Source organism: Rhinolophus hipposideros (genome assembly GCF_964194185.1).
Source record: "Rhinolophus hipposideros genome assembly, chromosome: 12".
Taxonomy (NCBI): Eukaryota; Metazoa; Chordata; class Mammalia; order Chiroptera; family Rhinolophidae; genus Rhinolophus; species Rhinolophus hipposideros.
The window spans coordinates 52,689,700-52,833,878 of NC_138058.1; the positions used below are offsets into that span (position 1 = coordinate 52,689,700).

Sequence of the window (144,179 nt, forward strand, 5' to 3'; positions counted from 1 at the left end):
TTACACAGTGACTTTATAAAATGGCCAGATAGAGCTTTTTCCCACCTCACATTTCTGCCCACTGTTCTGTTTTTGTTTTTTAACCACCTTTCTTGGCTACCCTCAGGCATTTGAAGTTTGTGATCATTTTATCTAGTAGGAGTTGAAATTGCATTAAATTTACAGATTAATTTTGGGAAATTGAAATATGATACTGTATTCTAAGAGTTAAGAAAATTGTATCATTTTCTGTTTGCTGAGATCTTGTCTATGTCTTCAGTAAGATTAGAGAATTTTCTTCATTTAAGTCCTGTGTCCTTTTTTATTATATGTCTTCTTGTTTCTTAGCGTTTTGGTCACTGTTGTGAATGGATTCTTTTTTATTCATTTTTATTTCTAAAAGCTTATTATAAATTTTAAAAAGCGTATTTTTTTCTGTGTGTTTATCTCATATACAGCAAAATTATTATATATACTAAATAACTTTCTCATTGATGCCAGAACTTTTCCCTAGAGTCTCAGGATTTTTAGAAATGCAATGACACTCACAAAAATAATATAACTTGCTTTTCCAATGTTTGACAGATTCTTTTCTAGAATCTTTATTGTCTAAAACTCTAGTGTTGAGTGATAATGGTGATAGCAGAGATTTTAGTTGAAATAGTTTGAGTGATTTTAGTTGAAGTAGTTTGAGTAGTTAGTTATTTAGAATATTTGTGTTGTTACTTGGTATAGAATCTTATCTCCTTTGAATAACCTTTTTCCTGTTTTTACCAAGAGATTTTATTAGGAATAGCTGCTGAATTTTATCAAATGATTGTCATGATCTTCTGGTATGGTCGTGTGTTGCTCTCCTTTAATCTGTTGAGTGGCTGGATTATGTGTGGAGTTGCTAACGTTAAGCCACTTTTGTGTCCATGGAATAAAGCCTGCTCGGTCATAATGTGTTATTCTTTTCTGATAAATCAGTATTTCCGTTGCTAATCTTTTATTTAGAACTTTTGCATGCATATTCATAAGTGAGATTACTTTATAGATTTATTTAGTGGACTATTTTATTAGGTCTAAAAAATTGTGCAGGCCAGCAAAATATGGAAGTAATCAGAAGTCTCACCCATTGTTGGTGAGAATGTAAATTTATTCAAACATACTGGAAAATCATTTGGAAAGATCTACCAAAGTGAAATATTCATACTATGGAATCTAGTAATTCTGGTTCTCAGCATACACCCAATAAAATGCATACATATGTTCATCAAAAAATGTGTTCTAGAATGTTTATAGCAACACTATTAGTAATGGCCTCACACCAGAAACTACCTAAAAATATCAATTATTGAATGGATAAATACATTTTTGGGTATTCATACAACAATAAGAATGAACAGTTTATAACTACATGCAACATATGGATGAATCTCAGAAACATGTTGAGCCTAAAAAGCCAGATGTAAAAGAATATGCTTTCCTTTATATAAAGTAAAACAGGCAAAACTAATCTGTGCTAATTCTAATGTATGCTGTATGGTAAAAAATGGTAAACATTTCAAGAAAAAGAAGTGCTCAGTTTGCACACTCAATTCCTCATGGTAGTTTAAAGGATGAGGAGGAGGAAATCAAGGTAGATCAAGACTGCGCAGAATCCTATCTGAAGATTCCTCCATCAGCAAATGAGGAGGTATGTTATTCAGCTTCTGCATTTCCATTACCTTTGGAAAGTAAGGACACCAATTCTTTTTTTCCTCAAGTCTCATTGCTTTACCCAAACTTCTCTTTTTTTTTGGTGTCATTTGGAAAATTTGCAAAGTAGCTTGGTTCCTGATATTATAGTCAATGGACAATTTCCAATCAATTTAAATTCTTTTCCTTCCATTTCAAAAAGCAAGAAAATACAACCCAAAATAAAAAAATTGAATAAACTGAAAATGACCCAGAATTAATACAGATGATAGAATTAGTAAGCAATGACATTTAAATGTTATTATAACTATATTGATACCCCAGAAGAAAATGGAACATTTTAAAGTACTAAAAAGAAAAAAAATATCCCTGTGCACTTGCAATTCTATACCCAGTAGAAATATCTTTCAGAAACAAAGGCAAAGAAATACAAGAACCAAAAGTATTCATGACTACCAGATATATTAAAGAAAGTCCTCCAGGCATAAGGAAATTGATACCAGATGGAATTGTTGTCAGCTGATAAAAGGAAAAAAATAACTTCTTTTTAAGTCACCATAAGTGATAACTGTTTAAAGCAAAAAACAATGTACAGAGGTTACAAAGCTATATAAGTAAATGTATAAGTAAAATATATGAGAACAACACAAAGACTGGAAGAGGGAAGATAGAAGTGTACTGTTGTAAAGTTTATCCTATATGTGAAGTAGTATATTGAAGATAAACTGTAATTATAGATGTATAGTTGTAGATATATATTATTGAACCTAAAGCAACCACTTAAAAAGTATAGCTAATAAACCAACAAAAGATACAAAACACAATAATAATAATAAAATATCCAGTTAATCCAAAAGAAAACAAAAAGGGAAAGGGGAATAAATAACATATGGCAAATAGTAAACAAATACCAAGATGGTATATTTAAACCCAACCATATAAATAACCACATTAAATGTTAATGGTCTAAATACCATAACTGGAAGGCAGGATTGACAGATTAGGTATAAATAATGAACCTTACCTAATGAAATGCTCCGTACAAGAAACCCACTTTAAATATAAAAGCTCAAATACATTAAAAGTTAAAGGATAGAAAAAGATATGCCATACCAAAAGTAAGCTTCAGTGGTTATGTTAATATTGGGCAAAACAGATTTCAGAGAAAAGATTTTCTCTGAATAATATTTCTCAGGAATAAAAAGGTTCATTTCATAATGGAGGTCAATTCATCAAGAGAACGTAACAATCCTCAAAGTTTATGTACCTAATAACAGAGCTTCAAATAAATGGAGCAAAAACTGAGAGAATGAAGGGAGAAATAGGCATATCTACAATTATAGCTGGAACTTTCAACATTCCTCTCTCAATAATTGATAAGACAAATAGAAAAATCAGACTATAGCAGACTTAGGTAAGACTATCAACCTACTTGACCTAATTTATATTTATAGATCATTCCACCCAAGAACAGCAGAATATACTCTTTTTTTTCAAATGCCAAGAACATTTACCAAGATAGACTACATTCTGGGCCATAAAACAAGTCTTAATAAATTTAAAAGGATTCGAATCATATAAAGTATGTTCACTGACCAGTGAAATTAAATTAGAAACCAATAAAAGATGTCTGGAAAATTCCCAGGTATTTGGAAACTAACACACTTCTAAATAACCAAAGGGTCAAAAGGAAATTAAAAAGGAAAACTAAAAAGTATTTTGCCTGGCAAAGAAGTAGAGCAACAGTAACATTCATTCATTGCTGGTGGGAATGCAAATGGTGCAGCCACTTTGGAAGGCAGTCTGGCCATTTCTTACAAAACTAAACATACTCTTAGCATACAATCCAGCAATCATGCTCCTTGGTATTTACACAACTGAGTTGAATGTTTTAATCACACAAAAACCTGCACAAGGATGTTTATAGAAGCTTTATTCATAATTGCCAAAACTTGGAAGCAACCAAGATGTACTTCAGTAAGTGAACAGATAAATAAACTGTGGTATATCTGGACAATGGAATATTAGTCAGCGCTAAAAAGAAATGAGCCATGAAAAGACACAGTGGAAACTTAAATGTATATTACTAAGTGAAAGAAGCCAATCCGAAAAGACTACGTACTGTATGATTTTATATGACATTCTGGAAACTATGAAGACAGTGAAAAGATTAGTGGTTTCCAGGGACTAGCAGGGAGGGAGGGATGAATAGGCAGAGCACAGAGGAATTTTAGGGCAGTGAAATTACTTGTATGATACTGTAATGGTGGATATGTGTCATCATACATTTGTCCAAACCCATAGAAAGTACAACACCAAGGGTGAACCTTAGTGTAAACTATAGTCTTTGTGTAATAATGATATGTTAATGTAAGTTCATCAATTATAATAAATAGTGGGGCTAGTGGGGAGAGGGAAATGGAGTATATGGGAAATCTCTTATTTCTTCTGCTCAGTTTTATTGTGAACCTAAAACTGCTCTAAAAAAAATAAGGTCTATTTTAAAATATTGGGGGGAAATGTATTTTGAACTAAATGAAAATGAAAACACAACGTACCAAATTTGTGCAATGCAGCTAAAGAGTGCTTTCAGGGAAATTTATAGCACTAAACTCCTATATGAGAAAATAAGAAAGCTCTCAATTCAATGACCTCAGCTTCCACGTTAAGAAACTAGACAAAGAAGAATAAAGGAAAACCCAAGTAAGCAGAACAAAGGGAATGATGAAGATAAGAGCAGAAATCAATAAACTGTAAAATAGAAAAAAGAAAATCAATGAAAACATAAGCTTTTTATTGTTGATTTTTTAAGAAAATGAAGAAGAAAAATAAAATGAAATCTACTCTGGCAGGTTCTCCAGACAAGATTCTGCCCTGAATAGGTCAAGGAGGGGACTTGCAAAGCTGCCTCATACCCAGGAAAAATTACAAAAGAGGTCTCTGGGTAATGAGAAATACTACTTTCTTACATGCTGGTGGCTGATCTAATTCCAAAATCAACTAAGACCCTATGTGTTCTTCCATGAGGAAAAAAAAGCACAGGATTTCTTTGTTCTCCCAGGAAAGTTGTACTTAGTGTCATGCAGGGCGACCTGCGGGGTCTCAGCTCCTGCTCTCCACATAAGAACGCAGGATGTGGCTAGGCCAAAAAGGAACACCCACGGAGCCATAGGCAGGGGAGTCATACCACTATAGTCTCACTGGAGGCTGGAGCCACATGACCTGCAACCTGCTGTCCGCTTTTCTGCCTGCCAACCAACTGACTCCCCAACCAACACAGCCGCGGCAGTTATATCAGTGGCTAATTGGCTAACTGGTTACAGCTGATGGTCAATTAGCCACAGCTGACGGCCATCTACTACCTGAGCCAGCACCTTTCCACGTGAAGCTGAGAGCCTGGAAACTGCTCTCTGGGACTCTGTCCCCACACCTAGTCATATGAGAAGTTCTGTATATACTTGAAAGTTCTAAAACAGTATTTCTTCAAATAATTATTTCTGACTTCACATTTCAGACATCCTTCTTTCATTTTTACTCCTTGTTATTCAGAATTTATAAATTTGAACCTTCTTCACTGTGTGACTTAATTTTGTTCCATGGCTTTTTAGCTTATTGCCTTTCTGTTTTCTTCTATGAGGAACAAAAATAACAGTTGTTTTTCCCAAAATACTGGTGCAAAATTCTTTTGCTTTTACTTAAATTGTATTTATTTAAATAATGTTATTCCTGACATGACTTGGGTTTAAACTTGCTATTTATCAGATATGTGACCCTGGGACAAGTTACTTAGCCTCTCTGGGTCTCTACTTTCCCCTCTAAAAATGGTGCCTTCTTTTATCTCAATTAAGTTCCTTAAAGATAGTTCCAAACACATGAAAGCCCCTCAGAAAGGCTAGTTTCTCCACTCCCTTGCCCCTCATTTCCACCCTGCAAACCCATGGCAGCTGCTAACAGTGCCTAGCCCACAGTGAGAAACCTCACTGTGGAGAATTCTGGACCTGGTAACCAAAAGCAACACATTACAAAGACCTCTTGGTTTAGAAACATTTATAACTTGAATCTTTCCAGGTGATTTATTTAGAAACCTCCTTTAAAAAAAAAAGTCAAATGAAAGTAAAACTAATTTTCTCCAGTCCTAATTTTTTCCAGAAAATAAAGAGATTTATTTAAGAGAATTTATAGGCAATGCCATATTCATGAGGAAAAGCTAAGAAAGCTCCCTATAAATCCCCCACGTCTGCTTTTCAAGATGCAGCCTTGCTCCTTAAACCATAGAGGTGGGTAAATAAATACCAACTGTGAGAACAGACACTGCCCTCTCTCTCTGCCTTGACAGACATCACTAATTGACTTTCGCATCTCTTTCTTTAAGGGCCTTGGCCTCAGCATCTCTCTTCATGTGGTGCTTCAGGCTGTCACTACTAGCTGATCTGCCCAGGCAAAACCTGTGCACCATCCCAGCCCAGTCTTTCGGGGCACCACCCACACTGTGGTGAAGGCAATGTAATTGCAAACATTCATAGGTATGAAGATAGAATTCTTTGTTCTGCATTTTGCTCCTTAGTAAGAAAAAGTTCCCCAATTGCAGCTGGGACAGTAACTAGGGTAGGACTTGATGTTGTGGATATGCAGAATCCGGGGCATTCAGAAACCTTTTAGGGGACACTATTATGGTAGGGAGGGCTTCCTAGGGCATCTGGAAAAGGTAGCTGCTGCCAAGTGACCAGATAGTCTCTATGCAACAGGGATTACCAGCACTGCTGCATGGGCTTGTCATTCTGTAACTGGATTTGCAGGTAAGGACATAACACACCCAAATGGATTAAGACGGTTTACTACATAGTCTGCGCCCTTGTCCCACAGGGCACTACCAAGCATAAGGGGCCAGACGACAGCAACATGAGTGATAGGGCAACAATTCTAAAGGGCAGTAAATTTATTTTATAGGCTACAACTGAAGTCTAAGGAGGGGCCAGGTGGCAAGTTCTAGGCATCACTGAAACCATGGAGACTGAAAGAATGTTTTTTTAGACACCACCTACGAGATGGAGAGGTGAGTGAAAGTGGTCTCGTGACAGCTCCTCATAAACTGCCTACCTTGCCTTGTTCTTTGGATGCTCTCAGGGCATTCCAACAAGACTTTGGTCATACTGTAGCTTAGCCTTGCTCACATGGCCTATGTGACGATGGCAAGATTGCCAGAGTGCCACTGCAGAGCATGTGAACCTCAAGAAGGACTATATCTGCCAAGATAGACGCCTCATCGTTAACTGAGCACAAATCCATAACCAGAATCTAACAGCCATTGCTGACAGAGGCCTCTCACAAACTCTGCATTCCAGGGAAAATCCACAGACTGAGCTATCAGCCGCCTGCACTGTGCTCCTGCCTTTAAAGTCAACCTTTATAAGGGAGTTCCTGGTATTGGCTTTCAACCAAGAGGCTGAAACCTGCCCCATCCAATCAGAATTGTACAGCTATAGTCTCATATGCATCTGACCAATCAGAGCGGCTCCATAACCACCAATCAGAATGTATGATTATAACGAATCAGAATTGTGTGATTTGGAGTCCTCATTTACATAAAAACGGGCCAATCAGGAACCAGGGTGGGAACTTGATAAAAAGTGGTTTCCCCTTTGTCTCAGCGGTGGGCACTTCTGATTTCCACTAGGGTGTTGTGTTTCTTGGTTTTGCAAACTGTTCACCTGAATAAAGTCTCTCCTCTTTCTGTGCCTCAGAGTGGGAACTTTTGTTGAGGAGCCCTTTCACTAAAGTGGCCACCCCATTTTGCTCTGTGGAAGGAAGCGGATATGGGAAAGGTTTTTACCCTGGAGTCAGGAGTTGAAGAGTGCACCTGACAGACCGGAACTGGCTTTCACTCAAGGTAATTATCCCAAGATATAATTCCAGTTTGGTCAAAGAAACTTGTTTCTAAAACGCTTAATTGTTCAGAGTCCCTTGAAAGCTGAAACAAATCATTAACCAAATACCTTCTCTTTAAAACAGAAAGGTTGGGAGAAGTTCCGCATTGGGACTCCTTCCTTTTCGTCCGTCGGCTGCCCAAATTGGTGCAAAAGGCAACTGAACGCTTTTAAGTCACTTCCAAGATCTTGGATTCCATGCTGCAGAGTAGAAAGTAGAGAGAGAAAAATATATAGGCGCTAAACGTGTGGAGCTGAAAATATGGGGACTGGAGGAAGAGGGAAATAGGGCTTGGGGTAAAGTAGTTGGTGACTCACAGGTGAAAAGAGAGAGGAGAAAACAGGGTGGACAAGGAGGCTGTTTTGTAATCAAGAGAGCACTGAAGCTGGAGTCAGGAGACCCAGGTTCGTGGCCCAGTTCTCCTTCCCACCTGCTGCGCGACATTAACCAACTCCTTAACCTTTCCGAGTCTCACTGTCCTCATTTGGACAACGGAATACTAGTTGAGGACAGAATGAACTATTAAAACCTGTTCATCCCATAGCCACGTCCTAATTAGGATTGTTGTTCAAGACCGATCTCTCTCAAATGAAGTATGGGAGAAGAATGGTTTTGAAATACGCTTTTACTTGACAACATGAATTCTGGGTGCAGTCAATACCATAGTGAACGTAAAGCTGCAGCACAGTTCATGGCACGTTGGGACTTCATAACGGATGTCTATGATTGGTTTTACTCTTGTCACCAGAATTTCCCTAGGCCTCCCCAGCCTGGAGATGCAAACGAAGTCATTGGCTTGTCCTCACTGGCATAGTGCAAGTATTTGGCAGGGTGGTGGGGTGGAGGGGCTGGGTCTCTAAGGGATGTCCCAGGTCTGCTCATAAGCAAGCCTGTGGTCCTGCAGGACAGTCTTGGCTGCCCATGTGGACAGTCCCTATCCCCCAACCCCCCAGGCTGCCACGGCTCCACTGGTATTTTGTTTCCAGGGATCTTTGCTCACGGCCCAGGATCAGAACAACTCTAGGATGAAAGAGTTGATTTTCCACTTCAGGAGAATGCCTCCTCTCTGTAGAAAGAAACAGGCATGTGGGTGTTTCGGGACTTGCATTTAGGTCACAGGAGCTGGAAAGATCCCCTGAGTTTCCACACTGCAGTTGTGCCCAGTTCAATGAGGGTAGTCTCTTAGGAGAAAACCAAATCACACTGCTACTTTGCCCTTCAGAAAACTGCATCGGCTCATTTATTTTGCTTGGTGTGTATCTTAGTCATTACCACAGGGGTTTGTAACCTTCGACTTGTCCCTGTTCCCTCTTTGGCTTTAAAATGCCACACAACCTCCCTATTGAGGGATGGAAAGAAACTCCCTTTCACTCTCATGGAAAGGAGAACTTGGAGAGTATTTTGAAAAAAAAATCAATACCGTAATATCAAGATGCAGGTTTACCGATGCCTTGGGGTTGTCGGACCAACAATAATTAAAAGGAGTTGGGGGCTTGTTTTGGTGTTTACACAGTTTCCATGGCTTCCAGACCTTCCCCGTCTGTGCCCTGGGCAGTCATGTAAAGGCTCTTTGTTGAGAGCCTCGATTCCAATTTGCCATTAACCTGAATACACCCTGCTCACCTCAACGAAGTGTGAAACTAGAGGAGTTGTAGAAAGGAGCTATTCAGCTGGAATTGTGTTTTTTTTATAAGAGAGTCCCAGCTGCCAAACCAAGTATAGCATTTGCTTACTTGGGCAGCTTGTTTGCTACAGGCCCAGTTTGTGTAAGAAAGATGGCAGGAATAAAGTTAAGCTCAGTATTTTTCAATTACAAGACATTTTTAAAAAAAGAAAGAAAAGAAAAACAGCAAAGTCTGCATTGAAATTGTGATCTTTCAACCTTATGTGTTTTCCATGTGGATGGTTATTGAAATAGTACATTTCTCCTCAGTCAGGCCTTCATACTGAAAACTGAAGTGGATCCCAGAATCCGCACCTCTGCCTCCCTGACAGTCTGAACAGTTTTTTAGCAGCTAATGGCCTATAAACAAGTGACATCTTGTAGCCATTGAGGCCAAGAGAAGTGAAAGGGAGTCTTAGAGAGGCAGTCATTGGTTTCCTTGGGTAAAGCTTCTAAGCAAAACAGAGGAAGACTATTATTCAGCCGGCCTTTGGTTTTCCAAACTTGGGTACTTGTGGATATGCATGCATCAGCATTCAAGACAACTTGATGCTTCAAGGGATTTCAAAAGGTGATTAATTGCAAGGTGATTAATTGCTAGAAAGATTAATTGCTAGAAAGATGTGGTTTGTTGGTGGCCTTACTGAAAAAGACTGCATCTTGGGGGCAATCCTTCCTGGGTGGGAAGTTTCACTCTGTTCCCTCTGCAGGGTTCTTCGACAACTTCCAGATGAAGAGCATTCTGGGCAAGAGTAGTGTGAGAGGCCTGCCTGGTTCTTCTGTCCTTCCTCCCCTTTCTGAGGTTCTGCTGTCGCCCTGAATTTGGAGTTCATGAGTTACTCCAGTGTCTGCCCCCCAGAGTTCTCCCTTTGCTTGAGCTACTGTGAATTGAGTTTCTGTTATTTGCAACCAAGAGAACTTTAACCAGCACAACCTTCTGTGGCCTGGACCCTGCCTCTCCCTCCAGTTTAATATCCTGATACCCCTGCTTCAAGTTTCACGCTGTCATTCTCTGCGTGTCACACCTTCACACCTCCTTGCCTTTGCTCCCATCATTCCCTCTGCTGGAACACCTTGTCCATCTTTCTTCATCTGACTAAAACAGACAAAAGCCAGCCCACGAAGCCTTCCCAAGCTTGCCTGTCACATCAGTCAAAGGTTATCTGTTTACGTGTGTCTTTCTCACACTAGCCTCTAAGTTTCTCGGGCAGGAACCGGGGATACCCCACTTCTTATCACAATGCCTGGCACATAATAGTGCTTAAAACATGGTTGTTGAATGAAACTGATGAAGGTAAATAGAAAATGGGATTTTCATTTCTTTAGGAAAAGTGAGAGCAGAATGTGAGGATCAGAGTTATCCTACTCTGGGTAGATACTCGAAGAGGATTCTGGTCCTAGAAAACCTTGATTGTAACACTCGTTTAGTAATGAACCTTAGAAGGGTATTCGAGAGAGTGGTGTAGTCTGGATGGAATTAGATCCTCTCTTCCTCTTTCTGCCTGAAATATCTCTGACTCCCATTCTATCAGTGCCACTGTATTAGGGGTTGGCACGGTAAGATGACTTAGGCATAGTCAGAACTAGGCTTAATTCTCATTCTATATATTCTGTTTTCCTGATGATATGTGTCAGTTGTGTCCCCTAATGAGAACGGACTAAAAAGATTGCTGGAAAATAGGTGGGGAAGGATTCTGTATCCAGACAGTATAAATCTCTCTGAGCAAGTTAGGGAGGGCTCCAAAGAAGAGGTTACATTTGTACTGAAACTTGAAGGATGAATAGGAGTTTAACAAAAGGATAAGGAGCCCAGTGTGTCCAGGGAGCTACAGGGACTATAAACTATAGATTCAAATTGCTCATCCTAAGCGAGGGCAGGATGTCTGTCCAGGGGATCAGTTGGGAGCAGTGATGAGGGAAAGTGCAGTTTGTATTGGACGTTTTATAGACTTTTCACTTTGTGCATTTACTAGATCCTGAGAATACACTTCTCAGAATTATACGTATATTTTAAGTTGTCAAGATCACAGAGAACCCCCTCTGCAGCCACTTTGGTTATTTCATGTACCACCATTTTAAGAAGCAAAGTGGTTAAGTACATGGACCATAGAGTCAGATTGCCCAGCATTTAATTCCCATATCTGCTTCCACCAGCTCTGTGGCCTTGGGCAAGTTACTTGACTTCTCCATGCCTCAGATGCATGATTTGGAAAATGCGAATAAGTAATAATGATATCTCCCTCAGCAAATTATAGGGACAAAATCAGTGACTTCATACCTGTGAAGCCCGTAGAACAGTGCCCAGCGTGCAGCAAACACTCACTGACTGTTAGGCACTGTTACGATTTGATTTCTCTTGAGGTTCATGCATAATCCCATGATATTAATTATACGATTTTAATTGTTCATTTGTGTGTGCTTTCCCACTGAACTGTGAATTCCTCAAAGGCATTAGTTGAATAAATGTCCCTTTCCAAAGTAATTGAATTCATGCTTTCAAGCTTCTTTCCTACTTACTACATTTATGTGCTGGTAATCTAAGGGGAGAACTTTCCTTAGGATTCTGACTGGGAAACAACATTGTTATTTGGAAACTCCTCTTTGAAGCTGAAAAATCCCTGGACACAGAAGTGGTTTTCTTTATACACCTAGGCTGATCCCCCAAAACTGCTGCTAGAAAACCTGCTTCATGGAGCTTTCGTCCTGTTCAAAAGGGTTTAAGGAGCCCAGAGAAACAAGAAATATCTGAACCCTGTCAGTGTGGTTGAAAATTTTTAGCAGAGCCTTGTTGCAAAACTTTTTACTGAAGAAACCTCTTTCAAAGGGCCCTAACTCCCAAGAGGTGAAACAACTGAGTGGAGTTGAGACGTCATACGCACGCAGAGAAGCTGGCCCAATATGCTTCTTGTCTGATTGGTTTGGTTGACTTGGAGGAGAAAGGGCACGGAAGAGCTTTTCTGCTGAGATCACCTCAGGAGATTGGCTCTGAGTCTGCAGGACCTAGAGAGCTCTGCAAAGACTGGACCAGAGCCCAGAGGTGTGCAGAACCAGGTGTGTGTGCGTGCGTGTGTGTGTGTGTGTGTGTGTGTGTGTAAGATAGGGCTGGGGCTAGGGGTGCGGGTTCTGACATCCCAAGATGACAGTCAAGTGAATCCATACATTGGAAGACAGGAGATCTGGATTCTAGTTCTGTCCCTTCAGATCTGCACAACCTTCTTCTGGCCTGGGTTTCCTTTCTGCCACTGGAGGGTTTGACCAGAATTGTCTCTAAGGTTCTGTTTCTAGTGTAAGATTTTAGTGCTGCCCCAGCAGTATGGGGCACAGTTTAGGTTGCACAAGGTGGTGTTTGTATCCGAGCCTCTCATATCACCCGTCACAAGCAGGAGCTTTATTGCCAAACTGCTCTGGGCAAACCCTGACCTGACCCAGCCCCACTCTCACCCCAGCCTTCCTACTGTGTCCTAGGGAGCTGCTCTCTGTTGTCAGCGAGCTCCCCAAAGCCTCCATCCCTGCCTGCCTCCACTTCCCTGAGACCTGGTCGTCTTCTGCAACTTCCCAAGTGGAAGCTGCTTGTGCTGTCTCACTCCATGGATTTCAGGCCTGGAGTGGGGATAGTCTGCTCTCCATCCCATTGCTCTTCCAATCTCCCTGTCTTCCTCCCGCAAAGCACCCCACTCCCTGGAAGATGTAGCCACAGCCCACCATCCCTGTCACTGCTCTCTTCTCCCAGCCCCCCAGTCCCCTGCTCTCATTCGCTGAACATCCCAGAGCTGGGATCACGACTTCTCTCTCCGTCCTGACTCCTGTCTCTATCGTGGGTGACTTGAACATCCACGCAGATGATTCTGATGATTCTGTAGCCTCTGAGCACTTTAACCACCTCACTCCCGATGGTGCTTTCCTCCACACTGAAAGATTTATTGACAACATATAGACAATGGGCCCATTTGAAGAGGTTTCATTTATCTTCAAAATCATAATATCTATTAACCAGGGTGACCATGTAATTTATTTTCACATCTGGGACAATTTTGTGAATGAAAGAGGATATCAAAATCATTAAAATTATATTATTTGGGGGAAGATTTACTTATTGATGACACATTAGTTTTCTGTTAAGGCCCCTATATAATTTGTAATTATATTCCAAAACTACTTTCCAAAAGGAAATGTTTCTTAAAAAAATTAAAATAACCTGTGTGTATATGAAGTGACACTGAAAACACCTCCTTTATATCAATTATCTACACAAGCAAAAATATAGGCAAAATAATTGTTCCTAGTACTTATTTAAGTTCTTAGCTGAATCTGTCACTAATAGTGTGTCACTGGTATCTCTGAGATCAGAAAGAATTTCCTTTTTGGAAATAGTTTTTGTATTTTGAAGTTTTTGAACATACCTGTTTGCAGTTGCCTTCAAAGTAAAATTTATGGTTAATAAGTTTGATATTGCTGACACCTTTCAATGATACTTTTCTATAGATCACAACATTTTTAATTGATGATATATTCTCTCCCAAGTCCCGAGAGCTCTATGAACATTCTGCTAAATGGATATCTTCAATTCAAATTTTTTCATGTAAATATTTTGTCCCAAGTATTGATACAGGTGCCATCGTTTTGCCTTCATTCAGAGGAGTATGGCTCAACACACATTTTTACAAAAACTAACTTGTCAAATAAGTCATCTCTTTTCATGATTCTTTTAAACGTTGCTCAATTGCACAAGTCTTTCGCATCCTAACCCATGAGTCGTTGCCCGAAGCTGAAAGTGAAAAGCGGAGTTCAACCAAACCCATCCTGGCTTGTTTTAATGCAACCATTAATAATAATATCTAGGTAATGAATGAAAAACCCAGGACAAATGCTAAATTGGATGGGACCCACAATAGGCATAAACAGGGACTTTCCCAGGAAACATCGGTAAAAATGACTCCTTAGAGGGAGCTCAGTAATTCTCAATCCTGGCAGCATTTTGACATCACCAGAGAGCTCTACCAACATGCTAACGGCAGGCTCCATTCCCAGAGACTCAGGTTTCACTGGTATTGGGACGGGGGCCTGGGAACCAGCATTTGAGTTTCCATGTGATTCTAATGTGTAGGTTGGGCTGAGAGCGTGTGTACCAGCCTAATGCACCACTTTTAAGGCAGCTCTACTTGGTTCTCCAAAGCCATTCCCCAGCTACTTCTAAAGCTAGAGATTGCAGTAAAGAGTGGTTCAGATAAGAGAGAAGGAAGGAAACCACGAGTCGCTATGCTGCTGCCCCTGTGGGTGTGTTGTCACCTTGGGCTAGTAGTGAGTGCATAGCAAGTGCTCTGGGAAATGAGAAGAGCAGAGGGTACCTCTGTCACAAATCCTGTGACCACTACCCACGACAAGTCAGAATGATCACATGTAATCCTTTTAAATATTTAATTAAGCAACTCCTATATTGTCACGACAAAAATGAAACTTGTTGAGGGTTACAGAGTTCTAATGAGAAATAAAAATTAAAAAAAAAACAAACCTCACAAAAGCTTTGGTTAAGCCTGTTATAAGTGCTGTACTCTATTCTGAAGAGTTATTTTGAAAACAATTGTCAAAAGGTAAAATCCCCAGCACCCTCAAAAGGATGTATCACTTTGGCTCATTCTACAGAATTATGAGCATCTTTCTAACTCCAAGTTTTGAAGGATGAGCCACACTGACAAAGAATAACGACACTGCGTTTCCCAAGTCCTCCGTGCCCTGCTGCCCCGGATGCTTTGGGTGTTGTCCCAGAGCCAGTCGGGAAAGCAGCATTTGCTGGTGCTTTTTTGCCTGCTCTTCATTCAGTTCCGAGGCTGTGAGTTGAACTCTGTACAAATGTTCTGGATGACCTTGGGGACAGATCTGTAGAGGTTGTCAAACTCATCCACAAAGAAGGCGTGGTCCTTGGCCGGGTGAGTGGCGATGACTTCCAGCTCGTCCTGTGCAGCCCAGGCAACACCTATCGCATAGGTGATCACTCCTGCGGGGACAAAGTTTACATGAAGCAAATGCGCCCAAGTAACAGTGCTGCTAATGAATCATGGACTTCCTGTTGCTCTGTGGGCTATTGTGTTTGAATGCCACAAAATCCAAAATCAGACACGTGCCCCAAAGCATGCACATCCACTATGTGACAGAATTGACATAGTTGGGGTCTCCGAAGAGTGTATAGACTTTTGAGAGGAAAAAACAGACACAATGGAACAAATGCATGGTAAGAATTTCATTTTGGAGCAGCAGAGGGGATGATATTTTGGAACCCGTGAAACTTTTGGTGCCAAGCAGACCACCACATGGCACAAGCCTGCTCTACCTGTGTGCTGAGCCAAACAAAATCTCAGTCTTAAATGCATCAGAAGTCAGTTCAAGGTCTTTTTAACTAAAATAGTGGAATCGAATCATTTTAGGCTTGAGGCTTTAGGCTATGACTTTACAAGCCGTAGACTCCAAGCTCATTCCCAATGCAGGAACCCTTGCACAAGGGTCTGGAGAGAGAGCCACCCAGCATTTGCTCCATCACCGCCATGAAGAAAAAGTTTCAAGATGAGGACGCGGCCAACAGTGTTGAATGATGCAGGGAGGTCATAAAATGTGAAGACAAAAAAGTGCTCATTGGATTTAGAACAAGCAAAAGCACCACCTTGGCAGCTTGGAGAGAGCAGTTTCACGGGAGTAGATGCCCAAGAAACCCAATGAATTGCTGTGAGTTGAGAGTGAAAAAGGAATGACGATGTAGGGACAGCATGTAAAGCTAATCCTTCCAGAAGTGTGCCTATAAAGGGGAGAAGGCAGGTAGTAACTGGAGCAGAACATGGCTCCAAAGGAAATTTTAATTTTTTATTTTTTAGGAAGAGAGAGACTTGAGGATGTCAAGAGTACAGTGGGCTTAGAGGGGTTGGACCACAACAGGGAGCAAGGTGTCCCAGAGAGCAGAGGACAGAATGAGAGACGAGACATCTATTCTCAGTGGAAAAACTGGGAGATGGCCTGGTGTATGGTTCCTGATTTGGGCTGGGGGCAGCTGGTCAGCAGGTACATGACCTTACTGTGTCCATGCCACCTGCAGGTTGGCCAGAGTGGGGTGAGCAAGATGGCCGTGGAGCAGAGGGCAGAGCCTGGGGATGGACTTCCTGCCCAGGCATCTCTCCCCCAACTACCCACAGTGGCTCATGTCACCATCTCCACCATCTTTCCTGCTACTTGGAGAGCCATCCACACCTCACATGGTCTACGCTGCTTTTTAACTGTGGCTCATTAACTGCGTTTAAGCTGCCAGTCTCTTCTCTTACCTCTCCGGTGTCTTCTTTGAATATTGCCTATATTCGGAAGCTCCAGCTTTGGTCTTTAAAATGCTGGCAGTGGCAGAGTAACAGCTTTGCCACAGACTGAGACGAGCTTAGACTGACTCAGCCCACATTTCTGCTCAAAGATGGAAAGGGTGCCCTCCTCCCACCTCCACAAAGACAACGCAAACAGTGTTAGAAATTTGGTTTCTCAGATCCTTGCGTCCACCCTTGTGGGAGAGGACCTTGTATTGGCAGGTCTGACAGAGACACAGTGCTCATCGCCTCCATGTAATTTGCATCTGTTGGTCCTCGCTCGTTAGAGTTGCTCCTGATAACCCTGCGAGCTCCCAGGACATCTCCTTCAGTCTGCACTTCTCCTGATGAGGAGAAGGCCAAGGACACGCTCTGGGTGACACCCAAGGGAAGTCCATGTACAAAACGAAGTGAGAGTGGAGCTGATCATGAGCTGGAGTCAGATGTTTGGAGAAAGCAGGAGAGCGCTGGGCTTGAAGTCAAGAGCTGGCCCTCTTGGCTTTGCCCACTCACTTTGGAACTTTGGGCAGGTTTTTTCTGAGCCTTAAACTAACTTCATTCTACTGACATGAGCCAAAGGGACATTGTGACTGCTGGCACACAGGCCATTTACCATCCCACCATTACGAGTATGCCCTATGGGGGCAAACCACTGTGAAAGCTTTTCCTGAACCTGGTATCTGGTTACTTTGGTTTCCAGAAGCCAAAACTGCTGGTTTGTTTTAAAGCTTGTTTGTTTATTTTTGCCCCTCCTTGTTTCAAGAAGGATTAAAAGCTCCTTTAAAGACTACTGAAAATCCTGCAAACTAACCCAAATTAAGAAGAAGAAAGAAAATGAAAGAAAACAACCCTTGCCCTGAGTGAGTCTTGTTCACTAGTACTTATCTATGGGTCTTTGGTGTTCATTGATCACTCGGTTCACTTTTATTATCCTCATTACTATTATTAGTGTCGTTTGGGGTTTTCTTCAGGTTGTTTGTACTTTCATGATATTTTCTGACACTTTTCAAAACAACGATTATACATAGATTCCATGAAAGAGGCATTGAATGTGGCTGATGTTCTAAACATTTACAAAAATATATTGTTCTTTTCTCATGGTTTTACACTTTCTGTTGCCCTCTTACAGATTTTTATACATGGAAATATCTCTTTAAGTGTTTTCAATGAAAATTTCTTTGAGGTCTCCTCCAAGCCCCCAACATCTGGTTAGCAGTTGCTTACAAAAATAGTACTTTTCTTTTAAACCATTAGTTTTCTTCAAATTTCTACATAAGTTGGTGGTCTTCAACGGAGATTAAAATAATGAGTCCAATTCCTTTTCAATGTGTCTCACCTTCCTGAGCAATGAATGACTCAGGCTGTAGGAGGTAAAGGAGGTTTGATGACCCCTGCGTCCACAGGCCTTGGGTTTGTCACGACACTGGAAACTACCTGCCTTGCGCTCCCTGCCTGGTTCCTTCTTTGTTGCTCAGAGGGGCCTGCAGTGCTTAATTACACCCCCCATACTCTCCTTGTGGTTTTGAACATCCTTTTAAGGGGTAGACAAAACCAATACCTAGAAAAGACTCCCACTGGCCCACCTCCCATTGGCCCCCCAAGCCACAGAAGAATGCTCAGCACCAGACGGGGTCAGTAAGACCAGCTTACCCTTGTGATGGGCAGCCATGGCCGGTATTCGGACGTCATCGTAGGACCTCCCGTCGGTGATAAGGATCATTAACTTCCTCTTGTTGGGCTTGGACTTCTTGAAGAGCTGTTCCAGGGCGTAGTTGATGGCGGCCCCCGTGCTGGTCCCCCCACTCCAGTAGCCCACTCTCTTGATGGCATTGAGGATATCTGGCTTGGTGCTGTACTCCTCGAACCCAAACTCCAGCCGCTGCTCGTAGGTGTACTGCACAGCCCCGATGCGCGTGTCCGTGTCTGAAATCTCAAACTCTCTGCTGAGGTTGGCCACAAACTGGAGGACTGTGCGGAAGTTGCCGGTTCCCACGCTGCTGGAGCCGTCAATCACAAAGCCGATGTCAGCGGAGTTGAAGCAGGTTTTGCTGCAGGCCAGTCGCTCCGTGTCACAGACCCGCTTTAGCAGGGGCTGCACGCTCTTGTGGAGGCTGAACCAGCTCTGCACGCTGAGCGAGTAGAAGCCATTGGTCCGGCACACGGCCTGGAAAACAGAGGGAGAGACACTCGCCAGGGTCAGGGGTTAAATTCTCCAGTCGGTCACCATTACCCTTGACCAGGTTGAAGAAGCAAACGGCTCTTGTTCTCTGCACTACTTAGTTCTCCTAAAGCACTTTCTCCATCTCAGCTCACCCAGTTAGGCACTCGCTGGGGCAGAAACCCCTCACGTTATCTCTGGACTCACTCCCACTCCCTCAGCTGAGTCTCTGTTTAGTGGAGAACCATCCGTGAAGCAAATCCAAAGGGAGAGGTGAAGCCCCAGTTACAGCTTCATATTTATGCCTCAGTTCCTTTGGGCTGGCAGCCAGCCATTATTAGATTGGCACTGGTGGGCACCAGCGTGTGAGAGGATTAAAGGAAGCTTTTTGTTCTGATTGGGAAAACAAGACGCACACAAGAAATAGCTACAGAAATGTTTCCAGAGCATCCTTGTACCCAGCAATCTTTTAGAGAGATTCTCTCATTTAAAACCCCACCCTCATCCTACAAATTAGAATTATAACCCCCTGTCATGAAGGAATGAACTGAGGGCCAGCTGGGAAGGGACATCCGTGAGTCCCTGAGACTGGACCACAGCTCTCTCTGCCTTTAAAACCCAAGCACTGTCCTCCAGACAACCCTACCTCTGGGCAAATAGGAATATTTATTTACTTGTGCCCAAGCTTGTTCCAGAAAAAAATGTAAGGCAGCTGCAAATAAACACCGAGCTACCTGGTTGGTGTTCTGGAAGGGACCAAGTAGTGTTCTGAAAGTGGAACATTTCCTCATTTCCTCCTTGCTGCTGTCTCTCCTGGGGTCTCAGAGAGAATCACAGACCTGATGACTCCAGATGAACTTGTATAATTAAAAAATTATTTTAAAACAAGACGTGACTTTAAGATGTCCTTGGAAATATTCTGGAATTGGTTTATAAAGGGCTTTCCATGGACAGGTGACATTTGAGATGTGCGTTGAGGCTGAGCTGAATTCTAGCTGACGGGTGGAGTGGAGGGATTCCCACGAGGCAGCCTTAGTAAAGTCATGACGGAGAGAGCAGTGGCGCTGGGCGTGGCCAGGACACCAGTGGCTGGGGCATAGGGCCTGCGTGGGGGGTCACAGTAGTTGGCTAGGAGCCGTGTTTGAGAACATGAGCTCCTTGACCTGGTTCAATACTACCCTCTCCTTGTTTGTCAGATTGGTTAATGTGCACCGTGTGTGCATACACTCACACGTGTGAGCGAGTGTATGTGTGCCCATGTGCAGGCTCAAGTGAAGGCTCACTGAGCGACCTAGTTGAGGTCTCTTGTGCTGTGAGACGAGCCCGGCAGAGCCTCTGTGTGAGACCCTGGGGACACTGCTCCTCTCAGGTGCTGGTGCTGGCCTTAGTTCACCAGGTGCCTATGGGGTTTTGCTTTGAGACGGTAATTCCAGGTTCCAGATGTACTAGTCCCTCACTGGAGGTCCTCTTGCCTAGACGTGAGCTTCACATCCATTTGAAGGAATGAGAAACTTGCCTGGATGGCTGTTACAACTTTGCAAAGTGCAGGGGATGCGTACGTTGGGTGGGTCTCTGTGCAGTTCCATACCTTGTTTGCAAAGTTGGGCTCTATCACGTACTGCTTCTCAGTTTCAATGGCACCTTCAATGGTGATGAAGAAAATGTTGATTCCTGACTCTCTTGCGAGCCTGGAAGCCTCCTCCACTTTGTCCGTGGGCCAGCCATCCACTATCACCACGGCCACGTTGGGAGCCCCGCCTCTGTTTCCATTAGCTTTGGAAAAGAAGTTCTTGGTCACAGAAGAGATGGCCCGGCCTGGGAGAAAAAGAAAACTCATGTTCGAAGTGATTATGCCAATTATAATTATAGGAATAGATCACAGAAGCAAGAAGAGGTCCAGAAACACAATTTCATTCCCTCCCTTGTTTCTTTGTTTGTTTACCACAGTAACTATTTTTAAATGTACAATTCAATGGTATTAAATACATTCACAATGTTGTGCAACCATCACCACTATCCATTTCCCTCGTCAGTTTCACTTGAAGCCCTTAACTTCTCATTCATTCATCTTTAAAAACAAGTTTTAGGGGCCAGCAAGCAGGTGAGAATGACTTCCATGGAAACAAAAGGGTCCCTTCCCTTCTTGCTGCCAGAACCCCACCAAATCTGTAAGCTGACCCCATACTGTCTCTGAGAGCATTGGGTGGGAACAGTCAGCCTTGAGTAAATGACAGGAGCCTCAGCTTGGCCTCCTGCAGCTTGGGGGGAGCTCGGTGCTCCAAGAGCTGCTGGGTATGGAGGGCTGTATTCTGGGTTCAGTGGTATCTTTTGTTCAGTTCCATACCAGGGGCACAGGTTTGGTTGTCCAGGGAAGCACTACACCCACTAAGAGCTGAGAGACTGTTTCAGCCCTGGCTGTGCCGCCTACTGGCTGTGTTGCTCCTGGATGTGGAGGTAGATCACTCCACATCTCTGTGCCTAGATCTCCATGGCAACAATATGCCACAACTGAGAGCCATGGTTCTGAGGTTTAATGAAGCCTCCAGCATGCCTTTCCCAAGCACATATTTCACACTGTCCCTAAGAGTCTCAGGAAATGTTTCGAGTCACCTGGGGTGACCAACTGTGTCAGTTTGCCAGGACTTCCCCAGTTTTAGCATCGGAAGGCCCATATGGGATGACTGGTCACCCTATAGTCAGCATAACTTCACATAGTAAGGCAGGGCTCTTAACCTGGGTACTGCGGACCCGTAAGGTGTGTGGGGGGGGTGTGTGTCCATAAATTCCCTAAAATTACACCATGTTTTGTGTGTATAAGTATTTAATTGGGTAGAAGGATCATAACTTTCAGGAGGTTCTCAATCTAAATAAAAGTTAAGAACAATATTCTTAAGACTTTAGGATAAATGTCCTTACACTCAATGCTTTGCTGGTTTGGGCCAGCATCCTGGCTCCCTGGCTAATATAATCTTACCTGTCAAAGGATCAAATGGTTACATATGCAGTTGCTGGATAAATGTCTTGGAGACACCACATGAACTGGCTGTGTAGAACAGAGTTGCTAAGGGAAAACCTTGGCTGCAGAGAATTGCTTTCAAAGCCAAGGCATAATTACCCCCAAGGTTCAAGGTATCCAGCAGTCCCCTCTTGCTTAGTGTTAGATGCCTGCAGACTGCGAACAAGGAGCCATAGACGATCACCTTGACCTCTCTCCATCTTATTTGGAGGTCATGGCCAATTAGTGCTCAACACACATTCCATCTACCTTCCGGCATGGGTCAAAAGCAAAGGCTGGAATTCTGAAAACTACATTGTTGAGACACCCTCATCGCTGCCATTCTGGATTTGTTTTAGCTTCATGAATCGATGCACACACATGAGATTTAGAAGATGAATGTGAGACAGAGACTGTACTTTTGATTCTGCTGTTTCTGCTGACAAGTAGGTAGAGTTTGACTTCTCTGGGGCAGGCTTAGCGGAGGTACCCATGTTTGGTCACTAGTTTTGTTGGTGTTGAGGTAAGGTGCAGAACATTTGATTTGTGGGTGTGAATGGTACAGGCTTGGCATGGTTTTAGAGCTGGCAGCTGTGTCAGAAGCTTCCTGGTCCTGGCTGAAGCAGGTTCCTGAAGAGATTGTGGTGGTAGAATTGAGAACATGATATCCTGATCTTGGAAGAGGCAGGTACTTGGAGGTCCAGGGTCTGCAGGAAGCCTTTAGAAGCCATCTTTGAAAACTCAGGCTAGAGTTTGTTTTCCTGCGTCTGCTCCATGCTAAGTAACTGTGGCTCACTTCTCCATTTCCTTGGACTCTGGTGGTAGGAACAAGTTCCCTGGGAAGTAGACAGTCAACCCTTCCTATGTGCCCAAAGCCATACACCATTTATAAATTAATACAGTGGCATGGCTCATGGAGAGCCTTTGAGCTTGGTTAGCCTGAAACTCTTTCCTAATGCCTAGTCACCTCTGAGTGAACTAATAAAATGGAATTTCTGGGCTTGCCTCGCTGAGGACTATACCTTGGACTTCTGGTACCCCACCTTTCTCCAAAGCTCAGACATCATTAGAGACTCAGCTCTATGCAAAGAACATGTGTCTCCTTGTAGAGTCTTTACTATAACAGGAGCTGGTTAGACCAAGATTCCCAAGGGACACTGTGAAGCTTCCTGAATGGAACTGGTTATGAAATTTGATGTTAAATAGTTGATGATTATAAACCAATCAGGAAACAGTAACAATAGCAGTCCTGCTTGTCCTGAAGAAAGCTGCTTCCCTGAAGAACCATGCATGCTGGAACTCTCCTGCCTATGTGTGGTAATGATTCTTGCCCCCTGAATCCATGACAATACTTTAGAAAAGATACAGATATTGTATGAGTCATTTCTTGATGGATTATTATTATTTTTTCCTCTTCCTGTATACAACATTAGAAGACAATCACTTAGAGAACCACAGTAGCAAGATAGAATGATCTGAATCCAACTGATCACATACCTACATTAGACAGCCCTCCTCTCTGGGTAATTTTCTCTATGGCTGCCTTCAGATCTCGGGAATTCATATGAGTCTTGAGGTTAAACTGGGTCGCAGGGTTGTCTCTGAAGTTAGAAGAGGAAATAAAAATTAGGTGGGAAGTCATTACCTTTGGAGGAAAGCAGAAGTCATAGCCAATTCTTTTATATACACGTAAGATAGAAGCTGCTTCGAAGCCTTAAGCTTTGGTTTATAAAATGCCCCACTGTAGATAGAAGTAGTGGTGAGATGGGAGAACTGGGATACTCCTCAAGGTGTGTAGAGGAAAACGGGCTAGTTCAGGCCTCAGAAGGAGTGGGTTCTAGTTTTGACTGTGCCATTTCCTAGATGTGTGACCTTGAGAAGTCATTTAACTTCTCTGGACTTCAGTTTCCTCATCTAGGTAAAAACAAAGATCATAACATTCATGTACTAAAGAGCAAGAGTGTTCTCAAGTGGGATTTTACAAATATAAGGATGTCCCCAGGCTGCCCCAGACTCTCCTCTGCAGGAAGAAAATCTCAACTGTTAGCCACTCCCTGGGTTACCCTTCATACTGGAATTGCAACCGTGGTGTCAAGCAAAAGACATCCCTTCATCTTTTTCATTTTGTGGCTCCAGTGACAGGGTGAGGATATTTAAATCTCACCAGAAGGCCAACATCTTTTTTATTGAACCCTGAAAAAGATTTGCGTGAGAAGAGCTGGAGTGAATTGAGTGGAGAAGCAGAATGAGAATCCTTCTCTAGAGAGGAGTTTCCTTGGAGAAACCGTGCGAACAGGCTCAGAAGCAGCTGAGCAGAGGGTGTGGAAAACCTGTCATGAGCAGGTGGAAGGTGAGCATGGTGGGATGAGGGTGCTGTCAGGTGGCTGTGTGAGCCCACAGCCAGGATGTGCGGATGTGCAGTAAAATCCCATCTCATGAAGTGCTGACACTCAGCCATTGGCAGGGCTTCGTGGGAGTGTGACCTCTCTGGTCACACAGGGGCCCCATACTCCAGAAGAGCCTGACCTTGGTTCAATGCTTTGATGCTGCCATCTTGAAATTCTTAATAATTTTTGAATAAGGGTTCCTGCAAATTATGTGGCTGGTCCTGGCTGCAGGTTACTATTCATACATCCCCAAGAAGAGAGAGAAGGAGACTGCTAAAAGCAGCCTTCCCACAAATACCAGGAGTGATTCCAGGAAGAAGCAGCTTTAGGCAATTTCAGCTGGGAATTCCAAGGACAGCTACAGTGGAGTCCTAGTAAATTCCTTGGAGGACCTGGCAGTGATGTCATCCAGGAGAAGTCCCCAAGACCTTAGAAGAAACATTGTCTGGCCCACTCCCTCCCTCCCTTGCTCTGTCCCTATTTTCTGACCTTCTTAGCTATCTCAAGTTGATCTACATCAGAGGAGAACTCATAAAGAGGCTGGAAAGATGCCCCTCTGTCTTCCATCGTATTAATGAATATAGAGGCATGGGCTGTTCTTAGACAAAACCGGAGCAGCTACCTTCAGGGGAGACAAAGAAAAGTTTAAAACAAGCTCAACTAAGGTGGATGTTGGGGCAAAACCCAACCAGGTGAAATGCCAACAGATGAAAACCAAGTTCTAGTTTAGGATTAAACAAAAACAAGCAAACAAAAACAGAGCAAACTATAATAGAGAAATGTGGGCATTCAGCTGACTCGACCTTCCTATCAATCTACAGTGTGAAGCCTCATGAACTGAGGCTGCGGGAACACAACCCACCTGCAGGTGACAGGGAGGAGCAATCACAGTGACATGGCTCTGTCACTTTCACGGTCATATGCTTCTTTCCCTCTGTGCACAAGGGTTTGCAGGTTTATATACTTACAGACCAATTTGAGTAAATGCTTTACTTGCCTCCTAGCAATCAAGGCTCAAAACCTGGACTCCATCTTTACTTACTCACTCATAGAACCCATTATCAGTTCCTGTCAGTCAAGTCCCGTAAGTTCCTCTAGAAACCATCACTCACTTTTATTCCCTCCTCTGTATTTCTATGGCAATTCTCTGAGTCCACGCCCCCTTACTTCTTATGGCTAGTTCTATAAGAGTCTCGATGTTGGTCTCTGCGATGCCAGTAGTATGTAAATCTGCTAGAGAACCCATCCTCATATTCAGCCCTGACTGTAACATTCCTCTGCTCAAAAGTCATCAGAGGCTGCCACTGTTAAACTTCATATTTTGGCTTTCAACGCCCATCCATAATTTAATTCCAGCCTGTCATATTCATACTGTTTCTCTCTCGCGCTCTCTCTCTTTCTCTCAGTAACTAGACTCAGAATGAGCTGCTCATTTACTGGTTTTCTAGCTTTGTGCTTTTGCTCATCAATTCCTTCATCTGGAAACCCCACGTTATGCCCACCCTCCACGCTCCAGCTACCTGTCTCCCTGACCCCAGCTGACAACCTTTGTGCCTGACTCAGCTTTCTCTAACCCACAACACCTCGCAGTGTGTGGCACCTGCAGGTACTCTTTCTTCTTTCTTTTTCTGTCCATCTCTACCTCTAAAAGCTGATGTTCCCCAGCGTGCATCTCCATCATGCACCCCTCCTTAATTGATGCACTTCCCTAGGAGAGAGCGTCGACTTCAGCGACCAGTCACATGCCAACAGCTGTCCTGTGCATACTGGGATACTGGTCGGTCCTCTCTCTTGAACCCCAGATATATACAAACAATGACTTCCATACATCTCCATCTGGAATGCTCCCTGTGGTACCTGGGGGTGGTTCACAGACACCTCAGGTTTGAAATTTCTAAAATGAAAGTCATTTATCTTCCAAACCTGCTCCACCCAACCACTCATATTCCCTTCTGTAGTTCCTTGTCTGACTCATTAAATCATCACTCATTGTCAGTATGCATTCTTGACACCTTCTTACACCTTCTTCATCAAATGTTATCTCCTGTCAGACCAATCTCTTAAATATGTCTTGCATCTCTCCCATCCTTTCTATCCTGGAGTTTGGACTTCCATCTTCTATTTCTTGAACTAATGCTTTAGTTTCCTCCCTGGTCTTCCTGTACCCACAGTGGGCTCTGCGGAGGTTGTTTTATCCAACAGGCTCTAAGTGCCTAACAGAGGCAGATTCGCCAGGAGAACAATGATGCATCTTTTAAAGGGCCTGATTTTGTATTTGTAACTTTATGTTATTTTTCTTTAAAAAGCCTCTAAATTGCGTAAGTTTCAGGGTCCCTAAAGTCTGGATCTTTCCTTGGTGACCAAGGAATATGAACTTTTTCAGGGCCTAAAAAAAGTTGAAACAAACAAACAAAATAACATTGGCTACAAAAACAAACAAACAAAAAAACTGACCCTGACAATCATAAATATGTCACTGTCTACCAAACATAACATCACATATACTTCGTTAGTTGTGAAATTTTTTTTTTTTTTTTTTTTTTGAGAGCCCACTGGCCCATGTGGCAATCGAACCGGCAGCCTTCGGAGTTAGGAGCATGGAGCTCTAACCGCCTGAGCCACCAGGCCGGCCCTAGTTGTGAAATTTTTAATTCATAAAACTTTCATTACACTTGAAAATGATTTGTGGGATAGATTTTTCTCACTTTTCAAGATTTCCTGACGATTGTGAAGAAATCATAGCTAATCATAAATTAAATGTTGCTCATGGACAAATAATTTAAAAGGCAAAAAACAAAATTTTGTTTCGAAAATATTGACAGAAGAAAGGTATTTAAATGTGGAAATGAGTCACCTTGTCACCTCCATGGTGTTCCCCCAGAACCCTATGCAGGAGGCTGTCTTCAGGTTGATCGCGTTGTAGAACGATCGTTGATTACCTGTCTCTTTCCCATACTACATAAACGGTGGAGTCTCTGCTATTTTTGGTAGCTCTTTAAAGTCACTGCAAACATCAGATTAGCAAATACTGAGCCATTGCTCCTAGGGGAACCACGGGGTTAGGTTCCTGTGGGCCTCTGGTCACAACACATCAATAGATCAACACGTAAACTTGATTTATGTGTATTTCTGTTTGAAGATACCTAGTTTAATGTTTCTTATAAATAATTAATTAGACACAATATTTCTGTATAATAAAACACTAGCTGAGAAGGGCTTAACATTTTCCCAACCCTGGGTAATGTTACCATAAATTGCTTTGGCTTTCAGCCTCACAATGCTATCCACTATGCTTTTTTTTTTTTAAGAAATCAGCTGTCCTTTCATGAATTCATGAGTTCAGTAACTTTTCCATACTGTTAATATGTACTATAGATATTACTTTAGCATTTTCCAGAGCAGACTTATATACAGATCAGCATATAGCCTGTCTTTTTTTTAATGTGTCCAATTATTGATTCATTAACATTGAACTCACAACCAACAGCACGGTAACTCATGCTTAAAGGAAACTTACCTAACATTTGTATTTTCTCCATCAGCATATCACAACCTTCTTGCCCTTAGAACACTAGACTGCATTTCAACTGTACACTGGGGTGTGGGGGATGTGGTGGGGGTGGTGGGGCATTTTATTTGTTTATGTTTAAAAATTGAGACATATTTAACATGTAACATTGTATTAGGTGTAGGTGTACAACATAGTGATTTGATACCTGTATATATTGTGAAATGATTACCAGAATAAGTTAATTAACATCCATCACCATCCATAGTTCCCATTAAGATCCACTCTCTTAGCAACTTTCAATTATGTAATACAGTATTATTAACTAGAGTCACCATGCCATACATTACAAACCCAGGACTTATTTATTTTATAACTGGAAGTTTCTACCTTTTGACCCCTGTCAAAATGGTTTCGTTTGGGACCATTTTAAATAGTGAAATTACTGACAAAAAGCACAAACATACGAAACATGTGGCACTAAACAGACTGTGAGAAGGACATTTGTTTACAGTATGCGAGCTGCAACAGGAAAGCAGGGCACTGCTTTGTTTGACCTCAGCTGGGAATGCATGTGTGTATGTGTGTGTGTGTTAAGTGACTCAAAAATTCCCCCCTCTGCATGTCGACAAATGACTGCAAATGTGCCGTGAGTAACTGATTTTGGAGTTGCAAATAAATTTTAGCAAGTAGGTGGATTTGCAAATATGGAATCTGCAAATTATGAAGATCAACTATAACCTGTTAGAGAACAGGGCCTCTGCCCTAGTGTTTCCTCTCTCTAGTGCTCAGCATACAAGGGATAAGAGATAAGTGCAGAATAAAGAAATGAAGCAAGCAAGCTCAGATGTCCTCTCCGTCTTGGATCACCCTGGATGGAATGGAACACGCTGCCTCTGTGCTCCATCTGTGCTGATCACAGTCTCCCTCTGTTACATCATAGAGGTGGACCAATCCATCTTCAGAGGCAGACAGATGAGCTATTCACATACCCGATGAAGAGATGCTTTTCATTTTATTTAATGTTATTTCTTCTAAAAGCATTGCCTCCCAAACTAGATGGTGAAGTCCCGAAGAATAGAATCTCTAGCACATTTATTGATTTATTTTTTAATGGGTCGAAAGGTTGGATCAGAGGACTTTTGAAGCTCTAATTGCTAAATTTATGTTTAGGGGCAAAATCGCAGAGCTCATCCACCAAGGGACTTATAGGCAAATGTAACCAGACCACTTAGATGAATTTTACATCATGATCCCTTGCAAATGGCATAGTGCTTAATACTTGAGAAACACTCAATAAATCTTAGTTAAGTTGTACTGTAGTTAAATCATAAGAATGAATGCTAAGTCTTTCAGTTGCAGACTGCGGCAGCTCTCGGTACCAGAGTACGTGGTATACTCGTATGTGTCCTTTTTCAGGATATGTGGGTTAGTGGCCGGACACTCTAGCCTGGCTACTTTTCAGAGATAGAGACTATTTAAAAAGTTCAAGGAGGTATACCACTACACTTTTATGTCAACAACCTTTTAATTTGTAATTTTATTACAAGATCTCATTAAAGGCAAACAATTTTTTCCCCTCTGCAATATCAAAGCTTTCCTTTGAAACTAATAGAAGAAAATAAACAAAGAGGTTTGTAACTCAAGGAGAAAATATAAAATTGTTTTATGTTTGAAAGAAGAGTTAGGACTACTGAAGAGACTTTATGGAAAACCAGAATTTGGCTGTGTAAGTGTTCAAGAAGAAAGAACACCTGTGGGACATGGGCACAGGTGATTCCTAGGAAGGCTGGGGGCTTGAGGGTAGGGAATCGCTGATGGTGAGACTCACCGGAGACATTTGTTAAGCTCTGTAAGTTAGCGGGCCTCCTTCTGGAAGAAACTCAGTTCAGCAGTAGGTCTGGGTTGGGGTCTGGGAATGTTTTTCTTAGACAAAAGATCCAGATGAACCTTGTCCTCAGAACATTTGGTAAGCCCTGGATTCTAGAGGACCTCTAGAATCCTCTAGAATCCAGACAGCCCTTTTAATCTTAAAGCTTCCATTCGGTTCAAGTCCGAGTCTATTGGTTTACCTCATAACACTTTCAGTCACATGAAACGAGCCTCTCAAATGAATTTTTGTGCCCGTAGAGACATAACAACGAATCATATTCCCTGTGGCAAAAACCTTTCAAAACTGTTTCCTTCAAGAAGGCATCATTTTAAGATTATAATAAAATGACCTAATTATATTTAATTTAGCCTTTTAATTTTCTTAATGGCTAAAATGGGATGATTTATGGACTTAGTTAATGAAATGAACCATGCCTGTGAAATCAGGAGGGTGTTTGCCCAAGGATGTGCTGGAGGCTACAGGTTGGGTGCAGACTTGTCCCTTGAGGGCCGTACCTGGCTCAAAAAGAAAATGATTCTGCCTCCAATCCCTTCAGAGGGCTGAGCAGCTACGTCCAATCCAGCCACCCCTTTTGAAAAGACACTGGCCTTTCTCACATTTTCTAGGATTAGAGATGGAGTGAGGGACTTACAACCAAATTTCATTTTTATTTTTATTTTATTTTTTCTGAGTATAAAGTATGTATTTTTATTTATTTATTTATTTATTTATTTATTTATTTATTTATATTTATTTATTAGTTTCAGGTGTACAAGACAAAGTAATACTTAGACGTTCATCATTTATATCCCTCACACTGTGGACCCCCTTCCCCCCACAAATTTCATTTTTAAATGAGAGTTTTTTTGTATAATTAAGAACAATAATTCCACCCATCCACCAGAAAGTTGAAAATTAACCTGCATACTACCTCTTCCTGCTGGAGGACATGAAGACATGCAATGTGCTGACCTAGGAGGAACCAATAGGCTCAGGCTCACGGGTCTATAACCCCATCACGGGCTTGCTACGTGCTGGGATGTGGAATGTCTTCGCAACAGAGCTTCCCAAACTCAGACATGCATCCAATCCCCTGGGGATCTTGTTAAAATGTAGATTCTGATTCTGTAGGTCTGGAGTGAGCACTGAGAGCCTGCCTTTCTAACAACCTCCCAGATGATACTCTGGATTATACTTCAAGTTTAAGCAATGCCTTAGAGGATGCTGTAAGAATCAAGAAAATCAGCAGTGGAGCTACCTGGGACAAGAGGAAGGGAGGAGAATAAATAGGTCTAGAGCAGGGAAGACAAAGGCTGAGAAAAGTGGCCCTCTAGGCTGGTGACCTGGGAGAGAGGGAAGGGGCTGGGGACACTGGATTCATTCGAGAACAGCACAGGCCAGAGGGAACAGTTATATCTTCACTCTCTGCTTGCACAATAGAATCACCTGGGGAGCTCTAAACATTCATGATGCCTGGTCCCACACTCAGGAAAATGTTCATTTAATCAATCTAAGTTTTGATCTGGGCACTGGGATTTTCAAAAGCTCCCCAAGTGGTTCTAATGTGCATTGGGGTAGTCACCTGCTTCTCTGCGGATCTAGAGATCTAGGGAGAACGATTTGGAGGCGGGGGGTTGGGATAAGCCCTGTGAATATGTGACGGGGGTTCAAAGGGAACAATTGAGTAAGTGGTGGAAGTCAAGTGCAGTCCTTGTTTTATTATACCTCTAGGAGAACTGCATGGTGGGGAACAGAAGAAGCATAAAATTTTTGTGCAAATTGTATTCGCAGCTCTCTCAGCCTTGAAACTGTGTGCCTGAGGGGTGTGGCTCAGGGTTCACCTGTCTGTCTCAGGAAGGAGAGAAGTGACACAGTAGGGTCTTTGCAAGGGCTCTTAGGCCCTGGACAGCCCTTCCAGGCAGAAGACGGGATTCTCTTAGTTCCCGTAAAGGCAAAGTAGACTGAGGGGGTGAAAAGAGCAGTGGGCAGGAGCTGGAGAGAACTGTGTTGCCCAGGGGCACTGCCACTCTGTACCTGGGAAGATGAGCTGTCCCTTCCCATCTCGAGGAGTTGGGGATTCTCAACCTTGGCTACAGATTGGAATTACAGATCAAAATATCGACTTCTGGCTGTTGGTCAGATTCTGGCTTACTAGGTCTGGGGTAAGGCCCAGGCTTCAGCATTTTTAAAAGCTCCCCAGGAAATACCAATGTGAAGTCCGGGCGCAGGCAGTACCTTCCTGCTCTGAAGTCCCCCGGTGGTGACCAGATTTACATCTCCTGGGCCCCCTCCCTCTGTTTCGAGTCCCAGCCCCACCTAAGACCTAAGAGAGTGCGACCGAACGGTCCTCTTGCCAGGTGTATTCATTTCCTATTTCTGCTGTAGCAAATGACCATACACTTGGTGGCTTAAGCAATGCACACTTATTAGCTTCCAGCTTTGGAGGTCAGAAGCCCAACGTGGGTCTCCCTGGGCTAAAACTAAGGTGTCGTCAGGGCTGTGTTCCTTTGTGAAGGCTCTAGGGGAGAACCAATTTCCTTGTTTCTCCAGTTTCTAGCAGCCGCCTGCATCTCTTGCTCATGGCCCCCTTCCTCCGTCTTCAAAGCCAGCCCTCACATCCCTCTGGTCATAGTGACATTACCTAACTGACAATAGCCGGGAAAGGTTCTCTGATTTTAAGGAGTCATGTGATTAGATTGGGACACCAGGATAATCTCCCCATCGCCAAGTCCCTAACTTGAATCGCACCTACAAAATCCCTTCTGCCAAGCGAGGAAGCAGATTCACAGGTTCCAGGGATTTAGACTGGATGGGGCTATTACTCCGCCTACCATACAGACCTGACACCTCACTTCTTCCCTCTACCCTGACTGTCCTGCACTTGGTGGCTCAGCTGATCCATGGCAGCCTCCGGGCATCCTTTCTGCTCTTTGGGGCCCTGAAGGGAGGCTCAGCTGAGTGCGTGACTGAGGGTCTTCAATCCGGGGCTGAGAATTAAGAAGAGGAGGGAGACGCATCCCAACTCAGAGCCACTCCCTAAAACACAGGGCAACTGTCATGGACCCCGAGCAAATAAAAGTCTGTTTCATTTTTACACAGAAAAACGCCACCGTTATGCTTTCTGCTGTAACTGTTTTCCAATGTTGACGTCCTAGGGTTGATTATACTCATAAAGTTCAGAAGAACATGTGCAATTCTGTTCCATTTATACTGAAATTAAGGACTAAAACAAAATCCTATTGAAAGTCTAGAGGGTGTTTAGCACCTGTGGATCAGGTTGCAGCTAAAACGCAAGCTTTGTTTCATTCATTCTGTTGTCATTCATTCTGTGTGCTAGAGTCCACCTAAGAGCTGCTTGCTCTGGCTCTTCTTCCTTTTAGGCTTTTAAGTGTTCCTGTTGCTAGTAAATGCAATCATGAGCCTGTTGGCTGTGCAATTCTAAAGTAGAATGTGTGTGCCAGACAAGGGCTTGATCTTTGGCCTTTTGTTCAAGTAGTGTCTCAGGCTTCAGTTTGGTGGAAAGCTTCAATTATCAGAAGCTTTCTGGGCACATGAGATAAATCTCTGCTTTGAAGTGAATTTTATTTGACATTATAGGGAATATACCAAGATTTAATACTTGGCCTCTCCCCAGTGATCAGGCATTCAGCTGTGTATTCTTGGAGAAGTCACCCAACTTGAGTCCGAGTCTGTTTCGTACTCTGCCTCTCCTTCTTACTGGAGATACGTGAGGATTGTGGAAGGAATGCTGTGGTTGCTGAAAGGTTAGCACAATTGTGCGTTCCAAGAGTCTGCATGTGCAGAGGTGGGGGAACGTGGGAGAGGGAGCGTGCCAGTGTCATAGTGGTTGAGGCTCTCCCCGGGGCCTGGACCCGAAGTAGAACTCAGCATGGCAAGGTGAAGTTACAGAGGGGCAGAAACCAAGAGTGTGGCAGAGGAGGATGCTGGTCTGCTGAGAGGAAAATCGAATGGACAAGTAGAGAGACACACAGATGTTAGGAAAGAAGGAGGGAGGGAGTGACTGACGTCCGTCCTGTGACATAAGTTTCCCTTCATGTGGGCTAACAGGACTGGTTTTCTGTTTCCTGTACCCAAAAGATCTTTGTGGAGGATACTTAGGAATCAGGATGAAGAATGAACATTGCATTTTGTAAATCAGACCATTTTTATACTTCTAGTATTTTTATTTCTTATTTGCCTTTTGTTCCCTGTTAACAGTTACTATGAGTCTTTTGAATTCTAATTTTAAAAGTCTACATTTAGACCTTAAAGTCTAAATCTTGACTCAGCTGTCCTAAGGAAAACCAAGGGAAGGAGTCTTCCGGGGGAGTCTTGTGGACCCACGACAGCAATAATGAGGTGACAAGCCTGCGAGGAGGGGACATTCAGAGGTACAGAGTCCTCCCTCCTTGACCAGCTCCTGCCCAACCTCAGCCTCGCCTTCCACTGCTTGTTTTTGATGGGGTGGCCACTTCTTTTAGAGCCTCATTTCCTCGCTACAACACGAGGAGGTGCAACCAGGAGCTGCCTAAGGCCCCAGTGTTCTGTGATGCCCAGGGGTTGTAGAGGGGACACTGGAATCCAGTGAGAACCCCAAATGCCATGAGAGGAATCAGTTTCCCAGCCAGCCAAGAATTGGCACCTCCTGCTTTTCCTTTTCCTGAAACACAGGTCTCATCTCCATCTACCTCTGTCTCTACCCTTTCCTGCCCCACTGCCTCTCTCTCTATGCACCAAGACCATTTGGTAAAGAAACGATCGGAGGGAACCACCCAGACGAGGAAGCCAGGCAGCAGAAATCAAAAGCAATTTCAGCTGGATACATGGATTTCCCTTTTGGCCCCTTTTTACGCCTGGCTCAGATTTATTTTGTTCCTCTCATTCTGCTGGTGGATGCATAATCTCAGTACATGTTGTCATTTCATTACTGGTCATCCCACCTAATTGGAACCCGAGGCTGGAAGGGAGCGGGGGCTCATCCAGTCTGATGGCCCAATATTCATTTATTGGATTGTCTTCTGAGTACAGAGCGGATCACTGAATTACAGGACTCCGGGGCTGGCAGAGCCCTGATAAATCATCCACTGTGCCCCCCCCCACCCCCATAATTTACAGATGGCAGCACTTACATGGAGAGGTTAAGCAACTTGCCTAAGGTCACATGGAGAGCTAAGGCCAGTTTGCAAGACAGCCTGTCACCAGTTCTGTGCTTTCCACTCCACCCTGTGGCTGAAGGAGGGTGAAGATGATTGATTAGTTTGTATGAGCATTAAACGAAGGAAAACACATTTCCCTTACATGCTCCAAATTAATAAGGACCCCAGGTGGAAAAAAAGACTAATAGCAAAGACATTTTTAGAAAGTGGAATTAGAAAGCCTGGAGGTAAACTATTTCCTGCAAATGGTGATCACATAAGGAAACCGTGGGGAAAAAGGTTCTTTTTGAGGGAAAAGAGTCTTTCTTGAATTGTTTTTCCTTTCCTGCTACATTTGTTTTTTAATCCATGTTCTCATCAGCACACACACTATTCTGCTGCCATTTTCCTTTCCCTTGACGTATGTATCACCCTATTTTCATATTCTGCTATAAACCTTGGTATACACAGCTTTCAAAACAGCTATTTTTAATGCACGATGACACACCAAGCTTTGGATCCCCCAATAAAATTGACCGGGGACATCTGGCACTAAAACGCTTACATTTCCTCCTTGGAGAGGCCTGCTATTCATTTGCTACCTTTAAAAAGTGACACAGGAATGAAAGTAGGTTGACATTTTGGAAAAAGAAAACAATGACGAAGAAAACTTATTTTCCTATTTCAAGTTAACATCTTCAAGATAGATCATTTGACATTGAGAGTTGGCATTTGTCGCAACTGGTTATTTTCATCTATTTGACTCTACCTATAGACAAGTCAACTTTGCAGTCTGAGGAATAGGAAAAGGCGGTGTGCCAGTAGATTCATCTATTAATTTTTCTTCACAGGAATAGAAAATAGTATGAAATGTGTTATTGAAATTTCATTCTAAAAATACAAATATTAGAGGTTCTTATGAAAAGTAAAGCATTTCTGTTGACTTCTTTTAATTGATCAAAAATAAATACGCGAGTTGTCTCTGATATAACAACATCAGTTACAATACTGCTCCGGGAAATCCTCAGGAGATGTTGGGAGGGTCTGGAGACCCCCGGATGTTGTCAGGCATGAATGTTTATACTTTTCAGGAGGAGCAAAGAAGCTGTGACAGTTGCTTTTGCGCAGAGGCACCAAGGTCTCTGCCAGTTTCCACTCGCAAGGTTCAACTGCAGGTCGATGTTGTGCCCGACTGTCGTGTGTGAAAAGTGAGACAACTCTCCTGCCCTGAATGGTTCTTGGTCAAAAGTCGACCTATTATTTGAGATTTGTGTTTGCTTGATCTCTTCATTGTTTGTCAATCTTTGTGTATCGGTTTTAGGGAGAAACCTATTCGTATCTGAAATAAGATTGACTTATTATGCCAAATAAGAGAAAAGGTGGAGAGTGGATGTCGATATGAACCCTTAATTTCTCCCCTCACTGAAATACGAAAATGGATTGGGGACAGTGAGCTGGGTGCTCAACTGGGCAACGGGAACTGCTCGCCTCCCCACCCTGTCTCCCCATTGCCTGGCGAGCTTTTGCAGTCTCAGTGCAAAGGCCTTACGTTATCTGGAGAAAGCAAGAGTTCAACCTAAAGCACCATGTTGTCTAGGCCTCTTACCTCTAGGTGGATAGATGAGAGTGCAGGGTGTAGCCCCTCAAACAAAGGCTGTAATAGTCAGGGTGGAAAGGGGGCCACCTTGATCTAAAGAGAAAACTGATGATGAGAGAGGTGAAGGCCTAGCTCAAGGTCACACAGCTGAGCTGACTTCAACCCAGAGTTCCTAATTCCCAAATAAATGTGTTCTCTACCGACCTCAAGTGTACAAATGCCATTCGCTTACAAGTGTTTATTAACCTGTCCTACCCGTCTGGAAGTCTCAGATTTCTTAAATGGCGCCTGGATTGCTTCAGTTTCTTTCATTTACATTCGTATTAGGGAAGAGAATAAATTTCGGCCCTCGGATGTGTTGGCATTCTTTGTGACACAAAGTTAAGCATGCGACAACATCACTTGGTTTCTGAATTCTGAATAGCCTTACCCATACTGCACCACACCCATCAGTGGGCCGGCAGGGCCAATGTCAAGAGCTTGGGCGATGTCAGCCAGGAACTGCTTCTGGATTCGGAATCGGCGTTTGCCAACGCTCGTGCTCCCGTCGATTAAAAACGACAAGTCAACTTTGCAGTCTGAGGAATGGAAAAGGGCTCTGTTATTCTGGTCATCTCTCATTGCATTCCCCTGTGCATTCTCTTGCTCCCCTCTTGCTCCACCAGAGTCCCCCTGAGATTCCAATGGAAAGAAAGTACAAAGAAGTAGCAAGATGCAGGGTATATTCGTTTATGTATATCCATAATGGATTCCCAGCAGGCATGAAGGTCCCGGACACATGGACTAGTACTCCTTTACCATGACTGTTTTAAAATTTGCCGTGGATCTAAGTGCCACATGAACACCGTGAGGCTGCTCTGGGGCTTCTGTTCCCTGCACTGCACGATGCATTTCTTCCATGTGCCTGGAGGCTTCCCATTCCCCAGCAAGGGAAGCTGGGTAGGCAGCAAGCATTTTTGTGATGAGAAATATTTACTAAAGAGTGATACTACAGAATTGGCAGATTAAGGAAAAAAGCTATGTCTGTGAATGTGCCACTTTATCTTGCTGTGGTTCATGGCGATCCGAACCAGAGGAGTAGGCTGTGACAGGGACCTCTGTGGGCCCAGCTGGCCCCACTCCATTTGGAGTTCATCAGCTCATTAGCGGAGCTTGCAAACTTTTACTTCCTGTCTGCCTGGACAGTACCTGCTGACTCTTCCTGTTCAGCTGGCTTCTCCTTGCTGCCCCCAAACTACCCGTGCCCAAACCTGATCCTTGATATGAGGATTGAAAGAAGCAAATAAATCAACAAGCGGACTTGAAAGATGCCACTAAACCTGGGATAAAGCAAAAGAGAAGCAAAACGGCTTCATGGCTTCTCAGCTGGTTGTACCCCAAACCGCCTACTCCTTCTTTCCTTGGTCCGGGCTTACAATGTGAATTTTTACCAGCAGGTGGCAGTGGTGGTCTTCAGGGCTTGCTGCCCACTGGCACCTAGGGTTTGCTGGAAATGCGACTCCCAGGCTCCACCCAGACCTACAGAACCAGCCTGGCATCTTAACGAGATCTCCAGGTGATTCATGGGCACATTAAAGTTTGAGAACTTCTGAAGAGGGGTTTTCCTTCCAGATGTTAGCAGAGTAGTTCAACGTGCCTTTTCAAATGAACCCTTTTGGGGGAATAACTATTAATTAGATTAAGAGCCAAAGGGGATTTTCTTTTTAAGTGGGTAAAGTACAATGCATGGGATTTTTGTAGCTTCTGTTTTGGTTCTTCATAGGCCATTTTTTCTCCTTATTTCTTACATCTTGAACTGTGTTCAGGATGGGCACGTTCATTTCATAGCGAGGTTTTAAGAAAGTGGGGTGTTTTTCTATTTGCTTAGTTCTCCTCACTCGCTAGCCTGATGACTGATATTGAGGTCACCTTTGCTCCCCCTTTCCCAGTGTTTTCATGACAATGGTTCCATCTGAGGGCATGGGCTCAATGCGACCTAGTGGCTTTCTCCTCTTGAGGTGACACCATGCTGATCTGAAGATGGCAACATCAATACCACAGAGTAGGATTAGGTTATGAAATGTTTAGCGTGGGAGACTTATTATAGTCACAGAGGACTGAGGTTGGAGTGCAAGGAAGAAAAGGTGAGATAGATCGTCTACAGGAATCAATTTACCAATTTTCTTAATTGCTTTAGTTTTCTCCGACAAGGTACAATTTTACAGGTTAATGCTTTGTGTTGGCCGATGCATTCATTAGGCCAGTGTTTCTTCACCCCGGATAAGTATCAGAGTCACTTATGCAGCTTCAACAAATAAAGGTGCATGGGAATCACTCTGGACTGTGCTTCTCAAGGGTAAATATGCAAAGGGATCACTTCATTCACTCGGTCTGGGATGCAGCCTGAGAGTCTGCATTTCTAACAAGCTCCCAGGTGATGTCCATATTTCTGGTTCTTTAATTTTTAAAAATGTTTCCAGGCGATTCTCACACACAGCCGGGCTGAGACTCACAGCCCATTTGGTGGCTGGCTGGCAGTGAATTTCTGGGGCAATTTGCATGCTCTCTCCTTGGCTTGCACACCCACCTCCCCCGTGGTTTTCCTCTTTTTCTCAGGTCCCTCCTCTCTGCTATCCTCAGGTGGCTTCTCCTCAACTGGTTTAATGTTCAAACTTTTCAGGTTTCAGTCTTCTGTTTCTTCTTACACTATCCTGTCTATTTAGTCACAGTTTCTGCCCCCAGTGGTTTCGAACCATAGCTCATCGTCTTCTAACTCTAAATTTCCGGCTGAGCTGTTCTTTCTGAATGTTAGATCTGGCTAGTCAACTCTCTATTAAACCGAATGTCTTGCAGATGAGGAGAGACATAAACGATCTCCCTCTCCGACCCTGGTCTGTTCACCGTGGTCCCGTTGACAGTGACATCGACCCCAGTTTCTCAAATCATTTTTAACTGCTCCCTCTCTTGTACTTCCACCTCCAACCCTCTAGATTCTTCCCTCTTTATATCTCTTGGATCTGCCTATTTCTCTCTTTGTCCACCTCCAACCCTGAGCTCTGTCTACCATTGTCTCCACTGGACCACTGTCCCTGCTGGCCAGCCAGGCTTCTTTCTTCATTGGCTCTTGTGTCCCCATTCCATTCCACCCTGTTGCCATAGTGATGGCTTAAAAATCCGATCCTCTCCCCTTCATGCACACAGAGCATTTAAATTCTTCAAAACCTTCCTTTTCTCCTTAGAACAAAGTGACAGAAGAGAGGAGATAAATAGATCCAGGGTAGGAGAGAGGCAGGTTTGGGTGGGAGTGAGTGGGTAGAGAGGAGAGTGAGCAGATCAGATGTCAGAGCCATTCTGATCCAAGTAAGTTGTCAATTAACTTACTTGGATCTCCCTGGGATACTGGCTCCAAAGACTGTGTGCTTAATTCTTCTTTTGGAACAAATCCTGGAAAGAGCAGTAAAACTTTTGGTGACTTACAAGAACAGGAAGCATCTGGCCTTACCCCGGGGATGGGGACATAAAGGGTATTCACGCCCAGCTCAGGGGGCCTGGCTTACCGATAACTATGCTCATCTCCACACCACCCCCATCTTAAGACATTAGAATAAATATTTACTGACAACCTACTAAAGATACATTACTTTGCTGGTTCTCAGGGGGATCTGAAGTCATAAGACTTGAGTTCTGTCCACTACTGCTGTTAGCTTATTCTAGTTGAGCCTTAGTTTCCTTGTTTGAAAACCTTAAGCACTTGGCCAGTGTCATTTATCCCTCTGTAAAATTCTGAAAATCTCAAGGTCAGGGCATGTGCGTCGCTCATCATATAAACCTTCCTGTGTCCAGTACATACAAGCCCTCAGTTGATATTTGGCGATTGAGTCAGTGAACAAAGATGAGTGGGACAAAAGGAGGGGTTGGATGTAGCAGAGGGGAAGAGAGAGGATATAAGTAACTCAAACAAACAAGAGGGTCTAAAAATGCAACCCCTCTGAGATTAGAGGTGAAGATGCAAAAGAGTGTTGTGCTTTCAGAGGCTGTGTGTGAGAGTTGAATTTCAGCCTGGGGTTTTCTTTAGAGGCCATTTACATGAGAGCTAAGATCACAAATACATCGTTTAAGGAATTAAAGGTGTAAATAAGAATCCGTTTAGGCTGGGTAAGGACCATGAGCTTTGCACGCAGAGGGAAACTTGCAGAGTGTCCCCGTTTTGGGGATGCCCAGAAGCACCCTCCAAGAGTCTCGGGAAGTGAAGGAAGGTGCTGGGGGCTCAGCGTGGCTTGACTGCACTGAGCTTTCTCTTGGCTTGTTAGCTTTTTCAATTTGCAAAGCACATAATTTCATCTTCCCATTAAAGGTCAGTTTGCTAATCCCACTTACTCACATTACTGAAAAAATTTACTTTGGGGGTGTAAAGGCATGTGTCAGCCTGGAGCCTCTGAGGGAACTTGCCCTAGGCTCCATGTTGCGGGGAGGGGAAGAAATGCGAATGCAGAGGCCCAGTCCTCTCCTCTATCTCTGTCTCTCACCTGCCAGCGAAATCTGCCCTTGCACCAAGAGCCAGAAGACTGTGTTTGTTGTTGGGGTTTCAAACCCTTAACGCAGTAATCAGCAAACAACACTCATTTGGGTGAAGGGAAAATCTGAATACCATTTGCAAAGAAGGAGGGGGATATAGAAGGAAATCAAAGCCTCTCTAGATGAAGTGAGGGTCTAAACCCATGTTGGGGGCAGGGAACTCTCCCCGTACTGGCTCTGTATTTGCTTTTCCCTTTTGTTATCCACTGTGTTCCCTTCATCACTGTGTGGCCACACATCACTGTGTGGCCTCCCTGTGGGGGTTCCAACGTGTGCCCTTTGCGTGATCATTAGATCCTAACATGGAAAATGAAAACTCTTAGGAAGGCTGCTTGGCTTCTGCGCCCCCAGCTGGATGCTTAGGCTCCCCTGGTTTTGTAATCCTGTGAATCTTGATCCAGTCATGGAACGGGCTGTTTAATTACCTGCATCTAAGAGGACGGATCCAGGCTTCCACAAGTCCGTTTCCCCTGATTTTCAAAATTGAAAAGAAACAAACTTGTTATTTAGATAAAACCAGGAGAGGCTATCAAGTGAACCCCCAGGATGGTAAGAACGTTTTCCAGTTGTTGCAGGGAGTTCAGTAAAGGGACACGCAACCAGATTTATGAATGAAGCAACCTGAAGTGCATGGGGTTTTCTCATTTAAAGGTCTCAAAGCCAAAGACAAAAAAAACACTTTCGCCTTTTTCTTTCTTTCACTGTATGGCAAGCATCACGGAATAGTAGTAATCATGGGATTTGAAGGGACCTAAAAGGTCATTCAATCCAAACCAACCCCACCTCCCAGCATGCTTCTACAAATTCCCTACCAAAGTGAGTGGGTGGCTAGTGCTTGAATACCTCCAGAGACAGAGAACTCATTACATACACAACCAAAGTAGTACATTCCATTCCTTCTTGAACGACTGAGACTTTGAGAAAAATTTTCATTTTATTGATCTGAAATCTTCATCCATACACTCATCAAGCACCCATATATGCACACCATCACTCTAGGTATATCTGTCTCCTCCACCCATCTGTTTATGTTTTCTTCCTTGGAACTACATAAAAGAAATTTGGCCCCTTCAGGGGGCAAGCCGTCCACTCATGTCTTGAGGCTCATTTTCTCACGGTGCGCCTCAAGCAGAAGAAAGCAAAGTGGCACCTGACATTCTATGTGCAATAAAATGGTTAATGCCCCTTCCCCCCAATGGGTATTGATAAAGTAGAAAGGATAGTTGGATTATTATCCAATAGTCCCTCACCTCTTTGGGGTGGGGGAATCATGGCTGGGAGGGACTCAGAGGCCATACAGACATGCTAGGAAGCCTCCTAAGGACCCCAAACTGGCTGTTTCTCTCCCTCCCTCCCTGCCTCCCCGCCCCACAACCTGCCCCCCGCCCACACCCCCAGCTCAGAAAGCTGAAAGCCAAGGGCATGATCCACGCTACCATTTCTTAAAGGACCATCTGCTTTGCTCCATGCTGGAATTATTAACACACTCAAAAGACGTGATATTTTTCTTCCCACGATTAAGATGCCAAGCTTTTCTGAAAGGCACCCTGTGCTCTTGCACATTCTGATTTAATGCTCAGAGCTGAGTTTAATTTAGCTCAGCCATTCACCAGGTGTATGACCTTGAACAAGTCGCATGCCCTCGTGAACCTTAATTCCTTTGTGAATAACATTAGCAGATTGGGTGAGATGATCGCCAAGTTCAAAATATGTATGATTTATATGTTGAAACATTCTGCTTCTTTAGCCTTATAACTCTGTTGCCACCTACTGGTAAAAAAAATATGCACTTTGCCCTTTCCCTATAAAAAGGGTGTTGGTGACGTCTCAGTTTTTGCCTAAGACTTTCAGCATCCTTGAATGTCAGGAAGAATTAGGATGCTCGGTGTTCTCTTACTCAGGCAGCAGACTGACAGTTCCCTTTTATCCTGTTCTGGAAGCCTGGCCTTCTATTAGTGCCATTTTCATTTGTTTGGCACAAGTTTGGACCAAATCTCTTTTACCCAAAAGCTGAAGGCTGAAAAATATTTCCACAGCTGAGCCTTGATGTTTTTGGACTTGGTAGTGATGAGAAAGAAGTAAATTTGTGAGAACATTTGTATTCTGGTGTTGAGGAGCAATGGGTGGTGTAGGAAAAAGAAGAAGTTAGAAGACCTGTCTGGTGTCTACCAAACACTAGCTGGGGGTTCAGGAGACTTGCCTGCCTTCTCTGAGCTTAAGTTTTGTCCTCTGTGAAGCTGATGTCATAAAGATTTGTGCTGCTCTGCCTCACATGGAGGTAAATGAGTATAAAATCACTCTGAAGCATATAAGGCATTCCTGATAAACAGGGAATTATTTTGGGGACAATCCCTGCTTGGTCATCCACAGATACAGTCAGAAGCTAAGAGAGGAATTGGTTCGGAACGATTTCCATGGTAAAAGTGTGGAAACAATTAAGTGTCACACACTGACCAAGCTCTTTACATAGTTAAGTCACAACAACCCCGAGAGTTAGGTACCACTATGGTCCCTTTTTACAAGCAAGGAAACTGATGCCCGGGGAGTGGCAGAGCTGCACTGAAGCCCAGCAGGCCGACTGTAGAGCTTGCATGTCACCTCTGTCTGCCTATCACACACAGGAAGCCATTGGTGCTTTAGCGTCTCAGGGTAGTTGGTTAGGCTGTTGCAAAGCACACTACCTGTACCTGTAATGTGAGGGCCTGGAACCATCCTTGCTCTAAGACCCCCGTGACGATCTTTGCACTGGTTATAGCTCCTTCTATTCCCTGCACACCTGGGAATCCGAAGTGGGAGCTGCAACATATGGCCCTTAGGACGCTAAAGTTTTATGGGACAGAAGTCCAGGGGGCCCTTCAGCTTTCTGGTTTCTCCCCAATGAATCCACTGGGGTGCAGTTTTTAGGAGGAGGTGGCCGTCTGAGAGGCCACTAGGGAAATCTCTCCATGTCCCTTCCTTTGGCCTGGCTTCCTGCCTCGAGGGCTGCACATTTCCCTTGGAGAACTTCCTCTTGCTGTGATGAAACAGGAAGCACTCAGACAGCAGCGACAGCTTTGCTGCAGCCCGATCACCATGCCTGCAGCCCATCACACAGGGGTGTCAGAGGAGGCTGAGGGCGGTCTGACATCCTGGGCAGGAGCCATCACCCCGGCAAAGCACTGACAGGCCCAGATTTACAAATGGGTCACCCTCCACATCCTGGGGTGGGATATTTGGTTGGGATCTGGCAGCCTTTTCTCATGGAAACAACATTAACTCCATGGTTAGATTTCCAGGCCAGTGAAGCTTATTTGTTCAAAAAGAGCTCATGGTACCGTGAAGCCAGACAGCAAAAGGAAGGTTCAAAGTAAAAGTCACAGAGTGCTAATTTAAATCATCAGGAGTACACCACTCTTCCCTCCTCCCAGGATTACAGCAGAAGAAGCCATATTAGCACAGGTAGCCCTGCCCCACTTACAGGGCCCTGGTAGGAGGCGGGGCAAGGTCAGGCAGTGGGGGGCCTGCTTTATGTACATGTGTGATTGGCTTCCCTTCATCTGCAGGAGTGAAGGGCTTTTGTGAAGGGTCGGAGGTCTGAGCAACCTGGGGCTGGGAGAGGCCCTAACTCAAGGGCTCTCTGGGACTTTTGGGGGAGGGTCTGAGTTTCTCAGAGCAAAGTTGCAATGATGATGGCAGAGGGAGAGGACCAGCAGAAATGGGTAGGATTGGAGGGTAAAAAATGAGCTGGGAGGATCTGCGTGGGTCAATGAGATAGTGTAACTATTGGGAACATGAAGGTCATGAAGAAATGGACTCCGTTGGAGCTAGAGAACCAGAAGTGATAAGGTTAGAAAAAGGAAATTTGGTCGCATGCTGGAAACAATGTTAGGTTGTTGGGCTCCTAAAAAAATAGGAGCTGGAGATCAGGTACCGTGCCTTGTTGCCAATCAGCCCTCGAGCCGTGTCTGATTCGAGTAGTGTGTTCACACTTTATCCTGGGATGGGCAAGCTGGGAGCATAGGCTGCCCAGGTCAGAGGCCTCTCAAGCAGACCCAAACCCATCAGAGCCCCCTTGGGTGTCTGGACTGGCAGAAACTTTCTCTTTGACACAGTGGGAACACACAAAGCCAAGAGACATTTTCTAAAGGTTAAAACAACTGTGCCTGCCCCCAAACTCAGGTGACCTGGAGTTGAGCTGCAGAGGCCGGCAGTGTGTGTGGGGGAATGTGAGCAGCAGGCAGCCTGCCCAGGCTGACATGCACTCCGGCAGGTTCCCGGAAAGCAGTTCCTGGAGCGTCCTGCCTTTGGATACCTGAGGGGTTTCCACAGGGTCAGCTGATCTTCATGCGGCCAGCAGTCTGCTTTCTTCCCTTACTTTGCCCCCTGATGAAAGTACCCCTAGTTCAGATTTTCCTTGGAAGTCAGCCGAGCTCTCTGTGGTTGGCTCTGCTTTTGGGGGTTGCAGAGGAGGCAAAGATCCTGGCCAAGGGGACGAGAGGAAGGACTGCCCCATGTTTGGCTGCCTGAACAGTCCCTTGGGCCTGCTAAGGCCTAAAATGGCCTGGAGTCCTTGCCCTGCCCAGTGATCTGTTTCTGAAGCCCTTTGTCCAGACAACAGCATGCACGTTGGCAAAAGTGCAATCGTGAAGCTCTTAGAAGCTGCTAGCCCTGTCCAGGGCACCCTATGGGGCCCCTATTCTGATCTGGTATCAAAGCAAAACAGGACCTACAATCTCTAGGAATCTTTTAACGTGGAGGACAGATAGGTATCCCCCAGCCAGAGAAACACCTGAACTCTTCTCCATGGAGGTCTGGGACCCCATCTTAGTGCCCTGCAGCTGCAAAGGGAATTGTGTATTTCTATCGAGTCTACCAGCTCAGGGCCCAGATTTCTGGAATGCAACTAAGCTCGCGTGTTTTCCCTTGCTAATCACGGCAGGTCTCAACAGCACCACAGAGAAGAGAACTTGCTGCATCCCTTTGCATTTCCAGTGCGTGGGACAAACCTTTAAGGAGCACACACAGAAGTGAAGAAAGGGGAGCCAGAAAGTGTCAGAATTCACAGGAGAATTCCCGGGGGAGGGAGAATGTATTTCTATCCCCCATATCGTGGAAGTACCCAAGCAAAATCAGCTTTGCCCTTTCCTGGGAAATGATAAACATTTCTCTCTTTTACCCTAGTTCCTCAAGCATGAACCCCAGAGAGTATCCCTTTTCAGGTTTATAAGAGCCTAGTTACTGAATACTTGGGAATTTCTATCACAACCTCCACAAAATTGCCTCTAGGGAATGGCAATGAGTGAAAGCTTTGCTTATTTAAAGGCTTCCTTGCTTTTCCTTACAAGTTGGGCCCTTGAGCGGTATCTCTTGTTGGCATAACTGGTTTAATGCTCTCTGTCCAAATCTAAATCAAATGGCAAGGCTTAGGAAAGACAAACCCCATGTAAACAAGCTTAACTCTCATCAGAAACTAGAATGGTGAGTTTAGGTTCTTACCTGGGCTGGCGTGGGGGCTCTTTTGGCTGCTTGCGTAGGCGATGGTGGCCCAGAGATCTGTAATAACATTTGACTGGTCAGAGCATGAATTTTAATCTAACTGTTCTGTTCCTTTCCATGATCTAACCTAATAAGACATCACCAAGGTCAGAACCAAGGTAACGTTTTGGGTGGTCTGAACCTGCGCCAGAGGATGCATTGAAATGGGATTTTTTTTTTTTTAAAGGGGGGATTTAACTCAAAACACTGAGTGAAAATTCCTGGTAATAATAACCCCTATAGTTCCCTTCTTTTACTAAAATGCTGTATTTCTTTATACTTCATTATTCTTATAATAATTCTCCTCAACTGTGCCGCTCCTGAGGAGGTTAAAGTAATCCTTCAATAGAAATGTCATTTAACATTTCGCAATTTGCTTAAACTGTGTTAAGATGGTATTGATGCAAACAGCATTAGCTTTCAGTCATTTTTAAAGGTACGCAATGGGTTATCCGTAATTACTCTGGGCAACTTCCCTGAAGCAAGGTTTTAAAGGGAGGAGGGAGATCCTATAAAGAGAGATGCAAAGTGCCTTTGAGGGGAATGGGGGCCACGTGAAAACCAGCTGAGGGAAGGAACCAAGTTTCATAGAGGGAAAGAGATAAGAGGTCCTGGAAAACCCTGTTTCTCTTGCAACTAAATCTATCTACTGTCAACTTTTTATTCCCTTTGTCTTTGTTCCCATCATTTGGACACAAACTCAAAATAGCTTTATTTTCTCTCTAATTGTAGACAACGCATACTCACTGTAGAAATATACACTGAGTGGATAGGAAGAAATTACCTGCAGTGCAATCCCCCTATCCTGGTATGTAATCTATACTGGTATACAATTTTGGCCTACAGTGTTTTATCCCTTTTTCTATACTATGTTCTCACGTACAGCACACAATTACAAACGTGAGATTGGTAGCTCTGCTGTGTTGTAGCCTGCTTTTTGACCTCACAATCTGTCACAGGCCAATCTTTTCCTGTCAGTGAGAGCACATAGTCAGCAAAATTTTAATAGCTGTGTAGTAACCTCTTTAACTGTTCTGATGATGGACAATTGAATTGTCTCCATTTAGTTTTCTATTATGAAGAACATCTGTGTCCAGACTTCTTTTCACCCTTGCTTAGTAATTACCTTAGGATATATTCTTGGAAATGCAAATTCTGGGCCATTTCTCCACACTCTTGCCAAAGCTAATTAATAAATTGATAATTGTATGATCAATTTCCAATGTGAATTGGTGAAAATTGACATCTTGTTGCTTAATTTGGCATTTATTTTATTCCTGGTGAGGTTGAACATCTTTTGTTATATCTATTGGCGATTTATAGTTCTTCTACCGTGGCTTGCCTGGTCATGACCTTCTCCCATTTTTCCTTTGGAATGTTTGTCTTACTATTTGTAAGACTAGATTTTAAGAACAAAACCTTCTCTGAACACTGTTAGGAAATTAAACTTTCTGAGATGAGGTAAATGTTGGTGAAAAGGGAAATTGCATGAGGAAGGGACGGACAGTTATGGATGCTGGTCCCAGGTTTCACCACTTCCTCCTCGGCAGCTGCCCTTGGTCAGAGGGTGGGGTGGTGTAGAAAGGTGAGTGATCACCATGCCTTGCCACTAGGCGGTGCTCTGCTCCCCATCCTGGTCTATCCTGCCTTGTGGACATCGTTCATCTGTTAGATCAGCTGAGGCAACCATAACACTTCCTCAAATGAACCTGACCCAGAGAACAATGCCCTGCAAAGCCACTCCACCTTGTAGGCTCGTGGTGGATTCAGCTGACCCTGCAGCTGTGCCTGGTGGGATTGTCCATTTTTTCCAGAACACTTTCCTCAGCATATCTATGATTATGGTTCTCCAGGCTGCCCCTTCTGGCCCTGGGATGTAGCTCTGTGGCCTCCTAGTTCCCGCTGGTACCAATGTAGTCCTTGGTCTCTCCTATGAAGGACAGTGTCACTCCAGCCCCGTGAGAGGCCTTTGCCATTCTGGATATTGGCTCCTTCACCCCCAGCCTTGACTTGTTCCTTAATATCTTATTAGCTTTGCACATTCCTGGGTCAGTTAAGGGGCCATGATGAGGCCTTGGTGTCCAGCCCCATCCTTCATGTATCCTTCCACCTGCATCAGCTCCTTTTCTTGGGCTGGGAGAGCCCTTGTCTTTTCCTTCTACGGTGATTCTACTCTCTACCGGACTCCCGTCCAAGTTCCTATGCCCTATCTGAGAGGCAGTTCTTTACCTCAGTATAGAGTGCAGATGACTCATAGACCTCAAACGCAGGTTGCTCCTGTTCCAGCTACACACTTTTCAGGCGTTCTAAGCTGACAGGACCTGCTGCAGGGATCTTGGTGGGATGTGTTCACCAATGTAGCCCAAGATCCTAAAATGGTGACTGACACAGAGTAGGCACTCAATAAATATTAGTCGAATGAATAAATAAATTAGGTTTCACTTGGACACCCCCATCCGTAGCCACTGGTAAAATCTTTTGACTATAGTCACATATGTAAGAGAAAAAAGCTCTCCTGATAAATGCAGTAACAATAACTCACTTGTCTCTCAGCTCTAGGAGAGCTACTCTAATAATTGGCAGAATATTTTCAGCTCATTTGAAGAATAAAAGGACTTATCTGCATACTAAATATTATTTACTAAATATTATTTAATATAGTTGGGCTAAAATGTCACAGCAAATATCTATAGCCATCTAATGCCTATTAAGGTAGACATTCATGAAAGGAGGTTGGTTGTTACCCAGAGTGGGGGGAGGGAGGGACTAGGGGGACGTAGTGAGTGACTTCATGGGTATAGGGTTTCTTTTTGGGGTGATGAATTAAATGTGGGGATGGTTGCACAACTCTGTGAACATACTAAAAGCCATTGAATTTACATTTTCAATGGATGAATTGTATGGTACGCAAAAAGCATCTCAATAAAGCAGTTATTTTAAAAAAAGACATAGGCATTCACACATCAATTTTCATTTCTCTTCATTTCTACAGAAAATCCTTTGAGTAGGCAATGCAAGTTTGTAAAACTCCCCTTTCCCTTCCTCCCTCCCCAATTTGGCTCCTTTCTTAGCAATTACAGTGTACAATGCATGGAGCGCTTGCTCTGACAGTATTTGTCTAGCAGTCTGTGGGGCAGCATGGGCGCGGGTGCTGGACCAGGATGAAGAAGGAACACTGATGGTCCGGGAGGCTGTCGTCCAAGGCCCCTGTCCCCAAGCCAGGAATAATGAAGCTGTGCCAGGTTGGGAGCCACTATTGCAAGTTGCTTGAGGTTTTCCATAAGCACAGGCCCAACTTGTAACAGGATTTCCAAGCTCCCAGTCTAGCCAAGTAAATATGCCACATGTTCAATTATATGTGTTATGTAAAAATTGATGTCCTCTAAGGAGACACCAGGAGCGAACAACTTACTCAACTGCTCAAAAATCTTTGAAAGAATCAAGGGCTCGAAAAGCCAAGAGCCTAAAATTAAGAAAAAAGAAAACTTCTGCCTAGGGGATTCCTGTCACTCAGCATCCTTCCTATTTCCTCTTTTGCTGTCAGACATAGTGTGTCTGTGTTCCTATTAGCCTGAGTTAAACAAGAATAGAATGGTGGGGAGTGTCTAATGTATTCCAGAAATCATTTTTATGGTATTTTTATTTGGAGATTGTATATCATAGCTTCTCCCTGGAGTTGTTCATTGAATAGAATAATAATAATCTCTATTTCATAGGATTGTTGGGAAGATTAAATAAAATAATGCATGCAGGGTGCCTGACACAGGGAATGTATGGACTGTGTGCATTCCATTATTATTTATTATTAGTCACAGTGGGAGCTGTGTCTAACTCCGTCTAATCTTGCCACCTTCCCATGTCAAGACGGGGCAGACCCTGCTTTTGCGATGCTTCATTAGTGCCTGGGGTGTTGGTTTATGGCACGAATGCCTCCTGCAGGGGGAGTCACAGGAGGGCCAGGCTGCTGGGGTTCAAATCCCAGCTCTGCTACTGCCCAGTTATGTGACTTGGAGCCAGTTTCCTCACTGCTCTGCTCTTTGGTTTCCTCATCTATACAATGGATTAGTCAAATTAAAAGTTATATATCTACTTGATAGGGTTGTTATGAGGATTTAATAGGTTAATATTTGTAGTATGCTTAGGAGAGTGTGTAGCAAATTGAAAGTACTTATTTGTATTTGTTAAATAAAAAGATAGCTAGAGAGCTAGCTGGACCCTGACATGGGATGGGGGGGTGGGGGTGGGTGGGAGACATGCTACGTGGCAGTGATGTTTGCAAGATGGAGGTAAAGCTAAAATCAACAAGTCCTGGGCATTTTCTCCTTGAAAGAAAAAGTGGTACCAGGTGGGAAATATTTAGGAAAAAATTGCTGAGACAGTAGTGACACTCCAATGGTGGAATTTTCCACCGCCTTGCCAAAGACCTTTAGAAATGAGGTAGATGCGTATTATCTCAGGAAGGCTTACATATAAGCTGTTTAGAAACTGGAGGTTGGATTATCAATGAGCTCTTAAGGTTGTGTTTGAGGTAGTACAGAAATTAATTCCATAAACTGGACTTTGGTAAAACCTAAACCATGACTTAAGAAGTGGATACAAGTAGTAAGACAAAAAGCAATCAGAAAAGGAATACAAATTTTAGCTATCCGGTTTTTCCTAAAGGAATTGTTTTGGTTTTGTTTGTTTCTAATTTTTGAAGACTTCCAGTTGTATATAACTTGTCACTTAAAACAAAACAAAATTCAACAGTGTTTACATAGAAATCTACTATCCCTTCAACTGAGCTTTTGTAGAAATGGGGATTTTGTAATGGGAAAGTTTCACATAATATCCTCTCTTCAAAAGTATGATAACTACAGTCCTATTACTGAATCTATTTTAAGCCCCTTCTACATGGTTTGCTTCACTCTTAGCTCAATCCTGAATTATTATTATTGGGTTCAAGTTTACTACTTAAATCTTAGAGGATACAACCACACATCCCTGGCCCAGGTCTCAGGTATCTCCCCTAACCCAGTTGAAAAGGTGGGAGATAGGAACTGATACAGGCATCCAGACGGAGCTATTACTCTAAAACCCAATCTCCACTTCATGAGCATGTGGACAAATGCAGTCTACCTACTGACCCAGCTCCCGGCTCCTGTGGCCCACAGGCTGTGGTCTGGGGCTGCTGGTGATAGAGGCTGCAGATAGGGATGGCCTTGGCAACGTAACGTGCGCGGCTCCCTCTGGGGTGGTCCCTGGTACCTGCATCAGGGTGACTGGCTGTGCAGTTGTCCCTGGAACTGATGGCTTCTGATAGGCTTTTGTGGTCTCACCTTTAAGAAAAGGAAATTACACTGATGAAACAAATAAAATAGCCGGTAAGTTCTTCAGAAGAAATGTTTGTTGAACACGAGTTATGAGCACAGAACTGTGCTGGCCACCCTGGAGAGTGAAATCCACCTGTCCTAAAAGAATGTGCAGTCTGGATGGAGCAATGAGCCAATACACAAACCAAAGATCAAATAACAATAAAGAACTTATATGACAGTTCAAACCATAGCGACAGACAAGGCAGAACATGATTAATCACCAAATTAATTTTCCAGACACTAGGAACCATGGGTCATGCACATACTTTTTTGCTGTTTCAATTAGCATTGGCCTAGGGATAGAAGGTATTCTCGGACACTCACTTTGACTTACTTTTATAGAATGTGTTCTATATTTCTAGTTTGGGGTGGTCCATGACTAGTCAACTAACTCCTCTGGGCTCCAGTTTCCTCATCTGTACAAAACGAAGTAATGGAACTAATTAGATTATAAAGATAACGTTGATTCTACTTCTAAACTGTGCTCTTCATCCATGGGCGATGATTTGGATTGCTTCCACAATTTTAAATGATTCTCAATTTGTTACAACTCTGGGTGCCCTGAGAGTATCTCTGAAGGTTTAGGGCAAGGGGGCAAGTGGTACCTACTGGGCATTGGGGATCGTGCAGAGCTGTGGGTCTGTGCCACAAGGAGATACCAAACAATCCCACAAGTGAACAACAGCCCCCCTCGCAAATGCCTGCTGGAACCTACGGGAGATAGGCCAGCTTCTAAATCTGAGCATCTGTATGTCTCTTAGGTTGCTGTCACAAATGACCACAAATCTGGTGGCTTAAAAGAACAGTAATGTATTCTCTTACAGTTCTGGAGGCTAAAAGTTGGAAATCAGTATCACTGGGCTGAACTCAAACTATTGGCAGGACTGAGCTCCCTCGGGAGGCTCTAGGGTAGAATCTGTTTCCTGCCTGTTCCATTTTCTGCTGGCTGCTGACATTCCTTGGCTTGTGGCCACACCCCTCCAATTTTTAATGCCGGCATCCTCAATTCTCTGTCTGCCCCATCTTCAGTTGACCTTCTCTTCTGCATGTGTGTGTCAGTCTCCCTCTTATAAGGATACATGAGATTGCAGTTATGGCCTACCCAGATAATTCAGGATAATCTTCCCATCTCAAAATCCTTAAGTTAATCACATCTGCAAAGCTCCTTTTGCCATGTAAGGTAACATTCACAGGTTCCAGGGATTAGGACGTGGATGTCTTTGTGGGAGGGGGAAGATTTTTCAGCCTACCACAACATCTCAGCTCTAGCCTTAACTCAGCTTAGGGTTGCTGTATCTTTGGTACACAGAACAGTAGGCCTAGGGGATCGATCTGTAATAATAAGGTGCTGCACTCTTCGTGGGAACCATCCAACTTCCTGTTTGTAGAGCATGATGGGAAAATAGTATCTACCATCGCCCCAGACCAGCCATGTTCAGATCCACTGCTCAGCACTGGCACCTGCTTGTTTCCCACCCTGACACTGTCACCTTCTGCAGCAATCACAGCATTGACTTAGGAGAGCAAGTTAGCAAACAGCAGCCAGGTATTGGGTGGGAGTTTGGCCATCTGGTCTGCTTCTGTAGGCATTAGCCTGTCAAGGCAGGAAACAGATCCCTCATTTACCCTGTTTCTTGCTAACTGTTGGTTGCCTTTAAATCTGCTTGTAGACTGTGCCAGACAAATTGCTAAAGAGCTGGCAGTGCCCTCAGGGGTTCGGCCAGTCTTCACGCCATCCTTGGTCAAAGCTGAGCCTGCGTGATTTATGACGTTTCCAAAACTTTAAAGGAATTAAGCTTTCATAACAAGTCCTAGGGAAGTTTCTAATTTCTTTAAAGTACTCTTCTGTCTTACCCCCTGGTAAATGCTACCAGGCGTTAATGCCTCTTTAGGGAGATGCAGGCCCAAGTTCAACCTACTTCGTATAGGGAAAAGCCATTTAATAGAATCACTTGCATATTTTATGAAATGGGATATAACTATTAATTTTGAGAGAAGTATATAAATAAACTGATAATACATTTTACTTGCAAATTATTAAACGACAAATACATTAAAAATAAAATTTCTACTTATAAATAGTAAATATTTTTGCCACTTTAAACTTAATTAGATACCCCAAAAATATAAAAGCATTTCTCTATAGAGACACGTGTACGCCAATGTTCATTGCAGCTTTGTTTACGGTGGCCAAGACATGGAAACAACCAAAATGTCCTTCGATAGATGAATGGATAAAGAAGTTGTGGTACATATACACAATGGAATACTATTCGGCGTTAAGGAAAGATGATATAGGAGCATTTGTGACAACATGGATGGATCTCGAGAGAATAATGCTAAGTGAAATAAGTCAGACAGAAAAAGCAGAGAACCCTATGATTTCACTGATATGTGGTATATAAACCAAAAAGAACAAGACAAACAAAGGAGAAACAAAAACTCATAGACACAGACAATAATTTAGTGGTTACCAGAGGGTAAGGGGGTGGGGGGTGGGTGATGAGGGTAAAGGGGATCAAATATATGGTGATGGAAGGAGAACTGACTCTGGGTGGTGAACACACAATGGGATTTATAGACGATATAATACAGAATTGTACACCTGAAATCTATGTAAATTTACTAACAATTGTCACCCCAATAAAATTAATAAAAAAAAACAAAAACAAAAAAAAAAACTTAATTAGATATTGAAAATCTGAATTATCTTTTTTTCAAACCATTGTCTAATTTTCAAGGTGTCTGAACAGCTCAGTCTGCCTTTGCTAATATTGATTTTCTAGAGAGCAGATGAAATATCCTGGGGACAGCCATTTTTGTTCTTGCTTAGAATACAGACGCTTTCAAACATGTCCTAAATCTGACCAACAGAACCATCTCTCTGGTCTTCCATGGTCTCCCAAAGTCTTCCAGGGGCTGGTGTTTTTTGCCTGTTCTCCTTCACGGAATAGAATTGTCTTTAGCAGAGACAGAAAACACTCTAACCTAACTGTTTCCAATTTCTTACTGAGCATAATGCCTGATGTGACCCAAAGTGAATTCTTCATGGGACCAGATTCCTTTTGAGCAATTTGAAATGAAACCAGTAAAATAGTTTCTTTGTACAACCTCAGTTACATGGAACTTTGGTCTCTTTTAAAAGATTTTCCTGGGAAAACATTTCAAAACTTCCCTTAGGCTCTTAACAGATTACTCTTTGGAGAAGGTAAAGAACAGCTCCAGATAACCAGCTTCTCAACGGCAGCAGGAGATACTCAGAACGGCCTACCCCTGGTTCATCCTTAGGATCACAGTGGAGGTGTTAAAATGCAGATTCCAGGGCCCGATTCACAGAGATTCTGACTCATTGGATCTGGGCCTGCGGAAATCTGAATTGACAACCACAGCTAGCGCCAGGCTGGACTCCTGGCTCCAGCCCTCCCCAGCCTGCCACTAACGCTTTCCGAACCTACTTCTTTTGCCGTAACATGGGGAGGGTCAGACCCACTTGCAGGGCTGTTGTCATCATTAGACACCATGTCTGTAAGGGGCCCACATGGTAGGGCTTTGCACATGGTAGGCATTTGATAAATGACAGTAGTTGACATTTATCATCATGAGATGCCTTCCCCTCCCCCAGGAAAACAATGCTTTCAGTAGGTGTCAAAGGTGAGATGACTGAAGGAAATTAAGCCAGTTTAGCAGCAATGTCTGGAGGTCAGAGTGATCAGGTTGGCTTTGGCTCTTGCCGTGCTAACTGAGGGTGACATATGAGGACAGAAAATCTAATATTCACTGAGCATCCACCATGCGCCAGACACTGTGAAGGCCTCTTTGCCTAAGCACTCATGTTTGATATTAATCACAATCCTGGAGGTCCATCCAAGTATTCTCATTTTTCGGATAAGGAACAGATTTTTCCAAGAGGTCAAGAAACGTGGCTGAGGTCACACATACAAGAGGTAGCAGAGCCAGGATTTTGGCCCACACTTGTTCGATTCCAAATTCCATATTTTTTCCTCAAAAAGGGAACGAAGGGGAAGGCAAGTCATGAGTAGCCTCAAGACTCCTACGTGTTGTTCCTATCAGAGGATGGTCTCTCTAGAGTTGTGGTGCAAGCAGTCTTAGTCTCAAGATGGCGAAGGGTGGCCTTAGTGGGTACAGGCACTGAGGGCAGGGAAGTCAAACTTATTACCATAAACTTGGGCTTGAGTTTCTTCTGGGGCAAGGACTGTGCAGCTGGCCAGGGGGAGTCCTGGGGGTGGGGTGGGGGTTGTTCCTGACACTCTTGCTCAGCAGCCTTGAATAAAAGCTTGCCCTTCTCTTGTAGCAGTGCCAGCTGCGAGTCTCCCCAGCTTCCAGCGAACTTCTATAAACCAACACTTACCTGTTTTTATAGCTCTGAGTAGCTTGAGGCTCTAGCCAAATAACAGTTGCCTGCCTACGGTTGCTTACTGCCTGGGAGGGAACAGCATTTAAATCTCAGGAATGTTCATCCTCAGCAGGAGCTGCACAGTGCAAATCAAGATGCTTTCTATTTTTTGAGTGAGAGAATTTCTCATGGAAGAAGGTTCTTATGCTTTGCAGGGGGTTTTGGGGTGGGGATTCGGGGTGGGGGGGAGGGCTTGGTCCTCTTAACCTGATTTGCCTGTTAACTCCCATTCATGGAGAGATTAGGAAGCGGTTTATAGGGGCATGATGAGACCTGAACAGCTGCTGGCCCACACGTCTCCCTCTCTTCTGCTTCCCCCAATTTCTATAGGAACTTTATCATGTAAAGAAGAGTAGCAACCAAGGGGGCCACCCTTTTCCGGTTCTCACTGGACTTTTTAAATTTGCGTTGGTGAAATTTACTCCATGGTGGGACTATAACTTTAAAGAGGTGTTCCTCTATCTTGAAGCTGAACAAGACCTCAAGTATCCCTTTTATGTTAGAATCCTTCAAGTTTAGCTCAGAGTCTGGTAATAAAAGACGCTTGATGCATGGTTCTCGAATGAATATATGAACTTAATTTTTCCCACCTGATAACTAGGAATGATCTTGTAATAGGATAGTAATACCCGGTGATAGTGTCATTAAAGGTTGAGGTGGTTTGATAGAGGGGACAAGTGACCTCAGCAACACTTGATGTCCTAAGGATGGCTGTTGCTCATTATACATTTATATGTAAGAAAGGCTGCTGGGGTCCCCTGCACTCCTGCATGTCAGTGACTCGGCATGTGGGGGGATTGCAGGAAGCTGGGCCACAGTGCTTGGGGGCCACAGAGAAGTTTTGGAGATGTTCTCTGCTGTGGAGAACGTACAAACCCAATGGGTTTTATAATCTAGGCTGTCATTTGGCCGTAGCGGCTCTCCTCTGCCACCAGGGGTACCTTCTTGGAGGGGATATTAGCAGTGTTTGAGAGCTATAGGGGCCAGTTAGAAAGGTGCCCTTGGATGCGGTGTTAAACCTCTCCAAGGGTCAGCTTCTTTATGTGAAAATGCAGGGGACACAGGCACTCTGCCTCAGGCTCACGGTGTAGCACAGGTGCCTGGCGCAGAGGAAATGCGCGGCCATTGACAATTACAGAAGGTTGTCGGGACTCTTCCTCTTGTCTGGATTCCAGTTAAGGCCCAAAGCTGAAGCCAGAAGGCCCCACGACCCCCATAGTAAATGAGGAGAGGTGCCACTAAACTTCACACAGGTGGGGCCATTCAGGTAGAACCTGCACCGTCACCAACGCCCCCTTACCCAGGTCAGTCAGCAGAAGGGAAGGACCTGAAGAAGGGGAGGGGTCAGCTGCCACTTGGGCAAAAAGCAGTGTTCAGGGTAAGGGCCCTTACCCCCCCTTCCTCCATGCATTGCCTTCCCCAAGCCAAAGGAAGGGGCTTCAAAAGACTCACCCACAGAGACTACAGGGACCGATGGGGAGGGGAGATAGGCCTCTCGTTCCCTACAGACCTCTCTGAGCAGAACTCAGGGGCCCATGGGGTGCACTTTAGGAGCAGAGCTTGCAGAGAAAGTTTGGGGGAGTATTCTTGGAGTCTAGCTGCACTCTCCCTGTCAGGGTAAAAATAGGGGGTGCTTGACATGTGGTCCCTGAAGTTGGGATGCTTATTTCAAGGTAGGGATGTTTCTGAAGCAGTAGGGGTGCTGCTGGAGGAGCTTAGGCATGCAGGGCTCAGAAGGCCAAAGGTGAATTGAGATGGGAGGAGAAAGGGGGCCTCACCCCATCCTAGCTCTCCTCAGACCCCTGAGGGGAAGCGAACCCCAGCCATTCCCATGGCTCTGTGTGAAGGAGCTGCCCAGGGGACTACTGCGCCAAGGGATGGGACACCCGACTCAGAGAGAGAGAGACGGGGCATAGATCTCTGGCCCAACAAGAGAGGGCCAGGACACAGCTGAATACTGCCGCCCTTAGCCCCAGGTATCCACACATATCATCTACTTAGAAATCACTGAGGGGGGCAGGTAGAAAAGGGTAAAGGGGGTCAAATACATAGTGACGGAAGGAGATTTGACTTTGGGTGGTGAACACACAATGCAATATACAGATGATGTATTATAGAATTGTGCACTTGAAACCTATGTAATTTTATTAACCCGTGTCACCCCAATAAATCTAATAATGAAAAATAATAAAGTCATGTGATACATGAAAGGAAGAAAGAAACATAGAAAGGAAAGGGAAAGAAAAGAGAAGAAAAGAAAATAAGAAAAGAAAAGAAAGAGAAAGAAATCACTAAGAATTTCTGGCCTAGATGAGACAACAGAGAGGCCACGGACACTCTCCCTCCATCAGCTGGCCAGTCACTTAAGGAGATGTCTGCCACCTATTCCTCATCTCCGTGCCCACACCAAAAGAGGAAAGGTGATATCTCAGAAACAGTCCATGAGCCACCACGGTCTGCTGCCAGCCTGGGGGTGTGGGGGGAACGGCTATACCTTGCATTTTAAACCCAAGAATGTCTAGATTACTGGAATAATTAAGATGTCATTAAAGATATAGTTGGAGCAGTAACTGGAGGAAAAAATGAAAAACATTTCCTATTTGTATGCCAAGGCTACTTAAATCAGGACTCTTTGTGTACACTGTTATTAGCATGAAAAACGACAGGATAATGGTATAGAATGAGCTTTCTGGAGCCATAGTGTCTGGGTTTCATTCTCAGCTCTGCTCCTTACTAGCTGTGTGGCAAAGGGCAAGCTCCTAAACTGCTCTGTGCTACATTTTCTTCAAAGTGCACATTAGGGCTAAGAATGGTACGTACGCCTGGTGTTGTGAGGGTCACTAAACGCGATAATCAGCTCTTGGAACAGGGCCTGGCACACAGCAAATGCTCGATCAATGCTAGGTCCTATTGTTATCCTTAAACAATGTTCACCTTAAATACATGAACAAAATCAACTAGCCCATCAACTTTCTGAAAGCAATGCAAAATCCCGTTACGAAGCAACTCACAGCTTCTCTTTGTGTGGGAAATCAAAGTAGCCCCAAAGACACAATACTGCATAGCAGAGTTCCCACTTTAACACAGAAACCCAGAAAAAGGCATTTTCTTGACCTGAGGTCCTCCTTTGTAGTTCACATGAAGTCGGGTAGGCACAACCTCAGAGACACTGTATCTGTGGCCTGGGTTGTCACTCAGATTAGCTGTTTACCATTACGCCATACGCCACATCCTTCTCTGCGCTTCCCTTCTTTTCATACGTGACCTTTTCCCTTTCAGCTGCCAGGGAATATTTCTGGGCAAAACATCACATCATCTTCTAAAGGTAGCAATACAATAAAATTCAAGGTAACAGTCATTCTGAATGAAAATGACACAAACACAGAGATAATCTTGGAATTGTAAAAACAAACAAACAACAAAACCCAAAAATACGAAGCCTCACTCTTCAGCCTTAGCAATCTGATCCCATTGATTTCTGTGCCCACGTTCCTGGCAGCTGTTAAAATGTTACTGGAGTCAGTGGAGCTGGACCAGTTAAGATGTTAACTTCTACACTATCGCTTAAAACACAATATTGCATGTTTATGAACTCCCAAGATTAGATGAAATCACTCTTGAACACTTGCCTGCTTTGGCAGCGGGGCTTTTAGGTGATGAATATGTGAGAGCTGATGGGTAGGTTACGCCCTTCTGGGGTTTACCTTCTGCAAAAGAGAGAGAGAGAGAGAAAAGATTTATTTGTAGAGCTAGAGGTTTTAGATGGTTCTGTTCTGATAAGCTGATTCCATCCTTCCAATTTATTTCTCTTGAGTTCAATAAAATCAGTCAGTCTCCCCCATGCTGAATTGTTGATTACAAGAAGAAAGTCAAGTGGCATTTTATCTTCTGTATTGCCTGTGTTTTATTAATATTAGAAAGGAAGTAATAAAATCTCCATGACTCAGAGTTAACATTAGCAACCCTTATTTTTACCCACAAAGATGTGACATGGAAGGTTTTCATATATGTGGCTCTGAATGTTTAATTAGGTCAGTAGATGGAGTAAAAACATTCCCCATGCTCTCCTTTAGATGCTGGAGAGCTCTGGTCACGGAGTGGCTATGTGGGAGTCGCTACCTCTCACTTTCATGGACCCTGTGGGGACCATTTGAATTCTATGACATTAGAGAAACCTGAAAGTAGGTAAACATACATCAGCCTTGATAAGCATTTGTTGCCCACCCAAGGGAGAGAGAGTTTAGATGCCAGGCTAGGAGAAGGAATGCTAACGTATATCAGGGAAACAATGGAGGCCTAAAAAGACAAAAACAATCAGGTGATGGGGCTGGGTAAGCACTTCCAAGCTTGATAGGACTAATATGGCCTGAGGAGATGGTTGTCAGAGGCTTCCTCGACCAGCAGGTCAGGCCTGAAATTCCACCACAGGAGCTTTGTTCCGCAATAAAAGAGAAAGTGTCTCTGGAATGTAGAATTCCCCCAAAGGTAGGTACTTGTCTCACCTGGAACTTGAATTCCCAGCGCCCAGAGCAGTGTCTGATATGTAATAGGTGCTCAGTAAATATTTATTCAAAGGAATATCTTAATGCTTAGATCTCTGTTACAATTCAAACATCCTTGGGAGGTTATCCAATGTTTCCACCTAATAACAAAAACACTTTAACTCTCAACCTGAGGGAATATTTTTATAGGCTGGGGCTTGGGAGGAGATGGTGAGGAGTGTCAATTGGAGAGCCCAGCGGGGTGGAACACAACCTAGTGCATGATTTTGCCAAACATGCTATTGGTACAAAGGATTGTGGGGTCCTGAAGCAGACAGAATAACAGGGTCTCAAGAAGGGCTTGGGATTGGAAGTAAGAAAATATAGGTTTCTGTTTCTATTTTAACATTAACTGCCTTAATCTCTGAGGCTGTCATTTATTTTCATTCAGAAAAGATGGACAACGATATGACACAAAGTTGTAGGACCTAATGGAAAAAAAAGTTAAAATGTTTGGGAACTATATATTGCCATAGAGATGCAAAGATGTATTCTAGTATTACCCATAAATGTCACTCAAAAGGGGAATGAGGCAAAAGTTTGGGCTTACTTGAGTTACTTCATCTCGTTACAGTCACCTGGGAGCAGAGCTTGGCATTTCCAGGTTTTCCGCCCTTTTAGGTCTGCTCCAAATAGACAACAACTGAGGTTATTTCAGACCCAAGGTGGACCCTTGGATGTGACCTCACTTTATCAACAGAGCGCTGCAGAGACAACATTTCTCTCTATTTCCTATTCTTCTCACATCTAAAATCCTATGGTTCTTTCTGTTTCTATGCAGAGGGGCATGAGCTTAGTTTTCTGAAATGTGAATCAAAAAACAAGTGGACTATTTGAGGAGGTCCTTCTCTGACCTTTCCCATTCCTTCCGAAAGCTTGTGCTGACCCAAAAGGTACATCCCCTCTCCTGCTCCCCCACCCCAGACCAAAGCGAGTTAATTAAAGGAGCACAGCAACATGTGAAAACTGGAAATGACCTAGAGAAAGGTCACGGAGGCATCTGAGACTTCAGAGGAAGATTCTGACACTATCCAGAGGCTCGTTGGCCTTGAGCCTCTGGGGAGCAGACCTTGGCCGCCAGTCAATTGATACCCTTACATGGAAGTGCGCTTTCCTAACTAACTCGCCCATTCAAAAGATACTCCTAGCCATTGCAGAAGCACAAATGTTTATCACAGGCAAAAACTGTTTTCGGTTAAACGTCACTAGGTGGAATGAGGGGATATGGAAGTTGAGATTTATAGGGAATAATCTCAGCAGATTGATTTTCACTTAAAATTCCAAAACATCTCTACTCTCATGGAATTAATTTTTCTTTTAAACCTCTGTTGGGATTCTTGAATTGCAGACTAAGGACTTTAGATCAAAATACTCATATTTAGCCAGGAGCTACTTGGTAAACACTTAATGTGGAGATTATATTTCTCTCTATGTTCAACAAATTTGTATTCTAGACTTAGCATTTTCATATGGCTCCTATTCTGAATTCTTTGTTACAAGGCAAACCTCACACACAGTACTATGATTGGTGACTTTCCACTATCTGACTTAGAAACCAGTCTAATTTGAACCCTAAGTAGGCAGAGAGGGGGAAATCTCTTCTTTATATAAGAATATCAGTTAGTAAATGTGAAAGGAATGACAGAATTAGAACAACTATAATTTTGCAATTACTAATGTAATTTTTATGACAGCAAGGATCATCAATAGATGTTAAAACCACCGGGGAAATTTATTGGAAACAAGCTATTCATGCTGTTTTGAAGTATCACCCGGCAGATTGCTTGTTAATTACAAGGTATCTTCACCGTGGAGAGATACTGCAAAGTATACAAGTCATCAAATGTAGCCTCACCAATAACTGGACAAGCGGACATTATGTGCCTCCTGGTGTGGTCATTGTGATAAGACATAATGGATGGGCTACGATACTACCTGTGTGGTATCCTTGCCAAAATGTTTAACCTGAATCCAATCATGAGGAAATAACTGGACATGTTTGTGGTCCAGACTGTGGGACATATTGCTAGACAACTAGCTGCGACTTCAAAAATGTCATTGCCATTCATGACCAAAAAAGGCAATGTGGTAAGATAGTTCCAGATTAAAGGACACTAAATAGACATGACAAAGAAATGCAGTGGATGATCTTTGATTGGATTGTGACTCCAAAAGCAAAAGAAGAATAAATTACTATTAAGACTGTTTTGGGGGTAATTAGGTACAATTGAATGCAAACTATTTATTAGATAATATTATTGTATCAATGTTAATTCTTTCGGCATGGCATTAGTATAGTGGTTATTTAGGAAAATGTTCTTGTTCTTACAAGATGTATGCTGAAGTATTGAAGGATTAAGTGTCATGCTACCCACAGCTTTTTTTTCACATGGTTCAGAACAAAATATAGATAGATGATAGGTAGATAAATAAAGCAAATGTTGCAACGTATTAACAACTAGTGAATCCAGGTGAGGGGATTATAGGTATTCATTGTAATATTCTTTAAAATTTGTCTGTAGGTTAAAAAATTTTCAAAATAAAAGTTTAGATTGGGGAAATTCACAAATACTAAAAAAAGGGAGGAGGGTCATGATAATACTAAGATACTTGATTACCTTCTCACTGTGAAATCACAATAATCATTAGCTCACTGGCATCTTTGGAAAAGGGGAAAAAAGGTGAAAAATGATTATCTACAAAAATCATGTGGGGCTAGATAGGGACAACTGATTGACTAGTGAAACAATGATTAAATACGAAGAAATCTCAAATAAAATTGTAGCGTAGTTCTCTAAGAGCCTATCTTTATCTATTCATTTACCAGAAATCTCGAGGAATAAGGTTCTAGATGTGAGATTCACTTGGCCTAACAAAAGGAGTAGTTCAAAAACCGAAGTTATTAAATGTAAGTCACTTAATTAAAAAGTTTGATTGGACTTACAGATAGCTGCAGTGTGTTTAAAATGAGTAATTGGGGCCTTTTAATATTTCCAGACTTTGTAGTGATTTATCACTGTAATTACAATTCATTGTTTCATGATCCTAATTATCAGGAGAACTAATGCTTCAGATTTTTATGAAATGAGGTGGGCCATCAATTAAAACTAACAGCACATTGGAAAGAGCACATTTCATCCCGTGAGGTCACTTAACCCAAGTGCCCATGTGTAGCAGCATTTCTCCAGTGTGTCGACTTACCTGAGACAATGAAGGATTCTCTCCACCGTGGTAGGGATAAGGACTGGACACCATTGGAATAACTCCCTCTATAGCCAGATTGTCCAGCTACTTTCCGAACAAGTATTTTCCCTCCTGAATTATCAAGCACACCACTATGAAGAGGGAAAGAAAATTTTTGTTTTGAGGAATAAAACAGAAAAACATTGTTTGACGTGATAAACTGATTATCCGACTAGCCGCCATCTTTATTTAGAGATATGAAAGCAGCAAGATTAAGAAAAAATTGACTTTGACCTGCAAACCCACCCCCTAAGAATGGTGCCTCCTTCACATGGCCCGGCGTGTGACCTCCCAGGTTAGATGTCCTTCTTTTTCTCATTGCAGGACCTGATTGTTCAGTCAGCTAGGAATTTCTCTTTGCTACCATGCCTCAAATTTCTTTTCCTTGGTTTCCTTATTCCCACTAGTTCTTTTAAGTAAAACCTCTTACCTGACAATTTCCCATTTGGTTTTGTGACATCACAGAATGACTCCACTTATTTCAAAGGGTGATATGGCTTTTTAAAATGCAAATTATTCCTTTTATTTTGGGCCAGGAAAAGAAGGTGTGCAGCTAAATGGAACGCATTGAAAAGAGTCTCCAAAGACCAGAATTGTTTCTTGACAGGGTTTTGAAGGTTTTAGATCCTGACGTGACAGTAACTGAAATATCTACCTCTTTCCTTCTATGGCAGGAGCTCCATTCTGGTTCCTAAATATCACTTTCACATTGTCATTTCCTTGCCCCAGAGGCTAAAATGGCTCCTGTGGGCATCTGTAATTTATGGCATGGGGTAGCTAAAAAAATTACTTAGATTTGTTCCTATCAACACCCTTCCTTCCCTCCAGGAATAAGAATTGCCCTTTCCTGCTCTCCCACCTTTATGGTGAGTCAGCGACTTTCAATATTCAACTTCCCAATGACCCAGAAGGAAAGAAAGTGATAATAATGTTTGACATGAAAAACAGTGAATTGCTTTAAAATCATTCCCACATATGGTATCTGCCTAGGTCCTCTCAGCAAACCCGTGAGTCATGCAGTAGAGGGAATGTTCTTATTCCCAACGCATAGAAACAGGCTTAGACAGGTTGAGTGACTCACTCCAGATTTTGTAGCTAGTAAATAGCAAGGCAGGGATTTGAACTTAGGTCTAACTGACCAGGAGTCCTGGGTTTGTCCAATTTGGTCACAGTTGCCTGTCAGGGTTCAAAAGCACAGGTACCTCCTGACAACAATAACTCATCGTTCCCTGGTGTCTTTGCAAGCCGGGTCTCTCTTCAATCAGAAGCTCTCAGAATCAGGTTGCATCATTTCTCCTAGCTCCAGAAAGGCTAGGAAACCAAGTGATTCTCAGCACCCCTGAAAACCACGTGATTCTCACTCATGTGTCTCTGTTCATTCTACTCTTTTTGCTCTGGAGAACCTGGTTCCCACTTCTGCCTGACTAGGCCTGTGTCACCGGGTCCTAACACGGCCTTCTCCACAGAGATTCAGGCCCCTGAAAACCACGTGATTCTCACTCATGTGTCTCTGTTCATTCTACTCTTTTTGCTCTGGAGAACCTGGTTCCCACTTCTGCCTGACTAGGCCTGTGTCACCGGGTCCTAACACAGCCTTCTCCACAGAGATTCAGGCCCAGCTTTGCCAGGCCCCTTCCTCACGACAACTTAAAATCCTGTCTCACAACCAAGACTCTGGTTTTATTTGATCTTTTCTACTTCCTAAAAGTTTCTTGAGTTAATTTCATCTCCCAACTAGATTGGAAATTTTTGTATTTAAAGGACAATGTATTAGAAGGACTGTCAGTGGTGACTGAGCTCTGCTCCTACTGGCTTTTGCAAGTCGGTTGCTAAGGTTTTCAGGATTGTGCAAGCCGGTTCATTTCGCATTCGTAGCTTGAAATCAGCCATGGCGGGAGTATTTATACCACAAAAACTGGTAAATCAGCAACTCCACCCTTTTTTGGAGAGTCTGTTGTTACACATTTACCAGCACGGGCGTAGGCTAAAAATTCTCATTATTAAAAAAAGTTCTCCCATGGTCCCTTTCCTTATAATCAATGGGGAAAATAAAAATAACTCTCGACTTTTTATTTTCTCCCAGAGAAATCATCCTGCCCCTAGATTTATATTCTATCATATTGAAATGTGTATGTATATGCAGCAGGCACTTGCTGTTGTTGAAGAGTCAGAAGCACTTTAGCTGCCACTCAGAGGGAGGGAAAATGGGGAGGGGGAGCTGTGCTGAGCTTCCCTCGGGCTATTCAAAGGGAATAGGGAGGGCCCAGGGGGTTCTCAAGCTGGACTGGGCTGCTGATATCCCTTGTGAGGGTTCTGTAAGACCAAAAACCCAGACTTTGGCAAAGGTGCAGATGTACACCTACTGTGTTCTTGTAAGATTTTTCTGGTTGCAGAAGAGACTGAAGCCTCGATGGAGGACCTGGATGTCCCCAGACATTCTCCTAGAGAAGGGCAGATCCTGGGGAGGTCAGTGGTCGGTAAACCACAGGAGGCCACAGCAGTCCAAGGAGGTCAATGCACTGGATACTTGAGCATCATAGGAGATACTGGAGGAGGGAGAGAGGGGCTCCTGAAAGGAGCTGTGGTTCCACTTATGAAGCACATGGGGGCAGAGCCGTGGTAATTTGCTGAACATGGCCTTGAGGTTTGCCTTCTTCCTAACCCTGGTTTCAGGGGACTGGGATAAGCTGAAATAGCATCTAGGCTCAGAGGAAAGGGACTTCCCACCACTAGGCTGGGTTTTGAATGGCTGTCACTCTTAGGAGGTCATCGGGTGAGAAATCAGCCTGAAGAGTGCTCTGCATGGAGATGGCCTCTGATTTGCCCCGTCTCAGAGAAATGCCCCCACTCCCCAGCACCAGGTCCCACATGAAACACAGAGGTTAGTTCAGGACAGGACTGGCCAAAATGTGATGTCTCAGTTATGTTCATTATCCCTTTGGTTTGAAAGGATCCAGGAAATCACGCATAAGACATCTGATTTTGATATATTGTATGAATATTAAATCCATTAAGCTGAATATGATATCTGAATTTTTAAACCAAAGCATGGTCTCTTCAGTTTCCCAATTCTAACTGGGGGGGACTCTGGCAGGACAATGACAGGAGGTGCCTCACGCACTTTCCATTTATGTTCTCGGTCTTAAATCCTGCCTTCTGAAAACAGACTTCCGCTGTTGTGAAAAACAAAACAAATAGTATCCAAAATTCCTATGTTCTTCCTGAAGACCATTCTTCCTCCTCCCCACGGAGGGTGGTACTTCTTTCCAAATAGAGTTTCCTACTCTAGCAGACACTGTCTGCAAAGCTACAAGGACATGCAGTTGTTCGAGTAGCAAATCTTGCTTTTTGAAACAAAACATGCAAGCTCTTCTCCTCTGCCCTTCTACCCTCATCTGTATTCCTCCCAGCAGCTCCCTAGATTCCAACCCAGCTGCTGGAATTGCTGAATCCTGCTCCTGGTCAATCCCTTCTATGTGTCTGTCCATCACAAAGCCTTTGCTAGCTCTAGTGCTCCATAGTCCAAATCCCCCTCAAGTCCTCACTTTGTACTTTAAACAGTACTGGGACCCCTGTCCTTATGGAATGTGTCACCTGGGCTCTGGGCAGTTGTGGACATGAGTTCTAATCCTAAATGTGCAACTAACTAGCAATGGACTTAATTTCCCTAGGCCTCAGTTTTTCTTCTAACAGATGGGGATGCTAACAATAGTCTCCTAGGGTTGCGATGATGCTAGAAGGAGAGAATCAGAGTGAAAGGGATTAGTTATCAGTATGAGGATATCTTTGAACAGGTGAAATTAACTCGCATGGCTCTGTCCTGCGTAAGAAACGTGGAGAGGCAAGAGAGAGCCAGCAAGTGCCAGAGGAAGCCACTGCCAACGATCTCAGATCACAGTTGGAAACCTACAGGCAACCTCAAAACAGGCTCAGCCTCTGCAGCAGATGCTAGTGTCTATGTAGACACAGGCTGGAGAATACTGAGTGGTAGAGCTGCGTGGGCAAGCACATATGTGTGTAAGGATGATGTAAGCACGCACATGTGTGGGAGGCATGCACAGAAACACATGTATGGATTTGTACACCTCTTCCCTTTTGGCACGACTTCGATTTCAGAGCGCAAGCAAAATATTTGTATTCCATAGTCTGGAGTGAAGAAATAGCACTTAGTGTTTTTCTTGAATGTGCCACTCCTTATCCTTATTAGAGCCTGGGAATCCTGCTCCCATCGAAAAATCAGTTAGCTCATCATCCCGCTGTAGGGCTAGGGAAAGGAAAAGTATGGCCAGCCGAATCTACTAGTCATTGTTACACCTTATTTTACACAGATTTTTTTCTTACTGTCTCCCCAAATTTCAGAGAAGTTACCGGTTAGACACCTGGAAAGGGAATGAATTTTACATCTCCCGTCTCTCTGGCAAAGATACAATTGAACAGTCAATTGACTGATGTGCAAGTAAAGAAAAGGAAAATGATACCAGAAGCCTGAATAATTCAGAAATTTCATCCAGTATCCGGTAGCTGAGAACTACCTTAGGAGCCACATCTTAGAGCAGTGCTGGGTGCTGTTTAGGAGCACGAGCGCTGGACTTAGCTTCTAGTCCCTATTCTGATACTAAATTTTAATAGTGTGGCTTTAGAAAAGCGAGTCAGCCTCTTCACCTGTAAGGTGTGGATAATAGTAGTAGATACCGCATAGGGGAATTGTGAGGACTAAGTAACACTGATGAGTTTCTTGACATATACACATTAGCCTTATTATCGAAGATATTGGAGTGTTTTGACTCCAAGCCTAAGAAAAGGAGGTGTGAGAATTCTGCAAAGGTCACTTTGCCTCTCCCTATTTAGGAGGTGACTCAGGCCAAAGCATGGCATGCCTCCTATTCTCCTTCCTGGATCCCAAACCAACAGCTGACCAAGCAGTACCACCTTTCACCCTTCTCACTTTCCCTGGTCCATTTGTCTCCAGAAATCACCATAGCTGTGACATTTCTTCTTCAATCTTATGGGTCTTTCTTAGTCACATCCCTGTTATTTCCTTGCTCAGCACAAACAGGGAAACACAAAAAAATGCTTGACATCATCCTGAGCTTTGGTTTCCTTGTCATGAACGTGAAAGAGAATTCTTCTCCCCTCCTCATTAAGGTGTAAAGAGAAGTCAGTCCTTTCCACAGAGTACTGGGAAAGGAGATTCAGGGCCACGCACTGCTTCTGCGTAATTCCATGGGATAGGGTTGCCAGAAGAAATACAGGATGCTCAATTAAATTGGTACATTTTTGTTGCTAAAGCAGGCAAGCCTGCACTGGGGCTCCCTGCCCACCCCCTGATTGCTACTTGTTAAGTAGCTCAGAGCTGCCCACCTGTGAACTGCAGCGGCACACACGCTGGAGTAGGATGAATAGACGTCTGTGCCATAAACGTGGTATTTGGGGTCCCGGCATCCTGCTGGACATTTCACAACAAACTCAGGATTGATGATCTTTCCAGCTTTGACATCACAGTTTATCTGAGGCACATCTGGGAATACAAGATGAAGTCAACATTACACCTCGTGGCATCAGCTTATGTATGGGGTGACTTGGTTAGGTCATAACTGTTCATGTATGTAATCTCGAAGAGCCAGAGCCTGGCCTGACCCTAGATCCACTTCATATAATCAGCGCAAAAATGTAACTAGGAAATGCCTCAGACCAAAAGCACAGCCCTGACCATCCATTGCCTTTAATCGCTGAGAGCAAAAACAAAAAGGCGTATTGCTGTGCTTATATGGACAATCAATTAATTGAAGAAGAGAACTCTGGGAGAAGACCTGCCTCCAGCGGCCAGAAATACTATCTTGAGTCAATGGCCGAAGAGCCCTGGCGTTTCAGATGCTCTGGAGCTAGCCCAGGAAAAGAGAACACTCTCAGACAACCTGACAGGAAGATGCAAAGGTATTCCGGAAAAGGCTAACAAGGGAGCGTGGACGTTGAGGGCAAGACTGGCCTGCTGTAGCAGAGGTCCCATGCTGGAGCCTGGTGCAAGGATGGGCATGGGTAGGGCCAGAACAGGTGCTCGAGTACTTGTATTCTATGGATATGTGGGACGCTATGGAAGATTTTTGGAGAGACAGATAATAAAAGTGATCTTTTGTCTTGGTCCCAGAGGATGGATCCTAAATCCAGGGTCAAGATAGGAGTGATCTTTTTCCATCTGCCTCAACACTTGGTGGAAAGCTGGGAACTCCCCGGCTGAGCATCCAGGAGAAGCTCATTTATCCTTTCCTCCTTCCTTTTCAGCTTTGTGAGTGTAATCGCCAGGCTAATATTATTCAGTGCAGTAGGTGAGTCTTCTGGAGCTGAAAGCTTTCCTAGGGATGAGGTGGGCAGATGGCCTAGTGGCAATACCCACAAGGAGGTGTGGCTGCATCTTCCCTCAAAAAGATTTCCCTCAGAAATGGAAGGAAAACCTCCCAGATGACACTATAAGGTGTCCTTCAAGTTGGGAATGTCTTTCATTCTAGGCCCCATTCTTCAGAAGGGACTCTGAAACATGAGCACAGTTCAAAGAGTAAGCAGGCTCAGGAAGGGTCTGGAAACCACCAGATGTGAGTGATGGCTGGCAGAAATGGATTCTTTGGCCGTAAGAAGGAGCGAATTTGGAGGCAAGTGATAGTTGTCTTCACAAGTAGGACTGTTTTGTGTTAAGACACCAGAGGGCAGAGTTAGAACTAAAGGATAGATTTTTATATGGAGGCAAATTTGGCCAAGAAGAACTTTCTAGTAATTGAAGTTGCCCCTTGAAGCAGTGGACTGCCTCATGAGCAGGGAATGGGCTGGCAGGGACTGAACACTTAAAGAGGGGATTTTCCACATTGGGTGGGAGAAAGAAATAAAGCCCCGCCCCATGCTAAGAGTCTGTGATTACATACATGGATTCAGGATCTCTGCCAGGCCACCCACCCTCTCACTGAGTTACTGAGATGGTCTCAGAGTTGTTAATGGCTTCCAGCTGTATCCAACACGCACACTTTTTTTTTTAACCCTTCGATACCTGAATGGAACAGAGTTGGCCTTTCATTCAGACTGGAGAGAACTGACGTTAGAACTCCTGCTCTTTTCTTAAACACCCCCTCCCAGACAATCTTTGCCACTCAGGGCTGGGCCAGAATGGAAGTGCTTCTCCTGGAGCCTGGGGGCTGAGTTTGATCACAGGCTAAAACAATTTGTGGTCCACATTAAGAAGTGGAACCCTGTGCTTAAAACAGTTTTGTGGTTTCCTTCTCCCCACCACAGGTTGCCTCCTCTCCAAAGTTATTTTCTTTTTTCTTTCATTCTTTTAAATCCTGACATTCAAGGCTGCATTTACTATTTTGAGTCTTAGAGATTTGTGTTTTTGTTTTTGTTTTAAGGCAATTTGGGGACTGACGATGCCACTGTAGGCTCTCCTTAAATTAGTTAATTATTTGATCCCTGGGTGTAACTGAATGCGTCCAGCTCTGCTTCTTTCTGCAGATCACTTCCCCACTCCCAAATGCGTATCCTCCCTTAGATGGAAAAAAAAAAAAAGGAAAAAAAAGAAAGCATTCTTTCTTGGTTCTTAGTTATTTGAAATAGGAGGTGAAAACTTCTGTAAACTGGGGTTCAATTTGAATGTACCTTTGGCTCCCTAAGATTTCGGATCCCTGGCAGGCCAACCCAAATCTTCTGGAGTTGAGTAAATGGCTATATCTAGAAGCTTACTGCATGAGTATTATACAGTGATTAAACCTATTGAAAAACTTACAGGTGCACACAGAACATACAGTAGAGTTTTCCATGAAATAGTTGGTTTAAACAGACGAGAAAAATGTCATGTGGGAATATTTTACTTCCTGCTAATCTATTCCCCACCCCTTCCTCTAGGGGGCTTGTGTGTATTGGTTTGTTTTGTCTTGTTTTTTCATAGATCTAAGAAGTAATTTAAATAAGATCAGCTTTATCTGTGCCCAACCAGATTAGCAAAATTGGTGGATCAACTTGTCCCATGGGCACGGGGGTGGGGGGGCGTGGGGGGATGGGGAGGTGGAGGAGAATGAAATGAAACTAAGCACATGTGCTCATGCACTTTGGAAAAACAGGGTGCAATGGCAAAGTGTGGCTAAAGGGCAATTATTTGTTAAATTTGTACAGAACATCAAGTTGGAGAGAGTGAGCTAATTAAAATTTTCAGAGAAATTGCCCAAATCACTGGACATTATAATGTCTAAATCCAACTGGGAAGAAGCAGCCATTTGCATCTTTTTGGCAGCTCTTCTTTGAGTATATGGAAGACATGATTTATTTCTTTACAGTATCCTCACAGTTATTTGTGAAACAGTCTGTTGTCCTGTAACCTTCCAAGAAATCCTCCATCTACTTAAGGACCAAATTAAATGGTTTATCTTTGCATTTCCTCTGACTGCTTTTGAGCTATTCCATCTCACAGCTTAGGTGTTCCTTTTTTCTTTCTCTGTTGGTACTTAGGTTCATTTTCATCTCTCCCTTCCCCCTTGTCTGGGCTATATCTCAAAAGTGCAGAAATAAGACTTCCTTAAGAGAACAATTCCAAGTTAAGAGAACAATTCCAAGCTAAGGCAGTTCAAGAAGTATCAGTTTCAGGTCTGAGGGGAACAGGAAGACATTTGACAAATGCCAAACAGAGAGTTGGGTGCTGGGGGGGGCTAGGGGCTGCTGTGCCCTCACTATTAATCTCAGGTGATAACTTTTTAGAAGCCATAAAATGGTTTACTCTAGGAACATTTGGAGAAATTGAGGAGAGAGGCTCTCCATTCCTTCCTGAGTGAACAGTTGCTGGTGGCAGTAATGGAATTCTGGGCTAAAGTCACAGAGATCCCAAGGGCGCCCAGAACTACTTTGGTGGAACGTTTGCACACAGACCTGTTCTTTGGCCATCTGCTCTCCTCTCCCTCAGGTGATTCCTTAAAGTCACCTTGCCTTCCTTCCCACGGTCACTATCACTTTTGTGAAAGAGCTCACATTGGAGCATCTCAGAATCTGCCAAGGATTCCTTCCCACAGGCCCTTGGCACCAGCCACAGGGAAAAGAGAAGAACCACTTGGACCCAGCTGGTTAGAACTGTAAGATAACCTTTAGATACTGCTCACGGAAGTAATGTATCTGCTGTATTGATCAGAAAGGGTTTCTGAACAAAAGACCTCATCTCAGAGGGTTCCTGGGCAAAATGGGTTCTGCCTCAGCCCCTATTTTCATGCAACATTGGAATCAGAGGCAGAACTGCAAATGTTTCTGCTCTGGGTTGGGTCTTCTGCCTGGTCTAATAACAGAGTGATTACTGGGTGATATCACGTACAATCAGCCAGTGATGTAGCAAGCTAAATCAAACTGTGTACTCTAGTTCTTATTTTGCCATTCATCTTTGCAATAATCCCAGGCAAGCCACATTGCTTCTGGAAAACAAATTTCTTAATCTATTCGAGGCCATAATAAGTTTGCCTCCTGGATGTTAATGAGGAAGAATTATTATAACATACAAGCACTTATGCATAAACAGTTTTGATAGTAAATGATTTTGTTGGACCATGATATTCCACTAGAATAAAATCCTATTTTAAGAGAATTATGCAAAAAAGGCTTGCCACTGCTGCCCATGGTAATTTTCAAATGAATGTTGTCTTGTAGACTTGGCTTGTATCATTTCTCATACTTGGAACCCTTTTCCTTTTATCTGTTTAAATGCTACTACTTTTTCAATGTCCCAGTTCCATTGATATCTTTACTCATCTATAGAATATATAATCCATGAAGGCAGGGATTTTTGTCTGTTCTGTTCACTGCTGCTCAATAGAATGTCTGCTGAATGATCGAATGAATGAATGAATAAATGAATGAAGCCAATCCATTAGCAAGTCCTGTTAGTTTTATTTCCAAACCTGCTATTTCTCTCTACCTCCACTTTGGTTCAAGTCACCAACAGGACTGTCAACACAATAGCTTCCTATCTTGTCTTCTTCCTTCCATATTGCCCCAGTCCTTTCTGCATTGAATAGCCAGTGTGATGCTTTTAAAAATGTAATCATATTTCATCATTCTCCAGCTTAAAATCCCTCATTGGCTTTCGGTTGCCCTCAGAATAATGTCCAAGTTCCTTAAGATGGTTTATAAGACCCTAAAAGATTTGGTCTCTGAACTTCTCTCTACTTAATCTCTTAACACTGTTACTTGGATGAAAAGGTGTCAGCCAGCAAAGGCCTGGAAGAAAGGGCTTTCAGGCAGAAGAGCCAGGGCAAAAACTCTGATATGGGAATGGGCTTGATGGTTTGAAGAAGATAAAGGAGGTCTGAAGCTCAGAGAGTGTGTGAGAGAGAGACAGAGAGAGACAGAGAGAGAGACAGAGAGAGAGACAGAGAGAGAGAGAGAGAGAGAGAGAGAGAGAGAGAGAGAGAGAGAGATCCATGACACGGTCTGGGAAGTCAGCAGGGCTCAAATCACATGGGGAATAGACAAATTATTAATCCAAATATGACCAAGAGGTCAACAATTGTTTTTGTGAGAACTCTTCAGGACTGCACAATATTCTTTTCAGAAGAAACTTCTTGACAGGCCTACTTGGGACAGAGGCTGAGCTTCCAAGGGCTTGCATGTGGGCTGAACTGTTCAGAGAGGCAAGGAGAAGAGTCTACCTGTACAAGGGGCTTGTTACATGGGAGAGGGAGGGCGGGGCAGAGATAGTAAGGGAGCCTGCAATAAAGGCTCCGAAATATGATAAAGTAGCAGATGCAGGGAAGTTTCTTCGAGGAGCTAGTAAAGTAGCTAAGTCACAGGGCACCGCAGGCCGGGAAGGCCATGCGAACACAGAGGAGGCTTGATGGAGAAAATCATGAGGCGTACGTTGCAGCTTCTCCAGCTATCATAGGGAGAGCTCCAGACTTGGTATTTACACAGATGTGACCTGACGTCTGAGGAGCCACGGTGGCCAAGCTTCCACTGGAGTGATAACCACTCTAGATGATGAAAGTACAGCTTTGGTCAATAATGGGGCTGGATTTGAATCCAGGTATGTCTGACTCTAACACCATATTGCATTCTCGCCTGAGTCAAGCCTTTGCCAAGAAGATGTGCAGCATCGGAGGTTAAAGAAATATTTTCCCTTGATCATTAAATATTTCTCCAGGAGAATATATACAAGCAACAATGGAGCGAAATGTAGGACATGCGATGGAAATAGTTGATAAAGACAAACCTGGTAAAGGGCACTTGCCTCGGCAGATAACTCCAAGCTCAAGCTTTAAGCACTTCAAAAAATCTATAAAGTTGGCCTTTCTAGCCGATGTTTTTGCCAGGTCTGCGAAAATACCTTTATCCACACTCCATGGAAGGATGTTGATGAAGGAGTAATTGGATAACAGTTAACTTATCTATGGCAACATAGCTTTTGGGCTATGTACAGAAGTTTGTGTCTCTAAAACTAACCTACTTTTAGTTTACAGAGGACTCTAACATACATTTTTTTCATTTGCCTCTTACGGAACACTGAGAGACATATTGTCCTCATTTTTCAGAGAGGTGAGTTGACTTGCTCAGGCTCAATTACCAATTAAGTGGCAGAGCCAGGATCTGAACTCAGGTCCTCTGACTCGAAACACAAAGCTTTGCTAACTCTATCTGGCTGCCTCTTCCATAATTAAGAGAAGGAGTTAAATTTCTGCTTCCCTACTCTGACCTCACAGGGCTTTTCTGAACTTGAAGATCACTGACAACAACCAGTGGGTGAATGCAGGATAGGTCTTGCAAATAGGTTGTGTGTATGAGTGTGTTTGTGTTTGTGTGTGTGGGTGGGAGGGTTGTATGTATCTGTGCATTTATCTCAAACACCTGCAAGGCAACGTGTCTAGTGTAATTTTCCTTCTATCGTTTTCCTGTTATTTCTGAGAATTGCTAGGGTAGAGTTTACTCAACTAAAAATCTGCAACACTGAGAGAATCTGCCTCCCTTTTCACCCACATATCAGAAAGAAGGCTAGAAAGTCAATCCTCTTCTGTTTTCCTGGTCTGAGGGGGGGGGCACACCAATCTGTATGGAGAACACACTGGTATTGGCACCAGTTGTCTACAAGCAGGCAAACATTGGGGATTACTTACAAGTTGCTACAGCTAATAGCATGAGAACCTGCTCAGGAAGCCATGTGCATGTTATATCAATATCTTACACAGAGCTGTGTATCTCTTCATCAGTGTCCAATACATGAAATAACCGACTCCGAGAACAATGACCTCTACAAGGCTGAGGTAGTACCTCTGGGAATTATCCACCCTTTCAATGTTGATTGCAAAAACCTTTCCATGCCCTACAAGATATTAAGGTTAACTTATTGGAGAGAACTATGTGAATTAAAGGTTGTACATTTCACCCCAGGTTACGACTGTATCAACAGACTTCAATGTAATGGAAATATTTCTGAATGTAGCTTCACTGTCTGTGGAGACTGTCTTGATGTTGTTTATCTTGTTGATTGTTGTCTTCATAATCTAGATTTCCTGCTCAGAAAACTCTCAGGGTCCCCACCCTGTAAAGAATGAAGAACAGCAAAGCTTCTCGGGCTGGCATTGCCTGGTCCTGACCCACTTTCCCTCTGTATCACCCATGATTCCTCGACACTTCAACAAAACCATGCCACTCACTGTTTCCTGAGGCCATCTTCCACTTGCTCCCTGTGACATCTGGGCTTAGTCCACCTAGAAAGCCCTCCCACCTACCACTGCTTGTAAAATTTCATGTCCTTCCTTTGATGCTCTTTCAATGTGAATCCTATTGCAGAATAGGATTGTGTGAATCCTTCTTATTCTGATGCAGAGTTTACCACATTTTGTTATTTGTCTGTTCATCCATCCAACAAATACTTGGTGAGCACTAATGGTATCTTCATGGTGCTTTCTGTCTAGTTGGGAATGCAGACTGTATAAAAAAGTGTTATAATAATCCGTGATAAATGTATAGTAGAGGAAGTGTACCACACACAGGCGCCATTGAAACTAGTTTTGTGCGTGTGTTGGCAACAGGAATTTGATCCAGGAAGGCTTCCCTTTGCACATTGATTTTATCTTACATGAGATTGGATGCTCACTAAAGTCAGAGACTTTGCAGGATGGGCGGCCAGTAATATGTAATATTAATTATCATGGCTCTCACCTGTGTGACGCTATCTCATCTGAACCCACTTTGGACTAAGGCCATTGCTTCTGGGGCTCTTCTGGGGTTGCCTTATATGCAGAAAAGTTATTGAGATTTTACACCTTGATAGTTTTTCTTTATCTAGTACACACACTCTGCCAAGGAGGGATTGTTCTAGAGTCACGGGTGGACATAATTTATGTGAAGACATATGATGGGTTTATTACAGTATGGGCTGAAAGGCTCCTGAATTGGAGCAGACCTCTTTCTGAATGTGTAATCTACACATAAATGAAGTTGATCCTTAAAATTCAGAAGGTTTCCTGATGGCCTTAAGAGCAGACTGTTATGAACACGGCTAAATCTTTCAATCATTGTTTGTAGCCTTCAACAATCAAGAGAAATGCAGTCACATTTTGGTCATTTGTTAGAAACTGCTTGAGTAGGTGTGTGCTGACTAAATCTATCAATGAGATACCTCTGGATAAGGTCAGATCTATGGCTTCAAAACATACCAGGAAGATGAGAGCCTTGAAAAAATCACCTCTAAAAATAAACTGTATAAAAAGCTCATTTCATACTTACAGTGACACAAACTTTTCCATGTACTCTACAATAGGTTAATTTATTAAAACATTAACTTATGTTTATTCTTATTGTATTTTTCTCTTTATTTTTTTAAGAAGATAGTCAGGCTTTCATGTTCTCTTACCTTGGGAGCTCAAAGTTGCAGGAGAGAGGACAGGGCTGCCCACGACAACTTTCCCTCAAGACATGGCAATTACCCTTTCCAAATCCCCCTTGTATAGTAGTGGTCAGTAAATTATCCACTGACCAGAACTCTCGGATTGCCTCTTCCATATTTTGCCTTCAGTCCTCTGGGTGACAAGGACTTTTAGTCTTAAACAGACACCGGTGAAAATTGAGGGCTTGCTAGGAGAGAGGTCATAGCACGCTGATGATAATCGGTGGGTTCCCATCCCTCTCTGTAAGCCATTCTGATCTTGATTATCTCTCAAGTCCACCAGTTCTCAAATCTTACTGGGCATCAGAATCACCTAGAGAGCTTGTTAAAACACAGATTGTTGCTCCCTTCCCCTAGCTACAGTTTCAAATTTGGGGTCGGTGGGGTAGAAGGTTCCAGGCAATGCTGATGCTGCAGGTCCAGAAACACACTTTGAGAGCGACTGACCTAGTCCGTTTCACACTGAAGCCAAGGATATTTGTTTAAAGCCCGGCTTTTATGATTTAACTTTTATGATTTAACTTTTAAAACCCTTCAGTAGCTCCTTGTAAGATATATTTTGAGATGTCAACTGTAAGAGTAAAATGATCAAGCTTTCTCTGTTCAGCGAAGAGGAGGGAGGCCATTGTCTCCCCACCTTCTCCACTTAGGGTGTCTCCTTGAGATATAAAAGCCCAATAAAAAGCCAGGCTTTTGATCCTCCAATGCAAGGTCTCTGGCCTTCAGATCCTCGGATCTGTAAACACTTACCTCCAGAAGGAGCTCAGAGGTCTCTAGGTTTACAGGGGACAATTGCGAGGTATGTGTGTTTATCTCTCAAGGAGATAAAAGAAGTTGCAATTGTTCTGTCTTCCACTCTACTGTATACATTTGTGTGACAGTCTGTTCAGATAGATATTTTCATCCTACCTGTACATGCATGTAAAACTGTAATGTTTACTCACTAGTAAATTGTGTTCTCTCTTCATACTTTGGTACAAAGGGGTGTTTTATTGGCAGGATTGTTTTATTTCCCTATCACAACCCTACCCACTATACTCTTTTCTGAGAACCACCCCACCAGCTTACGCTGCCGCAAGTGTTATAGATTCTCCACGAATTTGGGAGAATGAGAGAAATGGTCTACACAGAGAAAGAGGGAGACAGTGAGGCAGACACACAGAAACAAGCAGAGGCACTGATTCCCGAGGCCTTTTCATCTGGTGTACAGCCCAGCTGCTGTCCCTGCCTTGGATTCTGCAATCTATTGCCCAAATCTTTTATTGCTTAAGATTTCTGCTAATTGCAACCAAATAACCTGCACTGAGATACTGCCTGTTGCCTTCATGATGAAGTCCGGATTCCTGGACACGGTAACAAAGATCTTTACTATCTGGTACCTGCCTACCACTCCATCTCTTATCTCAATCCATTCACCTCCTACTCAGTCATATTTAACCACTTTTTAGCTCTTTCTACATTTCAGGACTTGGGCATGCTGTTTTCTCTCTGCTTGTAACACTCTTTTCTCGTCTTTGCTTGGCCAATCCCTATTTGGACTTCAGATATCAGTGTAGATGTCTCACTTCCTCCAGGAAGCCTTCCAAGACACATGGCTTCTTCTCCATATTCTTGGAGTTCCTTTACTTTAGCTCTTGTGTCCTAGCACTTACATAAGATATCATCATTGCCTGTTGGCTTGTATTTCTTCCTCCCTCAATTTTGAGCTCTGTGAGGGCAAAGACTGATTCTCCATCACTGTTGTATCTAGGGTCTAATGCAGTACCTGGTACTTGGGTGGCACCTAATAAATGCTTATCAAATAAATAAATGATGTGCCTTCCTTATCCCCAGTCATCTATCCTAGTGGCAGATTGACAATGATGAGTAGAAAAAAATGAAAATACTTTGGCCTCAAGCTATAGACTATAATTTGGAAATACTCCTGAGGTAAAGAATCAGCTATCGCCATGGTTTGGGAATATCCTATTACCTTAATTGTATCTTTCCCCCCATTATATAATGATTGTGCCAGAGTTTCTAATTAGAGAAAAGGCCTCATGGACTTATTGATTTAAATGTACTGCATCACCAGGGAGATTTTGAGAATAAGGTTAGAATTTAGCATATCAGAAATTCAATCCATTTGAGAGCACTCAGAGGTTTGTCCTTGGGTTCATTTAGCACAGACTTTCATAGTTACTAAACACTGTTGTCATGGTAATCATGGAACCTTTCATGATTTCTGTATATGAGTTAATGAAGGTACTGGAAACAGCCCAGAGGAATTCATACTTGGGTGTGCATTTGTCTCCATATTAACCCAATCATTGTTTTGAACACACATCTGCCCTCGGCTGATTCTCTTGGCTCTTGGTCCTGACAGGAATAAATAAACAACTGATTCCTTTTTAGTATTTCAGGCTAGAAGGCTGTGAATGGTGGCCCTTTTGGTCTCATTTCAACAGGAAACCCCACATGGAGGGTTTAACGGAGCAGAAGAGAAAAAGAATGGTGTGTGAAGCAAATCTCTTTTTTTTTTTTAATTTCAAATTATAATGTTGCTGATTTCAAGGCACCTAATTGTAATATCTACGAAGAAGTTTCAGTTGTGGAGAGCACAGAACATTGACTATACCTAAAGCCTTTCTTTTATGGTCCTTTCTAAATATACCTTCCATCAAGCCTCCATCACATCTACAGATTTAGATCCAGATACTCAGTGTGCTCACAACATCTGAGTGTGATTGTTTCCCATCTATGTCCTGTCCTGCTAGTTATTTTCCAGTACCAAGTCTCCCTGCTTTCCTAGTAATAGAACCCCTTTCTTTTAGCTAGGCATGTGGATGCCTGAAATCACATTTGCCATTCTCCCTTCAAGATGGCCAATGGTACTCTATAGAGGTGGTATATTTGACTTTCTGGATTTATCCTTAAAGGGAGTGGGCATGTGCCATTCTTTATCCCTGCCTACTGACTGAAATGTGCGCATGATGGATGGAGCTGGGGATAGCCATTTTAGACAGTGGATTGGGACCACAATGATAAAAGCAGAATGACAAGACAGAGGGGTATGGGGTCTTGAAGACCATGAACCTTTTGCCAAAGCCCAAAGTGACTATGTTTACAGGAGAGAGAAGGAAACTTCTGTCTTTTTAAAGCAAATGTTATTTCAGATTTTCTGTTATCCGATCTTAACTGCTATTACATCCCCAAATTAAATTTAATTTTCCTCTTTCCACTGATTGGATGTGAAACCTCCTGGGCTTTCTTGTGAGATTTACCTTCTGGTTCCAGGGCATGCTGGAAGGTGGGCAGGTTTGCTGGACCTTGGCATTAGCCAGACTGAATATTCTGGTATGGGGAATTGAGACATCATTTCAATGGCAGAAAAATACCTACTCCAGCTTAGTCATAGAGTTGCCTGGTCTTTGTATTTGCCTTTGAATTTTTCTAGTGTAGTGGAAGCACATATCTTTCACCCTAAAATTGGGACTCCTATCTCACATGCTTTTTGGAATGGGGTAGATGATAAATAAGAATCATTACTAATCAGTCTGAGTGCAAAGTAATTGAAATAAGAAACAAAAACAAAACAACCTTCCAAATTACCTAAAGTATCACAACCCTCCACATGAGAGATACAAGCCTTCTGTCAGTAAGTAATTATAGTTTTACTTACTGAATTTAGGCCTTTTAATCTTCTTTGTCATTTCTTTATTTGAATGTATTCCAGTCACCAGCAGAACTACAGAAGAAAAGACAAAAACAACAACAACAACAACAACAAAAACCAATCAAAATTATTTCATCTGAACACTTTTCCCTTTTCTTGTGTTTGCTTCACTCATTAATGTATTCTCATTGGTGAGACTAATTTTCCTTTATATTAGAAAATAAGATGTATCATTTGTATACTTTTCTTTTGTATACTTTGTATCATTTATGATACAAATGATACATCAAAATAAGATGTATAATTTGTATACTTTTCTCTATTGAAAGGGTCTTTCAGAAATACCTTTTGGATAACTGTCCTTTGTTTTGCTGTCTTTAAATTTCAACACACCCTTCCTACCACCTCTATTTTCCAAAGGAGGGAATATGATTTGCTTGTCCCTAGGGGTGAATGGAATGATAGAGGGAGGATGAGCACCCAGACCCTGCTTGTGTTCTTTCCTCTGTACCACACTGAGTTTCCAAATGGCCAGAGAACTGTGTGTGTGTGTGTGTGTGTGTGTGTGTGTGTGCTTATGTGTGCGTGCGTGTGCATATGAGTGCAACAGAAGGAAGGCTTCATGGAAGAGTTGTGTAAAAAGCACCAGAGGAGGGCTGTTTGGGAAAGGAAGACGAGGAGAAAGGGGACTGGAGGGTAGAGACAGACTGGTCATAAGTCCTGTCTGAGGTGTGACCTGAGTATCCTATCCCGTGGTGGTCCATGTAGCAGCACCTCGCTCTGTGCCCCACAGAGGTCACCTACAGATAGGTGAGCTTCCTCCTCAGAAATAGGAGCAGAACCTCAAGCAGCATTTGGCTACTGCTCTCCTTCAGAAAGTGCAACAGTAGGGGAGAAGGGGGCCTCTTTATCCTTTTCAAAGTCACATTACCAGTTGGAGGCTTGTGTTTATAGAAAATAACATTGACCAATTTTCTTCCTATTACCAAAACAATACATGTTCCTTGTAGAAAAATGTAAAAAAAAACCAAACAACACACACACACACACACACACACACACAAAAAGTACAGAAAATATGATTGAACACAAAAGTATATTTTCAGCCTTTTTCTATACATGTATAGATGTTATATATTCATATGTGTACTTTTAATCAAACGTTTGATCTGCTCATACTGTTTACAATGTTTTGTAACTTATTTCTACCTAAGGATAGCTACATTTTTTTGTCATTAAATGTTAGTCTCACAATAATTTTAATTGCCTGCAAAGTATTGCACCATAGGCATGTCTCATAATTTAGCCAATTTCCAATTTAACATAAACAGCTCTATCTTTGCAATGATCCATGATGATTTCTTTAAAATAAACCTCCAAATGGGATTTCTTATCTGAAAGCTATTACCCACTTAACATTTTGATATATATTGTGAAAATTTCTCATAGCAAGTTTTTGTTGTTAACGATGTCTGAAAATGCTCACTTCTTTGTACTTATACTAATTCTACCAGTAGACAGAAAAGCAATGATTTTCCTTCCAAAGGGCTAGTCAATTCTCTATTCTTCTTCTTTCCTCTCCAGGCATTCTTTCACCACCCCAAACTGGTACTGCTTTAACTTACCTTCGTGTTAGCACCTTTTCTGAGAAACCCACTTGGTGGATGGAGCTGGGACTCTGCAGGCGGACATGTGGTGATAGAGCATCACAGAAAGCATTTTACTCCGTAACTTATGCGTTTGTTTTTTAACAGAACACAGATGCTCAATCTAGCCACAAATGGACTTCGAAATCCTTGAATTAGAAACTATCTTTAAAGTGAAAAGTGGCAGTGTCACCAAGTGTGTGTTATGAAAACTTTTTGTCTCATGATTCTCTAGCTAATCTGTGCCAATGATGCAGCAATAGCTCCTGAGGTATCCCCAGTTTTGACTACTAGCATGAGTGGAGGCCCGGAAAGGTGACATACCATGTCCCGTAAGAACAGAAATATGAAAGGGAACTGAGTGAGAACCAAAAGTCTAGCCAAGGAGAACGAAGGCGGACTTTCTTAGGTGTTATTTACTTCTGGGGTTTGGGTGGGTGTGAACGTCCTGGAGGTCTAATTTTTATAGTAATCTCTGTGTCATTTAACTTGGTGTGAATACAACATGTTCATGTTATACACAGGCACAAACAACTAGAACCCCCAAACATTTTTTTAAACAAGTAGTAAATAAATATATAGAAAAAAAAGGTACAAGTAGACAGAGTAAATGAAATAGTAATACATTTGGGTATCCATTTTTGTGGGAAACCAAATCCTGTCCTGGGCCTGTATGTCTGTGACAAGTGGTTTATACGTCTCGGTACCATTAGGACTATAAATATCTCAGTGAGACCACTACATCACTCACATTTGCCCTCCCAAGGCCCTCTGGGCTGAAAACAGGCATAGCTGGTTCAGTTTTACAGCAGTGGTTTATAGTCATTCTCTTCAATGGTATACAGAGACCCTCCCCTCAGCTTCGATGCTTGTTAATTAAAGGTTCCCAGAGATCACTCCTCCAAGGGAGGGCTGGCCAATGAGGCTGAAAATGTGCTTCTATCCTGGAGCAGGTCGCCATTCCACACCAGCAAGACCTGTCTTGCTGTATTGGAAATGGTGACTTGCATGTTGAATTTAGGTGAGAGAAATATCAGTCCTGTGTGTCTTTCCTTAAGAAGACAGAGCACTGAGATGGCTCATTTCAAAGTACAAAATGGAACACAGGTGTGAAAGCCAGTCCCTTCTGCGTGAATAATTATCTGGCTGCTGAGGCTATTAGTGTCTAGATGTCTTGAGAAAATTATGTCTAGAGGCCAAAGTTTCAAGGCAAGCATGAGTTCCCAACTCTGCAGCGATACTTCTCAGTTTTTAAGAATTCAGTGTTCCAGTTTTGAATAGCTTGCCAAGTTCTCACCTTTCACTAGTAGTGCTAGAAATTTCAAAACAAATTAAATGTCAAAATTACTTTTTCCAATAGAGAAACTTCCCCTCACTTCTCTCTTTCCACTCTAGTGTGGCCATCAGTACAGTCAAGATAGCTGAGGTGTAATTGTTTTCAAGTTCAATTTAAATAAATGATCACTCAGATGATTCATAGATAGAGACCATACCAATGAATCAGCTTGAGACCATGCTCAATCTCGTGAATGATAAAAAATGTAAGCTAACGCAAAATCATGGGATATTTTCCCACATCATGTCAATAAGAGTTGAATACAAGGTTAGACCTAAATCTGACATGGGTCTGGGGTTAGGGCATCCCAGTCATTGTGGGTAGTCTAAGCAGGTGGAGTCATTCTGGAAAACCTTTGGTAATATATTTCAATGGCCTGAGAAACAGGTCTATTCTTCGTCCTAGAATATATACCTCTAGGATTATGTCCCAAATTGTAATCAGATATGTAGGCAAAGATTTATGCAAAAAAATGTTCTAATGGTAATTTAGAAATAATGAAATATTGGAAATGTTCCAACAATAGGGAATCCCAAGCATTTATTACAAATGATATGTAGAAAGACCTTAAATGACATGGGATGTGCTCAGCTCTAACTTTAAGAATGATTCTGACAAAGTTAGAATATATATAGAGAGAAATTACTGGAACGAATATATCGAATGTTGATAATGGTGAAATTATAATTTCTATTTTATATTTCTGTATCTTTCCCATCTATTGTATATTTCTCATACATATTCTATATTTGATATAGAGTATGTTTCTTTTACAATTAGAAAAAGCCAATGTAATTATTTTTAATGTGATCATATTGAAATCATACAGACTTACAATAATGAAAAGTGCTTTCTAAAATCATTGGCATGGTTAATATGAGATTGTGTTCCAGTTTTCCTATTAATAACGAGTTATAATCAGACCATTCACTTTCAAGAAAAGACATGAGGTGTCAGGACATCTAATCAATGATCAAATCAGTAAATACTGACTGAATACTCATGCGTCTGGAACTTTTATAGAAATGCTGCATTCTAGCCCCTAAAATTCTTGTTAGATCCTTTTATAGCCCCTTACTAACTCAGGTGGAATTGAAAAGTACTCTCTCCCTGACCAAACTTTCGTCAGGCTCCTCTAAGCCCTCTTTTCAACGAGGCTTTGACCTTGGGTCTCAGTGTCCATCCTTGTTGGATCTGCATTGCCCAGTTTTAGTTTTTAGCAAGGATCCTGTTTGGAGAGAATCCCGACCCTTGATATTTGATCATCCTGGTGTGCCTTTAGCAAGTTGCTTCAGCAAGAATCCCCCCACCTTTGATGTCTTGGGGAAATTATGTCTGGAGGCCAAAGTTCCAAGGCAATTATGATTTGCCAACTCTGCAGCGATACTTCTCAATTTTTAAGAATTCAGCGTTCCAGTCTTGAATAACATGCATGTTCTTACCTTTCACTACTAGTGCTTGAAATTTCAAAACAAATTAAATTTTGAAATGACATTTTCCAGTAGAAAACTTCCCACCATTTCTCTCTCTCTTCCTTTCTAGTGTAGCCATTAGTACAGTTAAGATAGAATCCTATCAAGTTGCTTCAGCAAGAATCACCCTACCCTCTTAGTAATCTCCATCTCTTGACCCCGGCAACCTCCTCCTTGGCTGTAAATGCCCACTTTCCTTGTTGTATTTGGAATTGAGCCCATTTCTATACTGAGGTCTCTTTTCCCAGATTGCAATAGTTCCTGATGAAAATCGGTTTTTACCACTTTAAACATTGTCCAACTCTGGTTGTCCACATGGCTTCCTGAAAACTCATTTATAAAGCAGAGCGTTTTAAAGCAGTTCAAATTTTCCCTGTGTTTTAATTTGGGATTACATACCTAATGAAATCTCGAGCATCAAATAAATCGGAGTTTCCTAGCCAAGACAGGACAACATTCTCTACAACCACATAAATCATAAAAATTATGCTTCAAATCATAGCATATCAAATCAAAAGCTGAGAGGAGCCTTTGGAGGTCATCCCTTTATTTTATAGAAAAGAAACCAAGGTCAAGGTTTACATGTTGGCTAAAGATGCAGTTCTTCGGGAGAAATAGAGTGGAGGTTTGCTGGCCATAGCCTTTGCCTCTTTCATTCCACTGAGAGGACAGCCATTGATTATACATGGTGTTCCAGTGATAGTGGGCAGCCTAAAACTCTGCTATATCATAAATTTAAACATATCTAAACAAACATGCTAGCTCTGATATATGTTAATTAAACGCTTATATTAATTTGGGAGGGTTTTGGGGGGATCATTGGGTGGCTCTGTGTGATATTGTGATTTATATAAATATATATTTTGGTCTTCTAACCACAGTTCTGGCCATAATTCCGGCTCACAGCTTCCAAACCCTTGGAATTTCCTGAGCGATAAGAGCAATAGGAGAATCTTTTGTTATAATACTCAATTCCTGAAATCACTTCAGAGCCATAAAGGTGAAATGGATGTCTTGTGTTATTCATAACAGGCCCCTTTCAACCACATCTCAGTTTATGTTAATAAGATGACTTTTGGGAATACTCTAAAGATGAGGGAGCTGGTTGCCAGGGGAACCAACCATGAATAGAGGGTTGGAAATTTCAGTCCCATTGCTTGATTTCCCAAGAGGGGAAAGGGGCTGGAGGTTGAATCAATCAGCAATGACCAGTGAGTTAATCAATCATGCCTATGTAATGAAGCCACCATAAAGAAACAGAAAAAGACAGGCTTCAGCAAGCTTCCAGATTAGGGAACCAGAATGCTTCTGCGTGCTGCCAGGCCCTAAACTTAAGGAGGACAGAAGCTCCTTTGTTTGGGACCTAGTCCTATATCTCTTCATCTGGCTGTTCATTCATATCCTTTAATATTCTTTGAAATAAGTCAGTTACCTAGTGAATAAACAGGTTTTCTGAGTTCTGTGAGCTACTCTAGAAAATTACTTGAACCCAAAAAGGGGATTGTGAGAACCTCTGATTTATAGCTAGTCACTCAGAAGCACAGGTGACAACGTGGACTTATGATTGGCTTTTGAATATGGGGCAGTCTTGTGGGACTGAGCCCTCAGCCTAGAATCTGATTCTATTTCCGGGTAGTGTCAGAATAGAGTTGAATTGTAGGACACCCAACTGGTATTTGGGAATTGCTTGGTGTGGGGAAAAAACCCACACAATGGAATTGGGTTGTTTTGTGTATTGGCTTGATATAATTCCAACTTATGATTTAAGTTGTTTAATCCTTTTTTTTTAAATAGCAAAGACGAAAAAAGATCGTTTGTAGAAGTAAAGTTGTTTTGATGTAAAAATGAAGGAAATTGTGTTAGGATGTCATCATCTCATCTGTTATCACAGCAGCCCAGGTGCTGAGCGGGCCCACTGGGGGCTTATGGGTAAGAACATGTGGAGAAGCAACTATGGCAAGGGGACTTTCGACTATAAATACTGAGAGTCTGTGAGGACTATTAGAGAGTTTTTGGTCTGGAAAGGCGTCCCTTTGCTGACCTAAATAGCTTTTTGAAGACCCTTGAAGCAGTGGCTCCTGTATTGGAGAGGCTACTCCTCGTAGACGGTGGCAAAAGCCACACAGTGGCCCTGCAAAGATCACCCTACCCTCCAATACCAGCACCACCATCTCCTAGAAACGTGCTCTAGCAACAAGTGACTTTCATTTTTGCACTGGCAGCTGTCAGTCAGCTGGTGGTTGGTTAAGCTGGCTCTTCCAATCACTCCTCATATAAAAAGGTACACCTCATCTAAATTTGGACTTTATTCCTTCCATCTCTCCTTGCCTGGAATGATAGGATAATTAATCTATCATTGCTTTGGAGTATGTTACTTCTTTATTGGCTTATTAAGAGACATTGTCCTGTATGCTATTGGCTTGTGAATTTCCCACAGTGAACCTATGTTAAATAAACGGCTGGCCAAGACAAATTCAGTCTTGGAGCATAAATTGCTGCCCCAAACAAAACAGGTGCAGAACTGGACTCTGTAACCTTAAAAATCCAGCATCCCTAAGGATAAAATTTTATTTAGCAGTATTTCTTGAGTGCCTATGAGATGTGCTGAGCACTGGAAATGAGCAAGACAGCTTTTTTGGGGATACAGACAAATGGCGAAGTGCATGCCATGCAGCTATGATGGGATTTGATATGGGGTGCCAAGGAAGCACATAGGAATATGGTGTGATCACATGGTGGGAAGAGGGAAACTGCATGAAAACCAGTAAGGTTTGTGGGTGAGAGAAAAAGCATTAGAGGAAAGAGAATAGCATGGTCAAAGGCCATGCTATTACTCAGAGGTAAGAAGTGATGTGACCCTCAGGGGAATGGGAGGTCAGTACCTCCCAGGTGGCAGCTGTGGTAGAGTGGAGAGCAGCAGCGGGTAGTAAGAGCCATAACAGGAAAAGGTGTGGTTCCATTATAAAGACAAAGGGAAAACACTGAGGAGTTTAAATCAAGAGAGTGGTGATGAGAAGTGGGCTTTCCGGAGATTAATCAGGTGTGGTACAGAGTGAGTTAGAGGGGTAAGGATTTGGGGCAGGGAGGTTGTCACAGTACTGAGGAAGGGTGATGGGGGGTTTAAGGGAATGGCCTTGGGATAGAGACAAGCAGAAAAACAGGGGAGATGCTAGGGAGGCAGACATGTGAGTGAGGACGTTGAGAGAGAAATGTGTGACAGGACTCTCCTTTTCCTGCTTTGATTTCTTGCTTTCTGAATGAGCAACCCTGAGAGGAAAACCATTTTGCAGAAGGGCAGGCTGAGGAAGGGGGGATAAGACAGGACAGTCAAACCTTCCTTTGAGGTTCTGTGAGGCCAGAGACTTGGCAGAGTGTGAAATGGCCCCAGGGTTTGTTTTCTTTGTTTTTCAGTAGAAATCTTTCCTCTTCCTAACTCCCCTATATTGCCCTGTGTTAGAAACCTACCACCCTGTAGGTTCGTATGGAACAGGGAGATAGCCTCTGAGAAGGGCAAGGTGGAAATGAAGGACCCTGTGTTTCCAAGGTGAATATTCCTTAGCAAGTTTGTAGTGAGTGGAGTCAAGACCAGAACCCACGTCGTCCCTCTGACTTCCAGCCCAGTGCTCCTTCCACCAGGCTGAGAGCCCCCTTGCCTTCTGAGTTGTGTCACCTCTTTCTCTTCCAGTGCCCAGCTCTACCGTGTAGGCTCCCTCTGCACAGACCTTTAACGTTCTGACTATATTCTGAGTTGAATTGTGTACCCTCCCCAATTAATCTGTTGAAATCCTTACTCTGACTACCTTAGAATGTGACCTTATTTGGAAACAAGGTCATTGCAGATGCAGTTAGTTAAGTTAGGACCTCGTCATGGTAGAGAAGTTTGGGCCCCTAATCCAATACGATGGACTGGTGTCATTATAAAAAGGAGAAAATTGAACACAGCACACACACACACACACACACACACACACACACACACACACACAGAATGCCATGTGAAGACAAAGGCAGAGATAGGGGTGATGCCAAGGAATGTTGCCGATTGCCAACAAACACCAGAAGCTAGGAGAAAGGCACGGAACAGACTTCAGCCTCCCAGCCCTCTGACGGTACCAACCCAGCTGATACCTCGATTTTGTGCTTCTGGCCTATGGAATTGTGAGAGAATAAGATTCTGCACGTCTAAGCCACCCAGTTGGTGGTATGTTGTTATGGAAGCCCTAGCACACTGATATGGATTGTCTGCACATCTTTCCGGGTCAGAGTTCCACAGTGACCCACGGGGTCACTCCACAGGACAAGGCCACAGCACAATGGGGTGATGGTGAACTGATTCCCCTTGGGCTTAATGCTAGACCCATCAGCACTTTCCCCTCTTCTTGTGGACCTGCTGCTTCCTGAAGGCCTACCTGAAATTCTCCAGTGATAATGGATACATTCAAAAGGGTTCATTTCTCAGGTGTGAGTTGCCATTGGTACAAGTAAGACTGTGTCAGGGATCATTTGTTTATTTTTTTTAGAGATTAAGAAACAAGAAGATCCCTAAATTCAGACTCTGGACATATGCTATACCCGAAATATTTGTTAGTTGCTGAAGAATACATACAGATATGTGTGTATGTCTGAGCGTAGAACATGTAACATAGAGAGAGACACCAATGAAATTGAATACTTGCTGTATATAAAAATTTATATACACATTCATCCTGAATTTGATCTACACTTAACATTCGCGCTTAAACTTCTCTCCTACATGTTAATCATAAAAAGATACACTGAACTGTTTATATGCTCTGTTTCAACCTTTTCTTGGCAGGATTCTTTGGACCATAGAGAATGTTAACAGTGTATCCAGATGCACATATAAAAGTACTTACCAAGGAACATTTCCATAACAGATGCCTTCATAGTGAGGACAACAATCCCCATAAATATCAAAACGGCGCCCTGGGGAGGAAGAAACAATAACATCATCATCTTTCAGCCAAGGGTTCTTTCTGAATTGGATGCTCAGAGTGTGGGGTGGGGCTGCTTCACGTTGCATTGCCCTCTGGAGTCAGGATTTAAGCTGCGAGCTCATGGAGATGGCAGGGGCCGGTGTGCTGGTACCAAGTCCATTCTCGGTTAGAAAACCTAGTCTAGCCACCAGCCTTCTGCTCTTCGGAAATTGGGTCTTTATTTAGAACTAAAGAGGAAATCACTCGACAGTTTCGAGAATATGTTCCACCAGTCTCAAATTATGACAAAAGCCACACTTAGGATATCAAGAGAACATTTTTAGATTTCAAATAATTCGTTCATCATTCATCCAAGAAATATTTATTAAACTCCTATGAGAGTGCTAGGTAATGTTATGTTAGGTAAAAGGTGATACAATATGGAATTAAAAAAAGAATTCTTGCTCTTAAAAGGTGTACAGTTTAATAGAAGTGGGAAAACATACGTGGACACAAATCACCACACCATTAGAGAATGTGCAAGCCCCATAAGGAGTATAAGGGGAGTTTATAGAGCAGTGATTCTCAAACTTTGCTGCACATGAGTATCATCTGGGAGTTTTAAAGGACCCTGATGCCCATCCTGCACCTCAAACCAACTGAATCAGAATCTCTTGGGTGTTGGGTGTAGGCGTTAAGCTTTTAAAAACCTCCCGAGTTTGAGAAACAGCAGTGTAGAGCGAAGCTTCCAAAATCTTAATGTGCCGATGAATCGCCTGGGAATCTTCTTAAAATACAGATTCTAATCCGGTAGGTCTGGGGTTGTGCCAGAGATTCCCCAAGAGGCCAGGGAAGTTTAGAGGAAGGAGAGCTTCTGTCAGCTATGGGAATAAGAGAATGTCTCACAGAGGTGGCAACAATTGGGTCACTTTTGAAAGATGAACCAAATTTCATAGGGAGAAGTGGCCCAAGTGGCAGAACAGTATTGACAGAGGCTCAGAGGTTGGGAAGCACAGTGGCTACCAAGATGCTGTTGACTTATAGGGGGTTTCCCCACTTCTCGGAAGGCTCTGAGGAAACCTGCCAAGGTTTATTCAAACCACCACTAATTGAACATATACTGTGACTCTAAATTGTCTCGAATCCTCACAGTAAGCCAGCATGGTAGATTTTATGATCCCCAGTGGGCAGATGAGGAAACTAAGGCTTAGAACAGTAAAATGTCTTGTGTACCCATGATGACCAGGAAGTGAGTGGGATTAGCATGGAGGGGGCATTAGCTGCAAAGGCTGTGCCCTGGGCACAAGCAATAAGGGAAAACATCGTAGGAAGTACAGACTTAAAGTCAGTCTGCTTTTTATGATCCGTATAAGCCAACAAGTCTAAACACTCCTTCCCTCTGGGGCACATGGCTTCCATTACATGCCCTCCCCCCAGGGCCCTTGCTGTGTGGCCTAAAATTGTCATTCACAGCCCTACTCTCCTCTATGCTGAGTGGCATGCCAGTAAACTTGCTCTCTGAATAAAAGCCCTGACCTGTAGTGTTCGTTGATTCCTGCGGTGTAAATTCTCTCTCCATGGCTGATTTTAAAGCCACCAAAGTGATGTCACTGGATAGAGATTTGAAAGAGATAAATACTACCTAGTATTAACTAGGTCCAGTATAAGCTTATGTCCAATATTTAGATACAGTCCTACGCACAGTTTCTTACAAAAAACAACTATTAGATAATAGTTGAGGTAGTAATACAAGTACCTGATGCAATGAACTTAAACTGTTTAATATATGAAAGGTTTTGTTACAATGAAATTAGGCAGCAATGGTAACCCGTAATGGAACTGATCACTTTGCTAATTTCCAGCAATAAATGCAATTGTTAAATTTCCCAATTAAAGTCGTTGACCACTGGTTAAGTCATAGGCAAATAATAGAAATAGAAACAAAATACATACAATCTATTTGGCAATTTGATGCTTAAATTGCTGGGTCATATTTTGAAAATAGTGTGGTAACAAGTACAATTTTTTTTTTACTAACTTGAGATGCTCCAGAACAACTAACACGTTTTCAGGCCTGAAATTTTAACTTTCCTATGGGATAAACGCACTATGTCCAGCTTCCCTTCTGGACCCACCTAACCAGCCCCACCAATGGCTATCACCATTCAGCATTGCAACTTTCATCTATGAGTCATTCTTGACTTCTCTTTCCCCCATACCCCACATCTTTTTATTAGTAAAGCCTATTGGCTCTACATTCTTCTTAATGTATTCAGAATCTGACCATTTCTCACCATCTTTACCATTGCCACGTGGTCCAGGCCCCGCCTACTCTCTCCTTTGTCATTACAATTAGCCTCCTAACTAGACTGTCTCCTTCTTCCCCTGTATTCTGCTGTCTAAACAGCAGCCAGCACAATCCTATTTGAAGTAAATCAGTTCATGGCATTCTTCTGGTCAAACCTCTACAGTGGTTCCCCACTTTACTTAGAATGAAAGCCAAGTCTATACAAGTGATTAAGACTCTATATGGATTGGCCACCATTGGCCCTTCTGACCTTATTTCCCGCTATTCATCCCCTTACTTACTAAGCTCCAAACACACCAGCTTCCTGGCTGTTTCTGGAACATACCTCTCACCTCAGGGTCTCTGCACTTACTATTTATACTCTCCCTGGGTGCCCTCTCCCCAGATAAAACCACGATTTACTTCTTTGTTCTTTCAAGTCTTTGCTTAAATGTTATCTTCTCTTGAGAATTTCCCTAATCACCCAGTTTAAAATTGTAATCCCGCTCCTACCCACCACCAAATAGTACCCCCTATCCTTTTTCTACTATCTTTTTTTCCCATGTCACTTATCACCTCTGACATACTCTATGATTTGCTTATTTTATTTATTATTGTTGGTGTTCTCTACTGGAATGCAAGCTCCATGACGGCAGGGATTTTTATATGATTTTTTTTATGTGCTCATTTTTCTTTTTATGTGCTGAATCAATGAGTGAGGAATTAGGACTCTTTCCTTTCCCTAGGAAATAATAATAATAAAAAAGGAAACAAAGGGAAGACAATCTTATGAATACACTAAAAACTACTGAATTATACACTCTCAAAGGTGTATTTAATGTATGTGAATTACATTTCCATAAGTATTACTGATAGTCAACAAACAAACCAAAAGGGAAGATGGATTGCAGAGAGAAGTGCTCTCAGATCTGTCCTACAATTTTAGAAGACACAGTGGACCTGACCTTTGCATGCTGGGATGGAGGAATAAAAAAACAAACAAAAAAACCCAGGATTCCAGGAAACACATGATCCCCAGAGTAGATATCTCCCCAGTGCTGACTCAACAGTAATGGAATCTGACCAGAATCATTCTGGTCTTTTGGAATCAAAATGTTAGAGACGTCTTTCTTACCACTTCAGTTTCTTTCCTTGCTCAGTCCATTTACTTACACACTAAAAATGTAAATGTGCCTTTTGATATATGTGAAAAAAATTCAAACCCTGTCTCAGCTTTTCAAGAAGTTGGGGATGAGGACAGCGACCAGCACTTTTAAGCACTTCCTGCAGGTGGTTCAATATCCCGAAATTGTGGGGTACACAGTATGTAATTCTGGAACCTTAATTCCTCATGTGCTCACCAGGGTTCTAACAAAAATGGAACAATGGGGGTTTGCAAAAGGATGTATTACTGATTCATAAATTTATGGATTGTGCCATGAGATGTAATATAGAGTCCTAAATATGAAGTTCTGGTGAGACAAATGAAGCCTGATTGTGAAATAAAAATACACATTAATGCAAGTAGTGTAGCCAGCCAATTTAATTAGGTCCTTTATTGCCCAGAGTTAGAAAAGAGTAAGGTGGTAATAAATAATAGTATCACCTTATATTTATATGGTTTTTCCCTCCTTTTTTTTTATTGTGGTAAAATACACAAACATAAAATTTACTATCTTAACAAGTAATTTTTAATATTAACCATTTCTAAGTGTACAGTTCAGCAGTATTAAATATATTTATAATGTGCCATCATTACCACCATTCAGCTCCAGAACAATTCAGAACTCTTTTTATCTTGTAAAATTGAAACTCTATGCCCATTAAACAATAATTCTTCATTTTCCCCTTCCCCCCACTCCCTGGCAACCACCATTCTGCTTTCTGTCTCTATGATTTTGACTACTGTAGTACTTCATATAAATGGAATCATATAATACTTATCTTTTTGTGATTAGCCTGTTTCAAGTAGCATAATGTTCTCAGGTTTCATCCATGTTATAGGGTATGTCAGAATTTCTTTTCTTTTTAAGCCTTAATAATATTCCATTATAAGTAGATACCCCATTTTGCTTATCCATTCATCAGCTGATGGACACTTAGGTTGCTTCCACTTTTTGTTATTATGAATAATGCTGCTGTGAACTCGAGTGTATAAATATCTCATTGAGATCCTGCTTTTATTTCTTTTGTGTACATACACAGAAGTAGTATTGCTAGGTCAAATGGTAATTCTATTTTTCATTTTTTTGAGGAAACTCCATACTCTTTTCCAGAGTGGCCGTACCATTTTACATTCCCGCTAACAGTGCACAAGCGTTCCAATGTCTCCACATCCTTGCCAACACTTATTTTCTCTTTCTTTTGATAGTAATCATCCTAATGGTATGAAATAGCATCACTTTGTGGTTTTGATTTGCATTTCCCTAGTGATTAGTAATGTTGAGCATCTTTTCATGTATTTTTGGCCATTTCTATATCTTATTTGAAGAGATGTCTATTCAAATACTTTGCTCAGTTTTTAATCAGGTTGTTTTTCTTGTTGTTGAATTTTAGGACAACAACATATACATTCTGGATATTAATCCTTTAACAGATACATAATTTGCAAATATTTTATCCCATTCTATGGATTGCCTTTTTAACTCTGTTGATCGGGTCATTTGATGCACAAAATTTTAAAAATTTTCATGAAGTCCAGTTTGTCTATTTTTTCTTTTGTTGTTTAAGACTTTGGGTGTTATATCCAAGAAATCATGGCCAAATTCAATGTTTTGAAGCTTTTGTCTTATGTTGTATTCTATGAATTTTATAGTTTTAGATCTTACATTTAGATCTTTGATTCATTTGAGTTTATTTTTGTATATGGTGTTAAGTAAGGGTCCAATTTTGTTCTTTTGCATGTGGATATCCACTTTTGCCAGCACGATTTGTTGAAGAGACTGTCTTTTGTCCATTGAATGGTCTCGGCACCCTTGTCAAAAATCACTTGACCATGTATGTGAGGGTTAATTTCTGGGCTCTCTATTTTATTCCATTGGTTTATATGTGTGTCTCTATGGCTGTACGACAATGTTTCGATTACTGTAGTTTTGCAGTCAGTGTTAAAAATTAGGAGCAGTCCTTTAGCTCTCCTCTTCCTCCCCCCCCCCCAAGATTGTTTGGCTATTCAGGTCCCTTGAGATTCCGTATAAATTTGGGGGATTTTTCTATTTCTGCAAAAAACATCATTGGGATTTTGACAGGTATTGCATTGAATTTGTAGATTGCTTTGGGTACTATTAATACCTTAACAATATTAAGTCTTTTAATTGATAACATAGGATAGGTTTCTATGTATGTTTTCTTTAGTTTCTTTCAATAATGTTTTGTAGTTTTCATTGTACAAGTCTTCACCTCCTTGGTTAATTAATGCCTAAGTATTTTATTCTTTTTGGTGCAAATGGACTTGTTTTCTTAATATCATTTTGGATTGTTCATTTTTAGTATATAGAAATGCAACTGATTTTTGTGTGTTTACTTTGTATCCTGCTACTTTGCTGAATTCAGTTATTAGTTCTCAAAAATTTATTGCGTAGTCTTTAGGATTTTCTGCATATTAAATCATATCATCTGCCAACAGCATAATTTTACTTCTTCCTTTCTAGTTTGGGTGACTTTTATTTCTTTTTCTTGATTAATTGCTCTGGCTAGAACATCCAATACTTTGTTGAATAGAAATGGTGAAAACAGGTATACGTCTTTGCCTTGTTCTTGATCTTAGAGGAAAAGCTTTCAATTTTTCACCATTGAAGGTGATGTTTGCTGTGAGTTTTTTGTATATGGCTTTTATTATGTTGAGGTAGTTTCCTTTTATTCCTAGTTTGTGGGTGTTTTAATCATAAAAATGTGTTGAATTTTTCAAATGCTTTTTTTGCATCAATTGAGATAATCTTGCGTGTTTTTGTCTTTCATTCTATTATCATGGTGTATGACATTAGTTGATTTTGTATGTTCAACTATCCTTGCACTCCAGGAATAAATCTCACATGGTCATGGTGTTTAGTTATTTTAATATGCTGCTGAATTCAAATTTGCCAATATTTTGTTGAGGGTTTTTGCATCAATTTTCATAAGGGATATTGTATTGATAAGGAAAACTGTAGTTTTCTCGTAGAATCTTTGATTTGGTAGCTGGGAAATAGTGGCCTCATAGGATGAATTAGGAAGTATTCCCTCATCTTCAATTTTTTGGAAAAGTTTTGAGAAAGATTGGCGTCAGTTCTTTAAATATTTGGTAGAATTCATCAATACTCTGTTATAATTCTTTCTGTTTCTATAATTTCTATAATTCTTACAGTTGTTGCTTCAGGGAAAAGAGAACTGGGAAAATGGTGATCAAAGATGGGAGCGAGTTCTATTTAAATGCTTACCCTGTGCATATATGTTAATTAATCAGAAATTAATAAAATGGTTTCTTGGGAAGACTTAACATATACAGACAATGTTGATATGAAATGGTGAGCTATTGTAATCTCCTAACCCACTCTTTTCTCCTAGCTTTTCTTGCTCCAGGTCACCCTTTCTTGCAGTTGGAAAGGATCAGCTTCCTAAAGCACACCTCTGATTATTCATTCACCCTCTCAGAATTGTTTTTCACAGTCCACTCATTCTCCACAGAATAAAGCCCAAATTCCTTAGTGAGGCACTAAAAATTCTTCATGAGGTGGCCCAACTTACCTTTTAAACCATCTCACTGCAATTCTCTTCTGTAATCCTCTCCTCTGACCCCCACACACTCGAGGCTTTTGGTCTTTTCTCTATACACTGTAAATCAGTGTCTTGGCTCAAGCTCTTATTATTATTCTAGCTGGAATACCTTACTATAACTCCATATCTGCCTCTCATAGCCTATCCATCTTTCAAGGTTCAGTTTATGGGCCACCTCTTCTATGTAAATCTCCCTGATCTCCTAAAGTCAAAATTTCATCTTCATTCATACATCCATTTAATCATTCAGAAAAAAAAATTGTGTGTGTGTTCTGAGCTAAGCAGAGAGGAACAAGATGCAGGTCCTATTATCAAGTTTCTCTGAGCCTTCTAGAGGGAGATTGATGTGCACGCATCGTAACTAACATTGATTGAGCACATATTGAGTGTCAGTAATACATTAACTCACTAAATCTTCACAGCAACCTGATGAGGTAAAATTAAGGCTGTTTCTTGCCTTAATTTTAGAGGTAAGGAATTGGAGGCATGCAGACATTAGGTACTTTGTCCAAGGTCACAAGGCTGGAAAGAAGTGGAATTGGAAAGGAAACCAGGCATTGTGAATCCAGAGGCCCTGAATTTGCCTTCTACCACTTGACTTAGCTGTTTCGGATAAGCAAGCACACTGCCCTCATCTACATTCTGATTTAATTGGTCTGAGTTGGTATCAGCACTGTTTTAAAGCTCCCAGGTGACTCCATTGTACAGCCAGAATTAAGAACCTCTTCTGTAGAGGATACAGTGATGGCAAGAAGGGTGGATGGTGAAATAGGTTTTGGGCATGGGGATTAGAAGAGGCTTGAATTAGTTTAACTGGCAGGTTGGAAAACAATGAGTGGTGCGGGAAGGACAGGACACAAGGGACAGAATAACTTCAGAAATTGGGAGCTGCTCAGCCAGACTGGGAGATGAATCAGAGTGTTAGAGAGGAAAGAAGGGGCTATGTCGGCCTTGAATGTCATGCCTAAAGAATGTGAAATTGATCCTTTAGGCTATAGGGAGACATGGAAGGCTTAAAAATTATTTTTGCATTCATCATTTTTAATAAGCCCTCTAGAGGCTTACTTGAGCCACTCAGTTGCAGAAATATATGTCCTAGTTGATGTGTAGGGTTTATATAATGCTAGTGTTTGTCTGATCTATGATGCTACATGGGGGAAGCACCTAACAATACTCTTTGTCCATGAGGCAGAAAGAGCCAGTGTCCATCTGGAAACATTTAGTAGTTATGAGAGGCTTGTGCTGTATTTCCAAAATGCCAAGAATCCCTTGAGGACAGGGATCTCTGAATGGGGAGAGGCCACATCTGCAGCCTTGCTTCCCCATCTCTGTAAAGCCTCAGCTGGTTGTTAGTGGATGTGGGTTTTTCTGGTAAATATGGAAGAAGGAAGGCTGGTACTAGGAGGGGCTTTTACAATATGGATGTGGCTTGGATCTGCATAGAAACTTTTACATAGATCATATTCCTCTGGGCTGGGTCTCAAACATTGCATTTCCTTTTGCCATGACACCAGTGGTCACTAGTATAATCCCCCAGGTTTCTATGAAGGAGAGAGAGAGAGAGAGAGAGAGAGAGAGAGAGAGAGAGAGAGAGAGAGAGAGAGAGAGAGAGAGAGAGAGAGAGAACCAGAGAGGAAAGCAGTTTTTCTCTTATTCCTTATTTTTCTTCTCTTTCCTGTTCCTTCCAACAGCAAAGTGCAAGCTAAATAAGCAGGGAAGGCAAGGAAAAATTTGTCTTTTCCCAAAATGTTGTCTGCTAAGAATGCACCAGGGTCCTTGAAGATGTCCTCTGAGCCAGGCTATATGGACTGGACACTGTTGCTTACCTAAGCAGAGCACTTGCTTCTGCCCTTACTCCTGCCGAATACAAAACTAATTTGGTAAAGGGAATAAATGCACACAGAAGAAGGTGATTCATTCCCAGCTCCTAGCATGGGTGTAGATTCCAAGTCTAAGCCAAGGATGGCTCTCTCTCTCTTTCTCTCTCTCTCTCTCTCCCTCTGTGTGTGTGTGTGTATATATATATATATATACATATATATATATATATATAAATATATAACATATATATTTATATATAATAACATATAAATATATATAATAAAATATATATACTTATATATATATTTATTTATACATATATATATATATATATATTTTTTTTTTTTTTTCCTTGCTGGTGGTCGCTGGAGTGTTTGCGCCCATCAGCACAGGGCCCTCTCCAAGGGATGGTGACCAGTTCAAGGGTGGGCTGTGTCGTGAGTTGTATCAGATGGAAAGACTTTATTCCTTTGTTTTTCAGGGAGAGGTTGCCTTGCCTCTCTTGTTGGAAATGAACAAGCAGCAAAGTCTTTCTGTTGTTGGAAATGAACAAGGGGGCACGTTGTTCTACGTATGCTGGCAGCCATCGTGTGACCATGAGACAAGTCAGTCTGAAGAAAAAGCCAACACAAATTGGAGGAGGGCAGCTAAGTGAATTACAGAGAAATGGAGCTGGAGCTTTGACTGTCTTATGCCTGGAGGCTGGGCCCACCTCTTGACCACTGTTATGTGAGGTAATGAACTTCCCTTTCAACTGGGCTTGCAGCCAAAAGACTATTCCTGACTTTCTAACTCATAGTGCCTGTCCATATATTGATTTAAATTAGAGAAGATAATAATAAGAATAATACAGGTTTATACCAGTCTGCAGTGTGTTTTCTCAACAACTTTCTTATCTGGACCACCTACAAAACTCTTGAGGAAGTAGAACAGACCTTATTATTCCTATAATTCTGAGCAGTGAAGTGACTTGCCTAAGGTCACACAGCCCAGATCTCTATTTTAATTTTGTGCACTTTTTCCTATATCAAACTCCTCATGTAAATGTTATTGTAAATTCCAAATGATTCCATGATTTATTATATAACATTATAAAATATAAATTCCACATATTTGTATAGTACTTTTCACTTTTAAAAGCCTGGTTACACCTGTATCTTTAACGTCACAAAACTTCTGAAGTAAGAGTCTCAAATATAATGCTCAGGTGCAGAAATAGCAATTGTTGAAATTAAGTGACTCTGCTAGTTTTGAGCCTATGGTCTAGCAAAAAAAAAAAAAAAAAAAAAAAGGATAACTTAGGTCAATCAAGATCTCCCTCGGGATTTTGGAATCGGGACCCAGAAAGCCTTGAAAACTACAGGAGCCAAGTTGACAGCCATATGGGCCCTGAATCAGATGTAGAAGATGAGGGCAGAACGAGATGGAGAAGAGAAAGCGCGTGGCCCTGGGAGAAGCAGCGAGAGCAGACGCCTTATTTTCTGGCTACTTCCCAGGTCCCATTTCCAGTCTGAAGGAGGTCCAGCTGGACTAGGTCTCCTGTGCGTGACATAGATGTTTCTGGGCCCTTTTACTCCAGCCAGTTTGAGTTGGTTTCTGATCCTTGAAGCTTTGATTAAAACCCTTTTCATCTTTGTTGTTTTACTTATCTCCTATTTCCCTGAAATGATTCATAGTAAAATGAAAACACTTCAAGGGCACATGTGCTTGTCTTTTGGTAGCATCAAGGCAGGGGTTGGAGAGCTGTATCTAGCTCTGGAGCCCGGCTCTGGGAAGAAGTGTGACAAAGAATCTCATGAGCTGTAGCAGCCATTGAAAGGGAGAAGCAACCTACATACCTGGGACACTCTGGGAGGAAAAGAATGGGGGTGGATGGCCTTGTGACTGTGCTATAAGAATGTGGAGTTCCTGATATGTTTGTGGTTATGGTTCACAACCATGGGTGATTTTGCTTCCCGGGAGTGATTTGGCAATGTTTGAAGACATTTTTGGTTGTCACAACATGGGGTGGGGGATGCTATTGGCATCTAGGGACGCCACTAAACATTCTACAATGCACAGGACACCCCTCACAAGAAAGAATTATCAGGCACAGCATGCTGATAGTGTCAGAATTGACAACCTCTGATTTATGAAAATGTTCAGCTCCCAATATATTTATGCGTATTGACATTTCAATCTAGGAATTTTCCATAAATATTGTAGGTAATTTTTTTGATGACTGAGTTGTGAACTAGTCAGGATCCCTTTCTCCAGGGTCCTTTTTGATCACCACATATAGCCAGGGCAAATCCTGAAGCAAAGGTATACAGTCCTGGGTCACTGGGTGGATTAAAGAGCTCAGGCCTGTATTCAATGATAGCTATGTGCCTAGGCCATTTGGTGCATTGATCCATGTGGCATGTTTCTACATGTCAGAAAACCAAAAAAGGAAAGCCTTTTTTGGTGCATGTGTTTCAGACCATCATTCTGTACCTTATTAAGAACCCGACATATGGTAATGTTTACCACATCCACCAAGGGCTCGACCAATAGTGATTTCTAGTGAGGCTGCAAACAGTAATTACGTTTCTGAAGTGGTAGTTTAGGTCTTATATTGCCAGTGGGGGAAAAATACTAGTTTCCAGTCATGCCCCCAAATGGGCTCTAAAGAACTCCTTCCAAGAGTTATTTGTCCTCTGTAATGGAAGGGGGGCACAAAGAGCAGGAAATCTGGGGGAAGGGTGAGGGCCTCAGTAAAAGATGGGGTGAGCCATGACTATTTCTCTTAGTTACTCTAGAAACCTTGTGAAATTTCAAAGATTCTCATGGAGCTTTGGAAGATGAATTTCTCTCATCTGAAGCTTCTTTACCTAATGGATTTGACACTGTGGATTAGCCCTGTCTCCTCTCAGTGAGTTTTCTCCCTTGGGCATTGAGGTTTGTGGTTGCCAAGGGGCTGTCCACTGTCAGTTTGGAACTGGGTATTTGCTTCAGTCCAACTATGATCCCAGAGCCTTCACTGCCTGAACATTCTGTTCTTTTCAGTCTGCCTTCAATTCTGAGGCACAGAAAAACACTTATTTATTTATTTATTTATTTATTTATTTATTTATTTATTTATTTATTTATTTATTTATGGCATTGGCAGAGCCTGCCAGCTGAGGTAGGAAGGAAGATGAGGGTGTGTCTGTAACATCCATAGCATCTTCCTTTCTGCTTTTTGGTAAAGAGTGGGTTTGTCTCAGACAACAGGGTTCCAGCTCGCCCCATGCTGCCAAGAGGCAGGCGTGGGGCTGTGGGTCAAAGCACATTCTTGAATCCTAGCAACCAGGGGCTTAGGGAAATAGAGGGTCTAGTGGAAGGCAGTGACTGTGGCTGAGCCACTGAGGGCTATGGAGGATTAAGTCCCAGAAATTGGCGAGGACCAGCAGAAAGAGGGGCATTTCAAAGCAGGAGACCCAGATCTCCAAAGGGTACCACACAGCCTCATGCTCCGGAGGCCCTCTCTGGACCCTCCCCAGCTGTCTAGTGGACTGTTACACAGGATGGGATAGGTACCTTTGTTCTTCTTCATGGAAAGTTTTAGACGTATAGAGACCACTTCATTAATAATAACTACTATTTACTGAATGCATTTACGCTGCACACGGCATATATTGATCTTATTTAATTATCGAGGTGATCCTAGCAAGTATGTACTATTATGCCCACTTTTTTTATTAGTTGCATGTGTACAAACACTGCAATAGTTAGACATTTATCATTTATACCCCTCACGCAGTGATAATCCCCCTCCCCAATCTACTTATTATGCCCATTTTTTAGAGTAGGAAATTGAGGCTTAGAGAGCCTTAGTAAGCTGTCCGAGATTATAGAATGAATATGGAGAAGAACCAGAATTCCATTCCTGGCCTCAAACATTTTACCCCATTTTACCACAGGATGGTTTCACCTTCCTTTTTGCTTTGACACATATATCCTGGTCTTTTTGAAATACTTGTTGACAATAGTTAAGACACACACTGTAAAATATATACATTGTGTAATAAAGCAGTCTTAGTTATAAGGTCAAGATATTTTTTTTGTTTTAGTCATATTTGGGCCTGAACTCATTCACAGCTTTCTGTCTCTCACAAATGTTATTTAGGGTAAAGTGATGCACCAGGCATATTTTTAAGTTTAAGCAGGAGGGACACACCCATCTAAACAGACATTTGAGTGTATTGTAATTGACTGTGTAGGGATGTTAAAATGGGATAGTCCTTGTGTCAGCTTCAACTGAGACTACGTGTTAACTATGTCCATGTTCCGAAGTGGTCGTGGAGGCTCCTCTCACTGTTGCCTGAAGTGGGTGGGTATGGAGAGACAATCTGCTGAATGGGGGGCTGAATGGGGGCAGGGAGAGGAGGAAGGAAAATGCCAACACCTTTTCCTAAAGTAATTCCTGCTCTCCAGTCTCCCACTGCCCTTCAGCTTCTAGAACCTCTGGTATAGTCTGGTGGTCAGCTGAACATGCTGGTTCTTGGCTATCTCCTTTGGAAGTCCAGCTTTTTTGCCCAGTAACCCTATTTGAAACTACTGAGCAGTGGTGTCCCTTGGGTTTAGGGCAGAGTGGGCTGGTGCCTGACTCTCCTGTAAGATATCTACCAGACAGGGAGTAGCTTGTGGCAAATGAAACCACCTTATCTCAGAGCCAGTCTGGTGTCCCTTTAGGTCCTGCCCAAGCTGGGTGCAGGGAGGGCTGAGGAGACCACAGCAGAAAACAGCTGGAGTTAGATCACCCATTGCTCAGGGGCTGAGGAAGGGACAGCAGACACCCAGCCAGTGAAGATTCTTATATAACAGCATCCGATGATTGCAGGTGAGGGGTCCCCAACAAAATGGGAATTGTCCCGTGTGCACAAGAAACAGCTGTGAATTTCTGCCAAGCCCAGCGAACCTGGATGCCAGCTCACAACAGCACCAACCAGTGAGGCCTTTCTGTCCCGTTTACCTTTCCTGTCTGCGCCCACTGCAATTCTGGACACGAAGAGATTGTCATTAGCAGCCAACAGGAAGAAGAGTAAAAGCATAAGGCAGAGAAAGAGAGCAAGCAATCACTCCCCATTCCCACTGCAGAAAGCAAGCCTGGAGGTGAGGGGTGAAACTCGAAACTGTGAAGGCCATTTTAAAGTTTTTAAATATTACCTAAGTATTACGTCCACATTAATGACTGAACCGAGATTGTTTGGGGATGTAATATGAGCAAGGTCTTTTTAAAAACTCTGAGCGTGATCTGAACTATGAAGGGACCTACTCAGATTTCATCCTGGGCAGAGGCAAGAACTGCCCACAGATAGGGTGTGAGGGAGCAGTTGGGGGCATCTGGGGGCAATAGAAGCGCATTAGGATGGCTCTCTGTCTCTGCTTGTCCAAGTACACTCTGGATCTCGCCTCCTTCCCTCCCCACTCAGCCTAGCCCAGAAATGCCGGCCTCCCAAGTATGGTCCTACCTCAGGGCCTTTGCCCTGCTCTTCCCTCTCTCTGGGATGCTCTTCCCCAAGTATCCACATGGCTTTCCCTGTGGCTTCCTCCACCTCTCTCTCTGTTCCAATAGCCCTTTGTCAGACATTTATCTGACCATGCAATGCAACTCATCACCCACATCTCACTGCTCTCTCCACACCCCTGATCCTACTGTCAGGTTTTTGACAGCTGATCCTACAGCCCAGATCACCGCCAGACCTCTTATATGTATTTGTTTATTGTGTGCCCACAGATTGACAGCTCTGGGAGAATGGAGACTATTTTGTTCACTCCTCTTCCTAAGCACATAGAATTACAGATGGCACATGGCAGTGACCCAATAAATATTTATTGCTGCTGTCATTGAATGTTGTCTCAGCTTCCCTAAATTCCTTTTACCCTTAGGAGTACCAATTTACTCACTGTATTATACAAGAAAGCCAGTCTGGGCAAGTTGACTTGTACCTTTACATCCAAAGGATGTTTCCTGTGTTTGGAACACAGAGGAGGGAATTCACTCAGCACCAAGATGCCAGTGACCTCTTCCCTGGGAAATTATACATTGGGTTCCCCCGAAGGAATAGATTTTTATTTTTTTCTTTTTGAATCTGAGAAAAAGGAATGCAGAGACAAAGCCTGAAGGGCAATTTTTAGGAATTTTTACCACATGTCCACACAAAACTTTCACCTTTCTCTCACTGAGGGAAAAAATCTGAGAAATTTAGATTAGAGTCTTGTCAATGTAGAGACCCTTACCAGGGAAAGTGATTTTCTGCAGTCATCTGAGTCAAATGGAAGATTCGTTCTGTGACTGGCTTCAAACTTGACCCTAGAGTGAAGATAAGGGACACCTTTTTGGGACTGACTACTCAAAAGGCTAGATAATGACACCAGCTCCTTGGCATATCCCCTGAGAGCACGTGTTCCCAACATACTTGAAAAGCGATTCTCAATTCAGGAGACGATCCAAGAAAGACAGAAATACCCTGTCCTCCTTCTCAAAACCTTCCATGAGTTCCTTGTCTCCGCTTTCCTTCATCATTATTAGTGTGCTGTCTATGCTTGTGAGGAAGAATAGTTTGCTTCGAAATTTGACTTGGCTTGAAAACGATATTTGCAGGCAGGGCAAAGATTAATTTGGTGCCATTATAGAAATATCAAGATTATGTATAATTTTTGCCTGATAGGTTAAGAGAGTGAGTTCTGGAACCAGACTACTTGGGTTTGAAGTTGAGCTCCATCACTTACTAGCTGTGTGTTCTTGGACAAGTTACTTAACTGCTCAGTGCCTCAGTTTTCTCATCTGTATAATGGGGATAGCAACAACCTACCCCATTCAGTTGCTGTTAGGATTAAGTAAATTAATATGTGAAAAGAGCTTAGGACAGGGCTTGGCATATAAGAATAGTTCTGAAAGTGTTAGCAATTATTATTATTGTTGTTGGGTGATGGTTAATCATGATTGCCATCATCACCCTTGTCATTCTCATCATCATTCTTTTGCAAAACATGGCCATTTAGATTCTAGTTTAGGATTTAGAGGTAAAGCAACCAATTGACTCTCTCTACATAAGATGCTGTCCACAGTCAGCCATGGCTTGATTTTTGGACTTCTTGGTGAAGGGACTACATGGGTTTGTGACTGCCATCGATCTAAATTTTTCTAGGACCCCAGAAAGGGAGCAGTTCTGTGGTTTTGTTCCTTCTTCCTCTGCTTAGAGATTTGTAAGGATCTTGAGCCTATTGCCATGAACATCTTCTAGATGGTTGTAGGACAATTGGACCGATCAGATGGCTGAGGAATGACATCCAGCATTCTTAAAAAGAATTGATAAAAAAAAAATCTAGTAAAGTAATACAAAGCAGAAATGGGCCTAAACATAGTTTTAAAGGATAAGACCAGAATAAAATACAAACACCAGAATATTCTCTAAACTGAATCTAAACCAAACTAATGTGTATTTCTTCTGTTCCAAGACCCTGCCTTGTGAATTTGACTCAGGGAAGGATTTTGGCACCCATGATCTCAGTTCACGTTTCTCCCTCAGGGTACAAGCCCTGGAATGCGGGAATGGATTTTAGCCGAGTCCCATCTGCCAGGTGTGGGGGTTGGCCTTTTGTAGGTTGCCACGTGATGGGCAGCTTTTGTGAGTCTCAGCTGAGAACATCACCTGGTGCCTGCTTGCTGCACTCTTCTGGCAGCTCTGAGCCCTACAGGTAGCCGGTCTCTAAGGAGTTCTTTAAGGTTTGCCATCTGTCGAGGAGAAAAAGTTTTCTACTTGATTAAAAACAAATTCTAAATCCAGTATCCACAACTGTTTGTTTTACGAATGAGGTAATCATAGGAAAAGGCAATCAACAAAACTGAAATAGTCATTGTTGCATTGTGAACATGGGGCTTTGGGAATCATTTTGGCCCTTCACCTCCTGACCTGTAAACAGGAACTTACCTAGATTATCTCAGACTGGCACATTTGTGTGTGTGTGTGTATTTTTTTTTTAATTAAAATTTTGTTCTTCAGCTCCAACATTTCCATTTGGTTCTTTTTTTATGTTGTCCATCTCTTAGTGGAGCTCCTTTGGTTCCTGTATCGTTTTTCCGATTTCATTAAGTTGTTCTGTGTTTTCTTGTGGCTCTCTGCACATCTTCAGAACAAAATCGTTTTGAATTAATTCCCTGTCAGGCAGTTGGTGTATCTCCATTTCTTCAGGGTCAGTTACTGGAGGTTGACTGCGTTCCTTTGGTGTGTCACGTTTCCCTGATTCTTCGTGATCCCTGTAGCTTCGCACATTTGAAGAAACAGTCGCCTCTTCTAGACTTTATGTCCTGACTTTGTTCAGGAGAGACCTTCACCTGGAGGCGAGGGCACACTGGAGTGATCTTGGGTCTTGTGGTGCAAGGCACCCAGCGTGGAGGCTTGTGGTGGCAGAAAGGCGTGACATCTCAACAGCTCAGGCTGCTGGGGTCCACGTCACCAACTACAGAGTCGTTGGTGAGCACTGCTGGGGATCTGCTGGAAGAGCTGTTGGGTTCTTCAGGGATGCCACAAGGTCTCGTGGCTAGGGACCAGGGTAGGCAGTGGTGATGGCCAGAGCTGGTCATGTGTATGCACTCTGTTGCAGGAACCAGCTGTAGGAGCCTGTATCATGGCAGGACCGAGTTACAGACACACATGTAGTGGTGAGGGTCGGGGCAGCTGCAGGTGCAATAGTAGCTGTGAGGGGACACGTCTGTGGTTGCAGGGTCTGTCACCGCAGGCTGTGCAGAGCAGTGGAAGCTGGTGACAGAGTTGGGCTAGCGGGACGCAGGTACACAGCTGGAGTGGCTGGCTGCAGATGAGCCCAGTGCTGCAAGCTAGTGACAAGCGGCAGGGCGGGATTTGGGCTGACAAGCAGCTGTGGAGGCCCTGGAAGTTGGCATGCAGGACTGTGGCTTAATTAAAATTTAACAACCAGCACTATCCAAAAAGCCGTTTCTGATGACCAGCCTAAATTTTCCCCGGTCTGTGGTTCCTTTCTTGTCCCATTCTCTGCACTAAAAGAAGCTGTTCTCTGCTACTTGCACAAATACCTTTTGTATCTGTAAAAAGTAGCAGATTTTCTTTGCAGTTTCTCTCGCTCATGCTAAGTGTGTTCAGGGGGCCAGGATTTCCCCCACCTTCTGCAAACCACAGAGAGACACATTTTTAGGCAACGAGAGAAGAACTTTGGGTTTCTCAAATTACAGACATTATAGAAGTTGCCTCTCTTGCTTATCATTGCTGATTGATTGATTAGCTCAGATACTCTGGATAAAGAGATGGTAATACATTTCTAATAATTATATTAATATCTCATAATTCCACAAATTTATTTGCTTATCTCATCCAAAGAGTTAATGTTTGAAAGTTTGAAGAGGATTATAACTACTTTGTTTCACAGCTGATCTGATTTCTTCATTCTAGTCACGTATAATAAAGAAAATATTTGCTGACATTTGGGTGCTGACAGTATGCCAAGCCACAACCAATGAGGTAGGCACTAATAATAGACCCCTTTTAGAGGTGAGAAAACTGAGGCCCAGAAGGTCTAAGTAACTTGCCAAAGTTAACATATTTAAGAAGCAGCAGAGCCTCTGGCTTGACAAACTTCCAGAATCCATAGTATAAGAGGGCCACTTGACCTTGGCTTTGCCTGGAAGGCCTTACATTTATTTTTATTTTTAAAAAGATTTTTATTAAAATATAGCTAACATATAATATTATATTATTTTCAGGGGTACACCATAGTTATTTAACATTTATAGACCTAAGAAAGTGGTCACCATCACCAGTCCAGCAACCATAGGACACCGCACTGTGTTATCACAATATTATTGACTATATTCCGCATGTTGTACATTACATCCCCATGACTTATTTGTTTTGTACTTGGAAATTTGGACCTTTTACTCCCCTTTACCTCCCCCCCTTTTTAATTTTTCAATTACATTGACCTGCAATATTATTTTATATTAATCTCAGGGGCACAGCATAGTGGTTAGACATTTATATAATTTAAGAAGTGATCCCCCTGACTAGTCTAGTACCCCCCTGGCACTATACATAGTTATTACCATATTACTGACTATATTTCCTATGCTTTATATCCCCATGACTATTTTGTAACTACCAATTTGTACTTCTTAATGCCTTTAACTTTTTCACTCTGTCCCCTAACCCCCTTCCATCTATCACCCCAAGAAATCTAGTACGCATCTGACACCATACATAGTTATCACAATATTATTGATTATTCCTTATGCTTATACCCTACATCCCCATGACTACTTTGTAACAACCAATTTGTACTTCTTAATTCTGGAAGGCTTTACATTTAAATATTTGACATTATTTCCACATAATATGTTACAGGCAGTCACAGAGGTACAACAGAACTGAAAGAAGTCTTTTATACAACTTGGACCACACTGTCCTCAGTGTACTATGGTTACACACACACACACACACACACACACACAAATGTTACATTTATGTAACAGAAAATTATGTTCCATTACATTTTTTTATATATTGAAGTCTTTAGTTAGGTAAACACAAACGTTGAAAATACAACATAGATTCTGAAAACCCATTTTGATACTTCATTTTGTAACATACAGAGTCTCAACAACAAAATTGGCCTGGCCAGGTCTTCACATTTGAGAGGTCTCAGTGCATACAACTAAAGGATTAGGAAGAAAACTTAGAGACTATCTTGTCTAACTCTTTATTTCATACACGAGGAAATGGAGACACAGAAATGTTGAGTAACCTCCCTGACGTCACACAGCTAAAGTGCCCTGCTACTGACAGACCAGTGTGCTCTGTCCTGCACCCACTGCTGTTCATACCCTAGTTTAGGCCTCCAAACAAGCCAGAAGAGAAGCTGCTCAGGTGGGCACAAGTAACAGAAATATCCTGAAGGCCATGAACCATTGATTTTAAGGCCAATGACTCCTTCCAATGTAATCTTTTTTTGAATATGCTCAGAAAAAAGATTACATTTCTGTAGAACTTTTTCACATATCAAAACCTTTTTGGAACAGAGAATCAATATGGAGCCTTATGACCACCCTGGAAGGGTGTGTGTGCAAGGATTGCTATTTCTGTTTTTCAGATGGGGAAACAAAAGTCAAGAAATGTTACACACCTTTCCCAAGGTAACAGCCAGGTAGTGGCAGAGGTGTTCCTGTAATTTAGGGTTCCTGGCTTGAGATATCGCACTGCACCACACTGCTTTCCTGTATACAACATGTCTTACAGGAATTACCGATGAGAACAGCACAAGCATTTTTGTCCCTGATGCTATTCGTAAACCGTTTTCCAACCCTGTGTATTTTCTCTGAAAGAAACTATTCTTCATATGATCAGTAACTTGGCAAAAAAGATAATTCAATCTTCTAAACGATATACAGAGTAAACATTATTTCAGGATAGATATTAAGCATTTCCAGTGTTCTAAGGTGTTTCCTTTCAGTGGTGAGGTATAATAAGATATATTTAAATGAAGCTTAGTCTGGGAAACCAGCATATTGCAATTAAGAATGCAGCCCTTATAGTCTTGCAATTCTTTGTCTAAAGCCCTTTTACAAAAGAAGGTATTTTAATTCAATAAGTAAAAGACAGACGCTTCCAGCTTTTCTACCAGCGGCATAGCTGCACTTGCAGCTGACACACACAACAGAGAAAATACACAAATATTGTTTGATCTTGCCTTGCTGCAGGGTGTTTTCAACTTTCAAGAGACTGAGGGAAAAACAACCTCAGAACTTTACCACCAAGACTTCCAAATTTGTTGCAACAAAACGTAATGGCAAAATGCTATTTTCTTAGCATTCACATATTTGAATAACCACCATGGCCAAGAATGGCTGGTTTTGTTTTTATAATAAACTCAAAGAAAATCTCGAATTCCACTCTCCGATTTGGAGACGGCAAAGATGCCGTGGGTTGTTCGGAGCAAACCATCAAGTCTAATAATTCAGTCTTATCCTCTCTGTTTAGCCTGTGCTTAAGGCATTTATTTCATGTTTATACTGGTTTGACACTAATCATGCTTAAAAGAGATTTCATATCCTGTTTCCCTGTGCAAAGTTCAGCTACAATAGTCGACCTAACAATGCCAGCCTTTTCCTGGGCTTATCAGTAAAAAAAAGCATTCAGCCTAAGAAAACACTTACAGTGTAAACAAGATACAGAATTGCACATCTAGCCACATTCCACCCAGATCTGTCTGAATAGAGAGAAGCATAGATCTACACTCAATAATTTCTGTTTTAATTTAGCATCACTGTGCCCATTTCTCATATTGCCTTTGATACATTGTTATAAGCAATTTGTTACATTATTATTATATTCCACACAGGAAACAAAATATTAAAAAGGCAAGATAATAGACTTAACTGTACTTTAAAGTTCTACAGAAATGTCATACTTTTCAAGTGACTTTAATCATAATTGAGTCTGTTTAAAGATACAGTGAAAATCTTTTTCTAATCTTTGTCCAATTGGTTTATAGTTGACATACATAATATTTGTTGTTTACAAGGATGTCAATTACCATTCACTCCCATCTCAATTCTTTTGAGACTGAAATTTGTACAAATTGATTACTTGGTCAAGGTATGTAAGCAGTATAATTTCTTAATGATAAATGCAAATTAATATTTTCATAATAAGGAATGGAAAGCAAACTAGCTACATAGCTTAATAATTCATCAGACATACCTTGTTTGAAGAAAGCAATTTTTTTTTCAAAAATTTTCCACCACACAGAATGGATATCCTTTTTTCCTCAAGCTTTTCTGCATCACCAATCCCATCCAAATTATTCTAAAGAAGAAACAAGGAGAGGTCCAAGCACCTTTTCTTCTCAGAAGAGCTAATCAAACATTCCCATCAACCTCTCAGCACTTTGAAAAGCACATTTTACAACACACACACACACACACACACACACACACACACATACACTCTCACTCACACACATTGCTTCTCATACTGGTTTTAATGCTGAATTAGGCAGTCCTCTTTCAAATTTCCACTCCCACTTGCTTTTTTTGGAGGGGGGGAATAAGGATTTCTAAATATTCTTTTCTAGCCCAAAGCACACATTTTCAGTAACCAAATTCTACAATTAGAAATTCTAAAACATAAAATTGAAGCACCTAGATGAAATGAAAATACATAATTTAAAAATGACTTAAGCAGAGCAATTCAATTTTCCTTTCTTTTTCAAATGCCACTGAACAGCAGGATTAAACTACATAAAGAAAGACAACTGCAAACACCAGCAAGCTGATCCGACTGGCCTCTCACTTTCTGAGTGAAAATACTTACTTTTCCTACGTGCCAATGCTATTTTTTTTTTTTTTGGTTTAGTTCACTTCGGTCCTTTCTGCATTTTGGCAAGCTTAATGAAATGACTGTAGTCTATGCTGCTTGTAATACGACACAGATAATAACAGTGGGAAGCAAAACCTGACTCATGCATGTTTCAATAAACTGATGATGGATAGCTCACAACATCAAGGAAATCTGCTGATTTTAGTTATTTACATATTAGTGTCATCAATTACATTGATGGGATTCAGACCCCAAACATGCATCAGCATGCCACAGACCATAAAGAAGGACATCTGGTGCTCCTTGAGATTCAAATATGTATCAGTATGGCAGAGCATCTTCCTACCAGCTCAGCGGGAGGTAGCACAGAGCCATTTCTCCTCCTGCTGGGGAATGTGCACTCACGCAGCCCAGGGAGGAGAATCTGCTCCACCAACAGACTCCCATCCTCATGTGTGGGCCCTGGGATTGCTCCTTATTTAAGATTATGGTTTAAATGTTATTTAATCTCCCCCCACCCCTCCATTTGGTTCTGCATTTAAATTATTTCTCAATCCTGTTCCTTCTTCCACAAAATCCTGAGCTTAAAAGTCTATTGGTGGTAAGAACGGTGGTGCCACATGGAGGGTGGCCTATTCCACCATTTGAGTCAGGGGAAGTTCGGATGAAATGGCAGTCCAAACAGAATTAATAATATAATATCACTAATATTAATAATAATGCCAATTGCCATTTATCAAATACTTACTTTTGCTAGGCATGGTGATAAGCCCTCTACATATCTCACTTAATGCTTAGAAGAATTTGGAGTGGTCAGTAATACTACTTTCATTTTACAGAGAAGAGAACTGAGGGGTCAAAGAGATTAAGTAAATTTTCTAAGGTTATCCAGTTGGAAAGGCAAGAACGGATTCGAATTCCAGGCTGTCTGACTTGGAAGCAACAGCAAGTGCTATATTAGGACTCAGAGCTTTTCTTTTATGAGTTTAATATTTTTCTTATGAAGAATAAAGCAGAATCAAAGGTACATGTATTGAAAAGCATATGAAGAGGTGCTCAAAGAGAAATGAATATTAAAAAGCAAAGATGTTTGCAGGGATGAAAAATTTTGGAAATAGTGACGGTTGTACAGCATTATGAGTGCAATTAATGCTAATGATTTGATTAATGTAAAATGGTTAGAATGGTAAGCTTTTTGTTTTATATATTTACCACAATAAAGAATAGTAAAACAATATAAATTCCATTTTTTAAAAAAAGCAATGAATAAAGATTTTGTTGGGTATCCGATGGACATGCGTTCTATTTGGGAGACCACCTCAGGGATACTGTGGATACCTGATCATGGCATTGTACACCAGAAGGTAAACATTAATGAATGCCAACTATAATTTTATATATATAATGTGATGGTTCAGTGTGAGGTCGGAGGGATAGTGGATGGGGGGAGGGGGGTTCATAGTATGAGGGATATAAATGATGAACGTCTAAGTATTACCTTGTTTTGTACACCTGAAACTAATAAATAAATTAATTAATTAAAAAAAAAAAGCAATGAATCATCACTCTATTTTCATCTGAATAGCAAAAATTAGAAAGCTGGAAAATGCTCCTATCAGACGTGTGGGGCCCCAATGAGCTCTTGGTCATGTGGATAAATGTGACTACTTTTGGGAGCTACCCAAAAGTACCTTGTCACACTACGTGTGTACCTAGGACCCATGAAACGCCTGTGGGGTATGGTCTTCAATGAGCTTCTTGCCCATGGACATGAGAAATCCATCCCTGGAAAAGGAATGAGTTAAGTACGCACAGTATGAAATATTATGAAGCAATTAAAAGCAAAAGACTAGATGTGGGGTTTGAGCATTGATCCTCAGGCCAGATCACCTAAGACTGTCTGTTGGTTTTAGCACCTGATATTTGGCAAGTAAACTAATCTCTGTTTCTTAGTTTCTTCATCTGTAAAATGGGAAAAATAATAAAACCTGTATAACAAGATTATGACAATGAAAGGAATAAATACTTGTAAAGTTCTTGGAATTTTGCCTCATATGAAGCAAGTACTATATAAGTGTTTTTTAAGTAAACCAAATGTTCTACTGCATCCATTTTCTATTGCTGTGGAATAAATTCCCACTAATTTACTGTATCAAAACAACACCCATTTATGATCTCACAGTTCTATAGGTCAGAAGCCCAGTTATGGCATGGCTGAGTTCTCTGCTTAGGGTCTCACAAGGCTGAAATCAAAGTGCCGGCTGGACTGGGTTCTTATCTAGAAGTTCTGGGAAAGAATCCACCTTAAGCTCATTCAGGTTGTTGGCAGAATTCAGTTCCTTGCAGTTGTAGGACTGAGGGTCTCGCTGGCTCTCAGCCAAGAGCTTCTCTCAGCTCCTAGAGGTGACCCCACTCCTTGCTACATGGCCCCCTCCATCTTAAAGCCAGTGATGGCATGTTGAATCCTATTCACACTTGGATTCTCTCTGACTTCCTTGGTTGCAGTCACCGGGAGAAAATGGCTTTGAAGGGGCTCGTGTGATTAAGTTAGGCCGATGGGATAATCTTATCCTATTGTCCACTGATTAGTAGCTGTAACTACATCTGCAATATTGCTTTGTGCTACAACAGAGCATCGTCCCGCCCCCGGGGTGAAGATCATGGGCTCCATCTTGGAATTCTGTCTACCACAACTGCTGATTTAAAAAGATTTTTCTGAAGGAAAGTAAGAAACGGAATGACAGACATATTACGAGTACAATTCTGGGATGGTTAATTTCATGTGTCACAGGTCCCCAGATATTTGACTGGGCCACAGGTCCCCAGATATTTGGTGAAACTTTATTTCTGGTAGTGTTTGTGAGGGTGCTGCTGGGTGAGAGTGACATTTGAATCTGTAGACAGTGTAAGGCAGATTGCCCTCTCCAGTGTCAGTGGCCCTCTTTTAATCTGTAGAAGGCCTACATAGAATGAAAGCCTGAGTAAGAAAGTATTTCCTCTGCCTCTCTTAAAATTGGGACATTAGTCCTTCCCTGCTTTTGAACTGGAACTATGCCACTCGCTCTCCTGGGTCTCCAAGTTACTCACTGTGGATCTTGGACTTCTCAGCCTCCATCATCACATTAGCCATTTCTTATAGTAGCTCTATCTATCTATCTATCTATCTATCTATCTATCTATCTATCTATCTATCTCTCATCTATCTATCTAATCTCCTATGGGTTCTGTTTCTCTGGAGAACCCAGACAACTGTAAATGCAATTATGAAAGTTAAAATATATGAGCATAAAAAAATGGGTGTTTTGCAAGAACACTTATAAATGAATGTGGACTCACCTGCCCGATGGCATGTCAGAGCCTTGTACGTGCTGTTCCCTAGGGCTTCTCTCAGATACCTGCATGGCTCACACACTCACCTTCAGCAAGTCCTTGCTCAAATGTCACCTCCTGAGTATGGTCTTCCTTGGCCACTTGGTTTAAAAGGGCATCCCCACACGCCCTCTCTCTGTTCTCTGTTTTATTTTTCCTCAGAGTACTTACTATCCTTTAATAATATTTACTACTTAATTTTTCATTATGAGTTCCCTACTAGAATGTAGGCTCCTGTTTTTTTACCTGTTTTGGTCGCTGGTGTATTCCTAGCTCTTCAAACTGACACAGAATAGGCATACTTACAATAAGTATAAATAAATGAATGATTCCAAGTATATTCGAATGCTTGCCTATGGTGAAAGAGAATGGGAGTGGAGCCTTGGGATGAAATAGAATAAAAAACATTAAAGCAAAACTCTTGGGGTCTTGTGTGGGAGAGTGATGATCACCCCGAGAACTGACTCAACCCTCCACACACAAGACTGGTGGTAGCAGCCTCACTTACAAAACCATAAAGTTGGTAGCCTCAGGGAAATCTTTTAACTTCTTTTAAGACAAGATCACAGCTTCTGGGTACACGGCCTTGAGCTTGCTACTTGGCATAAACTGAACTAAATTGTTTCTACTTGAGAACAGAAATTGTGACGCTTAGTTTCGCCTACATTGCTGCTTGAGATTCTGGTTTGATTATAAATAAATCACCTGAGGTTGCTCAAAAGCATCAGTTCTTTCCTAAATAACTGTTTGTCACTATACAAACTTAGCGTTCCAGTCTTGTACTGTATTTAGTGCAAAAACTCAAATCTCTTTTAGAACACTCTCTATTAAAAGTTTTTATTCTTGTCATAAACATTGAACTTGATGGCTCTTTAAAATACTGCCTCATTGTTTTTGATTTTTGACTCCAGAGATAGAACGCCAGGAAATCAATGCACTCTTCATATCACAAATCCATTCTTTTATGTGACTTTAAAAAAGGTCAGATGGCAATTTGAGAGTCTGATGAATGAGGTAGCCTTTTCAGACACTCCTGATTCTTTTACTGTGGGGCAGCATAAAACACAAGAGTTACACCTTTCACATCACAAGCTCACTGTAATGTGTACAGCTAGATAGTGTTTGATGTTACGTCAGTTTTTTCATAGAAATATGATCTGCCTTGAACTCCTCTGTAAAGTTTTGAAACTTTTTCTCTGTGCACTTTGGTAGAAGCTTACTGTAGAGATCAGGTGTTATTTCAGTTTCCTGGACACTACTGAATGTCATTGCTAAAAACACATATTTGTGTAGTGTCGATGTGAATGGAAAATTCGCTAATATAATTGACATTTGTTAAATTTATGTTATAACTATCTGTCAGAAGCAAAGGGGCTATTAGAATAAAAATGTACCTTTCAAAAAATTGATGGAGTCAAATTGGGGGCATGGATAACTTACAAATAGGTAGACTGTAGGAAGCCAAAGAGATTTTGCCAAGTAATGTAAAAAAGCCTCTAAAACGAGATGGAAGAGTTGCTAAGAATATGTCAGAGGGAAAAATTGATTAGAGATTAATAAGAGTTATTGATTATGAGGCAAATGGTAGATTTAGTGGTACAAAGGATATAGTGGACAGAATTTATTTTCTTCCTTAGGCTATTAAAAAATAAATAAAAAGAATATTAGGAAGATTACTACTCCCAAATGCTTCCCTGAAAGAAATGAGCTGGAACCACTGGGTATTGGACAACACCCACAATATTCTAGGCCAAATTGACAAAGGAATAAATGCAGATAAATCACTGTGATTGCAAAGAGTTAGAGGATGATATTGGGAACTGAAGGTTATAATGTAGTTCCCAGCATTAAAAACACTGCTGGTCTGACAGATTAGAAAAATACGAAAGTACCTTATTTAAAACAAGGGCTCAATATAGTTGGCAGGGGATTATAGGCCTTATATCTCCCTTTTAGGCTATGACAGCAAATGGAGTCTAAAATAAAAAATTGGTTCCCTGAACATTGTTCGGCTGGGGTTCTGCTGATCTAAGCTGTGTTGTGCTGTGCCAAGCAACTCTGCTTTTTCACTGTGGGTCTGTGGGTTGGCTGGTGAACCTCTGTTCTTTGTGTGTTTATTTTGGTGCCCATTCTGCAGGTCAACAACTGTACAGGGAAAGAGCTCCTGGGGGCAGAGTCAGAAGAGGGCAATAGGAAATACGTAAGGTCTCTGAAGGCTTAGTCTTAGAACTGTCATACTGTCATTTCTGGCCCATTCCATTTGCCAAAGCAAGTTTTACGACTAATCCCTCCAGGGGCAGGGAATGAGACTCTACCCAAAAAGAGGCTATGGCATGGGTGTGGATGAAGAGAGGGGTGAAGATTTTTGGAGTTCATACACTGGTATATTTTATCAAGTCCCATGCTTGTCATAGTGTTTTTCTTCCCATGCCTTCTGTCTGAATTCAGATTTCTTCTTACTGATAAAAATATTCAAGAAAATAAGAATTGATAGACACTTTAACATAATAAAATCAGTATGCCTTCATCCTAAAATCCATCATCTTACTTAAATGGGGAAACTCTAGAGGCATTTCTACTAAGATCAGAAACTGAGCAAGGATACCTCCTCTCTAGTACTATTCAACAGTGAAAAAAAAGAGTAGCACTATCTCTCTATACCAATATAGAAATTGATATAGGTGTGTGTGTGTGTGTGTGTGTGTGTGTGTGTGTGTGTACAAACATATATCTCTGAGCTCAGCTTGCTGAGAATGCCTAGAAGCAATAAAACCCCACTACCGATGTGCATATGTAGAACAAAAGCTTGGATTCTAAATATCATTCTTCAGCAAACGGGATCAGATATCCTTAGAAGATGCCTAATTCTACGGCTGGGGATGGGAAACTACAAGATGTGCCTGGAACATTTTGGAACCAGTAAGTGAGAAAAATGACGGTAACATGTCAAAAGGATGCAGGAGCCAACCTGAAGGAGCTCCCCATAGCCAAATCTGGGATAATTTGAACAACACCCAAATAATGATGTTAATGAATTAAAACATACAATAAAATAATAATTGGGGGGGGGTTTGTGCTGATATAAACAAACAATTGAATAAATAAATAAATGGGGGAGAGCAACACCTTTTCTTTACACAATAATTTCAACTAATAAAGAAAAAAAGAATGATGGAAACAGAAAATTACTGTCCAGCAAATAACAGCAGTGAGCAAAAAGATGATGCGAAACAGGGAATTTATGTAGTCTCAAATGATCTACTCTGAAGCGACTGATTCATTAAATAAGAGAAAATCATATTTTTACAGTGAAAAAACCTGGAAGAGACCACTGAGCCTAGTGATCGCAGTTCACATTATTAGTAATTAGACAAACCGGCATCGTGTGCCCCCTAACATAGTGTCCTGAGAAAAACACAACCTCCCTTCTATGATACTATTGCCAAAAATGCATAACGGACTTTAATTACGAGGGCACATTAGACAAATCCAAATAGAGGCACAGTAGTAGTAGGCTAGTACTTTTCCAAAGTGGCAAGGGCACAAAGGGCAACGACTGAGAACCTGTTACAGATTAAAGGAGACTAAGGAGATAAGACAATCAATGCAACACGTGATCTGAGATCCCATCTTGGACCAGAGAAAGGATGTTAATAGGAAAACCGTGAAATTTAAATGAAGTCAAAAGATTGAATTGTAATTATGTAAAATCTTTGGGGAAGCTGGGTGAAAACATCACACAAATTCTTTGTACTATTTTGACTATATTTTGTAGATCTGAAATTACTTCAACATAAAAAGATAAATTTTAAAAAGGAAAAAAGAAAATGTAATGAGTGGAAAATTGGATTAGAAATAGATACATTTTAACAGAAATAATATCAGATTTGTGTCAGGCGATTTATCTTCATATCTTTTGGCTCTTCCATCTCAAACAAGTCATTTGAACACTCAGATTCTTCATTTGTAAAAGAGGAAAATAACTTGCCTGACCATTTTGAATATCAAATGAGGTAAAGTTGATTAAAAAAAATCCTGTAATCTGTAAACTGCTGCAGAAATTATTAATGATAATTATTATATGGCCTTGTTCTGGATAAGATCAGAGTATTCAGGAATCAAATACTTTTCTTAATATTTATAGCTGCTCTGGAGAAGAAGTACATAGCAAATTTTACAGGTTTCCTATGGCACCCAACTGTGCTGGCTTGTAAAATCTACATGAACAAGAAGTAAATGGGAGCCAGGCCCTGACGGAGAGCAATGCAAGGTGATGCATCTGGAGAAATCAAATTCTCGTCACATACACAAAGGAGATGCTCAGGGTGCCTTTTAAACAACTCAGAAAAGGGGTCTGGGTCTCTTTATAAAAGGCCCCAAGAATGCCTGCCCAAAGCCCAGGTCCCACTGATTGACTGTTTCTCATAATGTTGGGGTCTTAAGTAGAAAAAGATGGCAGAATACCATTTGGAAAAGCATGCATAGATGACCTAAATCTGCATGGAGGTGGCCAGCGTGGTGATAGTTATGTTGTGGGAAGGTGGTCCTAAGAGTTTCCATCAACAGCACAATGAATAGAACTTCTGATTGAAAGAGCGAAGTCTGAGGTGGGACAGGACTGAAATGTCATAAAGCCATGGGAGAAATCACGAAAGATCAAAAGGTTTAACAGCATTACCAATAAAACAATACTAGGGCGTCAAAAAACTCCACAATACACTGTAAAAGAATTAAAAGACTAAAGACCAAAGGGGATAACGTATTTGAAATAAATAGGACCAATGGTTAGTATTCATAAAGTATAAAAATATTTAAAATCAATGAGAAAACCTCCAAAGAACCACCACATGGAAAATCAGGCCAATGATATAAGCAACACACACACACACACACACACACACACACACACACACTATAAATGGGCAATAAACATGTGGGAGAAAAACCATTTAACCTATCTGGACCTTCAATAATTGCAAATTAAAATGACCGAGAAACACCATTTTCAGTCTGCCAATTTGACACAGGTTTGTTAAAGAAAATATCCAACATTAATAAGGGTGAAAACCAGTATTCTCACATACTACTCAGAGCAAGCAGTAGAAATTGGTACAACCAAATTTGTTATAATAATTTTGGAAAGCAATTTGGCAAGGTGTACCATGAGACCAAAAAAAAAAAAAATGTTTGTAATCTTTGACCCAATAATTCCCCTTCTAGGAATCTATCTTAAAGAGAAAGCAGAGACATATTCAGTTGTACTAGGTGTATACTCATCCCTAGGTATCCACCGGGGATTGGTTTCAGGATCTCTGTGGGTACCGAAATCCACAGATGCTCAAGTCTCCTATACAAAATGGGGTAGTATTTGTATATAACCTATGCACATCCTCCCGTATACTTTAAATCATCTTTAGATTACTTGTAATACCTACTACAATGTAAATGCTATGTAAATAGTTGTTATACTGCATTGTTTAGGGAATAATGATAAGAAAAAAAAAAGTTTGTATATGTTCAGTACAGACACAGCCATCCTAGGCTTAGCTATGTAGCACTGTACACTGCAGCAACAGCATAAGGTGGTGTTTTTTGTTTTATTTTTTTAATATTTTTCATCTGCAGTTGTTTGAATCTGCAGATGTAGAACTTGCAAATACAGAGGCTGACTATAAACAGATCATTTATGCTGTATCCCTGAGCTGGAGGTTATCCAGCCCAGAGCTTGGCTCTCACCGGGGTAGGCTCGTGGGCGGGCCTTTTCCAGCACTCTGGTCTCAGAGCCTCGCCAGGATTCAGCACCTTCCAGTGTCCTCCTGGGTTGTTCACTAAGGTACTGGGTTGTTATTGGTTCAGTGGCCAAGCGGAAAGCATCTGAACTCCCAATAGATGACGATAGGAGTCCAAGTTCTGCTACGTTATTTGAGTAGCTTTGTCTTTCTTTGACTCTAGTCTTGGGGAACACTGATAGTAATGGTATCTACTATACAAGAGTTCCCCCTTATCCGTGGTTCTGCCTTCTGGGGTGGCAGTTACCCATGGTTAACTGTAGTATGAATACATTAAATGGGAAATTCCAGAAGTAAACAATTCCTAAGTTTTACATTGTGCACCATTCTGATCAGCGTGATGAAATCTTGTGAGGTCCTGCCCGGGACATGAATGATCCCTTTGTCCAGCATATCCACGCTATATAAGCTACTCACCTGTTAGTCACTTACAGACATCTGGCTTAGTATCAGATCGACTGTCTCAGTATTGCAGTGCTTGTGTTCCAGTAACCCTTATTCTGCTTAATAATGGCTCCAAAGTGCAAGAGTTGTGATGCTGGCAATTCGGATATGCCAAAGAGAGCCTTAAAGTGCTTCCTTTAAGTGAAAAGGTGCAAGTTCTTGACTTAATAATGAAAGGAAACTACCATGTGCTGAGGGTACTAAGATCTACAGTAAGAATGACTCTTCTATGTGTAAAATTGTGAAGATGAAAAACGAAATTTGTGCTAGTTTGCAGAGAGACCACATGCATGTAACTTTTAATACACTATATTGTTATAATTGTTCTATTTTATTATTAATTATTGTTAATCTCATACTATGTTTAATTTATCAATTTATCATAGGTATGTATGCATAGGAGAAAACAGTATAAATTGACTCAGCACTATTTGCCGTTTCAGGCATCCACTGGGGGTCTTGGGTCTTTCTCTATTCCAGGCACAGTTCTAAGCATTTTGCATATATGAATTCATTTAATCTTCAAGCAACCACCCCAACGAGTATCAATCATTTTAAAAATGAGAAAACGAGAAATAGAGTGACATTCCCCAGAGCCACATAGCCAGGGAAATGACATCAGGGTTTAAATCCAAGTGATCTCTCTCCTGACAGAGGATCAGGACAGGAAAAATATGTGAAAGAGATTGTTTAAAATAACAAAGCAGGACTTACACATAAGGCTGTTTTATTGCTTGAAAGGTAGTAATAAAAAGGACATAATCTGGAGTACCTGCCTTAGCAGCATTTGCTGACAATTCTGCATTTAAAATTCAAATTAAAAAATGCTGATTAGAGATAAAAATGAGTATTGAATATCTTTATTGTTTTAAACTATTAGCCAGTTGGGAAGGAATGCCTTGCTAACTGAAATAAAATGGGAAATGCTATGCTTTGGATGAGCTTGTTTTCCCAATTTTCTGAATGAAAAATTTAATGCAGACTGGAGAGTCAGGTTTTCAGCAAAGGGAGGTTTTTCTGTGGCCAGATTTGCCTAGTTTTATTTCTTTCCACCCTTCTTTTAGGCTGAAGAGCTTAATGTAATTTTCTAATAAGGAAAATGGTTTGCTTTCACATGTTTTGTGATGTGTTAACATAGAAAAAGATTAATTAGCATAAAAGATGAATGACAAATCACTTGAACTAGATGACTGTTAATTATGATGAAAGCTGGACATAGCCACTTCATTTGCAGGACAGGGACAAATGAAAATGGCACAGTTAAGGGAGCATGAAGTTCCCAACCACGTGACCCATGAGCATAGGCAGGTATGCTCTGTTTCATGGAAGTGCAGAAACCTGGTGGTCAGTGTCCAGCCAATGGGTGAGCCATGGGCAATGGCGATCTTACAGAGTCCAGGGTGGTGTACTTGACCATCAGATTCCCTAATTTAGCAAAAGTCTGTTTATAAATGCTCCCAAGTATTTCAAGATGCTGCGTTCGTGACTTGGCTGGACTCAGCGGTTGTTAGGGTGTTGATTTACCTCTTTGCTTTCTGACAATTTCTTCTCACCATCCTTTGAGAGCATCTCTTCTGTCTGTTCCTTAAACATGACATTCCTTAGTGGTCTAGCCCCAGCCTCTTTTCCCAGATGCCCTTCTTAGTTTGTTGTATTCACTTCAATAGATTTAAGCACAAAGTAGATGCTGAGTTCTTTAAAATCTTTGTCTCTGGACTCTCTCTCATAAGTTCCCCTAGCCACTGTTCATCACCATCATGATACTTCACAGTCACCTCAAACCATATCCAGAAAAATCCAGAAAGGAGTTTGTCATTGTCCTAAATTCCCCATCCTGATTTGTGGTGGCCCCATGCACCCAGCTCTGCAGGTCAGAATCAGAGAATTGTCCCCACTCTCATTGCAGCCTCATTGCTTTTCCCTAAAAAAAACAAAGCTTTTTTTTTAAATTAAAGTTTATTGGGGTGACGATTGTTAGTAAAGTTACATACATAGATTTCAGGTGTACAATTCTGTATTACATCATCTATAAATCCCATTGTGTGTTCACCACCCAGAGTCAGTTCTCCTTCCATCACCATATACTTGAAAAACACACTATTTTTTATTGAAATGTAATTCACATATAAAATTCACCCTTTTAATGTGTACAATTTAATGGCTATTAGTATATTCAGAGTTGTACATTTATTACCACAAATCATTTTCATCACCCCACAAAGAGCACCCTTAGCCATTCTCCCAACCCCTCTTCCTCCCAGCCCCTGGCATCCACTAATCTACTTTCGTTTTATATGAATGGAACATATAATATGTGGCCTTTTGTGACTGGCTTTTGTCACGCGTAGCATACTGTCTTTGAGGTTCATTTATATTGTAGCATCTTCCAGTACTTTAATTCTTCTTATGGCTAAATAATACTCCATTGGGCTGATCGGTTTTCTCTGGACAATTGTACACCTTCTTAACTTGTTTCTTTGCTTCTAGTCTCATCCCCTCCAGTAAGTACATTCTCTGCACAGAGGAATCTGTAAGCATACATCTGATTATGTCTTGCTTAAAATCTTTTGGTGGCTCCCTATTTCTTGCAGGGGCAAGTCTAAACTAACACGACATACCAGTTCTGCGATGTTCCACTGACCTGTCTAGACTCTTCCCCACCCCCGACCCCTCTCCTTCTGTACCCTGGGCACAGCCAGAGGGGACCATCTGCTCTGTTTGTTCTGTGTGCGGTGACCCTTTCCTGTCTTTGTAGGTGCGGCTCCTCTGCCAGGAATGTCCTTCTTCACAGACTCTGCCCAGCATACTCCTGCTCGTCCTTCTCTACTTATATATCATCTCCATTTTGAGTTTCCATAGGGTCTTGAAGGCAATTCAAGGCATGTGTCACTTGCTATAATTATCTGTGCATGTCAGTGAACTTGAACCCAGGAACGAAGTTTTGCTCCTCTCTCAATTCTCAAGGTCTGGTACAGAGCCTGGAACACAGGCAGAAATTGATAAGTGTTTGTTAACTAAATCAATGCTTGACGATAGAAAGCAATGTAATATTTTTCATACTCCTGTCAGTAGCTTACAAAATCATAAACAATGTGAATATTTTGGTCTGAGCACATGTGTCACAACTGGGGTTACTAAATATTAGACTGTTCTGGGAAAATAAAAAGCAAAGCTTCCATTAAAAAGAATAAAAGTTTTATTTTCTGGGAATGGCTTAATTTATTTATCAAAAATTCACTGGACAATTGCTGACCACTCTATTTCACTCCGACACTACTGGCTGAAGGATCTCAGTAAATAACTGGTTTGTAGAAAGAATGTGCTTTTGACTTTCAGTGTGCAATGTGCCTTTTACCCAGATGCCATGCATTTTGGTCATGAAATCCTTGTAGTAACTGAAGGCATGATCAATAAATGTAGGTGTCAAAGGGCTCTGTTGCCACACACTAAATCGAAGAACCCAAGACACAATTCCTTCTTTTTATAATAGGAAGTGAGGGGTGGACTCTCAGTGAATTGATCAGCTGTCTACATGTTGTTCTGATACTGAAGTTAATCCCACGGTTTGTGTGTGATATTTTCGAGGATTTAAAAACGATTTCAGTTTTGTGATTTCTTGCTCTCTTTAATTCGCAGCCGCAGTATGAGGAAGTCCTTCTGGAATTCTCAATGGAAGATGGAATTGTCAAGTTAACTGACTTGGCAGACAGGTTCACAGCTATGTAACATGCAAAGGCAGATCATAGCTTTCACGTGCTAAGCACCCTCTCTGGTTGGGCCCCATCCTTCTCCATCTCCTGTGCTGGCATTTCCTCCTTTGTTTTTCCTCGATTTGTTGGTGTCCTCGGGGCTCAGTGCTGGGCTCTTTTTCTCTATTTTACTCTCCTCCTAGGTTCTCATGGTTTTCCCTTCTTTATATGGCAATCACCTCTGTTCTGCATGTGAGGGTCCTTATCCCCAAGAACTAGACTTCTGATGCCAATGTCAGGGCCGGTGGTTTACTTGGAGTGTGGTCTCTTCCCCTTTACCTCGACAATGACGATTCTGCCTAGTTAGCAAATTACCATCGGTCTTGAAACAAAAAAATAAAGCAAAATTTATGATTTGAAAAAGCTATTACTTAACATTAAAGAAGATTTCTTATGATAAATTATTTTATGATTTCAGCATAGGAAAGCTCATTTCCTGCCACACACAGCCAAATGCATTGCTGTTTGTTTTAGTTTCAAGCTTTCTGGCTCTAAATTTAAAAGTGAACTCAAGTCAACCAGAGTGCAAATTCTCCGTGTGTGGCCTGCCCTCCCTCTTTCCCTAATTTTGTAGTTGGAAACACCTTAAAAGGAAGAATAACTCCCCTTCGGGCAAAGTGAAGCAAAAATGTAAACCACTCCTTATGCTATCTTGAATAAATGTATGTTTCCTATCATTATACTTCGTGGTTAAAAAGAGTAAGCTCTTGAGAGAAAATGGGGAAAAGAAATACAAAAGTATCAAAGCACATGCATAAAATCATAAAAATAGAAGGACTATGTGAGAGCTTACTGAAAAAAAATAAGTAAACTGATCTATTTAGTTCTTATGCCAACTTAATTTTTAGTATTTCTAAGAATAGGTTGGTAAGAATAAATGGCTTCCTCCAACACGCTTCTCAGTATCTACAGAATTCAGGTTGCTGTTTACTCTCCATCTCTTTGGACAATTAGTTGAAACCCCTAATTCAGTCCTCCTGTCACCAAAGTTTCCCTTTACTCACCACAGTACAATTGCTGTTCTGCCCTCCCAAGCAGGAGGAGATATTCAATCTCTCTCTCTCCCCCAACCCTGCTCTATCTCTGTCCTCTCCCCCACACCTCCACATCTGCTCAAATGCCTATTTAATACTCTGGAAATTCCTGCAGAAGTGCCCATACATAGAAACTACAAACTTTAGAGCAGCTATAATTATGAATCACCGTGGGGTTGTATAAGGTTTGGGAAGGAGAAGGAAGGAAGGACCGTACTGAGGAAGTTAGTACTGGGGAGAAGGAGCTGATATTTTAAAAGAAAAACTCTGGTTTATATGCCATCTTCTGGAAAATGTCTCCATTATGCCTACTTCCCAATTTCAGAGGTGGGTTTGGAGGTGAAAAAGGGAAGGAGAAGGTGTTCCTTAAGTAAGATCACATGTGTTTCATTGTCTTGGAAACAACTGGTCACATCAGATTATCATTCAATTTATCATTCCCGTTTTATATTTCAAAGCCACAACCTATAAGGTTATGACCTTTGAGCTATATGCAAAGTCACAGGAATACATCATGTAAGAGTAAAAGCCTCCCTCGCCCTGCTCTCAAAGACCGTTGCAGAGGCAGGCAGCGTAAAGAAAGGGCTGTAAAGCAAATGAAGTCTAAGGAGTACATGTAGTAAATTCCTCTGCAGAAACAATAGTGTATGATCAGAAAATAAGGTAATGAATAAGACTGAGAGTGGATAAATCATTGCTGAAGTCAACAGAGGTAAAAACAAACAAACAAACAAATAAATAAAGAGGTGAAGGGGAAAGTTAGGGTACACTGAACTCTTTATAAGAATGGTAATTAATGGAATGTGGAGTCTTATCAGAAGGGTGAGGCAAGTAAGTCAGCTCTCCTTCTTTCTTAAAAACAGCCTTATTGAGATATAATTTGCGTACTATGAAGTTCACTCATTTAAAGTGTACAATTCAAGGATTGTTTTTTACAGACTGTGTAACTGTCACCATAATCTAATTTTAGAACATTTTTATCATTCCCCCAAAGAAAACCTAATACCTATAAGCAGTCACTCCTATTCTCTCCTCCCCGCAGCCCCTGACAACCATTAATCTATTTTCTGTTTTCATGGATTTGCCTGTTTTGGGCATTTCATATAAATGAAATCATATGATACAGAGAGTGCCAAAAAATGTATACACATTTTAAGAATGGAAAAATCTATTAAAATTTTAATAATATATACTGATAACAAAAGATGAATACAAGTCACGTTTGACTTCTGCAATTACAAGAGGTGCTCAGAGTGGTTACCATCAGCGTCCAGACACTTCTGATTATGGCGAACTCCTGCTTGAGCAGCATTGACCAAACTGTCCACTTGTATACATTTTTTTGGCACCCCAGTGTATGCTCTTTGGTGACTGGCTTCTTTCACCACACATAATGTTTACAGGGTTCATTTGTGTCATAATATGCATCAGTTTTTCTTTCCTTTTATGGACAAATAAAATTCCACTGTATAGATGTGCCATATCTTGTTTATTCTGTCATCAGTGGATAGACATTTGGGCTGTTTCCACTTTTTCGTTATTGTGAATAATGCTGCTGTGGATGTTCTTGTACAAGTTTTTGTGTGGAGGCATATTTTCATTTCTCCTGTTTAGGTACCCAGAAATGGAATTGCTGGATTATATGGTAACCCTCTGTTTCACACTTTGAGGAACTACCAAATTACTTTCCAAAGTGACTGCACTATTTTAAGTTTCTATCAGCAATGAGTGAGAATTCCAATTTCTCCACATCCTTGTCAACACTTGTTATTGCTTGTCTTTTGATTGTAGCCATCCTAGTGGGGATGAGCTGGTGTCTCACTGTGATTTTAATCGACATTTCTATAACGACTAATGAAATTGAAAATATTTTCATGCACTTATTTCATGCACCTGTTCTGTCTCTCTTGCTACCACACATTCATTCATTATTCCCCAATCTTTTATCTTTTCCTCTCTCTGGAGATCTAGCACAAAATCTGGATGGGTAGGGCCGGCATTGAGAGGCCATTTTCTGTGCTGAAGCTGCCTCTCAAGGAAACTCAAAGACAAGTTCATTACTATTGATTCTGAACCATTAAAATTACTAATTTTGCTTTAATTCAAACCAATAGACGTTTATTATGTGCTTTGGAGGTATTTATCCTCAAACTAGTGAAATATTGTGGATTTACTGACCATCAGGCTTGAAATCTAGTTAATATAGATTCAGCTTGAAATCTAGATTTATTCTTTTAAAGGGTTAGTGCCATTACATTCATGACTTGTAAAAATAATGCATTATTACTATCGTTGGGATCAGACTACCACCACTTTTGGGATTTTCAGCTCTAGGTTTTTGCTGACTTGTATGTCTTCAATGACAGTGTCACATATTTTAATGAAAACTAAATTTTTTGAAGATGTGTTCATTACTTTTGATACTCATCTGGCTGGATATTCTTGTTTTTGTTCTTTCAGATCATTTTACTTCTAAGTTTTAATTTAAGCTTGGAGGTAGTGTACTCCACAATAGGAGTCCTCTAGATTGTAATGAGGGAGTGAGAAGCAGGGAAACATGTCTTGTGAGAGTATTTAAAATCATGAGAAAAATGCATCTAAAAAACCGGAATATGCAGGAAAGCCATAACGGCTCTCCCCAAATATTAGGATAATGGGGGGAAGGGAGAAGCAACAGGGAGAAGCTCTAGCTTTAATATGCAGAAGAGGATGTTACTCAACCATTCAATAAGCAGATGGACAAAACTGTAGATGAAATAAATTCTTTTTGTCAGTTAAGTTTGAAGAATCAGGCAGAGTCTTCAAGGCCAGAGCCTCAGGCTTTTCTCCCTTTTAGACCTGCACCATATACATTCTATAATAGAAAGAAAAAACAAGTGTGTGAATTATATACACAGTTCTCATAAAATTTAATTGATTTAATTATGAGATGGAGCTCGGAAATAGGGTGCCATTATATTTTATGCCCATTTTTGTCTCTTACCTTTAGGGGAAGAGAATTCTGTGATGTCATTAATGTTCTTTTTATGATTTAAATGTCCTTACCTTGGGGACATCAAGTGGAAAAATAAGACAGCACTTTGGACAAGTAGCTTTTCTTTTCTCTCTACTCTTTGAAATAGCCATTAAACTATCCAAGTTAGGAAATATGAAAGGTATTTGTTTCTAAGAAATATAAATTCATCTATAATATACATATTAATGCACTCATGGACATGATAGGTTCTTTGCTTTTGTCAACTCCTAAATAAATTTAATTATAGCTTCTAAACAGAGAAACTTCTCTTATAAAGAGAAACCCTTATAAGAAAACAAAGCAGAAAGAAAAATAGCAAAACCCTGATTAACTGTCAATTGTCCCACAGTTCCACAAGGGGGCACTATTGAGTTTTGGAAGTTGCCCTTTTCAATGGACAGAAAGGGAACCTTGATACAAATGATCACCTAAAAGGCAAGGCTTTGTTTTCTTATAAATGAATTACATAATATGTATTTTTCTTAAGTGAAGATAAAACATCCTCACCAAATTGCTGAGTATGTAATTGTATAATCTCACTTCAAAAGTGCCACCATCTCTCCTGTTGAATGGTATCAATTGGGCCTTACTTCTTTGGAGATGTGAACAGAGAAATTTAAAAATAATGCAAATGGTGTGCTATATTAAAAATTCTCTTCTAGGGTTTGCATTTGTGAGTATGGAAAGAACAATTTCAGTCATTAGGTTAGTTTTAATTGTTCCAAGCCCTAAAATCCCATCAACTTTGAGTCTTTTCAAATATAATGCTGTGTACCAATATTAGGTTGAGATGGCTTGATATGCAAATAACCTGTGACTTCAGGTAATTCGGTGAAGATAGCAGACTGGTTGCTGGACATCGTGTATGGAGATGGAATGACTAATTTATTGGTTTTATATTCTTTTACAATTGTTCTTTTGTCATCATTAATGAATGTACTTAGGGATGTATTTTTCTTACTGATATTTTTGTTTCCTCTTAGATGAAATATCTCTTACATAAGCAAGCAATTTTGAAAAGAAAGGGGGAAAATAAATGTGGTATGTAAAATGTGTTTTCATTTCTATGTATTACTTCAGAGAGGGGACACACGTATTCTGGTGGCACTTATCCATCTTAGCCTACTGGTAATATCACCAAACCAGTGATGAACGCATTGCACAAAAACATGGTACATTCAGGTAGGAGGAGAGAACAAGGGAAAATCTATGCTGAGAGATAGTGCAAACATTTCCTAAGTCTCACTTCCTCCCATAAGCCTTTTCTAAGTCTCCCAGTTTTTACTGATTTTACAAACGTATGACACTTAGAGACACAAGGAATTGCAGAGGACACTCAATCTAAACTTGCATCCAGTGGGTTCTAAGGTATCCTAGCAGGAAAGCCATTTGGCTTCTCCTTACCTACATTGAGGGAAAGACAGTGCTTTGTGTGCCAGTGCAACCTGTTCAAATGGCATGTTCTTAAAGATCTTGTCCTTATGGGCTTGAAAGGTTATATATCATTTGTATGTTGTTTACAAGATGCTGGTCTCTGGGTGCCATCGTAGCTGTAATAACCCTCCCATTTATCTCCCCTATGGAATGAGACCTCTTGGAAAACAGGACAGTGCATTAGTCATTATCATATCCCCAACACAATGCCTAGAAAATAACAGCCATTGAAGAAATGTTGGTTGCTGCATTAATATTTCTGGGGACTGGAATGGCTTGTGATTCCAGCCTTTCCATTATCGTTCTGTTACTATTCTCACCTGAGGAACAATGGAACTGTTTCTTAAAGAATATCACATGCATATACCAACTAGAGTTGATTTTACTGGTAGAAAGAGCTAAAGGTTCCCCCTACCCCCCCAGGGATTTAAAGACTAGTTTGGATTATTAAAATTCGGCACTTTTAAAAGATGAAGGCCAAATTTTAATAATCCAAACTAGACTTTTTCTGGTATGAATGTCAGGCTCATCTGTCTGTGGCTTCTGCACAAGGGATTATTCTCCTCTGTGAAGTTCAGGCTGCCTGAGAAACTCCAGCCGTTGTGATCTTTGTAACACCTACCTTGGATGGATTTCTTTGGCAGTCTCATCATTTAAGCCTGAGAGGAATTCATTTGGCGCATTACCTCCTCCTACCTGTTGAGGGCACGTTTTCCATTTTGAAAAAGATTCCACTTACTGAAGAACAAGGAATGACAAAGTAGCCTCATAGACCGGGCTTTTCCCAGTCACTCTGAGTTTCTTATGTTTTTGTTTCTCTCCCTTTCATCTGCTTCCCTTTCTTTCCTCACCTCTGTCCTTCAGTCCTTTTGGAATTACAGAGGACCTTATGGTAAGATTTCAGTTTTTAGATGCATGTATTACTTTGGGGCCACATGCTCTTTGAGAATATCTACACATCGAGTCTTCCCCCTCTTTTCTCTGATTTATTTAAAATTCTCTTAGGTTGCAAAGCTATTATTTTTTCCTAATTGTAAAAGTAAATTTGGTTCATTGGCAAATATTTAGAGAATACAGAAGAGTACTGAGAATAAAATAAAACAATTTGTATTTGTATCCCGTGGAGGATTCCATTTTGCATTGTAGGGTGTGTGTGTGTTTGTGTGTGTGTGTGTAAGTGCTTAGAATATGCCTTGTATATCTCCTTGAGAATATGGATCTTTACCTTTGGGGAGTAGCAGGATATGAGGCAACATAAAAAGGCCCATTCAACATTCTGTTTTCATATAAATATGTGTAATATATATAATATAATAGGATGATATTTTGAAGTATTAATTGATTTATTTGTTTTCTTCCTGTACTTCTTTTACTTCTATAACATTTCCCCCAGATAGCTCAAGAGACAGGAGGCCTTCTTTGCTTTATGGGAAGCTATAATGGTAGAACTAGATAACAAAAGCTGTGAATTCTTCGTTTTTAATTTAAAAAATGCGAATCCAGGTGTGAGACTGAGGAAACAGGGGGAAAATGTGTGATAGCCTCAACTATGCCCAATATCTTTCTCTCTTTCCAACACAAATATAAGGACATATGACAAAAATTATGTTAGGAAATAAAACAAAGGAAAAAATCCCAAAGACAACACTAACAATAACAAAAATTATCAAGAAATTAACTTCAAAAGAAATCCACAGTACTGACATAAAAAGAAAATTATTATAAAAATAACTTAGGGTCAGAGAAGAAGATAGGAGTAAATGTAGAGACATGACTTACTACTGGATGATAGGAAGACTTAATATTACAAAGATGTTATTTCTCTCTAAATTAATTTATAAAGTTCATGCAAACGCAATCGAAATCCCATCAATATTATTTGTAGAATTTGACGATATGATATCAAACACCAAATGGAAGAATAAACATGCAGGAATATTTAGGAAATTCTGAGTTGGGAGGGATGAGACAACTTACTCTACCACAAATATATTATGAAGATATAATATAATATATATTGTAAGTAATATAAAATACATAATTGATATTATAAAATGTATTGGAAAGCTATAGAAATGTTTTGAGTGTGCTATTGGTGTGGGAATAAAAATAGATCAATGGAACAGAATAGCAATCTGAAATAGACTCCGAGGTATATGGAAGTTTTGTTCTCCCAAGTGTCCTCCTACTTTGTTTACTAGCCTTCTTCTATACTTTCTCTTCAAAACATCTGGAGTCATTACCTAAAACCATAATAGAGTTATACAAACTTTTGGCTTACAAGCTTTCAACGGTTTTCCATGCAACTGGAATTAAATCCATATTCTTACCCTAATATATGGCCTCACTCGTCTCTCTAACCTCATCTCATAGTACGTCTCTCCATGCTATGAGGACTCTGCTACACCGGCCAGTTTCCCCTTCTCCAAAGAGCCAAGTTCTTTTTCCCTGAGAGCCCTTGCACACACTGCCCCTTCCACGTGGTGTGCTTGTCACCTGACTCATTGTGAGGCTGGCTCAATCTCATCCTGTGCGCTCCAGCTTAAATTCGGTAGGACTTCCTCCAAGCAGTCTATAAGAGGAAGCTGCCCTGCATCTCCAACCCATCATTCTCTCTCTGCACATATTTGTTTCCTTCATAGCACTTTGCAAGTTGTAATTACTTCTTTCCTGCTCGTTATTGTCTCTTCCACCTCACTGTATCCTCCACTGTATGGCAGGGACTGTGCTATGCCCATCAGTCTCCTTCCAGCATCTAGCACAGTGCCTGGCACAGTGGGCATTTAATTGCTACCTGTTGAGTGAAAGAAGAAATGCATACATAAATGAATAATAAAGGTAACTGTCAAATCATTGGGTTATTGAAGAATTGTTTGGGCAACAGAATAGCTCTTTGGAACAACAACAACAACAACAAAATAGCACTAATTTCTTATCTTCTTACACAAAAATAAATTTAAGGTTGATCAAAGTTTTAAATTTAAATGATAAAATCATAACATTTTGTAAAGAAAACATAACTGAGTGTTTTTATATATCTTGCAAGCTGATACATTAGTATGATTCTATAAGATCTTGGTGATACCTTAGAAATTGCTTTTATTTTTAAAATTGTTTTAATTAAAATTTATTCAGGTGACAATGGTTAGTAAAATTACATAGGCTTCAAGTGTACAATTCTGTATTACATCATCTATCACATTGTGTGTTCACCACCCAGAGTCAGTTCTCCTTCCATCACCATATGTTTGACCCTGTTTACCCTCATCTATCACCCCCTCCCAGAAATTGCTTTTATCTTATGTTAAAAATTTCAAATCACTCTAGCTTATGTTAAAATATATTTTTGAATTGATTATATAAAAACCTAATGCCATTAGCAACATTATTGTCTCTTGTCTTTCTATGCATGTTGCTGTAACAGAGACCACCCCAAAGGCAATGACTTAAACAAGAAGGAACTTCTTTTCCTCTTTAAAAAGTTACTGAGCTCAGTAGTTCAAGATTGATAGGGTGACTCTGCAAACTCAACTTGCATCGTCCATTTCCTAGCCAATGGGACAAAGAAAGTGTAAAGGAAAGCATAGGCTACTTCATTCTACTGTCAATCCAGAAATTAGTCATGTGGACATGGCATGCATCTTTTTTGTTCCTCTTCCACTTACCGGAACATGGCTATGCCTAGCTGCAAGGGATGCTGGGAAATATAGTCTTCAGTTGGACAGTTTTATTCCAAGTTCAGATTCAGTAGTTCCATTATTAAAGAACAAGGAGAATGATTATTGATGGGCATCTTGGAATTTTCTTCTCATTTACGTTTGCCTTATATTAGTTTTAAAAATTAGTTTTATCTGGATTTTTTCCCTTCTGAAACTCAAAAGTCAAAGTTCACAGGGAGGGTTATACTTTCCTTGAGAGTATCATTTCACTCAATCTTTGCAAAAATTTATTCACTCCATCTTGTGTTAGGAAACTCATTGCCCTTATGATATGGACTAATAAGAAAGCCAAGTCAGATATTTCAGTACCATCTATGTTCCAGATATTCATTTTAAAGCCCCCTTCCCCTCTTCCAAAATCACGTCCATCAACTTGATTTTGTTGAGGAAGGGGTTAGCACACTTTTCCTGTAAAGGGAAATTGGTCACACATGGTCTCTGTAGCATACTTTTTTGTTTGTTTTCTTTAAAATGTAAAAATTATCATTATCTTTCAGAATGTATAAAAACAGGCTGTTGGGGTGCATTTAGTGCAAATGCCATAGTTTAAGAAATGGTAATGTGTGTCTGTATATTTGTCTTGAATAGTGAGGGAGTGGAAGTTAAGGTATCCTGTACCAGATGGAATATATCAAAGAACTACCAGGGACATCTTGCTACATCTGAGCAATAACTACAGATCTATCACCCTGATATAGATATGTTTGCTGCTAGATACTGAGTTTGATGGCCAAAAATTATGATATAGTCAATATTTATATCATGTTGTATTTATATCATGTCACCAGAATGAAAATAGCAGTTTGTCACATGTATCTCAGTGTCTTTTTAAATGTTCTAAACATCAACCCATGTACACATACCTTTGTTAGAAGAATGCTGATGATACCCTAATAAGCTCAGACAATACAGCTGAGAAATAATTCTCTAACTCCTAACTTAAAAATACATATAGATTGCAATCTCTCTGAATATGCATTAAATCATTCACTATATGATTAATCAACAAGTGTTTATTGAACACCTATCATATATACCAGGCACGGTACTAGATTCTGGGAATGCAACAATGAACAAACAAAATCCATACTCTCCAGTAGGTGAAGCTCACATTGTAGAGGTGTGACATGGACAATAAATAAATAAGCACATTCATTTAAAGCATGTTGGGTGCTGACACGCGCTATGAAGAAAAATAAAGCGGGGGGGTAAGGAAATAGATATTGTTTGAAGGGGCTATCTTAGAGTAGTCAGGAATCTTTATAATGAAGTGAGAGATGAACTAAGTAAAAATGCAGTCAGGGGCCAAGCTATGCAGGTATCTAGGCAACAAGTGCAAAGGATTTCAGTCAGGAGTGGTCAGAAAGGGGCCAGCTATCTGGAGAGGAGTGTTAAAGGGGAGGATGTTATAGGAAGGTCAGAGGGCTAACGAAGCCAGGTAACACAGGGCCTTGTAATTCATTGTACAGACTTTGGATTTTATTTTGAGCGAGATGGATAGGCTGTGGAGGGTTTTGAGCAAAAAAGGGTTTTGAACTGACTTTGGTTTTAAAAGGAGTACTCCAGTTGCTGTAGACAATAGACTAAGGGCAAGGGTAGAAGCAGGGACACTGGATGGGATGTTATTACAATTGTGCAGGTAACAGATGACAGTGGTTAGATTGTGTGGTGATAGGAAATGTAACTGTTTTCATGTGGCTCAGCACACAAGAGGTAGATTTGTCTTTAATTGTATATATTTCTAATTCTGGCAAGATCCAGAACCGCCTAAATGTCTATCCCAGAATGGATGTTGTTATTGAATTTGTCAAAGCCTCTTTCAATGGAAAATACAGGATAATTAGACTAGGATTTATTATCTGGTTTATTTTCATATCTCAAAATCTAGATATTGTCATGTTATTATTACTAATCAAGAGTTCTGGCTATAAATTAGGATGACTTCATGAGGCAGTGCTTTCTTTAATATTAAAGAGTTGATGGAACTCTATTTAGAGCCGAGTTATGTAGAACACGACTTTTAGCCATGGCTTGATTTTCAATCCTCGGTCTACATCATAGGATGGCTTTGTTGCAACAAGGAATGAACACAATCAAACGTAACTCGATGCCTAACAATGCAAGGCAACAACTGTATATAAACAAAGCAAAGCTCACAGTGGATTCTCAGTTAATTGTTGTGAATGACAACTGAGTGAGGAATTTTAGCATTTAAAAATTAACGCGTTCAAGTCCTGAAGATACCATAGTAAATCAGAGGACTATGAGTCCCCTCCAAATTAATATACTTTTCTAATTCACTGCCAGGGAATGGCTTAGGTGCAGAGTGAGTGAAGCTTATTGTTTCATCTCTGAATTCCATTTCTCTGCCATTTTTGAAGTTCACTTCAACACAAAGTTTGGATTTTTTTTTCTTTTTGGCTTTTCCACATTCCCGAAACTTAGTTACTAGTTGATCTTGGGATGGTAGCTTCTCTTAAATAAAACAAAAAAGGGGCTATCTTATCAACAATTTAGTGCCAGAGAGACAATAGTGTTTGATGACTATAAGCAAAGAATTGGGTAGATTGTTTTATTACATTACTTGGGATTGGTTACTATTTTTCTTTTTATGAAAGGCATTGAGGAACCACAATGATATCATCACCTCATACCCATTAGGGTGATCACTATAAAAAAAAACAATAAATACTGCTCCAAGAAACTTTTCACTCGACCTCCTACACAGAGGACAGAAGTTGGAATGTCTGATTAAACTGACAATAGTTTATTTCTAATTATCAAAAGAAACACAGTGAATAACAAGTGTTAGCAAGGATGTAGAGAAATTAGAATCCTTGTGCACTGTTGCTGAGAATGTAAAATGGTGCAGCTGCTATGGAAAACAATATGGAGGTTCCTCAAAAATTTAAAAATAAGATCCATGTGATCCAGCCATCCTACCAGTGGTTATATGCCCCAAAGAATTGAAAACAGAATCTCAAAGAGATATTTACACATCCATGTTCATTGCAGCATTATTCACAATAGCCAAGCGGTGGCCAAGTGGTAGAAGCAACGAAAATGTGCATCGACACTGAATAGATAAAGAAAATGTAATACATAAATACAATGGGATATTATTCAGCCTTAAAAATGAGGGAAACCCTGTCCAATGCTACGACATGCATGATCTTGGAGGATATCATACTAAGTGAAAGAAGCCAATCACAAAAAGACAAATAAAGCATGATTTCACTGATATGAAGGAATTGAGAATAGTCACAGAGACAGAAATTAGAACGGTGGTTACTGGGGCTTGGGGGGAAGGGGGAAAGACAATTGTTATTCAGTGAATGGAGAGTTTCAGTTTTGCACTATGAGAAAGTTCTAGATATCCAGTGCATAACAGCGTGCATATAGTTACCAGTAATGTACTGTGCACTTAAAAATGGTTGAGATAGTAAAGAAAAAAGACAAATGTTATTGAAAAAGTCTTATAGCTTTGATTGAAAATAATTCTGTCTGGTTTTAGGCAAGTGTGTTTTAAGGAAATGAGATGCAGACTGTTGTCTATTAGATTTACATGTTTCATAGCTTTTGTAAAATATAAATGTATTTCTCACACAGGCTCCCTTGTTACCACCTGAGTGGTTTGGGTATGGGGAGGAATAAGATCCTTGAAATTGAATAAAATTAAATGATTTTTTTCAAAGGTAATGAGGAGTGATTACTGATCTATAGAAATTAAGAATTTCTAGACAGTTAATCTCTAGCTCTCTCTGATTAAATGAATCTATTTTTGTACTTCTGATCTTTGCATGAAATAAAAAATCCTGAAGTTAGAGTGACTCAGAAATAACCTTAGTGAAGTGTTCGGTCAATGACCTAGTGGGTTGCAGGCTGTCAATAGACATGACAGAGTGTAAAGACCTCTTGACAACAGCTGTGCTTGTGCTGGGCGCCCACCCCTACAGAACACATGCTACCTGTGCAGGGGAGCCCCTGCCTGTAACTCCACGTGGGCACCAGAACGTGATGAGCAAAGCTAAGGCTCTAGTGAGACCTCATACCTTTCCCCAATGGCCATGAATTTACGTAAGTCGGAGAGAAATGTACACATGCAATTGTTGATGAACAGCAGACTTTCCAGCCAAGGATATTATTGGCCCTTAGTTGTCCTAAACTCAGGTTCCTGATTTGACCTCACTTGAAAATAGACTGGGTTATTCAGATGCTCAGAAAGAGTCACCATTTATTGTTATGGAATTTGTGAATTAGTTTTTACCTCTGTCAGGGTATGAGCCTTTAGGTTAGTCCTTGGCAATCTTTGACCGTGGGCCACATGCTGCCTGTCTTACCCTCGCCATAGGGCCCATGATCTAATTTCAGAGAAAAAGACTGGAAAGCTGCCTTCATCTTGCTTCTTCTTAAATAGACCCAGATAACAACATTGTAATGGCTAAAAGAAGGATTATTTTTCTCATTGGTACTCTAGTTTTTAATATAGCAGATAATCTAAATTGTAATACTACACATTTTCCATAGATGAAGTACAATTATTTTTATTGAGAATGAAAAAATAGTGTAAACATTTTTCATTGCTTTCCCTGAATTTAATTTTTTTCTTTTCCTTTTCTTTCCTTTTTTCTTCTTTCCTTCCTCTTTCTTTCTTTTCTCTCGCTCTCTTTCTTTCTGTCTTTCCCCCTCTTTAGATATCAACTGAGTCAGCGTGGAATAGAAGTCTGGAGTTTGAATTCTAGAATCCAACAATCCCAACTGGGCTGTCACTAGCTGTGGAATTCAAATCCCCTCAATGCATCTATTTCTCCTCTTACAGAATAAAGGTGGTGACTGTATCCCCCTTTTGTGCATGGTCTATAGTAAGCACTAGATAAATGTAAGCTACTATGTATTATTAATATTTTGGGGCCATATAGTATAAGCAACATCAAGAATAATTATTTGGAGTAGGAAAAAAAGGGGAAAGTTTGTAAGAAAAACCAATAAATTAGATGATGGCGAAACTGTTGAGACAGATCTTGAAACTTTGTAAACAAGATACACAGGAAAAAACAGTGAGAAGAAAAATATATAATTTTAGTCAATGAGTCAAGAATAAGGCTGTTGCATTAAATGAAGAAAAATTAGTTCAGGCCATCAGCCACAACAAGGGAATTTTCTTGACCAGGAGCAACATTTATATTGGTAAGACTGTTTGAGGAGATGACATTACTTTGAAGTATGTCAGAGACCAGAACATTTTTGAGCTTAAAGCTCACCTGGTTCAACTCATTCACGTCACAGGTGAAGAGATTGGGGTTCCGAGAGACTAAGCCTCTTGCCTGAGGTTACACATCTCCCGATGGAAGAGCTTGACCAGAACACGGGTCCCTGACTGGATTCCAGGGGGCCATCACCCTGGAGCACACAGCTCTTGAAATGTAATCAGATCAAAAGCCCCGTGAACTTTCATGCTGGAGTGAGAACAACTTTGCATTCACATCAGAAATCACTTTCACACCTGGAATTCAAAGCATCTAGAAACAGATCATGAGCCCTGTTTTACAAACAGAAAAATAGGAACAAAGATTGGCTCTCAAAGACTGGCTTTGTTGCCCAGCTTCAGGCTCCATAAATACACCCCTCACGCCCAGGCAATATACACTGGTATATTAACCTGCTGCAGGTACCTGCCCCTTCTTCTGGGGCACCTTCCAGTTCATTGTATATCCCACACTTCAGGGCTCCTTCATCACTCTCCCCTCCCTACCAAACACAAGATGCCCAAAGGGTGAGTATTTTTTGTTGTTGTTGCTCATAGCCAGATCCCCAACTTCTTGAACAGTGTCTGGCATATATTCTATGAGCAGTTAATTTTTCTTGAATGAATGAACAAAATTTGGTACTCTGGGTTTCTCCCTCTAGTCTTCTGGATTGGCAGGTGCATTTTGGGCCGTGTGTCTAGACTCTGGTTTTGAGACTTTTATTTTATGTTGGCCAGTGCCATGCTCTGCAACCTTGGGGTACAGGAGCCTGCCCTTGGACTACCCCCTGGATGTCAGGACACAACCTTCGGAGCACATTCCTTTCTCCACCCAAGTCTGACAAGAAAGAAGGTAAGACAGAGTCCACCCTAGAAGACTGAACATTTGTATTTCAGTGGGTAAAAGATAATCATCCAAACCCTGACCTCTGTTGATGCTTTACTACTGAAGTCAGTGAAGTTGACTTTCTGAGAGAAGGAATAAAATCAAACACCCACATAGATCAACACAGTGAATCCAAACCGGGCCCCTCACCAGTGGGCTCATCTAAACACCATTATCAAGGCTAACTCACCCTTCAGACTGGGTGATGGAGGGTTCCTATAGCCTGAAGTTTGCCCTTGATGTTCATCAGAGCTTACTTCATCGGCATGTACAGACTGCATAATCACTGCTATCCCTGAGTTGGACAGCAAAACCAGCTTTAGGCTTTTGCTTTGTTTCGTCAGTCTCTCTGGTGAAGCAGTCCTCCAGTCACCAACCTACACATGGGAGCAGAAAACCCTCCACAAAGACTGCCTTACGCAGAACTGCTCCATCTCCTGACTCCCAGATGTTGTCACAAGTTTAGATTATTCTACCGGTCATCGGGTTGTTGGCTTAAGACGGGAAGTCTCAAGAAATGTTTTGCAAATAGCTTATTATCAGAGGAAATGTCAGCTGAGTCAGGAGCATTGTTCCTCAAATGGACCTGGGTGTTGAAGGATTTAATTAGGGTGCATAGTTGAAGCAGGACAAAGATGGTTTTTCCTTGGGGACCCATGTACTCTGTGAAAAGGCCAAAACAGAAATGCTTACGCAATGACTTTCTTCCTAAAAATTCGGGGCACTTCAAAAATTCCCATTGATTGTATTCTCACCATGACTCTGAAGGTTAGTAAAATTATGATGCAAATATGTTTCTAGGGCAGTTCCATGTATGTCTATAACTCCTTTTATAGCAACGTATAGTCATTAGAAAAACAAAATTTATGGAATACCATCAGCAAGTATTTTCAAGGGCTGTAAATACAAACCTTGTGCATTTGCTGGGAGAAGGAAGTATTTAGAGATATTGTGAGGATTTAAAGAATGATCAGCATAGTAAGTCTTCCTACAGCTTCTATTTTTCAATTTCAACATGTAAGCCCTGCATATTTCCACTTGTCCTGAATGGAGAAATTTTATTTTAAAGTCTTTTAAAGACTTTTAAAGGATATTTAAAGGATTTTGCATCTTCCCATCATTTCTTCTTTATGAAACTAGATGCCATGTTATTTGGTACATAGATACTTATAACTGTCACATACTTGTTGTGATTTGGAGATTCTATCCAATGGAACTTTCTGTGATGATGGAAATGGTTTCTGCGCTATTTAAATTAATTAAATAAAATTAACGATTCAGTTTCTCAGTCACATTACTCCACATTTGAAATGCTCAATACCTATAAGTTGCTAGTGGCTACTGGATTGGGCAGCATAATTACACAGCACTTTCTTTGTCGTGCTTAATACTTTTTGGCTTGAATTCTACCTTGCCTGATAACAAACCCTTGACCCCTGCTATCTTTTTGTTAGCTTTTGATTGGCACAACTTTGCCTAAGCTTTTATTTTTTACCTTTCTGCATCACTTTTTTAAGGCAAATCTCTTGTATAGAGCATAGAGTTGAACTCTGCTTTTATCTTAGGTTAATTAAAGCCAGTTACATTTATTGACATAGTCCTTTTGTTTGATTTCACTTCTTTCATTTTTAAATACATATTATAGATACTAGTAATCCCCTCTCTCCTTAGTTAGTGTGTATTGGTTTCATGCTCCGAACAAAATCAAATTAACTTGCATCTTCTTTCTTTACTCAACTCTCATCTGCTTTCCAATTTTAGTCAATAATATTATCTTTTTGTAGTGTTTATCTTTGTTTTTTAGGCATCTACAATTCCATCTGGCAGCATTAAATGGTAGCCTGTGAGTCCCTCCAACTACTCATGATGCAATTAATGTTATTCTACTTATCCCATTCTCTCTCCCTTTTTTCAAAATTTCCAAACCTACAGCAAAGTTGAATTTTTACAGTGAACATCCATATACCATCACCTAGATGCTATTATTAACAGATTATTATACCATATTTGTTTTATGTGTCCATCCTCCTATCCATCTGTCAATTCATCTCATTTTTTGATACATTTCAAAGCAAATTGCAGACATTAGTACATTTACCCTAAATACCTCAGCATACATATCACTAACTAGAGTTTAATATTTATTCAAAGTATTTTTCTTTTGTTTTAAAATTTACATGCTATAGAATACCTAAATCTGGAACAAATCTTTACTAGCTTTGAAAATTGCATACACCCATGTAATGCAAACCCCTAACAAGGCATAGAACATTACCATTACCCCCAAGAATGTTCCATCATGCTCCTTCCAATCAATCCTTACTCATCTCCCAGAGGCAAACTTCTGATTTTTTTCCTGCCATAAATTAGTTTTACCTGTTTTAGAACTTCACAGAAATAAAATCATGTAGTATGTGCTCTTTTAGGTGAGGTTTCTTTCACTTAGCATAATGTCTTTGAGATTCGTCTGTATGGTTGCTTGTGTCAGCGATTT

At 41.5% G+C, this 144,179-nt stretch overlaps 1 protein-coding gene across 1 annotated transcript; it reads right to left on the reverse strand.

Moving 5' to 3' along the window:
* Positions 1–14,648: 14,648 nt before the first annotated feature.
* On the reverse strand, positions 14,649–112,678 carry VIT (vitrin). Its single transcript, XM_081068740.1, has 15 exons — positions 112,383–112,678; positions 90,732–90,801; positions 81,407–81,472; positions 69,213–69,369; positions 63,810–63,943; positions 59,697–59,774; positions 51,426–51,617; positions 46,261–46,317; positions 41,211–41,255; positions 39,592–39,654; positions 36,662–36,809; positions 23,229–23,332; positions 20,325–20,551; positions 18,229–18,742; positions 14,649–15,239 (listed from the first exon to the last, which is right to left on the reverse strand). The coding sequence occupies exons 2-15, from the start codon at positions 90,781–90,783 to the stop codon at positions 15,061–15,063; spliced, it is 2,016 nt and encodes a 671-aa protein (XP_080924866.1). The 5' UTR covers positions 90,784–90,801; positions 112,383–112,678; the 3' UTR covers positions 14,649–15,060.
* Positions 112,679–144,179: the final 31,501 nt, after the last annotated feature.

What these genes read in the sequence shown, in the direction of transcription:
- VIT (XM_081068740.1), bottom strand. Translation starts at nt 90,783, where the DNA reads ATGGGGATTGTTGTCCTCACTATGAAGGCATCTGTTATGGAAATGTTC. An exon ending in CCACAGGAGCCGGGAGCTGG is followed by an intron (nt 46,318 to 51,425) that starts GTCAGTAGGTAG and finishes ATGTTATTACAG; the next exon opens with ATCTCTGGGCCACCATCGCC. An exon ending in ATGGGTGTGGTGCAGTATGG is followed by an intron (nt 23,333 to 36,661) that starts GTAAGGCTATTC and finishes TTCTAACTTCAG; the next exon opens with AGACAACCCTGCGACCCAGT.